Source organism: Microcebus murinus, chromosome 4 (genome assembly GCF_040939455.1).
Source record: "Microcebus murinus isolate Inina chromosome 4, M.murinus_Inina_mat1.0, whole genome shotgun sequence".
Classification (NCBI taxonomy): domain Eukaryota; kingdom Metazoa; phylum Chordata; class Mammalia; order Primates; family Cheirogaleidae; genus Microcebus; species Microcebus murinus.
In genome coordinates this window covers 82956376-83061635 of record NC_134107.1, presented here as the reverse complement: position 1 = coordinate 83061635, position 105260 = coordinate 82956376, and the positions used below count along the sequence as shown (strand labels likewise).

Below are 105260 nucleotides of genomic sequence, written 5' to 3'. Positions count from 1 at the left end.
ATAAGAGTATGGAAGAAATTTTATGAAACACATATGTTTAGATTAGTTTGAAAAGAGATGTGGGCTAATGGGTGAGTTATATGTTACTAACTTGGCCCTAACTTTAGGTTGTGTGCACCCACTGCTTTCATTACTTTGCAAAATATAGTTAAAATATGTCATAGTAATGAGAGCCTTTAAATTTAACTTTTGTCCCCTACTTTCTTGGTATTTCATTTCTTCAGATCAGTTAGAACTTTGTGGACCAGCCTGAAGTTTTGTCTTGAATACTTATTTCTTTAGCACTTTGAAGATAGAAAACCACTTTTAGTACTAAATGTCATTATATGCCTTCAAAGTTTCCTCTGCTTGGGTGTGAAATAATTTAGTTATGTCTTTTCTCTGTATATAAGTAGGATAACTTGTTACTTTCAAATACCAGTACTTTCCATACAGTTTTTTTGTTATTTGCAAAAAATGAGGGAAATGGTGATACGAAACAATATTTTGCTTTGGAAGATATTTCCTAAGCGTAAATTTATCTTCCTAATTGTTTACTTAAGCAAATGCTCGATTTTGTTTGCATTCCTTGAGAATGTGTTTACTTGAAGATAAAAACAATCCAGATGTATGTATGTCTAAATATTAGGCAGAAGCCAGTCTATGATTCTAAAATTTCCTTGGATAATCCATAAAAAGAATAATTCAAATACAGATTAAATAAGAGTTGGCAGTATATTGTAGTGATAATTTTGTATTTTCAGGAAAAAATAAAGCAAACTCCTGTTACTTATTTCCCCTTTTTATTATAATGATAAGCTTTTGGTATTTGTTACCAAGATCTATTTTTAGAATAAAATTTGTTTGCCATCTAAGAGTTGCAAATGTGTGGTTTTGCTTTATTTCATTAATGTCAAGAGAAATAGAAAAAGCCCCAAATAAAAAGAAGAATTGCAGGTGCTGTAAAGCTGTGGTATTCCAAGTATGATTGTTTGGACAAGCAGCAACACTGTCTGGGAACTTGTTAGAAATGCTTATTCCTGGGCCCCAACGCAGACCTGTTGAGTCAGCAACTCTGGGATGGAGCCTAGCAATCTATGAGGAATATGGATGTCAACAATTATCCAGAAATGTGTATGTAACACATAAGAGTATGGAAGAAATTTTATGAAACACATATGTTTAGATTAGTTTGAAAAGAGATGTGGGCTAATGGGTGAGTTATATGTTACTAACTTGGCCCTAACTTTAGGTTGTGTGCACCCACTGCTTTCATTACAAATCTATGTGGTTTTTGACTTTTTGAGATAGTCTTGCTCTGTCACCCTGGCTTGAAGTGCAGTGACATCGTTGTAGCTCACTGCAACCTCAAACTCTTGGGCCCAAGTGATCCTTTCTGCCTCAGCCTCAGTCCCCCAAGTAGCTGGGTACTACAGGCATGTGCCACCACACATGACTAATTTTCTATTTTTTTGTAGATACAGGCCCTTGCTCTTTGCTTAAGCTGGTCTTGAAATCCTGACCTCAAGTGATCCTCCCACCTCAGCCTCCCAGAGTGCTAGGATTATAGGCATCACCCACCACACATGGCTGCAATCTATGTTTTAAACAAGCCTCCCAGGTAATTCTGATGTACACCAAAATTTGAGAACCACTAATCAGATGATTTTCATTTTAAGCTGCTGTATTCTATTGGGCAGAATTTTAAGAATAGTTATACTCATGGTGCAAACAAATCTACCATTCCCTAGATAAATCAGCTACAAATGCACTAATGTATAGTATGGTATTTTCAACAATCATTTTCTTCCTTACAACTAGATATAATTTATATCTGAGAATTAAATACTTGTTGTTACTATAAGGTAATCAAGGTAAAGGGGTCTTAAGGAAAAAAGTAAAAAGTTAAAAATTTTAAAAGTACCCTCCTATATAGGCAGGCTCAGAAGTCAGACTGCTTGGGTTTAAAATTTTTTGTACTACTAACTAGCTATATGACTTTGGGTAAGTTATTCTTATCCTCCACGTCATCTGTAAAATGGGTATGATAGTAGTACTTACTGCCTAGGGTTATCTTTGATACTTCCTGTAAAGTACTTAGGACAATGCCTGGCATAGTGTAAATGCTTTCAAAGAGTCTTTTAAGACAATTTTCTGATTCTAAGAAAAAAGAAAATACTCTTACAGTATTATTTGTTAAGAATTATTCCTCCCTTGCTGTGGCTTCACTCTGGGCAGCGTTTACTGCTCTACCAACTTTAGGTGTGGCTCTATGCCTTACTTTTGATCTGTGAGAGTGGATGTTTAAACATCATATTTGTCCCAGAAGGAAAAAAGGCCCTCCTAGATTTTGGCTAATGACTTTTTTAAGAAGTATGTTATACATACCAAAAACTGCTTAAGTCAGAAGTATACAGAAATGTTGGCAAGTGATACCATGCCTTTGTCCGCTCCCTACCCAAAAGAAACAAATATAGATAGCTACCCCCAAACCAAAATAGCCCTGAGAGGGCTCAAGGGCCCATTTAAGATCTGCAGCAACACAGTAGAGTAGAGCATAACACAACAGAGCATCCACACAGAAATGATTGCTTGTGAAATCAGAATTCTTGAGACACCAGGAGATGGCTAAGAAAAAAGAAAAAGCCAGAGACTATCATTATCAGGCACCTGGCCTGCTCCACAGAGAATAAAAGCATCTTTTGCCACTAAGGTAACCAACAACCATTGCCATAGTAAGCTAGTGTGCACCTGGAGCCAAGGTCGCTCTGTTTATGTCTGCACGCTAAACACTAGCTCAGTTGTCATTGAGAACCCATGCTCCAGACCCTGCCTCCTAAGGCTGGGTTGTCACACCCATACCAAGGACACTAAAGCCACTGCCATAGTGAAGGTGCTCGCACCCTGGGCCCCCAAGCAAAGGTCTCTTGTGTTTACTCTCCTGACACTAGCTCAGCCCAAAACCACTGTAGCTGTACACATGTACAAGCACGTGCTCTCATCCCTGGTGCCCTAGTTGTTTTAAAAGTACCCACACCTCACATACCATTATGAATTTGTCATGTAGGTGTCTGTGCCCTGGGCCTGGTGCCATTACCACCCTAAAACCATGGTCTCTCCACACATGCTGCTCCACGGGTGTCACTCGGACACCAGTGCCATTGCCACCTGAACTGGGCCCAGTGCAAAGAAAGATTCCCCTCAGCCATAACTTCCCCAGTGGGAGAAAAAGATCAAGATGGCCCTACAGCCATAGCCAGCATGGCAGACACTGACAGTGTGATCCCTGAAATCTTCAATAATGACCTCAGCTGCTAGCTGCATGAAGACTACACTGCTCACTGGTGCCAGAACCACTAGACCCTACCCAGTCAGTGCCATCACATTCCTCTGCCACACCAAAACCAGTCTGGAAGAGTTAAATGCTGCACCAAATGCACAGACATCAACATAAGGCAACAAGAAACGTGAAAAACCAAGGAGACGTATTGGCACCAAAAGAACAATTTCCCAGTAGCTCATCCCAAAGAAATGGAGATCAACAAACTATATAACAATTCAAAACAGTCATTTTAAGGAAGCTCAGCAAATCAAGAAAAAACAGAGAAACAGTGAAATCAGAAAAACAAGAACAAAATAAATTTAAGAGATTGAAATCATTAAAAAATTCTGTAGCTGAAGAATGCAATAAAGTAAACAAAAAATGTAATAGAGCGTGTCAACAGCAGAAATTATCAAGCAGAAGAATCTGTGAACCCGAAGACAGGTTGTTTGAAAATTAAGATAAAAATGAAAAGGAATGAATAAAGCCTGTGGAACTCATGAGACAGCATCAAGAGAGCAAAATTCTAAGAATTAAAGAAGGAAAAGAAAAGTAGAAAGCTTTAAAATAATAGCTGAAAACTATATCCAGGTATAGAAACATCAGAAGTCTGAAATCAGATTCAATCACAATAAGACTATACCAAGGGGTAATAAAACTCAAAAAAGAGAGGCTGGGTGTGTTGGCCCACATGTGTAACCCCAGCACTCTGGAAGGCTCAGGTGGGGAGATGTCTTGAGGCCAAGAGTTCAAGATCAGCCTGAACAACACAACCCTGTCCTCAAGAAAAAAATTATATATTAGCCAGATGTGGTGGCACACATCTGTAGTCCCAGTTACTCAGGAGGCTGAGGCAGGATTGCTTGAGCCCAAGTTTAAGGTTGTAGTGAACTATGATTGTGCCACTGCACTCCAGCCTAGGTGACAAAGCAAGACACTGTCTCTAAAAAAAGGAAAAAAATCAAAGGATCCTGGCCGGGTGCAGTGGCTCACACCTGTAATCCCAGCACTTTGGGGAGACTGAGGCAGGAAAATTGCTTGAGCTCAGGAGTTTGAGACTAGCCTGAGCAAGAGTGAGACCTCGTCTCTAACAAAAAGAAAGGAAAAAGAAACCTAGCTGGGTGTTGCAGCACGTGCCTATAGTCCCAGCTACCTGAGAGGCTGAGGCAAAACGATCAAAGGATCTCCTGAGCCCAGGAGTTGGAGGTTGCCGTAAGCTACAATGACACCATTGCACTGTACCCACAGCAACAGAGGGAGACTGTCTCAACAAAAACAGTGCAACTGAACACCCCTCCTCACAACCCACCACTCTTTCATTAAAAAAAAAAAAGAAAAAGGAGGGATCCTAAAAGCCATTAAGAGAAAGGAAGGATATCACATATAAGGGAACTCCAATGCACTATATATCAGCAGATGTCCTTACAGGCCAGGAGAAAGTGGGATAATATATTCAAAGTGCTGAAGGAGAACAACTGCTAAGCAGAATACCTTACCTGGCAAAGCTGTAGTTCAGAAATGAAGGAGAAAGAAAGACTTTTGCAGACAGACAAAAGCTGTAGGAGTTCATCACCACTAAACCTGCCATGTAAGAAATATTAAAGGGAGTTCTTCAAGCTGAAAGAAAAGTATGCTAATTAGTACCAGGAAAACATGAAAATAAAAGTCACTGGTAAAAGTATTAACACCTGGTCAAATTCAGAATACTATAATGGTGGTGGGTAAATAATATATCTTTGGTATGAAGATTAAAAGACAAAACTATTAAAAATAATGGTAACTACAATAATTTATTAAGGGATATACTATATAAAAAGTAAATTGTGACATCAAAAACATAAAATGAGGGGTCTGGCGTAAAAGTGTACAGTTTTTTAATGCAATGAAAGTTAAGCTACCAGCTTAAAATATCCTGTTATGTTTTACATAAGCCTCATGGTAACCACAAAGTAAAAACCAATAGTAGATGCACAAAAGATAAAAAGTAAGGAACCAAAGCATACCACTGCAGATAATCATCTAGTCACAAGGAACACAGCAAGAGAGGAAGAAAGGGTCTACAGAACCACCAGGAAAGAATTAAAGTTGTTCATCTTTGTGGGGATTTCCAAAAAAAAAAAAAAAAAAGAAAGTAAAATTAAAAAAAAAAAAAGAATTAAAGTTGACTTAGGAAAGTGGACACCAAAACTGGAGTCTGGTCTGAAAGCCAACTGAGTTCTTGGCCTTGCACAGGAAAGAATTCAAGAGCAAGCGGGACAGGGTAAAGCAAAGGCAAATTTATTGACGTGACAAACAGAAGAAGGCAGGTTTGCTCCAGAGGCACAGCAGCGGCTGTCTCTCACAGCAACAGAGAGTAGCACTATGTCTGTTTCTTATTTTATATTTTTTTATTTAATTTTATGTTAAACAGAGGGAGGATTATTCATGAGATTTCTGGGAAAAGGTTGGGGAATTTGGGAGATGAGGGTTACTCCTCTTTTTAAATCATATGGAGTTAACTTCTGGGAGTTGCCATGGCATTTGTAAACTGTCGTGGTGCTGGTAGGAGTTTCTTTTAGTATGCTACTGCTTATAACTAGTGTACAATGAGTAGTGAGGGTAACCTGAGGTGGTGGTTTGCTGCCATCTGGACTCTAACTGGTTTTGGTGGTTTCTCTGTCTCCTGTTTTATCAGAGACCTTGGTTTGGGCCTTGTGACTCCTTATGGAGCAGGGCCTGCTGATTCCCTATCTCAAAATGACAGTAGTCCTTATCTAGCAATAATTACCTTGCATGCAAATGGATTAAATTCTCACTTCAAAAGATACAGAACTGCTGAATGGATAAAGGAAAGCCAACTACATGCTGCCTACAAGAGACTCAATTCACCTTTAATGACACACATAGGTTGAAAGGGCGAAGGGATAGAAAAAGATTTCATGCAAATGGAAACCAGATAAGTCAAAAACTGTGAAGAGAGACAAAAAGGTGACTATATAATGACAAAGGGGTCAGTTCTGCAAGAGGATATAGCAATTGTAAATATACATGCACCCAACATCAGACCACCTATAAATACAGTTGCCCCTTCCTTAGCATCCTCCAGGCTTGGTTCCAGGACCCCCCTGCAGATACCAAAAATCCATGCATACTCAAGTCCAGCAGTTAGCCCTGTGGAACCCCACAGAAAACAAAAAATCGGGCCTTTGTATACATGGGTTTTGCATATCACGGTCTTGTATTTTCAATTCACATTTGGGTGCAGACGAGAAACTCAATGACATGAACGGCCTACGGTATTTATTTTAAAAAATCCATGTATACATGGACCCACGCAGTTCAAACCCATGTTGTTCAAGGGTCAACTGTATAAAGAAATAAGGTTTTTTTCTGATTTGCAGGAAGAAATAAAGAGCAAGAAAATTAAAGGAGACTTCAATATCCCACTTTCAACAATGGACAGATCATCTAGACAGAAAATCAATAAGGAAATATTTGACTTGAACTACATGTTGACCACATGGACCCAAGAGAAATATACAGATTCATTCCACCCAAGAGCACCAGAGTACACATTCTTCTCAAGCATACTCAGAACATATTGCAGGATAGATACTGGGCCAAAAAAATAAGTCTTTAAGAGATTAAAATCATATCAAGTACCTTTCAGACCAAAATGTTATGAAACCAGAAATCAGTAATAGAAGGAATTTTGAAAATTCACAAATATGTGAAAATTAAACAACACACATCTGAATAACCCATAGGCAAAGAAGAAATTAAAAGGGAAATTTAGAAATATCTTGAGATAAAAACAACATACCAAAACTTACAGGATGTAGGAAAAGCAGTTATAAGAGGGAAGTTTGCAGCAATATATGCCTATGTTGAAAAAGAAAGATCTAATATAAACAATCTATTCAAGTCCTTTGCCCACTTTTTAATGGGGTTATTTGATTTTTTCTTCCTAATTTTCGTGAGTTCTAAGTATATTCTAGTTATCAGTCCCTTATCGGATGCATAGGATGCAAAAATTTTCTCCCATTCTGTAGGTTGTCTGTTTACTTTCATGACTATTTCTTTGGCTGTGCAGAAGCTTTGTAGTTTGATCATGTCCCATTTATTTATTTTTGTTGCTGCTGTGATTGCCTTTGGGGACTTCTTCATAAACTCTTTGCCCAGGCCGATGTCTAGGAGAGTGTTTCCAACTTTTTCCTCTAGAGTTCTAATAGTTTCATATCTTAGGTTTAAGTCTGTTATCCAGCGTGAGTTGGTTTTTGTGAGAGGTGAAAGGTGTGGGTCCAAAAAGTGGGCAAAGGACTTGAACAGAAATTTTTCTAAAGAAGACAGAAGAATGGCCAACAAACATATGAAGAAATGCTCAACATCTCTAATCATCAGGGAAATGCAAATCAAAACCACAATGAGATATCACTTAACCCCAGTGAGAATGGCCTTTATCAAAAAATCTCCAAACAATAAATGCTGGCGTGGTTGCGGAGAGAGAGGAACACTCCTACACTGCTGGTGGGACTGCAAACTAGTTCAACCTCTGTGGAAAGCAATATGGAGATACCTTAAAGCGATACAAGTGAATCTACCATTTGATCCAGCAATCCCATTGCTGGGCATCTACCCAAATGATCCAGTGACACTCTACAAAAAAGACACCTGCACTCGAATGTTTATAGCAGCACAATTCATAATTGCAAGGCTGTGGAAACAGCCCAAGTGCCCATCAATCCAAGAATGGATTAATAAAATGTGGTATATGTACACCATGGAGTACTATTCAGCTCTAAGAAACAATGGTGATATAGCACACCTTATATTTTCCTGGTTAGAGCTAGAACCCATACTACTAAGTGAAGTATCCCAAGAATGGAAAAACAAGCACCAGATATATTCTCCAGCAAACTGGTATTAACTGAGTAGCACCTAAGTGGACACATAGGTGCTACAGTAATAGGGTATTAGGCAGGTGGGAGGGGGGAGGGGGGCGGGTATATACATACATAGTGAGTGAGATGTGCACCATCTGGGGGATGGTCATGATGGAGACTCAGACTTTTGGGGGGAGGGGGGGAAATGGGCATTTATTGAAACCTTAAAATCTGTACCCCCATAATATGCCAAAATAAAAAAAAAATAATTAAAAAAAAAAAAAAAAAAAAAAAACAATCTAACCTTTTACCTCAACAGAGTGAAGAGAACCTACAGAATGGGATAAAATATTGCAAACCATATAACTGATAAGGGGTAAATATCCAAAAATATATATGAAACTGAAACAATAGTAAGAAAACAAATAACACTTCTAACAAGTAGGCAAAAAATCTGAATAGACATTTTTCAAAAGAAGACATACAAATGGCCAAGAGATACATGAGAAAATACTTAATGTCAGAGAAAGACAAAACCACAACAAAGACCCCTTCACCCGTTAGAATGGCTGTCATGGAATAGATGAAAGATATCAAGTGTTGGTGAGGCTGTGGAGAAAAGGGAACCCTTGCACACTGTTGGTAGGAATGTAAATTAGTGCAGCCATTATGGAAAACAGTATGAAGGTTACTAAAAAAATTAAAAACAACTATCATATGATCCAGCAATCCCACTTCTGGGTATTTACACAAAAGATCCAAAATTAATATGTTGAAGAGATATCTCTACTCCAATGTTCAATACAGCACTATTCACCATAGCCAAAATATGGAATCAACCTAAGCGTCCATCATCAGATGAATGGATAAAGAAAATGTGGTATATATGTATATACTGGAATACAATTTAGCCTTTAAAAAGAAGGAAATCCTGTCACGTGTGGCAACATGGATGAACCTGGAGGACATTATGTTAATTGAAATAAGCCAGGCACAGAGAGACAAATATTGCATAATTTCATTTATAATATGTGGAATCTAAAAAAGTTGAACAACTACAAGCAAAAGGTATAATGGTGGTTATCAGAGGCTGGGTGGACTGGGATATGTTGATCAAAAGATACAAAACTTCAGTTAAGACGAATGGTTCTCTAAGAGCTCTACTGTACATCATAGTGACTATAGTTAATAACAATATATTGTATTTTTTAAATTGCTGAAATTTTAAGTGTTCTCGCTACAAAAAAATAAGTGATATGTTAATTAGCTTGATTTCTACATGTATTCCATTCTACAATGTATACATATATTAAACATGTTGTACACCATAATTATATACAGTTTTTTTGTCAATTTATTACAAAGTACAAAGCTCTCTAACCTCCACTTATGTCAAAGACTAGAATATTACCAGCACTTCAGAAGTACCCACTGATGTCCCCAATCATTCTTCCCTCCTTATCCCCAAAGGTAAAACTATCTGACTTCTAACATCACAGATTAGCATTGCCTAATTTAGAACTTCGTATAGCACAATCATGCTTCTTTTGCAGCTGGGTTCTTTCACTTAATGTTTATGAGATTCATCCACAATGTTATAAGTAGTCATTGATTTATTTTCATTGCTGTATAGTATTCCATCGTGATCACATCGATTTGTTCATCAATTTCATATCTGGGTTTCTAGTATTTGGTTATACGTAACAATGCTGGTGTGAACTATCTTGTACATGGCCTTTGGTGAAAATTACATGCCTTTCATTGGGAATATACCTAGGACTGGAATTGCTGGGTCATAGGGTTTATATGTACCTGCAGCTTTAGTAGATAATGCTGAATAGCTTTTCAAAGCAATTCAATCAGTTTGCATACACATAAGAGTCTGAGAGTTCCTGTCGTTCTATATCCTCACCAGCACTTGATTTGTCAGTCCTGAATGTTAGTCTTTTTGGTAGGTGTGTATTCATATCCCACTGTGTTTTCCCCTGATAACTAATGAGGTTAAATGTCTTTTCACGTATTTGTTGCCATTTGGCTATAATCTCGTGAAATTTCTGTTCAAGTATCTTGCCTATTTTCCTAAATGGTTTTTGTCTTTTTTGTTGATTTGTAGTTTCATATAGGTCCTAGATAGATACAGGTCCTTTGTTAGCTATATGTGTGCAAATATATTTCTCCAAATCTATAATACATAGGAAAACTAAATAACTAAATTTTGTTTTATATAAGGAATTCAGTCTATAATTGAAATAGTATCAGTATGTATTTTCATTAAGTGTTTACAGCAAAAAAGTTTTCCATTATATCCTTTGAAAAATGCTTCACAGAAGTGATATTGTTCTTAATCCTTGCAAGTATTGTGTATGGAAGCTCAGAGAGACTAACAACTTCCACAGAAATAATGCATATAAAAATTTGATAAATATAAACATTTTAGTCTATTCTGCTGTTGTATGACCATACAGATTTATTTATTAGTGGGTTTGCAGTAAAGGATAGAACACAATTTAATAGACTCTCTGGATATAAATAGCCAACAACTTCACAAAGTCTTAAGAGGAAAATGAGTTAGAGATCTGAGATTAAGTCTTGGAAGATTTCTATTATAAATAGAAAGAACTCAGCTTCCTGCCCTGTTCCTGTAGCACTATCACCACTCCTACCTTCCCTCCTAACACACATACACCCCCGTCCATCCTAACCCTTTTTCTTCTCATCATGGGAAAAGATGGACTTTCTGTCCAGAAGTACCTAGATCTATTACTTCCCAACTACTCAAAGACCTTGCCCATTTCTGTTAAAAAAAAAAAAAAAAAGTACCATTAATCACTTTTTAAAAAAATTTCTTAAGAACTAGTTAAAATGCCACCTCTTTTATATGGAACTTTTACGATGCTTCCAAGCCTGCTCTCTCTTTTTCTTCTATTCCTTGTTCTCTCCTGCTACAGCTGCTGCTTCAAAAAGTTGATAGAGACATGGCCTCTCAGAACATGTTGTTCTGTCCTATTTCTTTGCTAAGAGATCAGGAAAGAAATTTCTGGGAATCTTAGGAGCTCTAAACTGAAGCGTATTATTAAAAAAAAAAAAAATCAACCAAGAAGGAACATTTCCTAACTCATTCTATGAGGCATTACCTTGATACCTTGATTACCTTGATACCAAATCTAGACAAACATACCAGAAGAAAACTATAAACCAATATCCCTTATGAATATAGATGCAAAAATCTCCAACAAAAAACTAGCAAACCGAATCTAACAATGTATTAAAAGGATTATACATTAGAGTCGAATGATATTTGTCCCATAAATGCAAGGATGGTTCAACATAACAAAATCAATATATCACCTTAGTAGAACAAAGGGGAAAAACACAGTCATCTCAATTGATGCAGAAAAATATTGACAAAATCCAACACCCTTTCATGATAAAAACATTCAGAAAACTAGGAATAGAAGGGAACTTGCTCAACCTGCTAAATGACATTTATAAAAACCTCACAGCTAATGTACTGAATGTTTTCCCCTAAGATCAGGCACAAGACAGGAAGCATAATTCCATCACTGTTCCAACATTGTACTAAAAGTTCCAGCCAGAACAATTAGGTAAGAAAAAGAAAAGGCATCAAAACTAGCAAAGTAAAACTATATTTGCAAATGGCATAATACTATATATAGAAATTCCCAAAGATTCCACAAGAAGGCCACCAGAGTTAATATTAATAAACTGGGCAAAGTTGCAGGGTACAAGGTCCACATACAAAAATCAGCAATGAAAAATACAAAAAGGATATTAAGAAAACAATCCCAAGTACAATGGCATCCAAAAGAATAAAATAAGTAGGAAGCTATTTAACCAAAGAAGGAAAGACTTGTACACTGAAAGCTACAAACACTGCTGAAAATTAAAGAATTAGCAAACTTCACCACTCAGTCACTGGCAATACTGAAAAAAACAAGACAGGCCCCTGTAGTGCCAACATCAGAGGAGCAGTAAAGTACACTCTATGCAGGCAAGCTGGCTCTCAAAGAAATAGAAGATGAAAGATAGAATTGAACTACTAGACATACCTATGTTTCTCTCCCAAAAGTACCAAGATAAGTGCAGGGGCAAAGAGATCTCCCTCTATGCTGAAGAAAACCTCAGCAGAAAAGACTAAGTGTTCTCCCTTAACACAATTCTTGGATTCATTTTTATAAAAAAAAAATCAGACTAATGGTTACCACCAGTGGTTCTTAAAGGTGTCCATTGACCTCTGAAGGTCCTGGTGATCCTTTTGGGGGCTCTGAAAAACATCAAAAACAGAATTGTTATTTGCCATTTTCACTGTGCTGACATTTGCACTGATGGTGTAAACACAATGGTGGTAAAACCGTTAGGCACCTTAGCATGAATCAAGGTAATAGCATCTAAGTGTACTTGCAGTAAAAAATTTTGCCACTTTCCTGTTAAGAATATCCTTGATGACACAAATCATAATTTAATTAAATCTGACCCTTGAGTGGACATTTTAATAATATGTGATAAAATGGGAAGTATATAAAAAGTACTTCTGCTACATAGCAAAGTATGATTTTCTCAAGGAAAGGTAGTTTTGTGATTGAATTGTAAGCTGAAGTAGCTGTGGTTTTCAGAGAACAGCATTTTTATTTAAAAGAATGACAAAAAAATACTGAGACTTAAGTATTTAGCAGTTATTTTCTCTAAGTCTGAGGAAATAACTGATTATAGCTAATGATAAAAATCAAGTATTTTATCTTACTCAAAATGAAACAGAAATTAAAATTTTAGAAAATTTCTTTCTACCTCTGTGAGTTTGAGCTTTCCAATACTTAGATTTGCCCTAATGAGACCAGTGGTGATGTTAAAAATGTGATTTTTTGATATTAAGTAATGAAATGTGTCAACATTTAGAAAGTCTACATAACTAAGTAAACCAGTATCTTCCAAATGATCAACACCTGATGGTACAAGATTATACATGAATAAAAGATCCATTCAAAGTGCATGATTCACCAGTGGATCTTAGTGTAACAGAGAATAAAAAGATCATTGAACAGGAAAAAGATCACCGGTTTCCATGGGTTGAAGACAGGGAGGGATAAATAGGCAAAATAAAGAATTTTTAATGTAAACTGTTCTGTACAATAATAGTAGATATATGGTATTATACATTTGTCAAAACCCACAGAACGACCAAGAGTGAACTCTAATGTAAACTATGAAACTTGAGTGATAATGACATGTCAAGGCAGGTTCATCAACTGTAACAAACATATTACTGTGGTATGAGATGTTCATAGCAGGTGAGGTTGTGCATATATGGGAACAGGAAGTATATAGGAACTCTGTACTTTCCACTCAATTTTGCAGTGAACCTAAAACTGCTATAAAAAATAAAATTTGGAAACCGGAAGCTGAGTTCTTAGTTCTCTTTCCCATCTTGCAAGATGGCGGGTGAAAAAGTTGAGAAGAAGCCGGATACTAAAGAGAAGAAACCTGAAGCCAAGAAGGCTGAAGCCAAGAAGGCTGATGCCAAGAAGGCTGATGCCGGTGGCAAAGTGAAAAAGGCTAACCTCAAGGCTAAAAAGGTTAAGAAGGGGAAGCCACACTGCAGCCGAAATCCTGTTCTCGTCAGAGGAATCGGCCGATATTCCCGATCTGCCATGTACTCTAGGAAGGCCATGTACAAGAGGAAATACTCAGTGGCTAAATCCAAGGTTGAAAAGAAAAAGGAGAAGGTCCTCGCCACTGTTACAAAACCAGTTGGTGGTGACAATGGTGGCACTCGGGTGGTTAAACTTCGCAAAATGCCTAGGTACTATCCAACAGAAGATGTTCCTCGAAAGCTGTTGAGCCACGGCAAAAAAACGTTTAGCTAACACGTGAGAAGACTGCGAGCTAGCATCACTCCCGGGACCATCCTCATCATCCTCACCGGACGCCACAGAGGCAAGAGGGTGGTTTTCCTGAAGCAACTCGGCAGTGGCTTGTTACTTGTGACTGGACCTCTGACCCTTAATCGAGTTCCTCTGCAAAGGACACACCAGAAATTTGTCATCGCCACCACCACAAAAATTGATATCAGCAATGTGAAAATTCCTAAGCATCTCACCGATGCTTACTTCAAGAAGAAGAAGCTGCGGAAGCCCAGACACCAGGAGGGTGAGATCTTCGACACAGAAAAGGAGAAATACGAGATTACAGAACAGCGCAAAGTGGATCAGAAAGCTGTGGACTCCCAAATTTTACCAAAAATCAAGGCAATTCCTCAGCTCCAGGGCTATCTACGATCTCTGTTTGCCCTGACAAATGGAATTTATCCTCACAGATTGGTATTCTAAATTTTTACAAAGAACCTAATTAAATAACTGAAAGATAAAAATAAAATAAAATAAAATAAAATTTGTTAATTAAAAAAAGATCATTGATATTTTTGATTCCACACTGCAACCACCTTTAAGAAACTCCCACTTACCAAGCTTTGGTGTAGCATCAAATAGAATATCCTCAATTATCTGAAAAATTCTTTTTCCAAATATATACCTCTAGGAGGCTGAATTTTCTTTATATACAAGGTATTTCCACTAAAAAGCATATCACAACAGATTAGATGCAGAAGCAGATATGAGAACCAGTTGCCTTCTCTTAAGCCAGATTTAAAGAGCTTTGCTAAAATGTAAAACAATGCCACTCCTTTCTGAAATACTTTTCATAAATGTTGTATTAACATATTTAATTTTTACTGAATATTTTTAAAATTTAAATTCTCACATGGTAAATATCAAAATATGCAACACACATAAACACAAGCTCTTTGGGCTCCTCAATAATTTTTAGAACTATAAAAGGGACTCTGAGACCAAAAGGTTTAAGAACTGCTACCATGTACCCATAGGTTTATTTTACATATAGTAGGGAATATTCATTGAAACGTTAAGTCACTTCTAGAAAAAATTTAGGTCTGTCTTCAAAGCTGACCGTCAGTTGTCCTTTGACTTATGGAATGGCAATCAACAAGTAAAGGGCCTCTTAGGTTGTTAGTGTGGAGCTGAAGAATGAACTCTATTCAACTGCAGAACTTGAGCTCCTTTGAGAGAGAATGTGAGAAACAAACAAGAGGCCTAACAAATGATTACACAATTCCTCCCATTTAGATTAACCACTTCTGTATGAGCGTCGACTATAGTTGATAGTCACAGATGAATGCGCACAGCAAACATTGACTTTAGCCGACAGCCGTGATATGAAGGCGCATAGCTGAGCGTCGACTTTAGCTGACAGCCATGATATGACTTTTCTAATTTTTCATTTATCAAAATAAAATTGTGAACATTTAAAAATAATGTAATAAAAACATATATGTAGGCCGGGCGCGGTGGCTCACGCCTGTAATCCCAGCACTCTGGGAGGCCGAGGCGGGCGGATTGCTCGAGGTTGGGAGTTCAAAACCATCCTGAGCGAGACCCCGTCTCTACTAAAAATAGAAAGAAATTAATTGACCAACTAAAAATATATATACAAAAAATTAGCCGGGCATGGTGGCACATGCCTGTAGTCCCAGCTACTCGGGAGGCTGAGGCAGGAGGATCGCTTGAGTCCAGGAGTTTGAGGTTGCTGTGAGCTAGGCTGACGCCACGGCACTCACTCTAGCCTGGGCAACAAAAGTGAGACTCTGTCTCAAAAAAAAAAAAAAAAACAAAAACAAAAAAAAAAAAACATATATGTATATGTTACCTATTCTGATTTACATTACAAGTAAAGCTGCCTGTAAAGTAAAACAAGCTTTCAGTGCTTTAAAACTTCCCTCATCACACAAGAACAAAACAGATTCGCCATCAATGCACAGCGCAAACTATCAGGCGAACTATGAGTGCCGGCTGTGGGCAAGGTTTCGCGGCCGGTGAGCGCTGTACCGAAGTGGTTAAGAAGGTGAAGAAAGACAGAGATATTATTTGCAAACACAAGAAAGTAGAAGACTGAAGTGTGGTTTAGCAAGAGGTAAAAAATGTAAATGGTCTGGAGCCACTTCCACCTGAACTATGTAAGATTCACAGTCCAGCACTTGTTATCTCTAGAAAATCTACATGGTTTCACTGAGACTCAATTTCCACATTTATATTATACTATAAAAAAAGGATAACATGTCTCCTAGGGTTTTAAGGATTAAATAAGGCAATCAACCACCCTTACAAAGTACTTGACATTCGTCTCTTTGTTCAACAAAATGAACATCTTTTATGACATTGTGATTATTATCGTCAGGAGGGCAAAAAGGATAAAAGTCTAAAAAACCCTAATCTCAAATCTAGGTACGTGTGAGAATTTGGCAAGTAGATAAAGTATAAATTACATTACCATTTACTGTATTTTATAAAATAATCTTAATGAATATGAAAAACACAGAAGTCCTCATATGTTATTAAAGCTGAATAGCTAAAACCAAGTAAGATTAAACTCTTAAATAGAACTCAAATCATTAAGTTATTTTAGCTATCCTAGATGGCAGCCATGCAATTTTTTAAATATTAAATAGGACGGATTGTTCAAAAAGCACGAGGAAAGGAGTTAGGGAGACCCTTGTTCAAATTTTACTTTGCAGAGTTGCTGACAGGATCAGAGCCAATGTGCTTTAAAGTATCTATCTAACACCTTGTATTACTTTGCTGTAACAAAGGCTGCCATAACAAAGTACCAAAGTCTAGGTGGCTTAAACAACAGAAATTTATTTTCTCACTGTTCTGTTGGCTAGAAGTCCAAGATCAAGGTATTGGCAGGTTTGGTTTCTACCAAGGCCTCTCTCCTTTGGCTTATAGGTGGCCATCTTTCACATGGTTGCCCTTCTGTGTCTATATCCTAATCTCCTCTTCTTAGGACACCAGTCATATTGCATTAAGGGTCATATGATCTCATTTTACCTTAACTGCCTCTTTAAAAACTCCATTTCCAAATACACACACATTCTAAGGTACTTGGGATTAAGACCTCAACATATATACATTTTGGAGCTATGAGCTTATAGCACATCTCATTTGTTTAAAGCATCTAGCACTGTGCCTGGCACACAGTGGATCCTCCATATAGGTGCTATTATTAAGAGAAAAAAAAAAAGAGGCCTGGCAAGGTGGCTCATTCCTGTAACTCCAGTACTTTGGGAGGCCTAGGCAGGAGGATCACTTGAGGACATGAGTTTGAGACCAGCCTGGGCAACATAACAAGACTCCATCTCCACAAAATTTTGTTGGAAAATTAGCTGAGTGTGATGGTGCATGCCTGTAGTCCTAGCTACTTGAGAGGTTGAGGTGGGAGGATCACTTGAGCCCAGGAATTCAAGGTTGCAGTGAGCTGTGATGATGCCATTGCATTCTGGCCTGGGTGACAGAGCAAAAGTCTGTCTCTAAAAAAAAAAAAAAGAAGACGAAGAAAAAGATTAGTTCCTAAAAGGATTTAATAGCATCCCATGGTAACAAGGGGGATTAGGTCTATAATTTAAAAATATTGGGTTGTTTTGACTAAAGGACTAATTTGACTCTTTAAGGGAGCAGATAATCCCTTTAGGAATCATAACAGGTCCAGAATGGAAAACAGAGAAAAGTTAGGGTTCAACATTGGGTTCAAAAGTTAGGGTTCAAGCCGGGCGCGGTGGCTCACGCCTGTAATCCTAGCACTCTGGGAGGCTGAGGCGGGCGGATTGCTCGAGGTCAGGAGTTCGAAACCAGCCTGAGCAAGAGCGAGACCCCGTCTCTACTATAAATAGAAACAAATTAATTGGCCAACTAATATATATAGAAAATTAGCCGGGCATGGTGGCGCATGCCTGTAGTCCCAGCTACTCGGGAGGCTGAGGCAGCAGGATTGCTTGAGCCCAGGAGTTTGAGGTTGCTGTGAGCTAGGCTGACGCCACGGCACTCACTCTAGCCTGGGCAACAAGCGAGACTCTGTCTCAAAAAAAAAAATAAAATAAAAAAAATAAAAAAAAAAAAAAAGTTAGGGTTCAAAAGTTAGGGTTTCAATGTTGTTCTAAGCCCATTAAATCTGGGGGGGGGACTTCCTTTACATTCCCTCTACAATGGTAGAGACAGACTTTCTCTCACTGACATGAGGTCATGAAACTAGGTGTATGCATTTGGACCTATATACATGTATCAGCACATCAGGGTATATTCTACCTCAAATAAAGGCAAGATAAGAGACTGGAGGATAGAATAATTCTCACCCACCCTTCCCAGTGTATTCTCTACTTAAAGGGATCTAAAAGAGTTGTGAGGTGAGAAGAAAAATGGAGAGATTTTTATATTAGACCTCCTTATCCACCTGGCCTCAGAAGTCTGCCACAGAGCCAGATCTGGGAAAGGTCAAATATGATTGGGTTCAAAAAGGAGGTACTTACCATTGCCTGTATCCTGCACCTCCTCAACATCTATGCAACAAGGCAGTTAGGCTATTTTCTGAAAATCCTAATGCTAATTTACACAAGTTTACTTATTTATTAAAGGTTTTTTGATACTGATTAATTTTTCATCTAATATGTATAAAATACAAAGCAACAAGAGACTGTCATCTAAAGGAATCATCATAAATCACATTATTATTTAAAAATATTTCTTAGTAATTTGTTTCATAAATTCAGACTTTTTACTTAATAGCATTTGAGTGTAGTGAAGTACAATGAAGAGACATGAAAATTACTTTTTAAATCAGGACAGAAAAAACAATTTGATGGTGCAATCTTTTTAAAGCACTTTATTAAGATGTTTCTCACAAACTAAAGGAAACTAGAGGAAAACTTATTTACTAGTAAGAGAAAAATTCTTATTTTATAACACAAGTGAAAAGCACCAAAGAGAATTTGGCATCATAACTCTGAACTCCAGAGTTCCCTGTTTCCAATTGTTTTAATCTACACTGTAACACACTACTTAAAGCTTTCACACATATATACTTACATATCTCATCAAACACAAATCTTTCCTTGTAAATACACAGATTAAGATTAAATATAAAATACCATCTTTTTAGAAATTAGTACCAAAGCAGATCAGAACACAAATATTACTAATTGAAGAACCAGTTATTCATTTTTTACTTCAGATGGCATCAAATGTTCAACAATATTTTAAAGACTTCTATATAGGCTATGAAACAGCCTATTTTTCTTTTATGAGAGAAATGTACGTACAGTACCCTTGATTATACCCCTGCAAATGGGGCATTTTCTTAGAGAAGGGGCACATTCCTGGCACACTACCAGATGACCACAAGGAATAAATACAATGGAAACTTCTTTGTCCATACACACTTTACAAGTTCTTTCTTCTTGCAACCTTCTCAATTGTTCTTCCAGTGACAGTCCTAATAACAAAAAAATAACTTTTGTGAAATTCAGTTTCCATTTTATATCCCATAAAAAAAAATAAAGGTAATATTTCATGTTGGTTTTAAGTCTTAATTTTGTCTTACCTGAAACATCTTCTGTTGGAATATACTTCATATTCTTATCCACTGAGGAAAGAAAAAAAACATACAAAAAGCATCACTCTACTAAATATAAAGCTGCTTCACCTATTTTTTTCACCCACTACCTTTTAAATAATGTAGATTCTAGCTATATATTACCATTGTTACATGTAGGCATACTACTTGAGTAATAAAAGACTTTTACTTTTTTGGAACAAGTGAAATGTATAGATTATAGTTTGTTAATTAGATTTATTTTGCTCATCAGACAGATGTACATAATCCTAAGGATTTCTAAAATAATTTTCCCAAGAAACTCACCAAATAAATTCTTATGTAACGTTGAGTCAATTTCTTTTAGACAGTTTTTGAAGATGTTGGCTGCAGCATTTCCTTTAACTAAAATGGTATCAATCAGTTCTCTTGCTTGTAAAGGTATCTGTGTTTTTTGTTTAATAATATCATGTTCCTGTTTATTAATTACATTGGCCTTTAAAAGATTATCCAGGATTGGAAGCACACACGTTAACTGTTGAAAGAGAGCCATTCTATTCTTCCGAATTAATGACAAGTCATCTTCATTTTAAAAAACAAAAGGAAAAATTCATTAGATTTTAAACTCCTTCAACTATATTCATATAGTCACAAATAACCCTACAAACAATTTCGGCACTAAATAGAGGTCAATAAGAACAAAATAACTTGTCTGCATTTTAATATCTGTCATTTAAAAAACTTCCAGAAGATTTAGCTAAGATATATAGTACATACAGGATCTCTGTTTCTGTAATTTTTTTTTTTTGAGACAGAGTCTCACTTTGTTGTCCAGGCTAGAGTGAGTGCCGTGGCGTCAGCCTAGCTCACAGCAACCTCAAACTCCTGGGCTCGAGTGATCCTTCTGCCTCAGCCTCCCGGGTAGCTGGGACTACAGGCATGCGCCACCATGCCCAGCTAATTTTTTGTATATATATCAGTTGGCCAATTAATTTCTTTCTATTTATAGTAGAGACGGGGTCTCGCTCTTGCTCAGGCTGGTTTTGAACTCCTGACCTTGAGCAATCCGCCCGCCTCGGCCTCCCAAGAGCTAGGATTACAGGCGTGAGCCACAGCGCCCGGCCTGTTTCTGTAATTTTTAAGTCTATATATTCACATGTCCTAGAGCCCTGCTTTTCCTTTATTCTGTTGAAAGTAAGCAGAGAATTTTAGAAGACAGTAAAAATTTCCCAACTCTATATTCACCCCCAACCCATGGAATTAATAATACTGACTTCTGTTTGCATCATATCACTTTGCTTTTATAAGTACTTTCATATTAATTATCTCATTTGATACAAAAATCCTATCAATTAAACAAGGTAAATGACTGCCTCTCATTTTCAGATAGGGAGAAAAAGACTCAGAAAAAAATGAGTGACCTGTCCAAAGTCACAGATAGAGTGGGGTGCAGAACCAGGTCTCCTAGACTAGTATTCTTTTCAGTACTCCACACTTAAGAAACAGTAGTATGCTTGGGCTGTGAAGTCAAGGCAGACCAAGGTTCCCATCCTCACCTTGCCACATACTAAGCTATGTGCCCTAATCTCCCTCCATACTACTTAGTTTCATTTACAAAATATACATAATAACAGTATCTTCTTCAGAGTTGTGAAGATTAAACAATACATGTAAAGCATTAGCACAATATATAACACATAGTTCACTACTATTACTACATTTTATAAATGTCTAGGTTTATAACAATTTTTTTATTATTTATTTATTTATTTTGCTTCTCCTCTGGCAATGGACTGATGGATATAACAATTTTTTTAAAACTACATATGAATCAAGCCTGATTGTGCTTACAAAGCAAATGTTTTTCCTTTACTCTCACATTACCTAAAATTCCATAGTTAATTTGTATTTATCGAATATGGCTATGCGGTTTTTTGGTGCTTTTATCACTATAAAATTTAATTGCCTGTTTTCAAAACTTTCCAAAAAATTTTTAGAAGTATACCTCTATAAGGTATAAGCTTAATGAGAAATAAATTATAAAAAGAAGTCTATTTTCCTTCCCCTTTTACATCTAACAAGTAAAACTGCTCTATTCATCTCCAAACTACAAAATTGCCCTCTCTGACCAGAACTTACCCTTCTACCTTAATTCTCCTCACTGCTAACAAATTTGTTCCTTCACCTTTTCAAGATGTCCATGTCATTCCCAATTCTACTAGCACAAGAGCTGTCTCCTAGCTTTGCTTCAAATCTCACATTCTAATCTAGGTATCAGTCAGGTGTCTCAGTGATGTTCTCTTGTTAGCACCCTTAAGTCTTCCTCCCTATTCCTTATTTGGCCTTTTCCCTAATAATTCTGCCAAATCCATAATTCAAGACTATTCTCTGGCTCCCACAAAGTAGAACAAAGTCACAAAACTAAGGTGACTAGATTTATAACAGTGATTTATATAACCTTAGCTGGGTTTCACTACTGCTTAACAACCCTTAAATCTTTTCATTTTTCTGAGGCCATTTTTTCACCTAGTCCCTCCCACTTCCCAAATCAATCTACTTAATAATAAAAAATTTGTTTATGTGCTAGACACTGTGCTAAAGTGTTTTACTTGCAACATCTCATTTAATTCCTACAGCAACCCTATGGGATTAGTGCTATTTTACAGATAAGAAAGCAAAGAAGTATCTTCCAATCCAATACCTCTATTTATACTACATATGCAACCTTCACTTCTCTGCTGGCTCTTTAACCCTCTTTAAAGTATTAGCCTCCCCAGATAATCTACATGCTCCTTGAGAGCAACCTCCATGATTAGCACAGTATTTGGCACTGGTGCTCATGCTCAATAAATATTTCTTGGAGGAAAAAATGACTACTCAAAATACTTGGTTTTGGAGCCTGAGGCTTAATACAATCCGGATGAATACCAAAATCAGTTTCCCCACTATCCTTGGCTTGGGTAGAGGATTCTCATCAAGCCCTAGGAATTTCATCATAAATTCTGTTTTTTGTATTTTTGTATAAGGATCACCCAGCAAAGATTGGGGAGTAAAATATATTAAGAATATGATTTGAAGAAACTTTTTAAAAAAGTAGAAATAAGACCTATATCCAAGTTTAAAATCTTGCTTTTTCATAACAATTTAAATTTGTTATATATGAGGAAGAAATGCAATGTATCTCAAGAAAAGAGATTATGCTAAAATTCTCTAACTAGGATAAATTAGGGAATCTTATCAGAATATAAACATACAAAAAAGCAGTAGTCAATGGCTCTAAATGAGGGACAGTTGAGGGGGTGGAAAAGAAGTATGGCTTGGAAATGACTTAGGGGCTCCTCACAGCAGTTAGTGGATGTGACAAGGATGCTGTCCTGTAACATCTGAGACAGTCCTAGGAGCTCCATTAAGAGATAATGTGACTAACATTCCCAAATACCTGATGCCATTTCTTCAGCTTGTCTTTCCTTTTCTTCTTCTCTTTTTTCATCTTCAGCATTAAGAAGTGCAGATACGATATCACTAACTGTTTTGTAGTTCTCTCCAGTTGTTAGGATTTTACTCTGAACTGTCTGCTTTATCAAGCTTCTACTAAAGCCCATTTCCAAGGCAGACTGAACCACAGGTGTATTCATCATGACAGCATCTTCTGAAGAACTTTCTCCAGATCCAAAATGAACAACTATTTAAAAAGACATTTGCTAATATTAAATGCCACAAATATAAAACAATGGAAAAAAAATAATGACAATGGCACAATCTTTACTCTCATATCCTGGTAAGGAAGAAGAGCTATATGTATCAATTACCAGTAATTCCAATAAAAGTTTAAACTTGGATGATGGTCAAATGACAATATAATTAATATGCTGTACTTTTTAAAAATACCACTTCCCTAGCTACGTTGTAGACCCACTTAATGGAAGACTCTTTAGGGATCTGTATCTTAAAATTCCCTCAAACGATTATGATGTACAGTTGCTTCTGGAAACCAACAGGCCACACGAACTTAGACGTGAGAAATGATCTTCTCCAGCCAGGAAAAAAAAAGTAAGAGAAATCACAAAGACTTTATGGAAAAGTGGCATTACAGTTTGGACTTGAAGGACAGACAGGGTCTAGATAGGTGGATAGCTGAGGTAGATAGAATAACATAAACAAAGATGGGAGGTACAGTAAAATGGAAAACTGGTTCACCCAAAAGATACAGTGAAAAATACACAGTGAAAAAATATATACAAAGTAATATGATTTTTTAGATAGCGACAGATGATCTAAAGAAAAAAGTAGTGTGAGGTGATTAAAAGAAATCAGGAGGCAGGCAGGCAGACATCTTAGGCAGGGAAGCATTTTCTGCTAAGAGAGTCAATGCTAGCTCATTTGGTACTTTTGTGAAAAACACAAAAAGATGTAATTCTGTGAGACACTTTACTGCCATCTGCTGGAAAACTGTTATAATAAACATATAAATAAATAATATCATCAATGTGCACTGCACTCCCTTGCTCAAACACATGTGGAGTCCCTGTCTCAAAGGTAACACCAGAACAAAGATATGAATAAGGAATGAGCTATAGGAATATCTGAAAGAAGTCTTCCAGGCCAAGAGAATAGTTAAGTGTTAAATCCTTAAATCAAGGGAAAAGCTTGACATGATCAAGAAACAGAAAGAAGGTGGTAGAAGGTTTATTTTTGCACCTCTCATTTGGCACTGCTTTGACCTATTTGTTGTTGTTTCTCTTGCACATATCTTATTATCTCCCTAGTAGAAATGTCAACACTTTAAGAAGATTAGTATACTTCCTAGAATCCTCTAAAATGTCATTAATCTTAGTAGATATATAATATTAGATAACTTTCCACTATTCTTCCCTATGGCTTCAACCCCACCTTTTTAAAATACATACTATTGTTCCAAAAATTCCCATTTTATATTTGAAATTTTTTCATACATACTTGGTGGATCGGCATTTTCATCTCCGGGAGTGTCTGAAGTTGACAATAGCTATTAAGAGAAAAGTTAATAGGTAAAATCAGAAATCTCAATCAGAACACAGAAGTACTAAGTTAAGTTTACCTGAAGTAAATGCACATACTCTTTTGAAAACTAGGTAATTTATATACTTCACTTTGTTTTGTTTTATCCTAATTATCACATAGATTTCTTTAAACTTCACCTTATTCCAAATTAGAATTTAAGGATTTCTCCAGATTTAGGAGAGTAGAAAAATCTATTAATGGTTTCTCATTCCATTTAGAAAGTAAGATCTCGATTGGGTTACTCTCAAAGGGTCTCAACTCCTAACAAGTTACTTTTTGTTTTTCTGGAAAAGAGTGAAAAGACACTAAACTTCCTTCTCCAACCTACCACAAATTTGTACAGTGGCACAATGAATGATTTTTCAAAAAACTAAAAACAAATATTTTTTAAAGCCCTGAATAAACAAGTTGGTGACAAAAGTAAAAATAAGAGGTACTATTAATATGGATAGAAAATACGTAACTATAATTAACAAGACTACAAATGTAACTTCTAATATTTTTGCAATTATTATAAAGCAGAATTCAATGTTGTTAATCTTTAAAATGTATTTACCTGTTCAAGAAGATGAGGATATCTACCTTGAATTTCATCAACAAACCCCTGTCCTTTCATGCGTATCAAGAACTCACACCTAAAATGTAAGAGGATAATTATTTTAAAAATTGTTTCATACCAAAAATATAACATGATCATTCTAGAAAAATGGCTTTCAAACCCTTTTTGATTGTACCCCATAATAAAAACATTTTACATCACAACCCACTATACACACATATTTAACAGGAAAAATATTATCATAAAAACAATATACATTCTTACTATGTGTTGCATTCTGATTTAACACAACAAAAACGACAAACAAAAAGAAAAGAGTCTCTACCTGGAAAGCTAATGTTTGAAAAACTAACACAATTTACTTTGTGGCTGAACATAATTTCAGAAATAATAACTAAGTATTAACTCCTAAAATGTGATCTTTTGCAATATATTAACTGCTAAACTTTCTCCAATGTTCACTCTTCCATTACATTTGAAACACAATTCACCACCCTCCCTTCAAAAAACAGAGAATCAAATATTTTCCTCTATACATAACATAACAGTGTTTTTCAAATGTTTGTTTTTAAACTACTAGGGCTTCTCAAAGATGTTCCAAGAAGTTCACATACCATCTGTTTCCCTTGTATATCTTTTGTTTCATCAACAAATGGTAGTAAGCTGGGTGTGGTGGCTCACACATGTAATCCTAGCACTCTGGGAGGCCAAGGCAGGAGGATTGCTCAAGGTCAAGAGTTCGAGACCAGCCTGAGAAGGAGCGAGAGCCCTTCCTCTACTAAAAATAGAAAAAATCAGCCAGGTGTAGTGGCACACGCCTGCAGTCCCAGCTACTCAGGAGGCTGAGGCAGGAGGATTGCTTGAGCCCATGAGTTTAAAGTTGCTGTGAGCTAGGCTAACACCATGGCACTCTAGCCCAGGAAACACAGAGACTCTGTGTCCAAAAAAAAAAAAAAAAAACCACAAATGGTAGTAGACAATTGGATATCCATATGCAAAAAAGAACAAGAACCTTAACCTATGCCCATAACTAAACTAAAACTGAATCATATACCTAAATGTAAAACCTAAAACAATAAAAATTCTAGAAGACAGGAGAAAAATCCTTTTGTCCTTATGTTAGGCAAAGAATTCTAAGAAGCCAAAAACATAATCCATAAAACATAAAATTGATAAACTGCCATTGAAATTAAAAACATCTGTTGTACAAAAGATACTACTAAAAAAAAAAAGAAGACAAGCTACAGACTGAAAGAAAATTTGCAAAAGTGACATCAGCAAGATGGCAGACTAGAAGACACCAGCCTTCTTCCATCCACAAAAGAAGAGACACCTATCCACAAACAAAAATAGCTCTGGGATAACTCAATAGTCCAATTAACCTAGAGCAATACGGTGAAGCAAAAAAAAAAAAAAGAAGAAGAAGAATCACACTGGGAGATCTGCTTAGCAGAGATGTGTGGAAATGGCTAAGAACAAAGGGGCTATCTGTATCAGCCATGTAGTAAGTGCCATCGCAACCCCCAAGGGCTTGTTCTAGGGAGGACCCCAGCAGCCTTTGCCACTGAGGACCTCAAAGGCCTCTGAGATAGCCATAGACTTTCTGAAGGTTTCATAGTGAAAGACCCTATGGTTCATTGGTACTGATCCCAGCAGGATACTCTGAAGAGGACACTGACAGCTCTGACCACTAAGGATGCCGCTGCACCCCTCCCCCTGAAAAGGAGCAGCTCTTGCACCACCCAGGGACAGAGCATCCCCCACCCCTCACCTCCACACATGCTCTAGACCCCCAAGCTGCAGCTGCTACGTAAGACTCTGTGCTCCGTGGCTGCTCTCCTTGCACACACTCCAGATTCCAGCTCCACAGTTGCTCTGTACACGTATATGCTCCAGACCTAGCTGTGTGTGCGCCCATATCTCAGGCACCAGAAGCACCACTGCAACAGCCTAACCAGCAACCCAGACTCCAGAGCCACTATCTATCTCCTCAGGTACTACACTCTGAACCTTGACTCTGTGGCTGCTCCACAGGCATCCATGTATCAGACACCAGTGCTGCCACAACCACCATGAGGGCACCAACAAGCCAGAACCAGCACCAAGAGGGATCCCTGTGGCCATGACATCTGTCAGGGCGGGGGGAATCAAGAGGTCCCCAGCAGCCTTTGCCACCCAAAACCCTAACCCCTCACTGTTGGTGTGAACACCTGCAGCACTGGATGTTGAGAATCCTTACAATCCTCGCTGACAATGACCTGAGCTAACAGAGCTGGAGAGAAGCTCTACTCCATGGAGACAGAACCACCACACACCCCTATCGATCATCGCCCTTACACCCACCCACAAGCAAAGATCTTTCCCAAACAAAACCAGTTCATAAAGTCTAGAAGGGGTAACTGCTGTTCCATCAAATGCACAGATATCAACACAAGGCTACAAGAAAGAGAGAAAGGGGGAAAAAACCACAAAACTGCCAAAGGAACACAATAATTTTTCAGTATTCAACCCCAAAGAAATGGAGATCTATGAACTGTTGGATAAAGAATTCAAAATAATTGTTTCAAGTAAGCTTAGCAACCTACAAAAGTTGCTAAGACAATGAAATCAGGAAAATAATACATAAAATGAGAAGTTCAACAGAGAAAGGGAAATTATAAAAAGGACCAAACAGAAGTTCAAGAGCCAAAGAATATAATGAAAAAAAAAAAAATGCAACAGAAAGCATCAACAGCAGACTGGATCAAGCAAAAGAATAAATCTGGGAACTCAAAGACAGGACATGTAAAATTATCCAGTCAGAGGAGGGGAAAAAAAACAGTGAAGAAGGCCGGGCGCGGTGGCTCACGCCTGTAATCCTAGCTCTCTGGGAGGCCGAGGCGGGCAGATTGCTCAAGGTCAGGAGTTCAAAACCAGCCTGAGCAAGAGTGAGACCCCGTCTCTACTATAAATAGAAAGAAATTAATTGGCCAACTGATATATATATAAAAAATTAGCCGGGCATGGTGGCGCATGCCTGTAGTCCCAGCTACTCGGGAGGCTGAGGCAGAAGAATCGCTCAAGCCCAGGAGTTTGAGGTTGCTGTGAGCTAGGCTGACGCCACGGCACTCACTCTAGCCTGGACAACAAAGCGAGACTCTGTCTCAAAAAAAAAAAAAAAAAAAACAGTGAAGAAAAACCTACATGAATTATAGGATACCATCAAGCAAACCAATATTTGCATTATGAGATTTCAAGGAAGAGAATACAAAAAGAAAGCGTAAAAGGCTTAAAGAAACAATGGCTAAAAACTTCACAAATCCACAGAGAGAGAGAGAGACATCCAGGTAAAGGAAGTTCATAGGACCCCATGCAAAGACTTCACTGAAACACATTATAACAAAACTGTCAAAAATAGAAGATAAAAAGATAATCTTAAAAAGAGAAAGTGAAAAGAAACTCATCTCATACATGAGAACTCCCATAAGACTGTATCAGTGGATTTCTTAGCAAAAACCTTACAGGCCAGGGTGTGGTGGTGTGCACCTGTAGTTCCAGCTACATGGGAGGCTGAGGTGGAGGACTGCTTGAACCCACAAGATCAAGGCTGCAGTGATTACAATTGTGCCACTGTACTCCACCCTGGGCAACAGTGCGAGGGTCTCTAAAAAAGAAAAAACCTTGCAGGTCAGGAGACAGTTGGATGATATCATATTCAAAGTGCTGAAAGAAACAGACTGCCAAACAGGAATACTTTACCCAGCAAAGCTGTCCTTCAGAAATGAAGGCGAGATAAACACTTTCCCAGACAAACAAAAGCTGAGGGAGTTCATCAACACTAGACCTGACTTATAAAAAATGCTGAAGAATTCAAGCTGAAATAAAAGGAAACTAATTAGTTATATGAAAACATATTAAAGTATAAAACTCACTGGCAAATATAAATATATAACCAAATTCAGAATACTCTAAATTTGTAATGGTAGTGTGTAAACTTTGATATAAAGGTTAAGAGAAAAAAGTATTAAAAATAATTATAGTTACAATTTCTTCATGGTTACATAAAAAGATGTAAATACTGACATCCAAAACAAAATGGGGGGTCAGAGTAAAAAAGAGTTTTGTATGCAATTGAAATTAAGTTGTTAGCAGCTCAAAATAGACTGTTATAAGATGTTCTATGTAAGTCACATGGTAACAACAAAGTAAAAACCAATAGCAGATCCACAAAAGCATACCACTAGAGAAAATCATCTAATTGCAAAGACAGCAAGAGAGAAAGAACAGAACAAAGGGTCTACAGAACAACCAGAAAACAATCAACAAAATGATAGTAGTAAACCCTTAACTATCAATGATTACCCTGATTGTAAAAGGTTTAAATTCTTCACTCAAATAACATATAGTAGCTGAATGGACTGAAAAAACAAGACCAAACTGCATGCTGCCTACAAGAGACTCAATTCACCATTAAGGACACACGTAGTATGAAAATGAAGGGATGGAAAAGATATTCCATGCAAATGGAAACCAAAAGAGAGCAGACGAACCCATACTTAGATAAAATATACTTTAAATCAAAAGCTATAAATAGAAACAAAGTCCACAAGAGGATATGACAATTGTAAATATATATGCACCCAACATCAGACCACCTAAAATAAGTACATAAAGAAAATATTAACAGATCTGAAGACAGAAATAGACAGCAACACAATAATAGTGGACTTCAATACTCCACTTTCAACAGAAAAAAACAGACAGAAAATAAGGAAATATTGGACTTGAATGACACATTTGATTTGGGACCAGAGTGTTTTGAATTTTTTCAGATTTTGGAATATTTGCATTATATTTGCCAATTGAGCATCCCTAGTCTAAATCTGAAACCTAAAATGTTCCAATGAGCATTTCCTTTGACCATCATATCAGTACTCAAAAAGTTTCAAATTTTAGAGCATTTCAGATTTTGGATATTCAGATTAGGGATATTCAACCTTTATATAGAACATTCCACCCAACAGCAGCAAAATACACATTCCTCTCAAGCATACATGAAAAATTATTCAGGATAGATTATATATTAGGTCACAAAACAAGACTCAATAAATTTATGAAGACTAAAATTATATCAAGTATCTTTTCAGACCACAATGGTATGAAATTAGATATCAGTAACAGGACAAAAGCTGGAAAATTGACAAATACACGGAAATTAAACAACACATTCTAGAGAATCAATGAGTCAAAGAAGAAATCAAAAGGCAAATAAAAAAAAATCTAAGGACAGTGAAACACAACAAACCAAAACTTATGGGATGTAGCAACAAAAGCAGTTCTAAGAAGAAAGTTTATAACTATAAATGCCTACATTAAAAAAAAAGAAAAATCTCAAATAAACAACCTAACTTTACACCTCAACAAACTATAAAAAGAACAAACTAAGTCCAAAGTTAGCAGAAGGAAGGAAATAACAAAGATGAGAAAAGAGATAAATGAAATTAGAAACGAAAGAGGAGGATATTACAACATACTACAGAAATACAAAGGATCAAAAGAGACTATTTAAACAATTATTTGCCAATAAACTGGATAACCTAGAAGAAATAAATTCCTAGAAACATGCAACCTACCAAGGCTAAAATCATGAAGAAATGGAAATCTGAATATCCTTATAACTAATAAGGAGATTGAAGGCCGGGCGCTGTGGCTCACGCCTGTAATCCTAGCTCTTGGGAGGCCGAGGCGGGCGGATTGCTCAAGGTCAGGAGTTCAAAACCAGCCTGAGCAAGAGCGAGACCCCGTCTCTACTATAAATAGAAAGAAATTAATTGGCCAACTGATATATATATAAAAAAAAAAATTAGCTGGGCATGGTGGCGCATGCCTGTAGTCCCAGCTACTCGGGAGGCTGAGGCAGAAGGATCACTCAAGCCCAGGAGTTTGAGGTTGCTGTGAGCTAGGCTGACGCCACGGCACTCACTCTAGCCTGGACAACAAAGTGAGACTCTGTCTCAAAAAAAAAAAAAAAAAAAGGAGATTGAATCAATAATCAAAAATCACCTAACAAAGCAAAGCCTGTGACCAGATAGTTTCACAGCAGAATTCTACCAAATATTTAAAGAGGAATTAATCTCAGTCCTTCTCAAACTCTTCAAAAAAAAAAAAAAAAAAATCAAAAAGGAGGAAATACTTCTTAACTCATTTTACAAAGCCAGCATTACCCTGACACCAAAGCTAGACAACATTACAAGAAAAGAAAATTATAGGTCACTATCTCTGATTAACACAGATGCAAAATCATCAACAATATACTAGCAAACCAAATTCAGCAGCACATTAAAAGAATCATATGCTATCAGCAGTCCCCAACCCTTTTGGTACCAGGGACCAGTTTCATGGAAGACAATTTTTCCACAGACCTGACAGCGGCAGGAGATGCAAACAATGGGGAAGCCACTGTTGTGAAAACATATGAAGCTTTGCCCACTGCTTACCTCCTGCTGTGCGGCCCCCTCTTCCTAAGTTTCATGGAATACAATTTTTCCATGGACTAGGGTAGGGGTGGGGGTGCCACCGAAGCTCTACAGCCCAGTCCCTAACAGGCTGCAGACCAATATCAGTCCATGGCCTGGGCTTTGGGGATTGCAAGCAAGATCTAGTGAGACTTATCCCTGAGATGCAAGGATGGTTCAACATACACAAATCAATAAATGTGATACACCACATTAACAGAATAAAGGATAAAAATCATATAATCATCTCAACTGATTAAGAAAAAGCATTCAACAAAATTCAACATCATTTCATGATAAAAACTCTCAACAAATTAGCCACAGAAGAAATGTACCTCAACACAAAGACCACATATGACAAGTCCATACCTAACATCATACTAAATGATGAAAAGCTCAAAGCTTTTTCTCTAAGATGAGGAACAAGACAAGGGCCCTCACTCTTGCCACTTCTATTGAACATAATACTAGAAGGCCTAGCCTAGGCAAGCAAAAGAAATAAAAGGCATCCAAATCAGTTTAGAAGTAAAACTGTCTCTCTTTGCAGATGACATGATCTTATGTATAGAAAACTCTAAAGATTCACAAAAAAAACTGTTTAACTAATTCAAAAGTTGCAGAATACAAAATCAACATACAAAAGGTAGCAGCATTTCTATACTCTAACAATGAACTATCTGAAAGAGAAATCAAGAAAATACAAGTAATCCTGTTTATAGTAGCACAAAAACCAATAAAATACTTATGAATAAATTTAACCAAGGTAAGAGTTGTACACTGAAAAATATAAGACACTTATGAAAGAAACTTAAGATAACAGAAATAAATGGAAAGACATCCTATGTTCTTGGATTCAAAGACTATTGTTAAAATGTCCACACTACCCAAAGCAACCTACAGTTTCAATACTACCCCTATCAAAATTCCAATGACATTTTTCACACAAATAAAAAAAAAAACCCTAAAATGCATATGGAACCACAAAAGTCCTGGGCCAAAGCAATCTTGAGGAAAAACAAAAAAACTGGAGGCATCACACTTCCTGATTTCAAAACAATATTACAAAGCTACAATAATCAAAATACTATGATACTGACATAAAAACAGACATATAGACCAATGGACCAAATAAAGAGCTTAGAAATAAATCCACACATACACAGTCAACTAATCTTCAAACAGTGGACAAAGAATACACAATGTGGAAAGGATAGTCTCTTCAACAAATGGTGCTGGGAAAACTGGAACCCTATCTTACACCACCTACAAAAATTAACTCAAAATGAATTAAAGACTTAAATGTAAGACCTGAAACCATAAAACTTCTAGAAGAAAACATAGGGAAAAAGCTCCTTGAAAATGGTCTTGGCAATGGTTTTTTGGATGTGACACCAAAAGCAGTCAACGAAAGCAAAAATAAACAAGTAGGACTACATCAAACTAAAAAGCTTCTGTTCAGCAAAGGAAACAATAAAATGAAAAGGCAACCCATGAATGGGAGAAAATATTTGCAAACTATACATTTGATAAAGAGTTAATGTCCAAAATAGTTAAGGAACTCACATAACTCAATAGCAAAACTCAGTAGCAAAAAACAAATAATCAGATTTAAAAATGGACAAAGGATCTGAATAGACATTTTACCAAAGAAGATATACAAATGGCCAACAGATACATGAAAAGGGGTTTGACATCACTAATCATCAGGGAAATGCAAATTAAAACCACAATGATATACCACCTCACACCCGTTAGGATGTCTATTACCAAAAAGACAAGAGATGACAAACATTGGCGAAGACGTAAAGAAAGAGGAACCCTCCTACAATACTGGTGGGAATGTAACTTAGCACAACCACTACAAAAAACAGTACAGGGGTTCCCCCCAAAATTAAAAATGGAACTAGCATATGACCAAGCAATCTCTCTTCTGTGTAGATATCTGAAGGAAATGAAACCAGTATTCCGAAGCGATATCTCTAACTGCCATGTTCAAGCAACTTTATTCACAATAGCCAAGATATGGAAACAACCTAAATGTTCACTGATGGATGAATGGACAACAAAAATGGGCCACAGACACACAATGGAGTATTATTCTGCCAAAACAAAGAATATCCTGCCATTTGTGACAACATGAATGAAATGGAGATTATGCTAAGTGAAATAAGCCAGACAGAAAGACAAATACAGTTGACCCTTGAACATGGGTTTGAACTGTGCAAGTCCATTTATACGTAGATTTTTTCAACCAAATGCGGATGAAAAATGCAATATTTGTGGGACGCAAAACCCATGTATATGGAGGACCAACTTTTTAAAATTCATTCACAGGTTCTTCAGGGCCAAATGTGGGACTTGACTATGCACAAATTTTGGTATATATGGGGGTCCTGGAATGAATCTCCCAAGTATACCAAAGGATGACTATACTATAGGGTATTACTTATATGTGGAATCTTAAAAAAAAATCAAATTTATAGAAACAGAGTAGAATGTTGGGTGCCAGGGGCTAGGTAAAATGGGGTTGGTCAATGGGTACAAAGTTTCAGTTAAAAGATGAATAAGTTCTGAGGATCTAATGTATAGTATGGTGACTATAATTAATAATACTGTGTTGGATACTTGAAATTTGCTAACACAGTATCTCTTAAGTGTTCTAGCCAAAAAAAAAGTTACTATGTAAGGTGATGGATGTGTTAATTTCATTGGGCTTATCATTTCACAATGTATACGTGTAGTGAACATCAAACACATACAATTTTATTTGTCAATTATACTTCAATACAGCTGAAAAAACAAAAATAAAGTTTGTAAAACACATCTGATAAAGGAGTTGTATCAGAATATATTAACTCTCAAAACTTAAAAATTTTCAATAGGCAAAAGATTTGAACAGTTTACCAAAGATACACAGATGGCAAATATGCACTTCAGATGTTCAACAATATTAGTCATTAGTGAAATACTAATTAAAACCTCAAGACATAAAAGAAAAAATTACAAAAAAAAAAAAAAAAAACACCCACAAGACACTACTACTACACACCTATTAGAATGGCTAACATAAAAAAGATTGACATGTGCAGTAGTTCATGCCTATAATCCTAGCACTTTAGGAGGCCAAGGCAGGAGGATTGCTTGAGGCCAGCCTGAGAGCAAGACCCCATCTCTAAAAAAAGAAAAAAAGAAGCCTGCGCGGTGGCTCACGCCTGTAATCCTAGCTCTCTGGGAGGCTGAGGCGGGCGGATTGCTCGAGGTTAGGAGTTTGAAACCAGCCTGAGCAAGAGCGAGACCCCGTCTCTACTATAAATAGAAAGAAATTAATTGGCCAACTAATATATATAAAGAAAAAATTAGCCAGGCATGGTGGTGCATGCCTGTAGTCCCAGCTACTCAGGTGGCTGAGGCAGAAGGATTGCTTGAGCCCAGGAGTTTGAGGTTGCTGTGAGCTAGGCTGACGTCATGGCACTCACTCTAGCCTAGGCAACAAAGAAAGGAAGGAAAGGAAGAGAAGAGAAAAGAGAAGAGAAAGAAAATTAACTTGGTGTGGTGGCACACACCTGAGCCCATGAGTTTGAGGTTGCAGTGAGCCATGATGAGGCCACTGCACTCTAGCCCTGGCAACAGAAGGAGACTGTCTCTCAAAAAAAAAAAGGACTTAACAACCAAGTGTTGTTAAGGATGCAGAACACCTGGAAGTCACATACATTGCCAGTGGAAATTCAAAATGGTACAGTCTCTTCAGAAAACAATTTGATAGTTTTTTATGAAGTCAAAACCAATACCTGCCATACAACCCACCCACTCCTAAATAATTTACTCACAAGAAATGAAAACATGTTCACAAATATTTGGAGTGGCTTTATTATTGCCCCAAACTGGAAGCAACCCAACTGTTCTTCAACTGGTGAATGGGTAAACAAATTGTGATATGGAATATGAATACCTAATGGAATATTACTCAGCAATAAAAAAGATAAAACTACTGATACACACTGCAACATGGATGAATCTCAAATGTACTATGACAAGTGAGGAAGTCAGATGCAGGCTATATACTGTATGATTGATTCCATTTACATGACATTCTGAAAAAGGCAAAACTATAGTAACAAATAGGAAATCAGTGATTGTTAGGACTGGGGGATAAGAGGAGAGAGTGGCTATAAAGGGGCAGGAGGGAACTTTCTGGGGTGATGGAAACGTTCTATATCTTAATTGTGGTAGTGGTTACATGTCTGTATGTGTCAAAACTCACAGAGGAGAAGTCTATGTAAATGATACCTCAATAAACCTAACTTTAAAAATAAATCAAAAAGTAAAATTATTCCTCTTTTAAAACAATACTTTGAGAGGGTCAAATATAATAATCATGCACAGAAGTTAGTAGAGATCGCATAAGCATGCTCAAGACTCAAGTTTATTATGTTATTATTATGACAAAGCCACTTGTCATTGTATACTCAATCTTTATATAATTTTAAATTATTTTTATTCTTTGACAATTTATATTCACAATTTAAAGACAGGAAGTACAGTATCTGTACCCCCCACATCTGTGGGTTCCACGCCTGTGGATTCAACCAACCTCAAATGGAAAATATTAAAAAATAAAAAATAATGCACCAATAAAAATACATATTAATTTACATTGTATTAGGTATTTTAAGTAATCTAGAGATAATTTAAAGTACACAGGAAGATGTGTATAGGTTATTTGCAAATCTATGCGATTTTATTTATTTTTGAATTTGTTTTTACAGACTGGGTCTTGCTCTATCACTCAGACTGGCACTCTAGGCTCAAGCAATCCTCCAGCCTCAGCCTCCCAACTAACTGGAACTACAAGCAAGTGCCACCACACCTGGTTAATATTTCAAAAATTTTTATAGAGATGGGGTCTATGTTGCCCAGGCTGGAGTGCAGTGGCTACTCACAGGCCTGATCATATGACACTACAGCCTTGAACTCCTAGGCTCAAGTGATCCACCCACCTCAGCCTCCTGAGTAGCTGGGGCTATAGTCATGTGCCACCACCCAGCCTACCATGCCATTTTATATAAGGGACTTGAGCATCCAAGGATTTTGGTATCCTTGAGGGATCCTGGAACCAATCCTCTACAGACATCAAGGAACAACTGTATAATGAACTCTGCCTACCCTGTATTTCTCTCTTCTCCAATAAACTTCATGAGGATGGAGATTCTTCTCTGTCCTATTCACTGTTATAACCCCAGCATCTAAAAGCGGTACCAAGTAGGCACCCAAATACTTAATAAATAAATAGTGTTAAAATATACTAATAACAATTCTCCATTTACTTTTTTATTTGCTGAGATTAAAGCTTATTCACAACTGAAATTTGTTGTTTTCAGAGAAGTATTTACAAAACATACCCTTAAGTCTTCTCCTTTATTTAACCATTTAAAACAAAACACAATTTACAAAAAGATTTTGTTTCATAAAGTACAAAATGTAGCAATTCAAACACTGGAATTTGGAAGTTGTTTTTGTCTCTCACACCACAACATCAGTTAATTATAAATTACATGTATACAATCTCACAGAGCCCAGCATAATTCACTTATAATTCCGACAAAACATGCTTTTTTCTTACATAACTTAAAGTAAATAAAAACATCACTTTTCAAAGTAAAATAAGTCAAAATTTATCTCAAAAGTACATTGGTACTTTGAGATGGGAGTCTCTGCCTACCTCCTCATTTGCTGGCAAATTAAAAAACTCCTCTTTCCTTCTCCTAAAAAATAATTATCTTGATATATCATGAATATTAATAACATAATTTTAAAATATAACTTTTAACAATGTTCTGATCTAAAATAAAGTATGTTACTTCAAAGTTTTTCATCATATATCATACTAAATGACAAAAAGATCTTTTAATTTCCTGAAGGGATTCAAGAGAGTCTTTACTATCGTGAAAGGCACCCACAGGTCAAAACATTATCTATACTACATGATTTCACTTATGTGGTATCCAGAGTAGTCAAATTCACAGAGACAGAAAGTAGGATGGTAGTTGCCAGGAGGTTGGGGGAGGGCTTATAGGGAGTTAGTATTTAATGGATATGGATACAGAGTTTCAGTTTCAGAAGATGAAAAGTTTCTGGAGATGGCTGGTGATGATTTTACCACAGAATATGAATGTACTAAATGCCACAGAACTATACTCTTAAAAATGACTAAGATGGTAAATTTTACATTATGTATATTTTATCACTACACAAAAAAATTATCTAGTCCAACCCCTCCTCATTTTACAAATGAGGTCCAAGTTCACACAGCTACTCAATTACAAAGACAGAATTAATCTCTAACTCTATTTCCACAAACAACACTGCCCCTAAATTCCTTCTAGGCTTTAATAAAAATATGAGACACTACCAGAGACAGAGTGCCTAAAAAGTTAAGTGATCATAAAAAAGACAAAAACTGTATAAAAAAATTTATAATTATAATTAAAATTGGCAGTCAGATAGGATTTTATTTTATGCCATTTTTTATTTTTCAGAGACAGGGTCTTGCTTTGTTGTCTGGGCTGGAGATCATAGCTCATCACAGCCTCAAACTCCTGGCCTCAAGCTATCCTCCCACTTCAGCATGTAGAAGTGCTGGGATTACAGGTGTGAGCCACCATGCCCAGCCACCCATATGCATTTTTATATCTGCCTTATTCCTACATCCATTTTATGCCTCTTCTTGTTTTCCTTTTCCCTTAATACTTTTCTCTAATTTATGTTCTTTTTGTTCTATTTTACGTATCTTTGTAATCCTCACGTCCTCTTTAAAGCAAGATTGAAGATAAATAAATGAAATGTAGGACAATTGCAAATAAGTCAACAAGAATAAGTTAAATTATATCTTGTGTACATGACTTACAAAACAAGAACAGTACACAGAACACTGCAGAGTATTTTTCATTAAAAATAATTAAAGTGAAAATTTGGTCTTTTAGAAGGCTAATTCTCCAATGGTATAAAAGATTTATGATTTAAAGGTAAATAATCACGTAAGTATGCCTACTTCTTTTAAGCACAGAGATCTGTACAGAAATACATTTTCAAAGCAGTTACCTTGGAAACCACTTGGCATGTTCTACCCACGGATCATCTCCAGATTCCCAACACCTCAAGCCACCATCACAACAAAAGCATTTGACATCGTCATTGCGACCTAAAGGAGGGTAAAAAAAGGACCAGAAATTGGATGAATATATGTTTTAACATGTAAATCAAAACGAACTAGATAAAATGTATAGCTATTAATTAGTTCCTTACCCACATAATAAAAACCAGCACTTGCAAGCTGCTCAGGCTGAACTGGAACAATAGACGGCCAGCACATAAATGTTCTCATTCGAGCTGCATGTGTCTGCATGCTCAGATTGGAAATGCTAAACCTCAGTGTTTCTAGAGAATTTTCCAAAAACGGACAGTTGGGAAAATGTCTCCGGTGTTCTGACATAGCATCATCCTTTGGTTCCCAGTTACTTAGCTTTCCACCACAAGCAAAGCAGGCTACCCTATCTCCGGGTCCTATATAATAAAAACCAGCTCTTGCCAAATCTGATGGTGACAAAAAGGTTAATGGCCATGTATGGTAAGTAAGAAATCTGGCTTCTTCCGTACTCATTGCGTAGCTGTAGGGGTTAGTCCTCAATGGAGAGAAGTCTTCGACTGCTCTAAAATTAAGAGGGTTTGGTGAAAGGTTGGAATAAGAACCACTGAATGAGCCACTATGTTCCAAAGTGGGAGATAATGATTGGGCAAAACTGTTTCTCATCGGAGAAGTATTCTTAGAGGTGGATCCCATGCTAGATGAAACCAGATTCTGAATAAAGCTACAGCTAGGATATAGTTGTTTATGCTTTTCAATAGGATTGTCTCCTTGTTTCCAGTTATCCAGCATCAGACCACAACAGAAGCATTTGACCTTGTCATTCACACCCGTGTAATAAAAACCAGCACGAGCAAGACTCCTTTCTGAGACAGGAACACCAGCAGGGAAAGTTGAATATGTAGACATTCTGTAGAGTTCACATGAAAAGTCATACTTCATTTTTTGTTTGCTGCCATTTGTCCAATTTGACAAGATAGGGCTATCTTCCATTATACTCTTAATTTTTTGATAAGAGGGACCTGGGACAAGTCTTGGAGAGGTAGTTTTGTGCATGAGTAGGTGATAGCACTGTTTGATGGCTAAAACCTTCACATGAAATTTCCTATCTCTTCACACTAAATTAGATTTTTACTACAAAAAGGGAATCAAATTATAGACTCTTACTTAAATAGAATTCACGATACCTTCTTTACTGGATTTACATGAGTTTACACTTAGGTAGAATGAAAATCTCTCCTCAATTACCAAGATACTACTTAGACCTCCTTAGGGATTATAATAAACTCTTTTAGATAACTCAAATGATATTCACTCACAATTTGGCATAAAACTAACCTAAAGGCCTGAGAAAGTTGATCCACTTCTGAAAATATGTTAAAATGCTTTGATTTTTCTAGGAGCTTTATATTCTCAAAATTCTAAACATCTATAGAATACCAATTTATGCCTTTAATTTACTTTGGGTTATAAGCTATGAAGCCTGGATATATATCAGGCCAATTACTGATTATGCCACAAGAATAAAAAATTGTATGCAGCCTTCTTTCCCTAAAAGCACTTTAATACATTCCCCCCAAAATCTCATTTTTATAGTAAACAAAAGTTATTAAAGTCTTCATATAGTCACAATATCTAAAAGCTAATTTCATAGAGCTTATCATCACAGTATTTATTTAAGTGGGTTACATTAGCTTCAGTTAACTTTTGGGGAAGTCAACATCCACAACCTTTGTTGAACCTGTGCCTAGTAAAGTGTATATGATGTTAATTTTGCTTGAAGTTCACAAACTGTAAACTCTTTCATCCTTGTTAAATATTATCTATATTTGTTTCCATTTCCTGCAGCAACATTTAGTCTTCCTAACTTTGTATATACCACTTTATTATACTTGATCGGCTGAAGGTATTTTTGCCATCAACTTAACTAGTTAACCATAAAATTTCCATAGCACACACTTTTTATACTGCATTTAAAAACTGAATTTATAGATTTCGTTTCTTGAGCAAAAAAGAAAAAAAATAAAAAATAAAATAAAAACTGAATTTAAAAAACCTGAATAACCTGTTTTACATTTAAGGACCATTCAGCTCAAATATCAGTCATACTGTAATTAAAGATGAATCAATTTATCAAAAGATACAGGCTGTCCTTTCTAGTGTTATAAAAAATTCCTAACAAAACATTGTATTACCAACAGAATTACTGCTTAGCATAATGACCCAGTAATTAACTCTTCTAGGCCTCTTTCTGAAAACTCTTCGATATTTTTAAGATGTAATTTATACACAAAATTACACTCCACAGAATTCAAGCTATATCCCTTTATAAAGTTGCAGCGTCTCCATAATGGGATTTATTACTGCAGGGGGAAAAATGGGAAGGAAAAAGACTCTTCAGGGCTGTAAATCTGAAAAGAAAGAACAAAACGTATTTTAGAAAATTGTATTTGCGTGGCAAATAGAACTCACAGACTATTCAATTTATTCAGTAAAGTCTACAAATGATTTACACTTTATATAGTACATCTTAATTTCAGCACTTTGTCACCAAAACCTCCTACCTGAAAAAGCTTTTAATTAAAATTAAAAATGCAAGATACTCCCGTAACACTAATATACATGTCTTTAAAATGCACAACTTTAAAGACAGATGGACACTTCCACGCAGGAAAACATTTGGTCCTTGGTCTCCTACCCTTTTCTGATGTAAAGGTATCTCTGATACTTTGCTGGAGTGACAGTGGTTTAAAAAAAAAAAAAAAAAAAAGAGCCTCCACTACACCCAGTCAGCAACAATACAGGAACGTTATTTCTTAATGTCAAGTTTCTCCATGACTAGGCAAACTGCTGTAAAATGCACCAGGACTTATCAATTTAAACTCTACCATTCCTTCACAATTCCAAAGCAACAACCACTGAAAGCAACTCGAAAACAAAACATAAAGCAAAGGCTTGTGAAACAGTTGCCCTGGCAATAATGACCACCTGCGTGATTGCTTTAATTACACCAGGTCTTGTATTTTTAAATTATAGACTTTTATCTACAAATACCGTACTGTTGATTTTGCTCTCTCTATGCAATCTGTAGCTGGGCAGAGCATAAACTGGAAGGGAAAAGACGAGAAACTATGGCATTTACCTAATAATTTCCCAGAGTTATTTCTCACTACACAAACCAGACGACTACTAGAGCGACAGAGCGCAGTTGGAACCGTCTGAAATATGAGATCCTACAACCACAGAAATGTCGCCAATATGTTAAAGGAATGCCGAGGACTGAGTTTTAAATCTCGCAAAAGAGCCAAGAGAAAAAAACATCTTGGTCATAGTCCAAAGGCCAGAAAAGTGGGCGGCGGCCGGAGTGGGCTTGAAAACAAGTCATTTTTTTTTAAAAATCACTTTCGGTTGCAAGTCTTGAAGTTGGCGTTTCCTAACTAAATAAAAACCTCGGCGAGAGTAGAAAGCGGAGAGCCCCTGGCGACACTGGACCGAAGGACCCCAGGCCCTGTCCTTCCAGGCCAGGGTCGCAGCCCCAGGGAGGGGTGTTCCCGCGAGCCCCGCCGTCCCAACCCGCCTCGCGCCGCCCGGCCCCGGAAGGAGCCGCACTCACCGCAGAGCCGGCGCAGCAAACACGGAAGCTGCGCGGCTGCCTGGAGACCTCCTCAAACCGGGGACGCAGCGGCGCCCACAGGAGAAGCGGCCCGTGAGGCTCTGCTCCGGCGCTCCCGAAGCTCCCAGCCCCAGCCGAAGCCACGCCGACGCACAGTGACGTCAGCGCGCCCGGCCGGGGACCCGCGTCAACCGCACCGCGAGGGCGCCCGGGAGTCTGCTGCCGGAAAGCGGAACCCTGGGTGCGTTCTGCTGTCGGGAGACGCCCGGAGGCCGGGGAGCGCCCACCCGGAGTTGCGCGGGCGTCCCATGGGGACAGGCACACTATCCACATCCACTCTTTGTTTCGTTTTTTAAACCCGGCTGTTTGTGCACCCTTAACATTTCCCTCTGTCTGTCCCTAACATTCTCTTGAGAGAGGACGTTGCCAACCGTGAGCCGTTGCGTTTGAATCTTGGGAAACCCTGCGGACACGCCCTGGCGCCGAGGGTTTTGCGCCTCCCCTGCGTCACCTCAGAGTTCTGGTCCAGCCCCTGTCAAAACTCCTCTAGTGTGAAGCCTCCACGCGTCCGAAATGACCGCATGTGAGGATGCAGTCAGTCTGGTGGCGTTTTTTTGCTGCAGTTAGGTGAACAGTTGTAACCGTTTTTTTCTCAGCGCGCTCCCACGTCGTGTCAGCGTTCCACAGCTGGCGGCGCAAATGCAAAACGAAGCGTTGGAAAGTAGGACAGCATCAGAAGTTTAATTTTGAAGACTTGATGTGTTTTCGAATCAACCAGTGTATCTTTTGTTTTTAAACTTTTGGTTTTCAGTTCTGGAAACACACAGTAACAGAGGCTCCTTCAAATGCACATGGCTACCAACGTAAAGGGTATTTCAGGCCAGGCTTCACTCCCAGGATTTTCTGAATGTTCGAGTAAAATGGAATATATAAATTGGTGTGCGAGTGCACACAAATACCATTGTATATGAACCACGTAGGAGCCCACTTACAAAAAAATTTTTAAACAGTTAAGTGAAAGAAAATTTGTAAATAAAAATCCTTTGCTTTACTGATCATGGACCTTTATAGTCGGCTGTCTGCTTTGGTAGTGCCGCAGACGCAATGACATGTAAATATTGTATTGCAATGAACGAATTTTCCAATTTACATTCTGTGAAGACACTCTTTGCCAATAAATCAGATGCCTGATTCTCTCTGGGGAACTCCAGGGGGGCAAACATTTAAAAAACTTCCAAATAAGCCACTTAATTAAGCAGCCAGGGGAATTCCAGGACCCTGAACCATTTCCCATTTCCTGTCGGTGTCATTTCTGCCTGCCAGTCAGTCACAGAACAGGAGGTCTTCTGTTCAATGTTAATAGTCAAAGCATTTGTAGCTGTTTGTGATATGCAGCGGAGAAAAAATGCCATGGCTCCCAATGACTAAAAACTTCCAAAAATGCACATGAGTCTTGGTAGTAGTTCAGTATTTAGTTCAAGTCACTGTTTCTCGGAAAGTTACAGAACATTCCTAACACATATGGGAAAATACATATAGCAAGAATGTTCATTCTGAACTCAAGGTTATTTCTCTTTTTCAGTTCTTATCCTTACCGAAAAAGTAAGGTAATGAATATACTTAAGTGTAGGGGAAATTTTGCATTTCAAAAACTCAAAAGCGTTAGATATTTTTCCCAAAAAAGAATATAATATCATTCAGGTATAATAGTACCTTATAACATTTGATCTTCTATAACCTTGTAGTCTAGTGTTACATTTATCCAGTTAATTAGTTATCCATTTATTCCGTTTTGAGTATTTTTTAAAATTATATTGCTAGTATTGAGTTGCTGGTAATTTTTTAAAATAGGCTATATATGTAATGCTGAGGTCACTATTCTAATATTGTTCATATTTATCTAGAAAAAATATTTACAAGATCCAAGACAATTTTGAAGAAGAAAAATAAAGTTGAAAGAACTTGTCTACCAGGTAGCAAGTTGTATACAAAAGCCATAGTAATCGAGACAGTCTTGTATTATTAAATGAGCAAGGATGGGCAATTAAAGGAAAAAGACAAGAGCTCAAAAATAGAGACCCATATATAGGCATATAAGAACTTGATACATGACATTGTTATTGCATATTAGTGAGAAAAGGATTAATGAAAGTAATGCTAAATGAATGGTTATTCTAATGGAAATAAAATTAGATCACTATTTTATACTATTTTTTAAAATCCTGGTGGATTAAAAACAATAAAAACCCTTAAAAGTGAATAGCCATTCTTATGGAACCCAGGGACTTAAATTTGGTGAGTTGCAATGCATACCAGTTACTATCACTATTAGTGCTCAAATTGTTTTATTTTAGGCCAATAGGAGCTTATTCAGATTAGCTCCTGAGCCTTTTTGAAATGGCCCTAATAGTCTTTGATTACTTTCCAGACTCACTTTGTATATATATTACCCTATACCCATAATAAGTCATTTCTCTAAAGCACACTGGATCCTTTAGTAGGAAATGGTATTTAAAGACCATAGTCTGAATGTTTGTCATGCTAATTGTTAATGAGTTCTGTCGTTTCTATACCTGTTGTGCTGACAGACTGATTAATAGGACTTTGTCTTGTCTTGTTTTTTATTTTTGTAATAAAATGTCATGAATTTGTATTGATACTTAAAATTCAAATTCAGTAAGTCAAAGTTTTATTTAACTTCTCTGATTGTACATCTGTAACTTTTTTCCTTTACTCGGAAAATCTGTATTCTCCTCTCTAATTCTGCCCCATGAGTAATGACTTAAACACTTTTTATGATTCATTTTTAAGTTATGTATATTTATATCTGCCCTTTTCTTAAACAGTAGCATACTTTTTTCTACCTTTTTTCACTTAATAATCCTAGAGCCCACTAGTATATAGAGATAGATATTTATCATTTCAGTATAGTATTCCATTGTGTAGATGTACCATAACATATTCAACTTGAACAATTTAATTCCAAAAACAGTCAAAGACTGAGAAGCCAACCTGAATAAACTACCCCTAGCCTAAGATAAAACTAGTACCGTATTATATTCAGCTGCTTCCCTGTTGCTGGACATCTGGGTGATTTCCAGTCTTTTGCTCTTACAAATAGTGCTGTGATGAATAGTCATGGACATACATCTTTAGATATATTCCCAGAAATTGGGTTGTTAGTTAAACCGGTAAATTCATATGTAATTTTGCTGGATATGGCCAAATACTTTTCCATGGGGATGTTGGCATTTTGCAATCCAACTAGCAATGTATGTGAGTGCCTCTTTTTCCCACAGCTTCACCAATGGAATAAGTTGTCAAACTTTGGATTGTTGCCAATTGGTTAAATAAGAAATAGTATTTCAGTAGAGTTTTAATTTAATTTCTCTGTAATGAATGAAATTAAAAATGTTTTCCTATGCATCGGTTATATATGTAATGTGTTATTTACTTTTTAAAAAATTAAGCAAGCATAAAAGAATGTTAGTGTTGTTTGTATGGTATTGTTAAAGAAAAAAATATTCTGACACTGGTTGAAATAGTAAGGAAGACTATGCAGGACTATGCAATTAAAGTATTGTAATAGGAAAGAGAGATTGGGCTTAATTTGAAATACAGCAAAGGCAGCTGGGGATTTATAACCAACAAGCAGAGTGAGGAGGGTCAATGGATAGGAAAGTACTAAAAAGTGACATCAAGGACAAAATTCTTGCTGAAGGCTGGCAAAGGACTTATACAATGAGAGACTTGATCAGATATCAAGGGTGATCAGATATCAAGGTTGGGAGAGATCCTAACTTGACTTAGCAGGATTCTTGCTAAAACTAAGGTAGTTAGGCAGGTTACAGGTAGGGTAGGAGTTGGGCTCAAGGTCCAGGCCTAGTTGAGAAGAGGGCTCAGAGGAGTTGACTAAAGTTTTGTCAAGGAGAAAGTCTTTTAATTACTTAATAAGCATCCCAAGCATTACCTTTTCATCTGTTGGGGGGGAAAAATCACTTTATGTTTTTGTGATAAGACTTTGGATTTTTCTTTCATAAAACCTTCCATTAGAGTTTTAGACTAGAAAGAATCTGATAGCTCACTTGGTTTAATCAATTTATTATATATATGAGGACTCAGCCAAAGTAACTGCCAAAATATTTTTACATTGAGAATCTGAACATACATGACAGCTTTAAAATTTTGATATCTGTATCAAAAGTCAGGTTTTTTAATTTACAGAAATATTAAAGGCTTAATTAGTAAATGATAATCATTTTGTAAATATAAATCATTAACATAAATTAGAATCTCAGCAACACTAGTTTCAAAAATAAATGAGTTAAAAGGTAGAATGGAGGCCAGGCAAGGTAGCTCACACCTGTAATCCTAGCACTTTGGGAGACTGAGGCAGGAGGATGGAGATTGAGGCTAGGAGTTTGAGATCAGCCTGGACAACATGGTGAAACACCCATCTCTACAAAAAATTTAAAAATTAGCTGGGAGTGGCAGGGCATACCTGTAGTCCCAGCTACTCGGATGCTGAAGTGGGAGGATTGCTTGACCCCAGGAGTTTGAGGTTGCAGTGAGCTATGATGACACCACTGCACTCCAGCCTGCACACAGAGCAAGACCCTGCCTCTTAAAAAAAAAGAAGGACGGTAAAAGTGTTAAAGATGGCCCCATACCCCATATTGTTTACTTCTTCACAAGAGGCTGGGACCATTAGCTCAAAAGCTCATCCTTCCCAAGCTCAAATTGTTACATGGCCAGTTGTTTTTAATATAGCTCAGAAAACCATATTTTTAGATATTTAGAGCCTGCCTGCTGTGCATACCCTAGCAAACCACATCGGGCATCTGCTAGCCAAAGATAAGACAAACCCTGGGGCTACAAAACACTCCAAGCCTCTACTGCCCTTCCAAGTTTCCTGAGCCAGAGACTCCCCATCTTGCTGTTGTACACCATCACCTAGACAAGTAAACCCCCTCCAGTTCTCCTGTCCCGCAGGAGTTCCCTTGCCTCCTTCTCCTGTCTCTGCATACCTCTGTCTCCAGAAGGTCTCCTGTGAGGGATGTCACCTTGGCATGCAGCCTGTCAAGCTCCACCCAAATAAAGCTCGCTGCATGCTACTGCCACCTTGTGGTCACATTTTCTTTGATCAGCCCCAAAGCCGTGAACTCAACACAAAAGCCTCATGATGGGGGAAAAATAGTCACAAGAAGTCATGCTAGCAAACACAAGGCAGAGAGGACCTTGTTCTTTCTATAAATATTTTCTGTCAAGGAAGGAAAAAAGAATTCCAGGATCTAAAAGGCAGATGGAAGTCCAGGGAAAGGCTTTCCTGTGGACTTCCAGAAAGCAATTGTGGGAGGTTGAGCACACAGAGGCACAGAGATGTTAAAATAATTTACCCAAGGTTACTGAGCTGTGATTGGAATCCAAAGCTTGCACTTCTAATTCCTATGCTACTGCCTCTTAAATTGCAGTAAGTCTCAAATAATATAATGTATATAGATGCTACATTCAAGTACATAAATGTCCATTTGTTGTTACAATTAAGATTCTAGTGCACATGTTTGTGCCTTTTCCTATGCTCTTTCCAGAGTTGAAATGTCATGCTACATTATTCAGAAAACAGTTCCAAGTCCCACCTCCTACATGTATCCTTTCTTAACTAGGTTGATCTTTCCTCTCTAAAGATTCCTTTTGATATCTAAAGAAGTACAGCATTTTGACATCTAAAGGAGTACAGCATTTTGATATCTAAAGGAGTACAGTACCATGATTCTCTACTTTATCAATCATCATGCCTTCGTATTTTATCAACAGTGGTATTTAAGGAGGAAGAAATCCTCTCTTACAACCCACCCATGGAAAGTCGTTCATTCTTTCACTCAATAAGGATCGATTCTGTCAGGCTCTGTTCTAGGTGCTAGACATAAAGGTGAACAAAACACATGGTTCTTGTCCTCGTGGAAATTTTGACAAGAGAATATGGCATTAAACAAACAAGTATATAAATATAAATTGTGATAAGTGTTATGAAGAACAAAGGGTTCACTAGAGAGGAGATCAAAGGGATATAATTTAGTTGGGGGAAGTAAGAGAAAGCCTTTTTGAGAAAGTAACATCTAGGCTGACAACTGAAGAACGAGTAGGAATTTGCTAGGGAAAGAGTGAATAAAAGAACATTCCAGACCGGGCGCGGTGGCTCACGCCTGTAATCCTAGCTCTCTGGGAGGCCTAGGCAGGCGGATTGCTCGAGGTCAGGAGTTCGAAACCAGCCTGAGCAAGAGCGAGACCCCCGTCTCCACTATAAATAGAAAGAAATTAATTGGCCAACTAATATATACAAAAAATTAGCCGGGCATGGTGGCGAATACCTGTAGTCCCAGCTACTTGGGAGGCTGAGGCAGGAGGATTGCTTGAGCCAGGAGTTTGAGGTTGCTGTGAGCTAGGCTGACGCCATGGCACTCACTCTAGCCTGGGCAACAAAGCGAGACTCTGTCTCAAAAAAAAAAAAAAAAAGAAGAACATTCCAGTCAAAGATCCTGAAGTGGAAAAGAGTTTGTTATATTTAGAAACTGATGAAAACCAAGGTGGCTGGGAGATAGGAGTGGGGAAAGTGGCAGAAAGTGAGGTTGAAAACTATGCAGGGCCATGCTGACTTAAGGAAGAGCAGGGATATTATGCAACTTGAAAAAATACCTGTTATTTGCACAGTACAAACTCTAGCAATTAGGCCTTGCCTAACTCTTGTTGACTAAACAAACGCTTGGGGGTGGACAAGTTTTAAAATGACTAAGGAAAAAATAAAATGATTAAGGAATACTGACTTCCTCTTTGTTTCAAGGGTATTCATATTATTTTTAAAATAGTAAATCTCTTAAACATCACATCTGATTGTTTTGCCTGGAATTTACTTAGTAAATAAACACCTACACTTTCTACTATCATGTGCAAGACACCAAAAGGAAGTGAAGATGGTTAGGTCACATTGCCTATGACCACAAAGGAACTTAATGGCTAATGGTGTCAAGTAATATAAGGAAATTAATAAAAAGGCTGAATGGAAACTATAATGAGCATGGCCTAAGTATGAAATTAAGCCCGAAAAGTTCTGAATTACAACACTTTTTATCTATTGTATGTTGAGGTTTAAATCATCTACCCAGTTGTGGCGACTGAAGACCAGGTTGGGTAGGGGTGGGCTGGAGGCAATGAAATGGGTTCATGTGTGGCAGGCACCTCGAAACAGTGCCTGACATATGGCCAGCTACCATTATTAACTACAGTAATTTATTTCTTCCAAAACAAAATTTCAATTTAACTAACACGTAGGGAAATAACGTTATTTGAATAAATAAGTTGGTATGTTAGCTATTTATTGCCAAAATGAGAAAGGAATAAGAGTTTTACAGTGGAGAGGGCAAAGTAAATTCAAATATTAACTATAGTATGTAGTAAGAACAAGACAAAATAGATGTTGCAAAACGAGTATCAACTATCTAAATATTTATCCCATAGCTGAGTTACAAATCACCTAAGCAGTATTGCAATTAATTCAACCCCAGGAGCACACTAGCTAGCATGTAGCAAGCCAGGCCAGCCTTTTAGCAGAGGCAAAATCAATTACATCTCAAGGAAATAGTCTCTCAGCATCAGAACAAGGAGATGGCCCGTTTTGTCCCTAATCTTTCTCTTTAGAACTCTGGCAGAATTTGGGGCTCAGAAAACCATACCCTAAAGTGAAGGCCTCAGAAGCAGCCTCAGAAACAAAGTTTCTCTTTCACCTTATCCTGCATTGCTATCTCTTGCCCCTCATTCATCCCCCAGGAAGCCACAGAAACTAGAATTCCTCTTCCCCGAGGGAAAACATAGAAACCAGAACCACTTTTTCCCACCAGCCATAAAACCTAAAAATATTACTCTGACTTTCCCTTGCTTTTCTGTGTAAGAGAGGGCCATAAAGAAATCCTCTAACCTACCTTGTTTGGTAGTAAGTCATAAAAGAGCCATTCTAGAAAGCATCCTGCCCCATACTCAGGAGATAGGAATGCTGCATAGAGAGGCCAAGAAGAATCTGAACACACAGGCCTTTCTGAATTTCCCCATTCGGTCTATTCCCATTAAACTCATACCCTTTTTGTCCAATCACAGTTCTACATGGCTGTCCGCTGTTCGTCGAACCCAAGCATAAAAATATATAGTTTCCCCTGTGTCTTTGGGTCTTCGTTCTGAAGCTTCCCATGTCATGTAAAACTATAATTAAATAAATTTGTTATGCTTTTCTTATTAACCTGTCTTTTGCTACAAGAGTGTCAGCTGTGACTATCATTAACAGGGAGGGAAAGGATCAACACCTTTCTGCCCCTACACAGACATCTGGGACTGATTTAGATGATTGGCCTTTGCCTATCTTATCCAGAATATTCCCTATTACAGTCTTACTTGTGGCCCTAAAGCTTTAATACCTCTAGTGGAAACAAAGGATAGAGAATTATGAGTTGGACATGTTGAGTACCAAAAAAGTAATGCAGAGGAGGAAATTTTGCTGCATTGACAATATATTAATAGAACAGATTTATTCACCAGGAAAGCTGTTGGTCCCAAGAGTTGCTAACCAACATACTTTCTAAGTCCCAGAATTAATACCAAACTGGTAAGAATAAAATTAAGGGCTTTTCCCAATGGGTAGGTCTGGCACAAGATTTCCTGAATGAATCAATAGGCAAATGAATAAGCAAAGTTACTGTGGGGATTCTTTGATTTTTGTCTCAGGCATCCCATAGAATCGTACAGATTAAAGACAGATTTGGTTGACCCCCGTTTTCTACAACTGTAAATGAGGAAGTATCTTCTAGGAAGGAATATAAACCGTAGTTCAGTATTCCAGAGGAATACTGAGGAATTAAGGAAGTATGGAAGGAGTCTGGGAGTGACTAAACTATCATATAATGTAGAAATAAAGATACAAAGAACAAGAGTAATTTTTTGTTGCTTTATTAAATTATTCCTCACAGACTTCTTTACAAAAACACCATGTCCCTATAAAGTCATTCAACAAATATGGAGACTTTCTATATGTGGGACACTGATCAAAAAAGGCAGAGAATTGTGTTCCTCATTCTTAATATAACTCTAAAATATTTAAAGTTCTGACAAACTCAAATATCTTAAAATTTACTTCACTTAAAATTTCAGTAATGCTGAAATTTTGGTTTGAGTATTGTGTTTGTAGTGCTCTGTTTTTTGTTCACAAGAACAAAAGCCTATCATTCATATATATATAATATATATATAATATATATAATTTTCTGAGTTGTAAATAAATAAAAAAATTTAAGGAAACCAAATCAGTATAAAAGTTAAAATTATAATACATTTTAAAAATGAATTCTGAAGTTTAGACAAAGTTTTTGATCTTCCTCACGAAAGAAATGTACGAACTGTACCCTTGATTGTACCCCTACAGATAGGACATTTTCTTAGATTAGGGGCACAATCTTTGCATACTACTAGATGACCACAAGGAATAAACACTATGGACACTTCTTTGTCCATACACACTTTACACGTTCTTTCTTCTTGTAGTCTCCGCAATTGTTCTTCCATTGGTAGATCTAGAATAAGAAAAGAATTTTTAATGAAGGCAATTTGCTCCTCCTCCAACGAAAAAGCAAAAAAAATAAAAACAATGTTTTCTACAGGTTTAAAGTGTTAATACTATTACCTGAAACATCTTCTGTGGGAATATATCTTATGTCCTGTCGTACTAAGAGAGAAAAAAAAAAGCATTACTATACCAAAAAAAAGTTAATGTTTAGCCACAGAATATATTTTTTAACAAACAGTTTAGACTTTGGCCATACTCACGTCAAGGCAACAAAAGTCTTTAATTTTTTTGTGCAATTAATATTATGAATTAGACTGAATTATTTTTAATAATCACAGATTACTGATAAAAACATATTTTCAATTGACCTAGAAAGTTCCAAAAAATAATATTCTAGTGCTCACCAAATAAATGCTGGTATAATGTGGGATCACATTCTTGTAGAGAGTTTTTGAATATGGTGGCTGCAATATTTCCTTTTACTAAAACAGTATCAATGAGTTCTCTTGCTTGTAAAGATGTCTGTGTTTTCTGTTTAATAACATCATGTTCTTGTTCATTAATCACTCTGGAAGTTAGTAGACTATCCAGGATTGGAATCACACAAGTCAAATGTTGAAAAAGTGCCATTCTGTTCTTCCGGATTAATGATAGATCGCCTTTTGTAAAGAAGAAAACAAACACATACATGTTCAAACTCTGCTTACAAACTTCCTTTCACACCTATGTATATAATAAAATGAAAACTATCTTTAATTCATAATCAGTAAGGCATTGATGTCCATTGCTAGATTTGGGGGTACCTCATCCCTTGTGCCTAATAATAATGCTAATTATAATAGGGACTAATACATATATTGACTCATTTCATCTTTACAACAGCCCTTTGAAATATGTACTAATACTTTCACTTACAGATAAGAAAACAGAGCCACAGTGAGGCAGGTAAGGGCATACAGCTCATAAAAGACAAACTAAGGCAATCTGGTGTCATGATCTGTGCTTTCAACCATTCTGCATTTAACCCCATAAAACTTAGAACCCAATAAAGTTGAAATCTCAATTCAATCTCATCAAACCAAGGAAAGGTAAAATCAAGAAATTAAAATATTTTTTTCTTAAATTATTATTCTTCCATCAAATTCCATTTTGAGTTGAAATTTTTTTTTTTTTTTTTTTTTTTTTTTGAGACAGAGTCTCACTTTGTTGCCCAGGCTAGAGTGAGTGCCGTGGCGTCAGCCTGGCTCACAGCAACCTCAATCTCCGGGGCTCAGCGATCCTACTGCCTCAGCCTCCCGAGTAGCTGGGACTACAGGCATGCGCCACCATGCTCGGCTAATTTTTTGTATATATATTTTTAGTTGGTCAATTAATTTATTTCTATTTTTGGTAGAGACGGGGTCTTGCTCAGGCTGGTTTCGAACTCCTGACCTTGAGCAATCCGCCCGCCTCGGCCTCCCAAAGTGCTAGGATTACAGGCGTGAGCCACCGCGCCCGGCCCGAAATTTTAATTATTTTCCCAAATCAGACATATTTTATAGTAAGGGGGGAAAAGCACTAACAGCATTTTGAAAAATAAACCCTATTTGTCAGTGACTACCTTCTTATCTTACAGGATCATCTTATTCTCCAAGATCTAGATTTCGTATCTAATGGTAAAATGTTTGTATTTGAAACTGCAATTTTTATTATCTCTTTGAAATATGACTTATGAATAGAAGCTTATTAGTTAACTATCATATAGTTTACCATTATCCACAAAGCTATTTCTATAAAATAACTACTGACAGAAATTGGGCTAGCTGAACAAAAATGTTTTGAGAGATGATTGTTAGATTTTAGACACATTTTGTCAAGTAATAGGACACACAAATAGAACCATCTAAAAGAGAATAGAAAATGATTCTTAGAAAGTCAAGGATAGAGAAAGTGAGGGATACATTTTGAAGATAACTGAAGCTCTGAGAATAAATGAGAAAAAGATCAGGACCTAGAATAGTCCTGGGCACAAAGTTAATGCCCCATATTTATGGGGCATTTAATATGTTCATTTGTTGAACGAATGAATAACCAAGCCTTAGTACTATAAAGAATAGAAATAAAAAATAGTCAGAGGGATAGAGAATTAGAATTTAATATATCCTGTTCAATCATCTATATTAGAGAAGCAATAATATAATAGAAAGTAAAAATGTAATTTGTATTTAGTGAAGTATATTAGTTTTTTAATATAAGATTTTTCTTATTATATTTTACATAACCTAATATAATAACTTGTTTGAAATTCTTAAGATTTCTAAAATTTGATTGATACTAACTGGGAAAAGTCTCATTTCAAAGTCACAGATTGTATTCTGGCTTATAAGTTGTTAAGACTTGAATATACCTTTAAAGTATATTATTCTTTTACTCTGGAAAAAATATCCTAAATTGCCTCTTTATTTACATACCTACTATTTTGGGGAAACTATATATTAATTAATCTAAATGTAAGTATTTTCATTCACTAATTCAAAAGAATATTTCTTGAACACAGACTATGTGCAGATACCATGCTAGGTAGCAGAGACACTAAGGGCTCTTTTTGACAAGGTAAAATCATTATATTTAATATATTCTTCACTTGGAGTCATCTCTGGAGACTTACTGTCTTTGGAAGAAATAAAAATATCTTATAGATAACTATCTTTAGACATTGTGGGGGGGGTCTCAATAATTGTTGAGATGAGTGTTCTCTTCTTTGAGAAACTGTTGGCTGTTGACTAATAGCTAAGACCGAGAAAACTATAGAAAACACTTGCCTGCTCTTCACAGTGAAAAAGAGAACTTGGCAAGGCTGGGCAAAGATGAACTTGGACTGCATTGCTGCTGTACTCGTGTGTACAGGACTGAGTAATTCACGCTCTGGTAAATGTCTGATGAGTATTATTATATTATGGTCTGATGTGTTGGTCTGGGTTGGGCCAGAAGAAAAGTCCATCTTCATGGGCAGGGGTAGGTTTATCCCTGAATGGAGTGGACAATATGACTGGCAGTCATCCTGGGAAGAAAGAGATCCCAGATGACCTTGGACAAGGGTTAGGGGCAAACTTTTTTCTCTTTCTGGGCTGTATGGATATTGTGGGGCCTGAACTTCGATAAAGGAAAGCATGGTAGTGACATTCCAATGATTTGTGTAAACTGGCCACAGCTACACAGAGATAAACCAGAAACTAAGTAGAGAGATTTATGAGGATGGGCTTAGGGCACTAAAAGAGGCCACATATGGTTACAGTTGTAAATTGCCATCTGTGATATAATTCCCTCCTGTTATCCCTAAATCTGCAGTAAGAGCTTATTAAAAGTTGCAGTCTGTTTTCAGCTGTGTTGAAGGGATTTCTGGTCCATGCCTGGCAAAGGAGAGATCAGCATTCCTCTTTGTCTGGGCCACAATGATCAGAGCAGTCAAAGCAGCCAGATGAGAATGGACACACCCAAAGGAAGAGTTGTCATGAAGGGCCATAGCGTAGAGAACAGAGTAGCAGACAAGACTAGTGTGGAAGACATGGGTAATTTTTCCTAAGGGAATGTGAAACAGTATCCTAGGACTTGCCTCAATAACAGCTAGATGCTGTGAAGGGGAACTCGCTTCTTGTGTGGTCAGGTAGGGGACATAATCCTAATCTGGGTATTTATTTATAGTCATAAACTAAGACATATTGTTATGCCAATGTTAAAATTAATAATTGTCCCTGATCCCACCCCAATTTACAGCAAAGAGTGGTGAGCAAACTAGCCTGGGATCAAAAATGTGCCATGTATAATTGCATACAAAGTCAACTACCTAGACAAAAAATATAAATTAAGAAAAAACAGGAAGTAATATTTTCAATATACATATTTTAAATTTGAATGAGCAACTCAAATGTATTTTATTGTGAGGAAATTTTTAGAATTTGAATTCAGAATACTAAATATAAGAAAAATCTGACTAGATTGATGAGTACATTTTTAGTATTATATAGAATGATATCAAACGCTTATTGAAATAGAGGCCATATTAATAAATATACATACCTGATTCTTTTTCCTGAGTTGCTCTTTCTTTCTCCTCTTCCCTTATTTCATCTTCTGCATTAAGCAAATCTAATACAAGATCACTGACGGTTTTATAATTCTCTCCAGTTGTTAGGATTTTACTCTGAACTGTCTGTCTTACCAGCCTTCTACTAAAGCCCATTTCCAAAGCCGCTTTAACCACAGGTATATTCATCATGATGGCATCTTCTGAGTGGTTCTCTCCAGGTTCAAAATGAATAACTATATGGAACAAAGAATTTAATACACATGAGGATAGTCTCTATATTTTTTAAATTGAAAGTTACTGCAATATCAAAAGCATAAAATCCAGAACATGTTTAGGTACTACTTTATATGAACTTTGTCAAATTTAAAAAATGATATCCATGTTCAGTCACCAAAATAAGAATATGGAATATTGTGTTTATATACAAAATATGCATTATCCATCATAACCAGATATATGTATGTGAACAGAAGGAAATAACATCAGCAATCACCCCCAACTAGAATTTAGATTTCTTTTTCTCTATGTTGAATGAACACATGGACTTTCTAAATGAAATATGTTTCATATATTTTTGGCAGAGGCTAGTGTCACCACTCACCTCTATTACTGCTACAGCCTCCTGCAATACTGTTCCCTTGCAGTTCATTGTCAACAGTGCAACTAGGGTGTCTTTTTTAAAACTCAGATCTGATTGTGTCACACTCTTTAAATTCCATCAACAATTCCATTGTTCTTAGAAGAAAAATCTAAAATTTAATTGTGGCTCACAAGTTCTCATACAATCTGGACCCTGTTTACCTCTTTAGTCTCATCCCACTTACTCATTTGCATTCTGTACTCTAGCCTGTAAGTCACAAACTGGTGGCTATTGTGTCAAGTTCTGGCTGCAGTGATGACCACTTTTAGAGTTGTCCTGCTTCACTTATTTACCTGTTTGCAACTCACTGCTGGCCATACAGAATTTTGTTCGGTTCTTTCAAGGTGCCTGTTCCTTATTTGCTGTTCCTTCTGCCTGGAATACTCTTTTCCTTCCTTTTGCACTTTGTTAACTTCCACTCTTCTCTTGGGTTCTCTGCTAAGACAAATCCTTCCTCTGGAAGGCCTTTCTGCTCCTCCAGGACTGGGTGAATTGTCCTGCATGCACTCTCATATCACACTTTCCTTTCCCTACCATATCCCTTTCTCCTGTCTATACATTTGTCACTATCCCTTAGATTATTAGCTCATCAGGCCAGGAGTTATGTTTATCCTGTTCTCTATTCTTTCCTCTGAACAAGTGGGCACACAATAAATATTTATTGCATTTAATTAAACATAAGAAAATGGAGCAGAAGAGCTTGTTCAAGTATTGGCTCTATCATCTTTTAGGTTAAAGTTGACAGACAAGTCACTTACCCTGTCTGAGCCTTGGAATCACTATTAAAGAATAGGAATAGTATTTTCTCCCCTCTCCATTTCACAGAAAGAATATGTGAGCAACCTAATGTTATGGTATATCTGTTCCCACACTGGCCCAAGAACAAGGCTAAGTTAGGCCAGATGTACATAGTTTGTTAAAACTATAGATGCCCAAGCCCCACCCTTAGACATTCTGATTCAATTCAGTAGGTCTGAAGCAGAAAATAGAAATCTGTAATATTTTTTAAAGTTCTCCAGGCAACTCTGATATGCACTGAAGTTTGAGAAACACCAACACAGTATACTTGAAAATGCATTGTAAATTATAAATCAATACAAATACATATTATTATTATCAACTTTCAGTATTAACAGTACCAAATGGTTGTATTTAAATGCAGTAATTGTTATCATTGTACATACTTGGTGACTCTACATTTTCATCTTCTGGAGTGTCTGATGTGGATAACAGCTGCAGAGAAAAAAGTATGTAAATTAAAATATAAACCTTGCCCATTGCAATAAAAATGAGTCAACAGATCTATTTATTCCATGTGTTGCAAAATGACTTGCATACTGACAAAATAATTTTTTTAAACCAAAAGCAATATTTTATTTCATTCAACAGTTATTCCCTAGGCCATAAGCTAATACAGTTTCTGTGTTTGTGTGTGTGTGTGTGTGTGTGTGTGTGTGTGTGTGTGTGTGTGTGTATTAACAAATATTTTCATTAAGGTAGGAAAAAGGCTACATCTTTTCAGTGACCTATGAGACTGTTTTCCTTTCACCCATAGTTCTTACCTTCCCTGGGTCATCCTTTGAGATACATTGGACCCTATGTCAGTTCCATTGACCATGGTTAGGAAATGTTAATATTTGGCCATCAAACTACTATATAAGTTCATATTTGCTTTTCCAAGAAGATTAGAAAGAATAACAACATTCTCTTTCTCAAATCTTTTGAAAAAAATTACTATATAGTAAAACTATTAAATCCCAGCCAATTTTTCCCTCAAGTAGTTTAATGTATTGCAACTCAACTAGACAAATGCTTGAAGAAAAACATAAGAAGTATTATTTTCAGGTTGTTAATTATGAATCTATTCTCCAAAGAATAGTAATTTCTAATGTCATGTCAGGTTTTATTAAAAAAATAAAATGTATTTTTTAAACAACTCTTGTCTTTTCACTAAAATAACACTCTCTGTAATTATCAGAAAATAATTTCTCTATTGGTAACCAATGATTAAAAAAAAAGAACTTTCCCTACCTACCTGTTCAAGTAGGTGAGGGTAACTGGCTTGTACTCGGCTGATGAATTCTTGTCCTTTAATTCTTATCAAGTACTCACACCTAAAATGTTAACAGAATAAAGTTTGAGGGGTTACTTATAAAAGTGAAATGAACGTTTAATAATATAAATTCTTCATCCTAGGTGCTTATCCCATTTCAAATCTGGTTAAGTGCTTGCCCCAAATCATATACTCATTTAAGATCACTGATTCTAAACTTAAAGTTTGAAGAATATATAAATCCTAGCACAGAGTGAACTGATTCTCTCATATTTCTTTCAAAAAAAATTTGTTTAATTAACCCATAAGTTTACTATGATAGAATTCAGATTTTTTTGTGGTGTGTGAATTTTTAATTTGTCTTTTAAAATGTCTTTTAAAATCACAGTTACCATAAATTTGATTTACTACCAGTAACTTTTTATATGGTTTGAATATTTTACAAAATTAATCTTACTATTTTATATTTATCAGGATATATTATGCTTCAGCTAATTTTGAAAAGCCCTAAATGTTTATCATAATTTGAGCAGAGCTAATCTATCCATTTGTAGACTGGTAAATATTTCAAATGAGCATAAACATACATATAACCACGTTACTATTTGTTTAGCATATGGGGAATGGTCAGAGACAGTGCAGTGAAAGGCAAGTTGACATAAGCAAGAGGCAGGATACAACTGGTAATCTGCCAAAGCTAAAGTAGATAACAATCAGGAGCCTTCTGGACTAGTGCAGTCAAGTAAGGCTGTCTGCACTCAGAGCTCTCAGCTGCTCTCTTCAACTATTCTGAGATTCCTTTAAGAACTCCCTGATGCATTATATTAATAACAGAGAACATGGAGACAGGTAGAAAGTTCTCCAAATAAATGATACTGTTCATTTCCATGATAGTTGTAAAAGCTGGAAATGACAAGGGCAATGTATGTAACCTTAATATTTGTACCCCTATAATATGCTGAAAGAAAAGAAAAGAAAAGAAAAGAAAAGAAAAGAAAAGCTGGAAATGTACAAAGAGGGACAAGAGAGAAAGAAAGAGGAAACTGAACACATTTTATAATGTCAGATATCACAAGTTTGGCAACTCCCAAATGCCATACATACCTTGTCAAATTTAAGTACAAAACAAATTCATGACCCTACCAAAGCACATTCACCACTGTTTTTGTATATTCACAAAATTACCACAATAGAAAGCTAAGTAGCACTTTTTTAAAACCTATGTAAGTGTTCTTTATAATCTTCACAATTTTTTAAATCTGTACAAAATTAGGGAGCACAAAGTTGATAGAATACTAAATTTAAAAATTTATATAAGAAAAAAATATGTTTTATATGATAAAAGTAAGTTTAGTAAGCAACATTAAATAATACTAAAAGTTTTGACCATGAAAAAGATAATCAAAGGCCACTTGATTTAGATGAAAAATATATATAAAATATACATAAAAGAATAATCAAAAGGGTAGGATATGACAATAAAATACTATGTGGTGATTAAAACGGATGAGTCTATATTCACCCTGACCACCCAATTTAATATAGTAGCCTGATATTTCTGATCTCCCTTACTCTGCTCTTCTCTTTCCTTTTATCCACTTATCTTCCAACATGCTATATAACTCCATTTGTTAAGTTTTTTTTTTTTTTTTCTTTTTTTTTTGAGACAAAGTCTCGCTTTGTTGCCCAGGCTAGAGTGAGTGCCGTGGCGTCAGCCTAGCTCACAGCAACCTCAAACTCCTGGGGTCGAGTGATCCTTCTGCCTCAGCCTCCCGGGTAGCTGGGACTACAGGCATGCGCCACCATGCCCGGCTAATTTTTTTATATATATATCAGTTGGCCAATTAATTTCTTTCTATTTATAGTAGAGATGGGGTCTCGCTCTTGCTCAGGCTGGTTTTGAACTCCTGACCTTGAGCAATCCGCCCGCCTCGGCCTCCCAAGAGCTAGGATTACAGGTGTGAGCCACAGCGCTCGACCTTAAGTTTTTATTAATTATCCTCTCCTGCTATAAAACAAACTTATAAGACCAAGGGTCTTTGTTTTGTTCAACTGAGTATTTTATCTAGAACAGTGCCTGGGATAGGTAATCAATTAATATTACTGAATATCAAATGAATGGAAATATGTCCAAGGCATATGCTAACTGGAAAAAGTTTCAAAACTATAATATCTACTTTATGTAAAACCATATATATTTATTTTTATATGTACATATGCATAAAGAGATGTCTGGAGAGATGTTCACTCAAATGGTAACCATGGTCATCTTTAGGTGGTGAGATTTCTGGACATTTTGCCTTTCTTTCTCTGTACTTTCCTACACTGTGAGGCTTTGTTTTTATAATGAACATGTATTATTTTAAAATACATGTATTTCTTTAAAAATTAAACAAAAAATCCCAAATCTATTTCTTCCTTGTCTAAAATTCATCAAAACCTTTAAGTAATTATTTTTCTAAGGGATCTATCCTAAACTTATTCATGAATGTGTGTTTTTGAAACAAAGACAATAGAGTAACAGCTGATTGATTATAAATACATATAACCCACTTCACGATAATCACAAAAATTTGCAAAGAGAATTTCAAAACAATTACCTTGGAAACCACTTGGCATGTTCCACCCATGGATCATCTCCTGATTCCCAACACCTTAGTCCACCATCACAGCAAAAGCATTTGACATCATCACTGTGACCTAAAATTGATTTGGGGTCAAACTTATGAATGCATATAATTTGCCCACTAAAATGTATGAGATAAAACATGTTGAATTTTTTTATTAATATTATCAGATTAAGTTTCTTACCCACATAATAAAAACCAGCACTTGCAAGCTGCTCAGGATGAACTAGGACGCTAGAAGGCCAGTTAAAGAATGTTCTAAAGCGGGCTGCATGTGTCTGCATGCTCAGATTAGAAACAGTGTATCTTGAAGTGTCTTGAAGCTGATTTTCTAAAAACGGGCAATGGGGAAAATGTCGCAGGTGTTCTGACATAGCATCATCCTTTGGTTCCCAATTGCTCAATTTTCCACCACAGGCGAAGCAAGCCACTCTGTCTCCAGGTCCTATGTAGTAAAAGCCTGCTTTGGCCAGATCGGTTGGTGACAGAAAGGTCAATGGCCACATCTGATAAGTAAGCAATCTGGCCTTTTCAGTATTCATTGCACAGTGATAGGGACTTGTCCTCAAAGCAGAAAGATCTTGATTTGCTCTGTTTACAGGATTTGATGGAAAGCTTGAATAGGAGCCACTGAAATATCCCCTGTTTTCCAAACCTGGAAATAACAAATGTGTGGAATTTCTTACTGAAGAAGGAAAAGTAGGCTGAGAGGTAGCTTCCAAAGTGTTCACTGAATTTAGACTCTGAACAAAGATGCAGCTAGGATACAACTTTTTATGCTTTTCAATAGGATTGTCTCCTTGTTTCCAGTTATCCAGCATCAGACCACAGCAGAAGCATTTGACCTTGTCATTCACACCCGTGTAATAGAAACCAGCACGAGCAAGACTCCTTTCTGAGATGGGAACACCGGCGGGGAAAGTCGAATACGTAGACATTCGGTAGAGTTCACATGAAAAGTCATATTTCAATTCAAACATGTTGGCGCTTTTCATCAGATTTGATAAGAATATGCTATTTTCTACTATGTTCATAATGAAATGGATGGGGAAGAAAAGGGACTAGCCTTTCTCTGGGGAGGTAGTTTTGTGCATGGCTTTTGCTTTTATTAGTTTTAGTATAGGTTGAACAACTAAAAAGAGAAATCTTTCATTCTTTTTTCTTCTAGGCATTTATAGTTTCAACATGGAAAGATTCTAAATCCTATACTGATACATTTTAAGGGACAAACATGCACAACTGCACCTTTCTATAATCCTTATACATACAATGTAAACATGATGCTACATAGTAATCTATGACAAAAATAAAACCCTTAATAAAGTATACAGAGTATAAGCGGTCAGGATGCCATTTAGTGTCAAGCATCTCCATAGGTAGGTCACCTTCTCCAGGCCATCAGAATACTCCAGTGGCATTCAACCAACCTGAAGATAAAATGTCTGATGCACAAAGCTGGCTACTTTTCATGGTAGAAAACAAGTACCTATACCAAAAATATTCAAACTGTGTTTATTTTGCTTTCTGGAAATTGAGAAATTTGGTAACCAGAAAAAAAAAGCATAAGACCTACCTCAAAGGGGGAAAACAATACATCACTATATTTCACTGATTGTAAGATGCCTGTTTTAATACTTCTGTTACTGAGAGGTATCTTACAATTAATGGCATATCATATTTTAATTAGCAGCATTTTTGTTTCTTAGAGGTACATAAAATAATGGTGTGATTTATAATTGATGACATCTTAGATTCAATGAAATATGGTATATTCCAAATTTTTCTCAAATTAGTACTTTTTCTTTCTATAATCATTTTAATAGGGAGAACAAAACAACCTAAGATTTCCCTTCAAATAAAGAGTTTAAGTAGTACCAGGATTGGTTAACACATCTTAAAACCTGGTTTCAAGATTTATTAAGTAATAGTTACTTCCTCATAGATCATTAGGAACATGGTTGCTTAGTCATAGTGATCTTAAAAAGTTAAACATTCTATTTAAATTAATCATCAGGGATTAATTTATTTCTTCACTTGGTCTTTGGACTCAGCTTCACGATATTGAAGCAACTCAGTGTTAATTATTTTTTCATTCTGATAGTATAATTGGCTAGACCATGGAAATGTCCTTTATATAATCATTCACATTCTCATCATTCTCATAGATAATAAACCATTCGAACAACTAAATTTTAGACTTTGAAAATATATTGATATTCTTGTAAATATATTGATGTTCTTGTAAATGACTGAATAATTTCTTCACCATTCATCACATTTATCTTTCCTACTTCCTCTAAATTTGTTGTATCTGTCAAAAAGTCTTGTTCTTGAGATTCTTTGTCATTGTAGAAATCTTTTAGCATGTCAAAGTTTTCATCTGCATATTTCTCTAATTTTGCAGTGGGATGAATATTAATTCTTTGTTCTAGATAACTGTCACTCATTTTTAAATCTTTGGCAAACCCAAATACTGTTTTCTATTCTACACAGCAGCCACAGGGTCAACTTTGAAAAAGTGCTTCAATAATATGCCCCAGCTATAACCACTTCACTTTTACTTCCGCAAATCAAATTCAAAATCAACCTCATTATAGTTACGCCTCATATAACTAGATTGTATTTTTTAAATTAACATTTTTTTGGATAATAGAAAAACACTAGTTAACTAATTAATTTGTTTATTCATGCACAAAACTACCTCCCGAGAGTAGACTAAGTCCCTTTTAAGGATTTTAGGCCTCCATTTTGAGATGTTGTGATTTGTAGAAGAAACTGGAAAAAAAATCTAGAAGAAGTTTGTCTCCTCTGTAAACCTGTTAAAAAAAATTTTTAAAGTCAAATAATTCATACTTACAATGCAATGATCTTTTTAAAAAACATTTTCTCCCAAGGAGAGCACTGGTATTTTCTGATTGTCTGCCATGCGCAAGGTGCTTTACTAGATACTGTAGAGCCCAAGAAATCCCAGATAATGACCAGAAGTCTCAAACTGGTGGCCAGTAAACATATTACGGTTGGCTTGCACAGAACTGCATTAAAATATTTTACTACTTTTTTGAAGTTTTTATTTTGAAATGAATCTACACTTATAGAAGACTTACAAAAATAATACAGGGTTTCCGTATGCTCTGCATTCAGCTTCCCCAAAGCTAACATCTTACATAACCAGAGTCCAATTATAGAAACCAGAAAATTAACATTGATACAATGCTGTTGATTAATCTACATGTCTTATTTGGATTCTACCAGTTTTTTTCTTGGACCATAATATTTTTAAATCTTATAGTTAATTGCCAACATTTTAAAATAACATTCTAGGTTCCAAGACTCTCTTGAAAAATCAGAAGATCTAGCAATACTGGGCCTGTATCCCTGCAAGGCAGCAATCAGCTAGAGTTGAGCAGCAGCTGTAACCTTTACATGCTGTCATTTTGTCACTGCACTTTGACTCCCTGATAAGACTAATTGTTCTGGTAATCTCTGCTAGCAAAAACAGTCTAGCAATAACAGTTGCTATTTGTCACCCAACTGGCACTACTGTTTTGCTTACAGTAGAATTATGAGGACAGTGAAATTGTTATAACACCTATGTCTATTAAAAATAACAAAAATGGCCGGGCGCGGTGGCTCACGCCTGTAATCCTAGCTCTCTGGGAGGCCGAGGCGGGCGGATTGCTCAAGGTCAGGAGTTCAAAACCAGCCTGAGCAAGAGCGAGACCCCGTCTCTACTATAAATAGAAAGAAATTAATTGGCCAACTGATATATATATAAAAAATTAGCCGGGCATGGTGGTGCATGCCTGTAGTCCCAGCTACTCGGGAGGCTGAGGCAGAAGGATCGCTCGAGCCCAGGAGTTTGAGGTTGCTGTGAGCTAGGCTGACGCCATGGCACTCACTCTAGCCTGGACAACAAAACGAGACTCTGTCTCAAAAAAAAAAAAAAAAAAATAACAAAAATGGAAAGTACATAAATAGATACATAAAGACATGTTTTGAAAAAAATGAGAGAACTGTATTTGTGGAAAAGAAGAATATTCCTTCATGTCAAATATGTAAACAGGGTATGCTTTTTTTTAAAAGAGACATCCACAGTTTCATTCATTTGTATCACCTGCCTGGCCTTTGTATGCATTTGAGTTTGCAAACCCCTTATACAGAACTTACCCTGAAGAAGCTTTGGTGTGAAAATAAGGCATACATTTGTGGGTATTCAGGCAATAATTATACAATAAATATACAAAAAATATGCCAAGATGTCAACCCTGAATCAATTCAACTTCTGTCCTAACCATTTCCAACACCCAGAATTCCAAAGGCTGCAGAAGAAGATCTGCCACCCTGCAGACTGGGACCCGTGTCACTTCAGACTCCACCTCAGCTGGCCCTTCACCTTCCCTTGGCAATTCTACTTAGCCCTGCTCAGCAGCCTAGCCCGTTGCCCTGTGCAGCTCTTCCAAACCTTCGGTACCTTCCTCAAATTTCTCCTCCACTATGCCCCATCTCATTTTCAGTTGATTGCTTTCCCTTCTATTTCTGAAAGAAAAGAGATTTCATGGAGCAGTAATCCTTTCACATTCTCATACCAAGCCTTTTTTGCTCCCAACCTACTTGCTGCCTCAGTTAAAGACTTGCCCTTTCATGGGATCCCACCCTCTCCTACCACCTCAGAAAACGTGCTCTTAATCCCACCTCCCCTTGTGTCTTCAACCCTCACTTCTCTTACTCTCTACTGGACCTTTTCCTTCCACATAACAATCACACTATGTTTGAAAGTCTATCTCAACTTTCAAATGAAAACAAACAAAAAAATCTTTCAACCCCACTTTCCACAGTAGCAACTACCCTGTATTGCACCTTTCCTTCACAGCCAAGCAACCCGAACATGTGTCTATGGTTAATGTCTCTACTTTGACCTCTCAGATTTACTCCTTAAAGCTGGCACCACTTAAAACTACTCTCCAAATTAACAACACCAATGGCTTCTTTGACAAAACCAATGGAAATTTTAGCATTTGACACTGGGGCCCACTTCCTCTTAGAAATGCTCTGTTCCCTTGGCTTCTCTGATATCACTCTCTTGGAATTCCTCTTTCCTTTCTAGTGGTTCCTTCTTAGATTGGCTCAGGTCCCAGCCTCTTCTCTTCTGACTCTATTATTTACTCTGTCAAGTGGGTAACCTCCCTAATCCTAGGGCTGTTGGGTGTCCCTACCCTCTTGGACACTCAGCATATGCATTTCTCTGACGTTTAAGGGTGTGTGCTTTTTCTTTCTGCTTCCTTCTAGGCAGTAAGCGCTTTCAAAACAGGAACTATGTTTCATCTCTGTACCAGCTCTCCCCCACACAGCATCCACAGAGTTTGGCTTATAGTGTAGACATTAAGACTTGTGAGCCAGGCATGGTGGCGCATGCCTGTAGTCCCAGCTTCTCAGGAGGCTGAGGTAGGACGATCGCTTGAGCCCAAGAATTCAAGGCTACAGTGAGCTATGATCATGCCACTGTACTCCAGCCTGGGTGATGGAGCAAGACTTTGTCTCAAAATGAATGAATGAATAAATAAGTAAATAAACAAACAGAAGGCTAGGCGCAATGGCTCATGCCTATAATCCCAGCATTTTAAGAGGTCAAGATGGGAGGATTGCTTGAGGCCAGGAGTTTGAGACCAGCCTTGGCAACATAACAAGACCCTGTCTCTAAACAAAAACAAAAAGAAAGAAAGAAAAAAATTAGGGGTGTAGTGGCATGTGCCTGTAGTCCCAGGTACTCCAGATGCTGAGGGAGGAGGATTACTACAGCCCAGGAGTTCAAGGTTGCATTGAGCTATGATTGTGCCACTCCACTACAGCCTGGGTGACAGAGACCCTGTCTTTAAGAAGAAAAAATAAAAAAGACTTGTGAAGAAGTAAATGTTAGCAAACTTGACTGAGCCCTTATGACCACAGTACTTCCCGACAATTTTACATTCATGTCTACAAAGTCTACTCAGTGATGGTTTAACATCAGGCTTTGGAGTCAGATATCTTGGGTGCCCAATACTAATCAGTCCCCCTTTACCAGGAGTATGATCTTGGGCAAAGAAATCTCCACGAGCCTCAGTTTCCTCATTGTGAAAAGGAGATAACTGTGGTATCTGCCTCTTAAGATTGTGATAATGAAACAAGAAGAATTATCTGTAAAGTCTGCAGAGAGGAACCTGGCATATAGTAGATAGCAGCACTTAATGTTAGCAAATAAAGTTAATATTATTGTTACGTTAGCATCAGGATATACTGACTAGATTAAGAGCACTACTGGGTTTCCAAGCTGATCACCAGGAAAACAATCAAAATTCTGCGTTCTGCTTCTACCTGGGAACAGTCCTCTATTCTTTCGTTAAACATTTTACTGGTTCCTTACTGTGCCAAAGCTCTACTTTAGGCTCTGTCCTGAGGCTTACTGGGCACCTGCAAAGACCTCTTGACAATCGAATTAAAATGTCAAAGCTTCACCATTCCACCGCCTCACTACAAAACTAAAATAAAAATTGAGCACCTGGAGCCGACCTCCGCCACGCCCCTGCCTGCTGCCGTCTGCAGCAAGCCCCGGGCGCCCCTCCGCAGGCGCGTCCGGGCAGGCCTACGCGCACGCGCACTCACGCACACGCGCCCAGCAGCAGTCGTCACTCACCTGCAGCCCCCAGGCCGACGTGCACCAGCAAGGACGAGTCTCCTCAAGTGACACCTGTCGCCTGGCCTCTTCCGTGCAGGCGCGAGTCTCACGCTGCCTTTTAAAATAACCTCACCACCCCGACCCAGCCCCGCCTACGCACGTAGCCGGCGCCTGCGCTCCTCCCAGTGGTTTGCATGTGCACTGGTGCTTTCCTTTTAGAACTTAGGGGAACTCCAGCGGCAATAACCACTCACACACTTCCCCTTAATCAGTGGCCTGGCAAACCCGCTCGGGGATTTCCGTGAGCCTACCAGCATGACTCTTAACCGTGGCATATCCGCGTGGCATTTTACACTGCAAGACCTTTGTTTCATTGTTCGTGGCTCAGAGGAAATCTTGGTAACTAAAGAAGAGAAGAGGATCACTGGTCAGCCTTACTGGAAAGGGTCAAAGTGTCCCTGGCCCCCACCCTCCATAAACTTAGTAGATGAAAAAAGGTTAGGTTTCTAATCTTCTACAAAGTCCAGCATTCAAAAAAAACTACTGAAATCTTTCTATGATTATTTTTACTTTTGGTTCTCATCAAGAAAGTAAGAGATGAAAGAAAACACAGGGCTATGTAAAAAAAAAAATCATGCGGCTCTCCTTTTCAGTTTATTTTTACTATTTTAAAGATTGGAATTACCTTATTAGTTTCCTATATTGAAAAGTTTTTTGTTTGGGTGGGTTTTTTTTTTTTTTTTTTAAATAAGCAGGGCAGACTTGGCTATAAAAAAAATTCCTCCTTTTAACCTTTTGTCTCACAGGGGAGGTCTCTGAGTTTCCATGACATGGAAACCTGACTTGAGTCTAACTGCACTGCTATATTTTCCTCAACGTTCTTTATCTAAGCAATAAATTTAAGCAACTTTATCCAAGGGCAGTACATGCTAGGCTAACGGATTGGCAGAGCTCATCTGATTTTCTGTCTTCAGCAGATCAAAGAGAATCGCTAATCAAAGGCAGAACCCATATAGATTATTTGGGACTTCATCATTCCGTGGAAATGGTGTCCAGTGGGTTAAGCACAGAATCACACGAAGCAGAGGCAGCTTCTGACGTACGTGGACTTGGCTATCCTTAGCAACTAAAGTTCCAGTTGGAATTACATAGACTAAGTTTATTTATCATATGCGAACTTCAATCCACGTTTGAGCAGGCTTAGTTCAAGACTTTCTAGGCCATTTTTAACTCACTCTTGAGACAATTGAAAACATTTTGTGAAACTTAAACATTTTTTTTTTTTTTTGAGACAGAGTCTCACTCTGTCGCCAGGGCTAGAATGCAGTGGCATCATCACAGTTCACTGCAACCTCCAACTCCTGGGCTCAAGTGATCCTCCTGCCTCAGCCTGTGGAGTAGCTGGGACTACAGGCATGTGCCACCATGCCCGGCTAATTTTTTTTTTTTTTTTTTTTGAAACAGTCTCACTTTGTTGCCCAGGCTAGAGTGAGTGCCGTGGCATTAGCCTGGCTCACAGCAACCTCAATCTCCGGGGCTCAGCGATCCTACTGCCTCAGCCTCCCGAGTAGCTGGGACTACAGGCATGTGCCACCATGCCCGGCTAATTTTTTGTATATATATTTTTAGTTGGTCAATTAATTTATTTCTATTTTTGGTAGAGACGGGGTCTTGCTCAGGCTGGTTTCAAACTCCTGACCTTGAGCAATCCGCCCGCCTCGGCCTCCCAAAGTGCTAGGATTACAGGCGTGAGCCACCACGCCCAGCCTCCGGCTAATTTTTTATATATATATTTTTTAGTTGTCCAGCTAACTCCTTTTTTATTTTTTAGTAGAGACGGGGGTCTCGCTCTTGCTCAGGCTGGTCTCGAACTCCCTACCTTGAGCGATCCTCGGCCTCCTAGAGTGCTAGGATTACAGGCGTGAGCCACCACGCCCAGCCGCACCTTACATATTTTGATCATGTATACACCAGAAGAATTTTGAAAAACTCTATATTCCCTTGCCCAGTTTTAACTTAACATTAAAACTTAAAGTTGTTGTAGTTGCCAAGAATCTACAAAATGTAAACATAGATTTTTTAAAGAAAATTGATACAGCACTATTAAATATATTTGAGGGGCTGTAATGCCATAGCCATTTGACACCCATCAAGACCCGTTAAACAATAAGTAAGGTTATCTTTAATATTAATAGTTGGAAATAATTATATCATTGCCTTTTGTCCTTAACATTCCAGTTCCCCTTCAGACTGTTAATATATGTTCATGTTGGACATCTTTTTTTTTTATTTTTTTTTTATTTTTTTTATTTTTTTTTTTAATTTTTTTTTTATTTTGGCATATTATGGGGGTACAGATTTTAAGGTTTCAATAAATGCCCATTTCCCCCCCTGGACATCTTTTATGACCTCTCTGTTACATACCTCTGAAACAAATACATTTATAAGCTGAAATTTAATTTTTCCCTTGGGCTCATAAGGCACTAAATGTCAAAGAAAAATTCCTCTTTGATTGCATTATCATTGGTATTATTTTAATTACTTTTCATACACAATTGTATGAAACAAAACAATATAAAATATTGTATATGTTAATAATTATTAAAGTAAAATTTTATTATAAATACAATTTTAAGGAGGTTGCAGCTTACATTTAAACAAGTTGTTCAAGTGTGTGTTCATGAATATTATCTATTGCTAGAATATGATAGAGTTCAGCACAGATTCTGTTCTTTTTTTCCTTTCTACAGGTTATAGGTGTTGAAAAATCTTTTTCACATAAATACTTGGATGAGCCCATAAGAAATTTTGTTATGGCAATTTTTTCACAATTTTTTGAATATGTTTTATATTCCAAAAATCATTTAGTGATCTCTAATCAAAAAATTTAATTACTTATGAGTAGACAACTCAATGTTGTTGAAAACAGTAATTTGGAAAGCACTGAATTTTTCTTACCCAGATAAGGTAGCCAGAGTTAGCAAACACCAGACAAGCTTTGTGCAGTGGCAGTATTGTTACGTAGCCAATGAGGTTTCTCCAAGGCACAATTGTTGCTAATCGAAAACTTTTCTCAATACCTCTCTGTCAAGACTTGCCATATATAGCTGGTATTGACAATTTTTGACAGTCTCTAGGAAGACTAAATTAAAAAATAAACAGGATACACAGTTAAATTTAAACTTGAGATAAATGAATAAATTTTAGTATTAGAATGTTATACAATATTTGGTACATATGTACCAAAAAATTATTGGTACTAACAAATTATTATTAATTATTATTATGTATTATATTATTGATATATTAATTATTATATATAATATCGATTATGATATATTAATAATTATATTATATGTTGATTGTTATAATTAATGAGTTATTCATTAATTATCTGAAATTCAAATTTAAGTGGGTGTTCAATAATTTATCTGGCAACACTACACCCAAATATTAGAGTCATTCATTTTCTCAACACTAAAACCAATTATTTCAAATTGTCCAGGAGATTTTTATACCCAGGGGTAATATACCATTTTAAAACTCACAATGGGTAAGAGATGTGAGTCTGTGTTTGTAGGAAGAGAGAGAACTATTGTGAAAAGGTAGGTGAGAAGACAAAATAGCCTGGCAACCTTGACTGTTCTTGTTTTCAGTCAGATCAGTTTTGGGAAAAACTACATACAAAAGTTGAGAATTGGCCGGGCGCGGTGGCTCACGCCTGTAATCCTAGCACTTTGGGAGGCCGAGGCGGGCGGATTGCTCAAGGTCAGGAGTTTGAAACCAGCCTGAGCGAGACCCCGTCTCTACCAAAAATAGAAATAAATTAATTGACCAACTAAAAATATATATACAAAAAAAAAAATTAGCCGGGCATGGTGGCGCATGCCTGTAGTCCCAGCTACTCGGGAGGCTGAGGCAGTAGGATCGCTGAGCCCCGGAGATTGAGGTTGCTGTGAGCCAGGCTGACGCCACGGCACTCACTCTAGCCTAGGCAACAAAGCGAGACTCTGTCTCAAAAAAAAAAAAAAAAAAAAAAGTTGAGAATTAGGCTGTTCATTCCTTAAAACTATTTGAGCTCCCACTTACCTATTGGTAAGTCTTTATAAACACTCAAAAGGACACTTACCCCAATTTGAAGACCATGGCTTAAGAAATCCCTGTACTAACTAGGTTTCCCAAATTCTTCAAGCTGGTAGTGAAAGCCAGGATCAGACCTGTCAGGCTTGAACAGATCAAAATGTTATCTTTGTAATACTTTGCATAACTTTATTGATTTTTTTAAAGTAACTATTTTCTCAGATAAATGCATATGGGCAGGGACTGTATATATCTTGTTCACTGTATTATTCTAGTACTAAGGGTTTCCTCACATAGTAGGTGCTTAGTAAATCTTTGCTGACTACCAACATTGGAGCCAATCTATCCACTGGGCTTGCTTTATTCTAAACCTGCATCCAGATTTTTAATAGAGTAACATTCCTTGCATTTTCCCTCTAATCTTTTGTATATTCCAAATATTTTATATAAAAACTTCCTTTCTCCTTTCAGCATCCAGCTCACTTAAATACATTTTATCTCCAAATATTCTTTTTGAGACAGAAGTATACAAGGAAACATTTGAGGCCAGTGACAAGGTGACTCATACCATCTAGCCATTTCTATCTCTAGTTTGCCAATTTCTTTCTCCTGTTAATGTGTGAGCAAGTTATCAGTGAGAGGGTTTTTCACCCCATTTCTGGCTTGGAACTCTGATAATTCCTAACAGTGGTGTGTTCTAAATATCCTATAATTAAATAATTCACTTAAAAGTGTTTTTTTTCCCCTTGAGGATACTAATGATTAAAACAATATTTTTTCTATAGAGGGAATCTTACATAATAAGAATGCTGTAGCAATTGCAGTTCCAGCCCAGTGTTTCTTCCTGGAAGTTTTTAGATTTTTACCTATAAAGATTCTACCCAGGAATCTTGAACTGAAAGTGAAATCTAACAGGGAACATGCTGTTCTGATTCCAAAGGACAGCTGAGTCACTGTAAATTCTGGGAATTTCCTTATCTGTTGACAACTTCATGACATCTTGCAGATAAAATCCTAAAAACCCAGCCTTGAACAAATGCCAGGAAAGATCAAATATACAAAGTAACATCCTTAAATATAGACCTGTTCTCAATATGATGAAGTGTGCCCATATTCTAAATGATGGCTTATTTTATCCTGATAGTACTATAATAAAATATAATTTATATAGCATAAGGTACAGAGATCTTAAGTGTATAGCTTTATTAGTTTTGACCGATGAATATACTCAGGTAACCAGATCAAGGTCAAGAACACTTTCCATCACCTCAGAAAATTCCTTCATGCCCTTTTCCAGTCAGTACCTAGCTAGAACCCACCCCTAACCACCACTCCTCCCCACAATCACCATTATGGTTTCTATCACCATAGATTCGGTTTGTCAGTTCTTGAACTTCATGCAAATGGAATCATACGATGTGTACTCATACTGGCTTCTTTCACTCAACGTATTTTTTGGTTTCATCAATATCATATGTATCAGTAGTTTGCTCTTTTTATTACAACAGTATTCTGCTGTGTAAATATACCATAGTTTGTTTATTCATTCTCTTGCTGATGGCATTTCAGTTGTTTCCTGGGTCAATCCCTTGTGAAGAGAAAAGCTGTAAGCCTATTAGTTTAAGTCTCTTTGTGAATCTATGAATTCATTTCTGCTGGATAAATATCTAGATATGGAATTGTCATTGGGTAGGTGTATTTTTACTTTTATTAGAAACTGGCAAAAGGTTTACAAAATCAACTGAAGAGGCCAGGTGCAGTGGCTCACGCCTATAATCCTAGCACTCTGGGAGGCCAAGGTGGGCAGATTGCTCAAGGTCAGGAGTTCGAAACCAGCCTGAGCAAGAGCAAGACCCTGTCTCTACTATAAATAGAAAGAAATTAATTGGCCAACTAATATGTATATAGAAAAAATTAGCTGGGCATGGTGGTACATGCCTGTAGTCCCAGTTACTTGGGAGGCTGAGACAGGAGGATTGCTTGAGCCCAGGAGATTGAGGTTGCTGTGAGGTAGGCTGATGCCACGGCACTCACTCTAGCCTGGGCAACAAAGTGAGACTCTGTCTCAAAAAAAAAAAAAAAAAATCAACTGAACATATATGTGGAGATCTGTTTCTGGACTCTTTATTCTATTAATCTATTTGTCTATCCTTATGCTAATACCATACCGTATTGATTACTGTATCTTTGTAAACATTGATATCAGATAGTATACATTCTCTGACTTTGTTCTTCAAAATTGTCTTGGCTATTCTGAGTCATTTGAATTTTCATACATCTTTTAGAATGAATTGTAAATATCTTTCGTAAGAAGATGATTTATTTTGCTGCTGGAAATTTAATTAGCATTGAGTTCAAGGCAATCTATAGATCAGTTTAAGAAATATGGACATGTTATCAAATCTTCTAATCCATGAACATGGTATATCCCTACATCCATCTGTCCTCTTTAATTTTCTTTATTTTCAATGCAACGATCTTTGACAACTTTTGTTAAGTTTGATCCTAAGTATTTCACACATAGTAAAATAAAGCATATCCATTACACTTGATCCCATCAAGCAGTATTACTAGCAGAATTTCAGAGCTGTGACAGCTGTGGCAGTGATTCCAGGCTCACATCAGCCAAGGGTCAGGCTCTGGAGTAGGTCACAAGTGTGAGCTGTTAGCAGCTCCTCACAGCATTTGGGGTTTAGGTGCATGGGGAGATACAGCAAGCCAATTCATGATTTAAGGCTAAAAAACACTAGGTGTCTGCCCTAGAACCTGACTGATTCTTATAGGAGCCAAATCAGCTAAACACCTGATCCCTCTGAGGGTGGAAATGTTGGGACAATCCCATACACTAGCCAGCCAGGGGAAGCTTGTTTGGAGAAAAGAGCTAGACTAAGAAGATTGGCAGAGGTGGCAGGAGGGAGTACCCAAAGAGCTGTTTGTATACAGAAGGACTCTAGTACTGACATTTTTTCCTCATTCTCAAAGTCTTCCAGCCTTCCATGGCTAATGTCATGCCTGCTTTTCTATAGAAAATATTTGTGAAACATGTAGGTTTGAGTGTATTCCTAAGACCTAGAAACTTTAAAAGCTGAAGCAATCAACTCCAGATACCTCCCTCCTTCATTCTACCATTTTACCTGCTCATAAGGTACCGGAAGAGGAAGACAGGGCAATTACTAGAATTCTTAGGGCCAAGCACAGCACGTACAATCATAGCCCCTTCTCAATGGCACCAGGTGAGGCAAGAGAGGAGCAAAGGGCACAAAATGTAAGGAAGCACTCACCCTCAGGGTTGTGTAACCCAGTCCTGGTCCCGTGCAAGTGCAAAATGTGCACTGAATAGGCATTTCTGAATTGGGAGCAGTAGAAGCAAGAGTTGTTGTTGAATTGGTCTTGCAACTTCTGAATTAACTTGGCATAACATTTTCTCAAAACAAAAAGCTCTAATCTCTCTAGAAAACCAGAGGCAGTGCTTGGCTTGGCACATCAGGGGCTTCCTGGTAGACAATGCTCAAGGTGTTTGGGGACAGCAGCGGCAGAGCTCGATGCAGGCCCTGTGGGGGCAGCAGTGCCCAACTGTCTTGCTTTGAGTCCCACTTTGCTCCTTCCTAGCTGTGGGACTGCAGCAGCCACTGTTGGTGCCCAGCCCACATTCCCTTATCTCCCTGTGCACCCATATCCCAGATGCTGGGAGAGCTGCTAGCAGCTTATACCTGTGAACTGTTGCAGAGATTTTCCTCTGGCTGATGGGACTGCCATCTCAGCTGCTACCCTTGCCATTCCCTCCCTTTCCCCTGTGGATCAGGCTAAAGCTACAGTGTTTCCCTGAAAATAAGACCTACCCATAAAATAAGCCCTCACAGGATTTCTAAGCATTTGCGCAATATAAGCCCTACCCTGAAAATAAGACCTAGTGATGGGTGTGGCTACGCAGCGTATCTGCACAACCCATGCATTTCCTGGCAGAGCGGTAAAGGAGAGGAGCAGCCCTTCTTATCTGCCCCATTGTGACAGCTACTATCCCAGAGGTGACCAGAAGGGTGTGGGCAGCCCCACCAACAAGATCTGGTCCCCTGTCAGGTCCTGGCCATCCTGTGTGTGCTGCAAGCTGAGGCTTTGAGAAGAAAGTCTTCTCAGTGAAGTGAGGAGCGAGTCGCTCCGCTTTAGGTATTGTGTGTCCCCCGGGGGAAGAAGGAAAGCTGTGGCTGCCATTTTACTCAACACCATGGGCCTCTCCCACCCCCCACAAACACCAGGGGATAGGGTTAAAGCTTCAGCAAGCCATCACCTACTGAGCCCAGAGAGATCACTTCTGCTCCACTGTGCAGATTGGACCCGGTGCTCATTGGATCTCTGATAAACAAGCCAGCCTTGCTCATTTAATGAGAGCTCTATTGCTTGACATGAGAGACTGGGGCCAATGGTTCTAAAGGAAATAGAGTCGCAAGAAATTCAGGATGGGATTCAGGGTTTGGAGAGTTATGATGATGTTCCAGAAGAAGATGACTTAACTATATTTGAATAAATGTAGATTGTTGTACCGTACATAAAAAAAAAATAACACATCCCCTGAAAATAAGCTGTAGGATGTCTTCTTGAGGAAAAATAAATATAAGACCCTGTCTTATTTTCAGGGAAACACAGTAGTCCCCGTCCTTGCTCAGCTCATTCCCTTGCATTAGCTGCTGCCCTCGTATGCTGCAGGCTTTCCTGAAGAGTAGTAACCCCAATAGGTCAGGTGTTCCCGAGTCCCCATCCCAACTTCTGTTTCTAGAGAGCCTAAGACAGTGATGCCTTGAGCAATTTACCCATTATGCACCAATTTGTACATCAGCTGTAAAATGAGGATAATACTAGTACACACCTTTGAAGAGTGTTGTGAGGATTAAATGAGCTAATACTTTCGAGGTACTTAGAAAAATACAGAGACAAAGAGCTCAGTAAGTCTAGCTCTCATTCTGATAGGTTGATGTCATCTGATATAGATATGACAGTTCTTTATGTTTTCAAAATAGGTCACGTCAACTTTTCATAACAACCCATCACTATAGGTGAGAGAAACAAACCCAAAATGTAATCCATACTAATGAGAGGAAAGACACAATGTTTTCATGCCCCACCCCCATCTCTGTGAGTAGAAAGTGATTTAATAAGTTATATGTTTAGATGATGGAACATTTTGCAGCTATTTAAAAAAATTAAGTTGCCTGACAGAAGCAAATTCGAATTCTCCCTGGAGGAATTCTCCCTGCAAACTGGGTCTCAAAAACCCAGTGAATATGAGCTTTCATGTAAAGTCAAAAGCAGATTAGAATCATCAAAAATAAGATATAAGAGAATCCAAAATGATCTATAGAATTTTATGTAATAATTGAATAGGACTACCTGACTTCATGTTGTCCTATTTTATACCTAATTCAGGAAAAACAGGAAATTGGAAATGAAAAAGTAAATAAATTTGCTTTTGCACAGATTGAGAAACAATTTCTTTTATAATAAAATGGAAAGCATTAGTTTCTACAGATTAAAAGTACAGTATATTGAGATAAAAACTGAGAATACTGGATTTCAGGTTGTGTCAGTAAGGGAATTTTGAAAATAGCCCTCCCCTTATATGATGTGGCATCCTTCAACTTTGGCATTATTCCTGTTCTGATGGGTAAAAAAAATTCTGAATGTGGCTGAGGTTGGTCATCCCACTAAATGGGGATATCCTATAATGATGTAGAAAAAATTACAACATTCCAGAGAGTAAACCAAACATGGTGAGACAGAATAGTTAGGGGAGCTCCAACTATTCAGAATCTGATACCGAATTCATGCTATTAAGTGCATCCACAATGATAATTCTTAGGAATATTCTAAAGATAACTTCTTGACTTGCTGATAAATTTCTGCTCTTATAAGACAGAGGGAGGGTAAGACCTGACTTTTATTATAACATGGAAGAACTGGTTGATGAAGTAAAAAATAACAGGGGCCTTTAAAGAAAGGAGAAATGGTACCTTTTTTTTCTTTTTCTTTCTCTCTCTCTCTCTTTTTTTTTGTGATGACTGTTGTGGATCGCGCTCTCTAGCAAACAGACCCTGAGTTGGAAGATCTGTGCATGTCTCAGTTATGTGAAAGTGCTCTCAGAGACAACACCTGTAAGGGAATGAAAGAAGCAAGATTGAGCAGAGGTATTAATACAAGTTGAAGCATACGTAATGCAGTTGCGATGTAGGGCTCAGCAGGTCTCATGGGAAACTCTGAAACTAAGAAGGCACTTCAAAAATGTCTCTAACTGAAGGAGCCAGGCCTCGTCCTCCCATCTCAAGTCATTAGGTAGCAGCGACTCAGGATGCTGCAGAGAAACCATGCACCAGGCCCCTCCTTGCAGCTCAGTGGGGGGGGGGGGCTGGGGGGGGCTGGGGGGGCTGCTTAGGAGAGTCTCAGCTGAGAGCTATTAGCAATCAAGACACCTCCAGCCCAGGTAAGGAGTGTGCTGTGAGTGGAAAACAACTTATGCTGCCAGGTTTTGTCTTTGATTCGTGACAATTCAGCAAAACTTTTGTTTCAAGAAAATCTTGAATTGGAGTTAACAGTAAAATTCTTTTACAACTCAACCAATGGGCCATTGGCAAACAGCTGAAGCATCTCCATCAGGATAGAAACTAATTTTTTTATATCTAGCTGAAATTCCTCTTTCTCAATATTAAAAGGCTCAAATACTTCCATCTGGCCTTTTAGTCTATGAATTGACAACACTTCTTCATAAATTTGGAAGTCCTTTAAGACAAAACATACCCAAAGTACTAATCATGACTTATCTAAAGATAAAGTACTTGTGATTTTTCAAATTTTGAATCAATTGATCTTTTATATTCTTTAAGAGAGCTTGTAGGTTATGAGCAATTGTTTGGTGGCTTAATTAAAGCTTTTTTACTTTTTGTAAAATATCATTTTTACCCTTTGCCTAATATTTTCTAACTAAATTTCTATAATTGAAATCATTTCCTTTACCATGTCACCATCTAAAAGTGGTTTTCTTTTTTTATGCCAGATTCCAAGCCATTTAATAACTGGCTAAAGTTACAGCCTCAGATCCTGGTAAGCATTTTTTTTTTTTTTTTTTTTTTTTTTTTGAGACAGGGTCTCACTCTGTTACCCAAGCTAAAGTGTAGTGGTGTCATTGTAGCTCACTGTAGCCTCAAATTTCTGTGCTCAAGCGATTCTCCTACCTCAGCCTCCAGAGTAGCTGGGACTACAGGTGTGTGCCACCCATGCCCAATGAATTTTTCTATTTTTTGTAGAGACAGGGTCTTGCTCTTGCTCAAGCTTGTTAAGCAGAATTTTTTTAAATTTTTGCTGGGACTCAGATACCTGAAGCAAAGTTGTACCAAAACAGCAACTGCAGTTGCTGCAATTCTGTCTTCAACTTCACAGTGTTTCCCTGGGCCAAAAACACACTAAGTTAGTTGTCCCTGAATTCAAAGCATTCAGCAAATAATGGCAATGCAGTCACCAGACACGTACACCTGATTTCCATGACACACACAGCAATGCTGTATTAGCTAGGGGGCTACTTTGTTTCTCTGCATGGACATATACAGCAACACAAATTGGAATACAACGGAACCTGTCCCCTGTTGGCAGAGGCTCAACCCAAAGGAATGGAGAGATCAGTAATCATCCCAGCTGGTATAAAACTGAATTGTTTTAAAACCAACTCATAATTGATGCCAAGTAAAAAGCACTGTGTACCCATTAAAATATAGTATCAGTGAAGAAATAAATAAGTACATTTGAAACCTTCAAGTAGATTTTTTGTTAGATATTCAGATATCAGGTGACTAATTTCATCTATTCTTGTCAATTCTTTTTTGACTCTTGAGAGGAAGACTTCTTATCAAATTCACTATGTATTCAAAGTTTCTGAAAATGTCTCTAATATTGTCTACTTTAATATCTTAAAGTTTTTATACAATGCACAGCTTTTTTGTTTTGCTCTGCTACAACAAATAGCAATTACCATTCATTGTAAAATTTGAAATTTGAGACATACCTTCTTCCAGTCTTTCTTTTTTTTTTTCTTTACTGTTTTGGTTGTAGAACTGGCTCTGCATCTCCATTTGATTTTACATCACTAGTATGCTTTATTTTAAAACTTAAAATTCTTTTATACTTACTTTTTAAATTAGAACAATAATATAATTATGTTATAATTAAAGTAATAAGTATTTCTATTTAATTACCAGTTACAATTTATATAGATTTTACTGTAACTGTGCTATCTGCATCAAACATTCAAATAATCACATTACAATGTTACATTGATGCATAGGAAAAATCACTTAAATCATTTCGTGGACACCAACTAGATTGGTTATGTGTTTATATGACACAACACATGCCCACAATGCATAGAACAATGTCACAATGACATCTTATACAATGGAACAGCTAACATGAAGTGTAGCCTTATAAAAAAAAATGAAGTTGCATCAACAGAAAAATATCTTACATAGGTTCAATTTTAAATTTAAATATAAATGAATTAAAATTAAACTGAAATTAAAAATCTATTTCCTTGGTGATTAGTGCTAGCCACATTTTAGGTGCTCAATCACCTGTGTGGCTAGTGGCTACTATATTTGACACAACAGGCTATACCATAATTGCTTGGTCCTGGCTTGCTTTTGAATCCCAACTTTGATCTTCTCACTCTTTGCTGTGTACTGGACTCTTTGTCCTTTGGATGGACAGCAGCTCAGACCCATTGTCCCTCACTGCTCTCCGTTGAATTAACTATTGTGTTTTGGCTTCAGCTTTTTGGCACCATTCTCCAATAGCAGCTATTTGGCTAGTACTGCTCCCAGACCAGCCCGACTCTCCTACAAGGTGTGGGGAACAGGAAGGTGCAAACATATTAAGAAGGAAACAGGCCGAGCAAAGTGGTTCAAGCCTATAATCTCAACATTTGGGAGGCCAAGGCAGGAGGATCACTTCAGGCCAGGAATTTGAGACCAGCCTGGGCAACATAGCAAGACCCAATTTCTACAAAAAATAAGGGAAAATTAGCTGTGTGTGGTGACATGCACCCATAGTTGCAGCTACTCAGAAGGCTGAGGCAGGAGGATTGCTTGAGCCCATGAGTTCAAGGCTGCTATGAGCTATGGTCAAGCCACTGCACTCCAGCCTGGGCAATAGAGTCAGACCCTGTCTCAAAATAAAAAAAAAAAATTTTTAATTAAAAAGAAAAGGCAACAGAGGTCAAGATAAATCAGGAGGTTGTAAAAAAGCAAATGGCAGTTCTAAATAATTCTTGTTGTTTGGTCTTGGAGAAATGAATTTTTTAAAAAAGAAATACTTGCAGAAGATATTAATTAAATATTGACATAATTATTTTTGGAAATCACACAAAATAATGGAGAATTATAAATGAACCAACATTCTCATTTTCAAAAAGGGGAAGAAAGAAGATTCTGCAGATAATTCAGAATAAGTAGATTTAATAACCATCTTGAGCACAATCCTGGCATGGATTTGTCAAAGGGTAGCATGTAAGTTTTTAGAAATTGAAGTAGTGATCACTAGGGAGATAACTCACAATCACATAGAACAATCTGGGCTCAGCACAACCCACTTCCTGTTTTGATAAGCTTGTGAGGCTGCTGGTGTTGCTCCAGATGGCTGAGTTTCATCAAAGCACTTGGCAACGTCTCTCACAATATTTTTGTGGCAAAATGGACACAAACAGGTTGGATGATAGTATCACTTCATATCTGATGTTTGTTAAACAGATTTTTTTCTCCCTGCAGAAGATTTGGATGATGTCTCTAAAGAGATGATGTCTCAGGGTCTTATATTAAATCTGTCCTTTGCAATATTTTAGTGAATATAATTAAGAATACATTGGATGAGGACACTGTGCGTTTTTACAGGTAGCAGAAATCTGGGATTGATACTCAATAAATTAGAAGATAGTCTTTGAATTCAAGAAGACCCCAACAGTTGATGTTTGTAGTTCAAATTTGGCTTACCAAGGCATATAATAGCTCAAGAATGTAATAGAATTGCAGAGTGATTTGAAGTCTAACTTGTGCTTACCTGGGACCAGACCACCTCGGGGTGTGGGTGGTGTGTGGGAAGTACGTATAGTCCCAGGAAAGTGGGTCATGATAGCAGTGGTCTCTGATTGCTGTAATTACTGGAACTCTAGACACATGCAAACCTCTTTCCCTACACAACATCCTGGGCGGCCCCCACTTCTCCCAGTGAGCAGTAAAGGTCTCATCTGCAGCTGGCATTGATCTGGCATTGCTGCCTTGTAGCCTCTGCTCCTGTTGGTTAGGTGCAGGCTGTTGCTGTTGCTGCCACTCCTACCCCAGCAGCCCCTCTACCCCATGGCCACTTTACAGCACCCAGTGCTGTTTCCACTGTGCAATGCAGAATAGTGATCTTCAAAGGTAAAAACTGCTTTCTTGCTGAGGTTGAGTTTCTACTGTAGAGCAGCAGTCTCCAACCTTTTTGGCACCAGGGACCAGTTTCATGGAAGACAATTTTTCCATGGACCAGGGTGAGGGGTGGGGAGGATGGTTTCAGAATTATTCATTACATTTATTACAGTTGCAGCTGCTCCCCAGCACTAGCATCACCGCCTCAGCTCCACCTCAGATCATCAGGCATTCGATTCTCATAAGGAACGCACAACCTAGATTCTTCATGAGCGCAGTTTACAGTAGGGTTCATGCTCCTATGAGAATCTAATGCCATTGCTGATCTGACAGGAGGCGGAGCTCAGGCAGTGATGTGAGCAGTGGGGAGCAGTTGTAAATACAGATGGAGCTTCGCTCACTCACCTGCCGCTCACCTCCTGCTGTGCGGTCAGGTTCGGACTAGTACTGGTCCATGGTCCCGGGGTTGGGGATCACAGCTGTAAAGAACGAAAAAACGAAAGTTGGAATTTGCAACTTTGTGGCCGCTTTGCCAGTCTCTCCACATGGCCCAAGCATTGATATTGGAGTGCCTCAGGGCTCTTAGCATTGCCATGTACACTCATCATCTAAGGAAAATTATAAGCTGGAAGCTCATAAATTTATATCTACAGTCCATATTTCTCTCCTGAGATTTACCTATTTTCCTTCTTAGTACGTGCTAGTAAAGTATACTTAAGAGTATTCCAGTACACCACCTGGCATCATATAGATCTTTTATTCATCTGGTCTTTGAACCCACTGGACGATACGTCTGATGAGAGCAAGGACTTTGTATCCTCAGCACATAGCACAGTGCCTGGCACTTAGTAGACACTTAATAAATATTTGTTAGGTGAAAGAATAAATTAAAGCATAACTGATCTCTCTCTCCAGCCTCTAATTCTTTTCTTCCCATATCTGTGCTCTCACTCTCTCCCCCAACCCCTGACACACATGATTTTTACATAAATAACTTGTATGCTGGTACCTGGAGACCTCTTTACCCCTTGAGATCTAGGTTGCCTTGAGCTCAAGTCCCATGACCTGGAGGGCCCAAGCTTCCCATGGATTTCTGGAAATGTATGTGATCCTGTGACCCCCTAAGCCTCATCTACACATGCTGTCTCTGTCCAGCCAGCATCAACATAGATGTGAAATGCAGCCTTTCCACCAACCAGAGTACACAGACGTCACAGAATAGCCAGGGTGACTCCCATCACTTACTGCCCACGATGGCTTGGGCGTTTCTAGGTTGTCCTTTGCAGATCCCCTTCCTCCCACACTCCATCCAGCTTCTTCCTCCCACAGCTTCCCTCCCCATCCCCTTTCTTTCCGTCTCCCCCTCTCTTCCCCTTTCCTTCTCTCAACTCTCCCCAGTTCTCATCTTTCCCCTCCCACTGAAGAGCACCGAATTCCTTCCCTGTATAAAGCACTGACCCAACCTATACCCAGCTTTGGTTTCTACCATTTCCCCCAGGTGTTTACCAAGCTATCCATATTGCTGGTGATGAAAATGAGAACTACAAAGACGTTAAGTTTTTGCTCAAGGTCACACAACCAGAAAATAAAGATCACAAATAATCACGTCATCTAGAGACAATCATCATTTCAGTAAACATTTCCATGGTTTTCCTATCATTTGATTTTTTATTTTTTTTTTTTTTGAGATAGTCTCACTCTGTTGCCCTGGGTAGAGTGCAGTGCATCATAGCTCACAGAAACCTCAAACTCCGGGGCTCAAGTGATCCTCCTGCCTCAGCCTCCCAAGTAGCTGGGAACCACAGGCATACAACACCATACCTGGCTAATTTGTTTAATTTTAGTAGAGACAGGGTTTTGCTCTTGTTCAGGCTGGTCTTGAACTCCTGAGCTCAAACAATCCTCCTGCATCGGCCTCCCAGAGTGCTAGGATTACAGGCGTGAGCCACAGTGCCCAGCCTCATTTGATTCTTTAAATAAGATATTAAATCACAATTTTGTAACCTGCATTTTTGACTTAGTGATATGGCATGGATGGCTTGCCATGGCAATAAACAGAGATCTACACCATTATTTTCATGGTTACAGTGTCCCATTATGTGGAGATAGCATGATATAGCCATTATGTAGTATTTTAAATAATGTTTAAATGAACCTCTTATCCATTCATTTTTGTTCACTTGTCTGATATTTTATCTTGGTACAAATTTTAAGAAGTGCTGTCACTGAGTCCAAGAGTGCACATCAGTTTACTTTAATATATTTGAGACTAAGAGATAATTTTATCTCATATATGTAAAAACGGACCACTATATGTTATCTTTCCATATCGAACTACTGTCGGTAAATTTTGCCAAAATAAACACACAAATATTTTTCTCCATGAGCTCACTAGGCTTCTTCATATGGTGTGTCACACTTGGAACATTAGACAGTGAACTTTGGCCTAATGGTGTCGTTAGCACCTTCTAGTGGTAAGAAAGCAAAATCCAGCAGTGATGGTTCAGGTTTGTTGGGGTTGTTTTAAAATAAAAAACCCAAACATAACTTATTGCTTCATGGTATTTTTTTTTTTTTTTTTTTTTGAGACAGAGTCTCGCTTGTTGCCCAGGCTAGAGTGAGTGCCGTGGCGTCAGCCTAGCTCACAGCAACCTCAAACTCCTGGGCTCAAGCAATCCTGCTGCCTCAGCCTCCCGAGTAGCTGGGACTACAGGCATGCGCCACCATGCCCGGCTAATTTTTATATATATATTAGTTGGCCAATTAATTTCTTTCTATTTATAGTAGAAACGGGGTCTCGCTCTTGCTCAGGCTGGTTTCGAACTCCTGACCTCGAGCAATCCGCCCGCCTCAGCCTCCCAGAGTGCTAGGATTACAGGTGTGAGCCACCGCACCCGGCTTGCTTCATGGTATTTTTTACTTTTGTTAACATAGCCGCAAAGATCATGTAACTCCGAAAAAGAAACTAAAATATCTTGACGTCAATTCAAGCCTAATTTCATTTTAAGTATGAAACTATGTATTGGAGCTTAGTTATAAAAGGTCAAGATATTTCAGGGAATGTGAGGTCTTTTTTTTAAAAGGTTAACATTTCCCACTGTCTTAAATTTTTAAACACCTACTTAAACTGTAATTGTCTTTGTGGTTAATTACTTTTTATATAGCCTCAGCTCAGTGTAATACTACTGACTTATGCTTAAACAGAAATGCTAATGGGATAGTATTGTGCTAAATCACATCCATCTGGCAACAAGAATAGAAGATGTGACATTGTACATTTAGTACCAAAAGATAGAAAATATGACCCTATTAGGAGTGGAAAGTACTGAAGAAGAGTTATCTCCTCTTTCTTCCAATAGCGTTTCCTGAATTGGACCATACAGTGGATCTCTGTCCTCATATTATGATGAGACAGTTTAAAATACCATTATGAAGATTATCTGGGCTGGGTATGGTGACTCACGCCTGTAATCCTAGCACTCTGGGAGGCTGAGGCAGGAGGACTGCTTGAAGTCAGGAGTTCAAGACCAGCCTGAGCAAGAGTGAGACCCCATCTCTACCAAAAATAGAAAAAAATTAGCTGGATGTGGTGGCTTATGTCTGTAGACCTAGCTACTTGGGGGCGCTGAGGTGGCTGGAAGATCGCTTGAGCCCAGGAGTTTGAGGTTGCTGTGAGCTATGATGCCACTGCACTGCACTCTACCCGGAGCAACAGAGCACGAGACTTTGTCTCAAAAAAAAAAAAAAAAGAAAGAAAAGAAAAGAAGGAAGGAAATGCTAAGCACCTTGCTAGTTAATGGGAAGATATTGTATAAAGTTTATAGCATAGCAAGAAAGAGAAACAATAAACAAGTAAAATTTGAATAAATATGGATTTACAACTGCGGTGAGTGTCATGGAGAAAGACAACAGTGTGATGTAGGAGAGAACAGGAGAGGAGGGAGGGACATACCTTGTAGGGCGGTGGGGAGGGACATACCTTCAACAGGTGTGGGCTCCCCTCTGAGGAAGTTGTATCTGAGCTGAGACCTGAGGGAGGACTAAGAGTGAGGTGTAGTGGGAAGACAAGCTTCCAGAAAGTGGAGACGAGCTGTGCTGAGGCCCCTCTGAGCAAGTGTGGCTGCAGCGTGGAGAATGAGGGGAGCGGAGCAGGGCAGGAGAAAGCGGCTTTCTCGGCCTCAGCACTGTGTGTGGGCACTTGGGGCTGGATGACTCTTTGTTGTTCGGCTGCCCTGTGCATTGTAGAATGTTTAGCAGCGTCCCTGGCCTCTACCCACTAGGTACCAGTAACACCTTCCCCCACATCCCAGTTGTGACAACCAAAAATGACTCTAGACACTGGCAAATGTCCCCTCAGGGCAAGAGAAGCACTGGGTTGGAAGCTCAGTCAGGGCCAAGTCAAGCAGGGCCTTGGCGGCCATGGCGAGGTGCCTACACTTCATTCTTAGGCCAGTGTTTGTATCCCCACAAAATTCTTATGTTGAAGCTCTAACAACCCCCAATGTGATGGTAGTAGGAGGTGGAGCCTGTTGGGGGGTGATTAGGTCATGAGGGTGGAGCCCTCATGAATGGGATTAGTGCCTTTATAAGAAGAGACAAGAGAGCTTGCTTTCTCTCTCCTTGCTGTCTGCGATGTGCGAGTAACATGTGAAGACATACTTCTGCAAACCAGGAAGCCAGCCTTCACCAGACACCAGATCTGTCAGCACCTCGATCTTGGATTTTCCAGCCTCCAAAACTGTGAGAAATAAATATTTATTGTTTAAGCCACTCTGTCTATGGCAATTTGTTATGGCAGCCTGAAGTGACTAAGACGAATGGGAAGCTGCGGAACATTCCAAACAGGTGAACTGTGTGATCCCAATGACACAGTCTGTGATCTTTGAAAGTTCCCTTTTGAGATTATTCAAGGATTGAGGTCACTGCCACTTTGACTAGAATCTGCCAGTCCCAGTTTATCCCCAGCTTGTGTCTCCCTTGATCCAGATCTCATGCTAGGTCCATGCCCTGGAATCACTTCCCCTGGTTCAGACAACCGCCCCCACTGACTCGATTGTAAGCAGGCAGCTGGGGAAGCATGTGAACCGAAATCCACTTTGCTCATCTGAAAAGTTGGGATATTACCTAGAGCTGTTGCAAGAATATATGAAAAAAGTACCTGGCACAGTGTCTAGGCATAGTGGCACTCCGCAAGTCTTAGAAGGAAGTAGAACGAAATACCTCTTGTGGCAGTCATGCAGGTGTGTCCCTCAGATCTTCATTCAAGAAAAACCTTGCTGTTCAGCTGCCAAGAGTGCAGTCAGCTGACAGCCTCCAGCTGTCACTGCCTTCAGGCTCCACCATATCAGAGCTGAGGTCATGCTCTTCCTGGAGGGCACTAGGGCCTGGACCTTTCTGCCTAATGCAGGACTCCTCTACCAGGCAGTCTTGTTCCAGAGCTCTCTGCTGAATGGGTGGAGATCTGCAATGTCATCTGAGGCTCTCCTGCCCAATACGACTTCTCCAGTCCCTGTCTACTGCTATGTGGAAAGCTGCATTTTGAATAATTGCTAAAAATGTGTGGTAGTGTGACTAACACAGGCCCAGCAGTATTAGTCATACTGTTGCTCTGCTGCTGCTAAATGCCAGGATTAGAGAAAATAGAAACCACTGGGTTCCATGGAGGCAATATTGGAATTTGCAGCTAGGACCTTTCAGAACCTAAGTTTTAAAAACCTGTCACTTACAACGAGGAAACAAAGGCCATGCCAGCTGGACCTGAGGCCAAATGAAAGTTTAAGAATGAAAATGGCAGAGCTAGTTGATTTGCAGAAAGCGAGGGAACCTCATGGCTTCTATATTCTTGTGAATGCAGAGCTGGACCTTCTGAGCGGCAACAGCAGGCTGGGAACTAGGGTCACTGCAGTGGCTGCATCACGCATGTGGGTGGGGTGCAGGTGCTAGTTCTACTATGGGAAATTCTCTCTCACTGTTTTTGTTTTTGTTTTTTAATGCAGAAATAGCTCGGCATATTAGCTTCATTTCTGGCTCCCACGTTTGAGACATCTGAACTAAATCAATTGCTGAGAACTACATATACCACCACCGTGGGCTTCACCGTGGCCCCCACTTCATTGGCCTGAAAATGGGGTAGTTAGCAGAGAACAGATAATATCTACGATTATTTCTAAAGAGAAAATCTGTGATTGCCAACCCCCTAGAAGGTTACTGGGGAATGAAGAAGTAGCCACGAGGGGGCTGGAACAGGGAAGTTCAGGCATGTAGGGTTGATGTGATCCTGAGACTTGAGATGCTTGTCAACACGTGCAGCACAGATCCAAGTAAACATTGCCACCTAGTGGCAACTCACTAGAACTCATCCATCTAGCCATCCATTCATTCATCCATCAACATATATATGTCCATTATCCAACCATTTAATATTTGTAACAAGTCTACCATGCGCCACGTACTATTTAACAGTAAACAGTGAACAAGAGAGACTGTCAAGTCTCATCCCTAAGGAGACATTCTAATGGAGACATTCTAAGTCCCACGCCCCATAGTGGTAGTCTAGCCCTCAGCAGTTGACTTGGTTCAGATGTCTCAAACTTAGAGGCCAAAAATAAAGATGATGCACTGAGCAACTGGTTCATTTTTTTAAAAAAAAGTAAAAATTTTCTTTTAATGGAGAAAAGATGGACATGTTTACATGTTGGGTAAAGCAGCTTCTGAAACAAGCCAACTTGAAAGTCCCTTTTGGATGATATTTTTAACTATACCACCTTAAGAAGAACTTTTCTTCTCAATTCTTAACATTTCTAGGACTATAAACTAATTTTTAAAATGTGCCTAAATGTTTTTCTGTTGCTATTAAACACCATGAAAAAGTACTAATGTAGTCCCTAATAATTTGGAACTAATTGATAAGCACACATGGGCGTAGAAAGTAGTAACAATCTTTGGGAATCAAGAAGAGGGAGGGGGAAGGAGGGGAGGGGTAGAAACCTACCTAAAAGGTATGATGAACACTGTTCAGGTGATAGACACACTTACAGCCCTGACTAAAGCATTATAAAGCTGTCCATGTATCAAAAACATTTGTAAACCCTTAGTATTTTGAAATAAAAACAACTCAAAAAATAAATTCTACTGGAAAGGAAATACTGTTAGAAAAATCAGGTAGCCCTGACTGTCACATGTAAACCTGAGAAATGTTCATTGCAGTAGATGTGTCGGGATAGAAAGTTGTGGCATCTTTCTTCACCCATCATAAGGGTCACAGCTGACACTCCTATAACAAAAGACAGGTTATAAATGAAAAGCATCACACATTTATTTAATCAAGGTTTTGTGTAACACAGGAGACTTCAGAAATAAAGACACAAAGACTCAGGGACAACTGTCCTTTTTTTATGCTTAAGGTTGAAGGAGAATGGACAGCCATGTAGAAATGTGACTGGACAAAAGGGTGTGATTTAATGGCACTAGACTGAGCAGGGAGACCCAGCAAGGCCTGTCCACATTCTTCTTGGCCTCCCTATGCAGCATTCCCTCCCCTTGGGTATGGGGCAGGACCTCTCTGGAATGAGGGTCTTCAAGGGAGAAGGCGGAGAATGACTTTTCTAGGTTCTAGGGATTGCTTTATGGGGAGAGGGGCTCTAGTTTCTATGATCCACCTTGGGAGGAGGAATTCTGGTTTGTACGACTTGATTTGGGGGATAAGGGGAACGGGAGACAGAAGGGCAGGAGAAGGTCTGAGGGAGACTTTGCTTCTGAGGACTTCCATCTCCTCTAGTTCAAACTCCCCAGGAAGCCACAGTGCCACAGTTTGGGGCATGGTTATCCGAGCCCTGAGAGAGGCATTCTCAAGGACACCAGTAGGCTACAGAGAACTTCCCTTCCTCATCTCTCCCTGAACCAGAATTTTCTCACATTCTTTACATCTTCTCCTCCCTCTACTCTCTGAGTTACGAGAAAAAAAAATATGCTGCCAAAAAACAAAACAAAACTGCCGTTTATTCTATTTTATTGAAAATACTACCAATAGATATCATTATGTTAAACAATTTGAATAAGTCAAAATGCAGTGACAAATATTATAAATACATATGTTAAGAAAAAAATACCTTATGTGGTTTTTTTTCTTCTTTAATTTCTTGGTTCCAAATAGAGAAAATATCAAACCAACCCTTTGGCATAGATTTTTTTACTATAAAAATTGGTCAGCGTAGCTTCCATTCTGTTTTGTCTTTCTCATAATCTGTCCTCCAGATTTTTCAAGTCAAACAATAGTAACGAGAACGTGCAGATCTGAGTAGACATCCCAGCGTCTGTGCCAGCTCCACTTGCATCTTCCCGGCTCTTCCAGCTCTGCCCTCCTTGGGTTAGGGCTTCTGAAGTCTTGCTGCTTAAACTTAAAGGTCCGTGGACTCTCCTGAGAACATGTGGTCCCACTGGCACATTTTAATGTGCTAATGTTTATCCCTAAGATGAAAGATTGCTTTAAAATCAGGTTTGTGTTGTTAGTCAACGATGCCAAGATCAGAAAAACTAAATGGACAACTTATCTAAATAGAAAACACCTGAAAGCACATTAGCTGTCATTTGTATACTGTTCTTTGTGTGTTGGGTTTAATATCCTGAGACTCCAGTGTTTTACTAATTAAGGCTGTTTGGGTTGCAGAAAATTACCTGCACCAGCTTCAACCAACCCCAAGGCACAAATGAATTGGAAAGCTTTAGGTTTCTTTCACCTGGCACAAGCAGGAAGCAGATTTTCAGCAGGGTGCCCAACCCAAGAAGCACCTACCACAAGCACTTCCACTAATTTTCCTAACATTCCTTCTCACAGTATGGATGAATGATGTTTCTTAGATTCAATACCTAATTTTCCCTAAATTTAATCCTCAGGATTAACTCAGTTAATAGAACTAAATGCCTATGACACATGCATGAAACTATATATAAACAACTATAAAAAGGCAAAAAAGTTATCCCCTTTTTGTACTATAATTTCCAAAAAGAGTTTTGTGATTTGCATGTAGTTTCATAACTTCTCAGTAAAAAGATCTATTTTCCTGATAGGACAGACTGTCAGCACTTTATGTCCAGAATCTTTCATTATCACAATAACTCTATGTAGTGCATTGAATAGTATCTTGCAAAATGTCACGTCTAACTGGAATCTCAGAATGTGACCTTATTTGGAAATAGGGTTATTGCAGATGTAATTAAGGTAAGCATGAGGTGAGATCATACTAGATTAGTGTGGGCCTTAAATCCAAAAAGGGCGTCACTATCAGAGACAGAAAGGAACACACAGACACAGAGAAGATGAGGCAGAGATTGGAGTGACAGGCCTACAAGCTAAGGAAGGGCGAGGATTGCCAGGCACCCCTAGAAGCTAAGAGAGGGGCATAGGGCGGTTTCTCCTTCTGGCAAGGAAACAACCCTGCAGACCCATGTGAGAGAATATATTTCTGTTATTTTAAGCCACCTAATTTCTAGTAATTTCTTCTGGCAGCCCCAGGAAACTGATACACTCTACAAGGTAGGTACCATTCAGTACTGTGCCCAGCACTGATAGCTACTATGTCAGTGCCTGCTAGATGCCTGTCCATTGCCTGTCCTTTCCTTTTTCCTTGCCAACAGAGGAAAGTTTTATTTGGGTTGACAATATGCCCATCCTAAGTACTACATTTTCCAGCCTAGCGGTGGTCACTGAAAAAGAAGCAGAAGGCACTGGAAAGACTCATTAGAGGAAACTGATTTTTCCCCCAGCCTCAACACAGACATCAGGCCTGGCGCTCCCACAGCCAGGAGAAAAGTTGAGAATGGAAACCATGTTCCAAGGAGTATGGAGCAAGCCTGGGTCCTGATGGCTCTGGAGTTGCCCTCTCAGCCCTGGACCTCTTTATCACAAAAGGATAATGAAAATAAACCCGTGCCTTGTTTATATCACTGCCATTGGGGAGGCCAGGATCAGAATTTGAATCCAAAAGTATATGATGCTAAAATCTCCTACTCATTCTATTACATCATGTGCGTCCCTGATCGAGTTTGCAGGAGGTCTGGGAACAAGCCCTGGTTCAGCTACTAACACATACAGCATACAGTATGCATTAAATACAGTACATATAGGACTCATGTGCTACCCTAGGCCACGGGCTACAACAGTGAACCAAACAGACAAAATTCCTAGGAATTAATTAATATTCTAATGAGGGATGACATATAATTTTTTAAAAACATGTCAGTGTAGGATGTGTTAGTGATCAGTGCTATGAAGCAAAATAATGCAGGAAATGTAGATAGGGAATGCTAGGAAGAAGGGGCTCAGTTTTTTTTTGGGTGGTCAGGGAAGCCCTCACTTCTGGAATAGAGCACCTGAAGGAAGCAAAAGATTAAGACAAATGGATGACCAGAGGAAGAGCTTTCCACGTAGAAGAAATAATACCAAGTCACATGACCATTATCAACCTCCATATCCCAATCGGTAAAACAAGACAGTTGGGCAAAATGATTTTAACATTCCTTAGAAATTTAACAAGTACTGTGGGAGCATGTCAAACCATGCTTGAAAATACCTCCTACCTATAAAGAAGTCCCCACTCCAGGCTAGAATTTCTCTTAGTCCCAGAAGGTGTTTACAGGTGTTATATAAAAGAGAAGAGATTGGAGATTGTTCTGAGGTCCAATAGTCTTTGGAAACTGGCTTTAAAAAAAACAGCCAATTTTATTAACTGCAGGACTTCTCAGATCCTTTAATAAGACAGTGTAGACAATGATTATCCAAAAGTGAGTTGTAGTATGCAGATTCTGCCAAGATTATTTCACTATGGAAGACTTATTTATGCAGAGCACCTGGGGAGACTATTCCATAGAACACGTTGGGAACCAATAACCTACACCTGGGGCTGGCAAACTTTTTCTATCAAGGAGCAAATAGTAAATATTTTAGGCTCTGTGAGCCAAATGATCTGTTGCAACTAAGCAAATCCACCATTCTGATTTAAAAGCAGCCATAGATAATACATAAATAGAAGGGAATGGCTGTGTTCTGATAAAACTTTGTTTATGAGTACTGAAATTTGAATTTAACACAATTTTTAACACATCATAAAATGTTATTCTTTTGATAAATGTAAAACCCATTCTTAACTTGCTAGGCATACAAAATAGGCAGTGGACTGGATTTGATCTGCAGACTGTACTTTGCTAAGCTCTGCTTTAGATAAATGTACATTTATTTTATTTTTTTTCTTGGTACATTTTTTTAATGCATGCTAATGATGCACTGCTTAAAGTCACAAACTGGTATCCTGACCCACCAAAAAAAAGTGGTTGCAGATCATGGTCCCAAAATGTATTTGGGGCAGAAGGAGGATTGTTCAGAAGAAAAATCACTGAAAAGATACATTTTTAGATATAGCTCCTTTACAATTACTTTTTGATAGAAAACGGAGTTTAACTCTGCATTTATAATTCTACTTTGACAATTGAACCATTGGAAGAATTTTGGTATATATTTCTCTAGTATTGGTTCTTCTGTAATTTAAAAAACTCTAATTATCATTCTTTTTATAGAAGATAGTCAATAAATGCTTGTTGAATGAATATATGATCCCATCTGTTAAAAAAATTTACATTCAGCCTGGCTTAGGCAAAATCGTAATGAAAATTATCTTGAACATACTTAGCTTATCTTTTTCCTCTCTAAATGGTATGTCTACTTACTGTTATTGTTGTTTTTAAACCAACCTTTTCTCTTTCTCTCTCCTGCCAAGATCTCAATGTCTCATGCTCCCATCTCTACCATTTTTTATTAAAACCTATACTCAGGATAAATAACAGCCTCACTCTCACTATGATATAAATGACTTATAGCAGCAAACTGTTTTACTCTGCTGGGCTCATTTCCTCTTTTTTTTTTTTTTTTTCTTTTGAGACAGAGTCTCACTTTGTTGCCCGGGCTAGAGTGAGTGCCTTGGTCTCAGCCTAGCTCACAGCAACCTCAAACTCCTGGGCTCCAGTGATCCTACTGCCTCAGCCTCCTGAGTAGCTGGGACTACAAGTACGAGCCAGCTAATTTTTTGTTCCTATTTTTAGTCGACTGGATATATATTTTTTTCTTTTTTCTTTTTAGTGGGGGGGGGTGGTGTGTCTCAATCTTGCTCAGGCTGGTCTTGAACTCCTGACCTCAAGCGATCCTCCCGCCTCGGCTTCCCAGAATGCTAGGATTACAGGCATGAGCCACCACACAGGCCTGCAAGCCTCGTTTACATTTTAACAGAAGGAATGAAGCTTTGTATCTGGCATGTTAATCCTCAGGGAGCCAGGAGGTGGGGAAAGTATTTCCTCCAGGAACTTTAGGTAAACTTCTGTTCCAGAAATCACATCCATAGGAAGTCACTTTCTTCACCCATGAGTAAAGAAAACCACCCTGTCACTGGGTGCAATGGTCACAGCTTGCCTATGGTAGAATCATACATGGTCCTAGCCAGAGGCTCCAGGCAAGGCTGATCTCTAATCTAGATCCGGGACAGACTGGGGCAAATAGCATTCACTAAGAAGAGTCACAAAATATGGATTGTCCACACTTTGGAAGCACCAACACACTGAGACATATTTTGGAGAAAACAGTGTCTGAACTGAAATACTTAGAGGAGATATTTCAAACCCAAAGAACTCTCCCTGCTGAGACTTTAAATCTCACCCTATAAAAGAAAAAGCTTGAGGTGTTTGACTAGCAATTGACAATTCATGTGGAATATCAATTTTCATATCACCAATATTTATATCGCCTTGCTTTTATAAGGTACATAAAATATACAAATGACTATTCAACCTACCAAGAAATGGTAGCTGTGTACACTGACTGTCATCGGCCTTGGATTGTTGCTTGAATTGAGCAACATATTAATTTAGAGCACAGACAGACTCTCAGACTCACGAGGGAATATAAAATTCTTATCCAAGGACAAACACTGTAACCCGTTTGCAAATATAATGGAGCGTGTGTATTTCACTGCCTCTCTCTCTTTGCCCTTTTGTTCATTTGCTCTCCACGAGGGGATGTGATCTCTGAAACTCTCCACCCTTTATGCTGTTGGTTTACATAGGACTGGATGAGAGAAGGAGTTGAAAGGGAAACAAGACCTTGGCGTTCTCACATTACATTATACTTTCCAACCGTTTGAAGTTAGTGTAACCCTTCACTAAGTACTTGGCAAACTTTAAACTATACATCTGTGAAGCTGGGTTTTTTTTTCCCTTCACGTTACCTTTCACCTACTTTAAAATAAACCACTCATTGTTCAAGAGGGAAAAATCAAATTTGTTTTTCCAAAGTAATCTATAATGGAGTAAAACATTGCTGGAGGATTTGCAATTAACTAATTTACTGTGCAATAAATCTCAGAGGGAATGTAAGTTAATGAGGGAATAATTTTTCAACCTCCAATATATAGACCTCTATTTGCTTTTTTAAATTAATAAAACATAAGCTCTTTTTAAAATTAGAAAAGCAGATGAACTTGATTCTTTAAAAATGTTTAAATCATACAGAAAGATAAAATTAAAGGGAAAAAGTTAATAGCCCACTTTCTTGTATATCTGGATTTGTTTTTGGCATTAAAATAATGAAAGCAAACGTACAGAAATAAGAAGTTTGTCTGGGCCGGGCGAGGTGGCTCACGCCTGTAATCCTAGCACTCTGGGAGGCTGGGGGGGGGGGGGATTGCTCAAGGTCAGGAGTTTGAAACCAGCCTGAGCAAGAGCAAGACTGTCTCTACCATAAATAGAAAGAAATTAATTGGCCAACTAATATATATATATAGAAAAAATTAGCCGGGCATGGTGGCACATGCCTGTAGTCTCAGCTACTTGGGAGGCTGAGGCAGGAGGATTGCTTGAGCCCAGGAGTTTGAGGTTGCTGTGAGCTAGGCTGATGCCACGGCACTCACGCTAGCCTGGGCAACAAAGCGAGACTCTGTCTCAAAAAAAAAAAAGAAGTTTGTCTGCAAGTTTTACTAGATCCAACTTTTAGTTTTACCTCTATTTCCCCAGATTTTATCACTTAGAGATGTTAAAAACTATTTTTAAATAACTTAAAAACTATAAAGAGAAGGCCTACTATGGACCAGGCATGGTGCTAGATGCCAGAGGTGATATGAAGATGAATAACCCAGAATTCTTTTTTTTTTTTTTTTCTCCTTACAAGTTCAAAGAATGGATAGAATTCTTAACTTTAGAGTAGACATTTGCGAAAAGAAAATGGAAACTTCTTATGTGGGCTGCTCAGGCCTTTCATGACCCGACTTTGCCGGGTTTCCACGGCTTTATCATGCCCACCTTGCCCTGCAGCCATACAAAAATTATTTTCAATTCTCCAACCATGGTGGCCTACTCATGCCCTTACGCCTGTGCAAATACAGTCGTCCCTTGGGATCCGTGGGAGACTCGTTCCAGGGCTTCCCACAGATACCAAAATCCACATGCTCAAGTCCCTTTTACAAAATGGCATAGAATTTGCATATAACCTATATACGTCCTCCTGTATACTTTAAATCATCTCTCGATTACTTATAATACCTAACACAATGTAAGTGCCCTGTAAATAGTTGTTATATCATCGTTTGGAGAATAATGACAAGGGAAAAAAAGTCCGTACGTGTTCCGTACAGACGACGTTTTTTTTTCCCCAAACGTTTTCCATCCTAAGTTGGCTGAACCCACGGATGCAGAACTCACATATGCGGAAGGCCGACTGCAGTAGTCTCTCTCCTGGCCATGCCCTTTCTCCCTCGGAATGCCCCATCCTTCAGGAGTCTCAATGCAAATACCACTCTCTCCTGAATGACTTCCGGTGCCCTAGTTAAATAAAAGTTATTCCTTTGACCTTGGATCTGCAGCACTCTAGACACACTTACAAAAAGTGTTTCTCACAGTGGTTTGGAAGTATTGATTTTTTTTTCTGTCTAAAAAAAAAAAACGTTTTAAATAGGGGGCCAGTTCACTGTCCCTCAGACCGTTGGAGGGCCCTACTATAGTTTAAAAAAAAAACAACTATGAACAAATTCCTACGCACACTGCGCGTATCTTATTTTGAAGTAAAGAAACAAAAGGGCAAAAAACCCCTCGGGGCCATATTTGAGGACGCCTGGTAGAGTGAGCTCCTTGAGGGCCAGGGGTGGGAATTACTCATCTTTTTCTTCCTCTCGCGGATCCCTCAGGCCTCGCACACGGAGGGAGTGCGCACAGGGCTGCGGAGCTCTGAGGAACGAGTGACTTCCTCTTCCTGGTTGCAGGGGGAAGGCTTCCCAGAGGAGCTGGCACGTGGCTTTGATCAGGAATCTCTCAGGAAATTCCAAATAAAGAAAACACGCTGTGCAGAAATACATCAGTCAGCGTAATAGCAGCCAACGAGGCTTTAAAAGCAGGGGGCTGCGACGAGACGGAGAGGGCCTGTCGGACACGTCCCAGAGCTTGGCAGCAGCATGGCGGACGCCCGGCAAGGCGACGTGACTAGACGTAGGAAGAACCTCTGGGAGACTGTAGTCTGGGTAAGAGGGATCACAGCAATGGGGGTGGAGGAAAACGCTTAGATGAGAGAAATATCTGGGGAATGGGATTGAGGCTTGATTCGGTACGGGGTCCTGGGGTGGGTTTTGAGCACTGAGCCGGACAAGGAGGCTTATGCCGGGGCTGTGTGGAGAGCAGATGGGATGGGGGCAGAGGAGCGAGGCCCCTTAGAGCAGCACTGTCGCTGCAGGCCCCATTCGCAGCTACGGTTTGTGTTGAATAGACTTTGAGGGGAGGGCGGACGGGCAGCTGACTCGACTTTTACTCATTACATTGTTTCCGTGGAAAAAGTGATTTGAGTCCTAAACTGATTTTTCAACCACATTTTTGGAACGCAGCCCATTTGTAGTTTGGGACTGGCTGTCCCGAGACACGTGGTACGGGAAGCCAGGGCTCCAAGCAGCGTGAGTGCCAGTCTTAGTTAACTTCACAGTAAGGACGAACAAGCAACGTTGCATATCTGAAGAAATTACCACTTTGACTGCATCAAATGAGATCTGTACTTTTCCACTCTTACTAAGTGATTACTACCAATTTGCTAGTGAGTGGGAACAGAGATCAACTTTCACAATGCTTTCTTTGCCTGCCAGTAAGTGGAGAAGCTATCCATTTCTAGTAAATAACGAAAAGTAGACGATGATAGGAAATCACAGCATTCGTACTGTAAAAACAAATGGATGATGACATGGAAAATGAAAATCAGGTAACAACAGAGGTAACTATTATATTTGAAGGAAAAGCCTTCCATTGCCTTTAGGTTAAAAAAAAAAAAGAATATTTGTCATCACTGCACAAAACAGTCTCAGGAGAAGGAACTATAATTATATACAGTGTTTATTAGTTATAAACTTCAGTGTTCTCTGGGAAGACAGATCTTGGCTTCATCTTATGGTGATTAATAGTTAAGAGATTTTTACATACTGCAAAATACCCTGCCCCACCCCAAGAGCAGTCCCCACAGAACTGGCTGGCCCCAAGGCTAATACCTACGTTAGGTCACAACAGAACCCAGATGGGGTCATGGTGGGATTGGGAAGGAATACCAGGAACTCCTACAAAGGAGCTGCAGGTCCTAGCCAGCGTGAACTGGCAGGAGCCAGGTGACTTTGCCTAGAATCAGACTAAGGCAACTGAAACATTAAAAGGGATAAGGGAAAGTTAATCACCTAAGAGCAAAACATAGTAATTAACACCCTGGAAAAAACCCCAGGAGGGGTTGCAGATAGGCTACTAGGATGGCTCCCAGAAGCAGGAAACAGTGAAAGCCCACAGTGAGTGAGGTAGACAAGTGGAAAAATGAGTCAAAAGACCCATCAGAGGACTACGTTCCATGGAAGGGCTATTTACCAAGTGAGTATATCATTTAGCAAAGCTAAAAGGATGGCATTGGTGAGAGGAGCTCCAGCATCACTGCTGTGGTTTGAATGTGTCGCCTCCAAAATTCAGGTGCTGCCAACGTGATGGCTGTAAGAGGAGGCCTTTAAGAGGTAATCAGGTCATGCGGACTCCTCCGTCGTGAACGGGATTAAGGCCCTTATGAAAAAGGCTTCACACAGCATTACCTTAGCTTGCTCTTCTTCCATGTGAGGGTGCAGCCTCACCAGATAACTGAACCTGCTGGCGCCTGGATCTGGGACTTCCCAGGCTCCAGACCTGTGAGAAATAAATGTCTGTTCTTTATAAATTAACCAGGCCCAGGTATTTTGCTGTCGCAGCACAAATGCACTAGGCTATCACTGATCAGTGCAGTGGTGGCTCCTCTCTCTAGGCCAGGACTGACGGTGGGAGATGTTACTACAGAATAAGGATCTGGGGTATTAGGAGCCTGAAATGAGAGGCCACATGGAAGAGCTTGGCTATTAAATGGCAGGTGTATGCAATGAACTCACTTGTATGCAAACTCAAGGTATATAATCCAAAGAAATCAAGAACAGATAAACAGGAGGCTGAAGACAGTTATCCCAATAAAAAGTCACAATCTTTTTCCAAGTTTCTGAATCTGAGCCAGCTTTTCAACTTGGAGCAGCCCACTAACTAAAAGTGAAGGCATGTCTCCAAGAGGAAGGACCCTGAAACACCATGGCATGTATTAAATATACATGGTGAAGATTCTCCCAGCCTGAGAGACCTGTGGCCATATACTCAAATAGCTGCACACTGGGGAAAGGGAGTTACAAGATATTTCAAGAAACTTTGGACACCAGGTCTGATTTGAACTTGATCCTCAGAGACTTGAGGTAGTATCATAGGTTGCCTTGTAGAGTGAGGCATGTGGGAATGAAGTAATACATGGAGTTCAATTCACCCTGGTCCACTGGCTCTCCAGGCCCATCTCAGTGTCACTTCCCTAGTCCCCAAATGTATTACTAGAATAGAATACTCAGCAGAAACCCACACTGGGTCTTTGTTCTTACCCCACAAGATCATGGGGTAAGCATGGTGAAAGCTCCTGAAACTTCTTCCCTCCCTTCCAGCGAAAATACTATCCTGAAACTTCTTTCCTCCCTCCCAGCCAAAATACTATCCTGAAACTTCTTCCCTCCCTCCCAGCCAAAATACTATATCAAAAACAGTATCTCATTCATAGAGCAATGGTATAAATTAGTGACACCCTCCTTGGTAGATGGAGATGAGTGCAATGGAGACGAATGAATCATGGAAGAAGGGCAGGTAGTATTATATTTGTAGGAAGAAAGTTTCCATTTAAAATACAGCAGGCAGGAAGGACTCACTGGAAAGATGAATTTGAGCAAAGACTTGAAGGATGTGAAGGCTGGATGTAAAAGAAAGAATTTCAAGATTGACTCCAAGGTTTTTGGAGTCTGGAAGGATGGCACTGTCGCTGAGATGTGAGGACAGAACTTTGAAGAGCAGCCAGATAGACAAGTCTGTGGTTCAAGGGAGAGTTCTGGCTGGAGGTACAAAGTTAGGAGGCATCGGCAGATGCTCGCAGGTGGGGGTGAAAGCCATGAGACTGGATGGTACCAAGAAGAGACTGAGTGTGCATGAGACACGAGAACTGAACACTGAGGCCAGGAGACAGGAGAAACGGGCCCGTAGCTCAGGGAGAAGAGCATCAACAGAGGGTTTTTATAATGCCAGACATGATATGTTGGTGACAGAAATGTTCCTGTAAAGAGGGGAAATGTGATGAGAAGGGGGAAACTGATAGAGCGATGTCCTTGCACGGCTGAGAGGATGGGATCCAGCACACAAGTGGAGGTGCTGACCTTAGCAGTGTGGACAGTTTGTGCCTAAAAGGACAAGGCAAAGCAGAGCACATGACACACATGCAGGTAGGTGGGTGCTTGTGGCATTGGGAGAATGTGAAAATTCCCTTCTGATGGCTTCTATTTGTTTAGTGAAATAGGAAAAAAGGCTATCAGCCAAGAGTGTAGAGATGTTTAGGTGTTGTCCCCTGTGGGATGGGAACCGCTGAAGTGTTTTGAGCAGGGCTATCATGTGATCAGATGGGAGTCTAATGATTCAGGACTCGAGGCAGTGAAGGTGGTGAGACAGTTGGGACAATCCAGACCCGGGATGATGAAGTGTCTTGATAATGTCAGTGGGATGGCAAGATGTGGTCGGGAGAACTTTTAAGAGATTAAATTAGCAGAGATCGTCAAGATTCCTAAACTAGCACCTCACTCTCCATCTCCTTATCCTTACTTGCTCTTCTGTACAGAACTTAACGATACCTGATGGTATGATCTATTGGTTGGAGGTTGATTGTGTTCCCTGCTAGAATGCGAGCTGGGTTAAGGTAGGGACTCTGTCGTGTTCACTCACTATCCCCCACATCTAGAAACAGTGCTTGGCCCTTACTGGAGCCTTGATAAATAGATAATTGAAAGAATGATTGGATGTCAGGGACAGGGTAGAGGTGAGAGTCTAGCTAACTTCAAAGTTCAGTCCTTGGGAAACGGTGGTATGGAAACACACTGGCAAATTCTGGAAGCCCATTAGCCACCTTGAAATGAGAAGTAGCTGAACTTAGAGCAACCATGAGGCCCTGCGGTGCTTTTGCGTACAGTTGGCCTCCCTTTTTCTACAGCATACTCTCCCTGGAACCTTCTTTCTCTTGCTTGCCCATAACTATAGTACAATTAATACTTAGATAATAATACGAAGTAGTATCATCTAATAGACGATAATGGCTGACATATTGGGAATGCTAACCATGTCCTAGACAGTATCCTAATTAATTTACATGCATTTACTCATTTAATACTCTAGGTAAAAAATCCCATAAGATAGGTACAATTTCTTATTTTGAAAATGAGAAAGAAAACAGGCCTGGGTGTTGAATAGCAGGGATATGATTTAAGTCTGGACAGTCTGCTCCAAGGACCCAAGTTCTCAATCTCTGTTGTACTTACTCCTTTCAGACTGAATGACTCCTCATCCATCCCTAAGGCAGATGTATTATCTCTTGCTAACAAATTACCCCCCAAATTGTGGCCTAAAACAATAAATATTTATTCTTGCATCCAGTTTCTAAGGGTCAAGAATCTGGGAATGGCTTGGCTGAATGGTTCTGCCTCAGGGTCTCTCATGAAGTTGCGGTCGAGATGGTATCAGGGCTGTGGTCATATGAAGGCTTGACTGGGGCCGGAGGATCTGCTTCCAAGGTGGCTGACTCACATGCCTGCCAAGCCAGTGCTGGCTGTTAGCAGGAGGCCTTGGTTCCTTGCCATATAGACTTCTCCACAGAGCTGCTTGAATGTCCTCACAGCATGACATGTGGCTTCCCTTCAAGTGAGTGATCCAAGATGAAGCAAGGCAGAAGCCACAGTTTCTTTTAACATTTTGCCTTGGAAGACACACACCATGGTTTCTGCAGTATCCTGTGGGTTAGACAGGTCAGCCCTATTCACTGTGGGAGGGAACAACATAAGGGCATGAATACCAGAGGTAAGAATTATTGATATTCTGAAGTTTATATATGTTATGGTCTGAATTATATCCCCCTCCATCCATATGTTGAAGCCCTAACCCCCAAAGTGACTGTATTCGGAGATAGGGCCTCCTCTAAAGAATTAAGATTTAATGAGGTTCTAAGAATGGGGCCCTGATCTGATAAGAATATAAAAATCAAGAAGAGAGTCCTCGCTAGAAACTAACCATGTTGGCACCCTGATCTTGGACTTCCAGCCTCGAGAATTATAAAGGAAGTTAATTTTTGTTGCTTAAGTCATCTAGTTTTATGGTATTTTGTTAGGGCAGCCTCAGCAGAGTAATACCAAATGAAACAAGAAAAATCGGCCTCATTATATTTACTGTGATATTTATTCCTACATGTGAGCACACTAGTTACACTTTCTTTACGGCACATCTTATGAAGCTATCTCTGAAGTCATGAGGCTCTGTTTAATATTTCTCTTGTGGCATGCCTACCTTATAATAGTCTTTTGTATGTAGGTACGTTAATGCCAACTAAGTCATAATGTCTTTAAGGGAAAGGAATAATTTTTATGTTTATTTTTACCCTTCACACTGTGTTGAAGAAGTCACCAAACAAAAAGGTGAACTTGTGGCTTGCTAAGCAAGAGACAGCTCTGCAGTTTCTCTCTGAACAAAGCAGAGAGCCAGAGTTAATCTCATACAAAGTTTTGGGAAATATGAACTTCAGGGACTGGCAGACTTTCAGAAGTGGAAATATAGAGGGATTGGCTGACCTCTAGCTGTAAAAGTACGGTTACTCCCGTGAGACTACAGCTGATTGGCCGACTTTCAGAAGTGTGAGGCTGTCACCAACTTCTGGATTTCATACGTGTGGTTATTGACATTGTCATTGGTCAGCAGGGATAAGTTTGGAACTGGTTCTGGCAGCTACTTGTGCTATGACCAAAGAACAAATTGGTCCTTTACCTGAAATCTTTTATCTCAATGCCTAGTACAATATCTTATTCAGCTCCCATTTGTTGAGTGAGTGAATTAATGAAATTATTTTTTTCTCCCACTTATCTTCTTAAATGCATAAAAAGCAATATACTTTAAAAGTTCATAAAAACAATATCTTAAGACAAAGGCAATAAATTCAAAGTGACCTAAATGTCTAATAATAAGGTAAGAAAGCTGTGATTCTTTCAGCCACTAGATTATTATGTATACTCTGAAAACAATGGTTATCAAGACATATCACAACATAGAAATATGTCTTTGACATAACAGTAAGTGAAAGAACACAATACAAAAATGTATCATAAAGCAAAAAGCATACATATTTAAAAATTAAGAAAATACACCAAAATGAAAATATTGATTATGGTTTAGGGAGGTGGGGTTATTAGGTGATTTTTTTTTCCTTTTCTCTAAGTGCTCTTAATTGTGACAATATTACTTTATAATTACTGTAAAACATTTTAAAGGCACACTATTTTCCCCTTAGCTGTGATACTTAGAACTGTAGAGCTGGACAGGACCTTCCACTTTGTCTAGCTCTATTAAATAAGCTAGTTTTATCATTGCCATGCAAGATACCTCTCTGAATCACTGATACAGGAAAAGAGAAAACATATCTAGACAGAAAAGAAAGATGAAAGAAAAAAAAGCTGGCTCGGCTTAAATTCATAAATTCAGTTTCCCCTGAGCGTGACAGGGAAGGCATCAAATAAGAATCAGTGTTAGTCCTCAGCATATATTCCCCAGCTACTCAAACCTGATGCGTTTCCTCCTGGCCTTCCTCGTGCTGTCTATTCTCAGTGGCGCGCAGACTTGAGACAGTTCCCAAACCAGTACTGATGCAGGCAGGGCAGACATTAAGAATGCCTTCCACTCCCTTCTCTTCTCCAGACTTGGAAAGATTTAGTCAGACCTGCTACTCCATAGGCCAGTCACACCTGCCATATCCCATTATTTTCTGAGTTTTATTGTCATATCCTTCTCTTTCCTCCACAGCTTGGATGTCATGTCCAAAGCCCTGGGTACCCATCTATTAATATTCTGGAATCCCTTCCCCTCTCCATGACATCCAACATTGAAGATGGTTTGAGGTAAGAGGAACACCTTGACTTTAAGCTTTGATTATAGCCACTATCTGTGGTACTAATCAGAAGTGGGAATATGAAATTGTTATATATGTAT

General features: G+C 38.4%; 3 protein-coding genes and 1 non-coding gene across 6 annotated transcripts; 2 read left to right on the top strand and 2 right to left on the bottom strand.

Moving 5' to 3' along the window:
• The first annotated feature begins 13570 nt into the window (after window positions 1-13570).
• LOC105874567 (large ribosomal subunit protein eL6) lies at window positions 13571-14521 on the top strand. The gene is given in 1 exon segment (XM_020286667.2): window positions 13571-14521. A coding segment is annotated over 1 exon segment (894 nt). The 5' UTR covers window positions 13571-13613; the 3' UTR covers window positions 14508-14521.
• Window positions 14522-18878: 4357 nt separating this feature from the next.
• Window positions 18879-43111, bottom strand: BIRC2 (baculoviral IAP repeat containing 2). Of its 3 annotated transcripts, none has more exons than XM_076002465.1 (10): window positions 42462-43108; window positions 41044-41259; window positions 39010-39758; window positions 38806-38905; window positions 25211-25289; window positions 24571-24619; window positions 23054-23296; window positions 19942-20196; window positions 19624-19665; window positions 18879-19515 (listed from the first exon to the last, which is right to left on the bottom strand). In XM_076002465.1, the coding sequence occupies exons 3-10, from the start codon at window positions 39755-39757 to the stop codon at window positions 19322-19324; spliced, it is 1710 nt and encodes a 569-aa protein (XP_075858580.1). In that variant the 5' UTR covers window position 39758; window positions 41044-41259; window positions 42462-43108; the 3' UTR covers window positions 18879-19321. The 3 variants fall into 3 exon arrangements, with proteins under 3 accessions (XP_075858580.1, XP_075858581.1, XP_012625973.1); XM_076002466.1 differs by having other exon boundaries at window positions 39010-39413; window positions 41148-41259; window positions 42462-43097; XM_012770519.3 differs by having other exon boundaries at window positions 39010-41259; window positions 42462-43111.
• Window positions 43112-51433: 8322 nt separating this feature from the next.
• BIRC3 (baculoviral IAP repeat containing 3) lies at window positions 51434-68244 on the bottom strand. The gene is made up of 10 exons (XM_076002464.1): window positions 68116-68244; window positions 64163-64264; window positions 61633-62532; window positions 61422-61521; window positions 58804-58882; window positions 57953-58001; window positions 56119-56361; window positions 52467-52721; window positions 52180-52221; window positions 51434-52069 (listed from the first exon to the last, which is right to left on the bottom strand). The coding sequence occupies exons 3-10, from the start codon at window positions 62480-62482 to the stop codon at window positions 51876-51878; spliced, it is 1812 nt and encodes a 603-aa protein (XP_075858579.1). The 5' UTR covers window positions 62483-62532; window positions 64163-64264; window positions 68116-68244; the 3' UTR covers window positions 51434-51875.
• A 2847-nt stretch (window positions 68245-71091) lies between these two features.
• LOC142870703 (U4 spliceosomal RNA) lies at window positions 71092-71239 on the top strand. Its single transcript, XR_012919052.1, has one exon. It is a non-coding gene; the product is annotated as a U4 spliceosomal RNA (small nuclear RNA).
• The last annotated feature ends 34021 nt before the right edge of the window (window positions 71240-105260 follow it).

What these genes read in the sequence shown, in the direction of transcription:
- BIRC2 (XM_012770519.3), bottom strand. Translation starts at nt 39,904, where the DNA reads ATGCACAAAACTACCTCTCCAAGACTTGTCCCAGGTCCCTCTTATCAA. An exon ending in TGCTGGTTTTTATTATGTGG is followed by an intron (nt 38,906 to 39,009) that starts GTAAGGAACTAA and finishes ACCCTCCTTTAG; the next exon opens with GTCGCAATGACGATGTCAAA. An exon ending in ATCCTCATCTTCTTGAACAG is followed by an intron (nt 24,620 to 25,210) that starts GTAAATACATTT and finishes TTCTCTTAATAG; the next exon opens with CTATTGTCAACTTCAGACAC.
- BIRC3 (XM_076002464.1), bottom strand. Translation starts at nt 62,482, where the DNA reads ATGAACATAGTAGAAAATAGCATATTCTTATCAAATCTGATGAAAAGC. An exon ending in TGCTGGTTTTTATTATGTGG is followed by an intron (nt 61,522 to 61,632) that starts GTAAGAAACTTA and finishes AATCAATTTTAG; the next exon opens with GTCACAGTGATGATGTCAAA. An exon ending in CATGCCAAGTGGTTTCCAAG is followed by an intron (nt 58,883 to 61,421) that starts GTAATTGTTTTG and finishes TTAACATTTTAG; the next exon opens with GTGTGAGTACTTGATAAGAA.